We start from the raw sequence: 140,682 nt of genomic DNA, 5'->3' as shown, positions 1-140,682 counted from the left end.
GTTGCAATCGCAATATCAACTTTCCTCTTTGCTGGGGTTTATTTTTAAGCAAAACAAAAAACAAAAAAAAACCTAGTTTAATTTTGGGAGTGAAACCATCTGTCCAGCCCTGAACTTGGTGGAGGAATTTGGAGCAAGGGTGTGATGCAGTGCCTCAGAGCAGTCTCCTGTGACAGCCATGAAATAGCTGCAACCCTGTGTGTCTGGAAATTTTATCTGCCCAGGCAGCTATCTAATCAGAAACACCGCAAACACCAGACAACATTCCCAGAGAGACACAAAGGCAAGCTGTGGTAGATACCAGTCTAAGATGTGCACAGGTAACCCTGTGCCCTAAATCTCTGCTCAGCTTACACTGCCGTGTTTTCCTTTTACATATAAGAACCTACTGGATCAGACCAAGATGGGTTCATCTAGACCAGCATCCCACTTCTCATGGTGGTAGCCAGTTTAGCCTTGGGAAGCCCCCTATAAGTCAATAGCTCTCTCCGGTTGCTGCTCCCCAGCAACTGGCATTCAAAGGTAAACTGCATCTGATTCTGAAGGCTCTGCTTTGCTAATATTATTGGCAGCCACTGCTAGACTTCTCTTCCTCCTCCATGAATTTGCCTGCTTCTGCTTTTAAAGCCACCTAAGCTGGAAGTCAGTGATCACATCTTGTGGGAGCAAATTCCATCGTTTAACTCTGCGCTATGTGAAGAAGTCCTATGGTACTTCCTTTGGCCTGTCCTGAACCTCCCCACATTCAGCTTCATCAAATGACACCCCCCCCCCCTTTGGAGTCCAGTATTATGGTTTTCCCAGTAGTGATGTATGGAAGTGAGAGCTGGACCATAAAGAAGGCTGATTGCCGAAGAATTGATGCTTTTGAATTATAGTGCTGGAGGATACTCTTGAGAGTCCCATGGACTGCAAGAAGATCAAACCTATCCATTCTGAAGGAAATCAGCCCTGAGTGCTCACTGGAAGGACAGATCCTGAAGCTGAGGCTCCAATACTTTGGCCACCTCATGAGAAGAGAAGACTCCCTGGAAAAGACCCTGATGTTGGGAAAGATGGAGGGCACAAGGAGAAGGGGACGACAGAGGACAAGACGGTTGGATAGTGTTCTCGAAGCTACCAGCATGAGTTTGACCAAACTGCGGGAGGCAGTGGAAGACAGAAGTGCCTGGCGTGCTCTGGTCCATGGGGTCACGAAGAGTCAGACACGACTAAACGACTAAACAACAACAATTGTGGAAGCAGGAAGAAAAACTCCTCCTTAAGACACACCAGGCATCGCTTTATAAACCTTGCAAAGAAATGCCACTGACATTTCACAGAGGGGGGCAGTGGGGAAGCTTGGTAAGGAGCAACCCCAGGAAGGCAGCTGCCTCCTCAAGAACAGCCCGGCTGGAGCTGCTGGGCATAGGCCCACCTGGCTTTGCTTCCTGTTTCTAAAGTGGCCAGCCAGATGCTTCTGCCCAGCAGCATTTGAAGACAACAGACCTCCCCCGGTCATCTGTTTCCAGCATCTGGTACCCCAAGATAAACTGTCCCTGAAGGTCCTATTTAGCTGTGGCATATATATAAAGAGAGCCAACTCACTCTCTGAGTGCTGATCTGTATGCAGCCAAAACAGCCAAAACCCATGCAGAAGGGGGAGGAAGAAGTACCCAAAGTTTGCATAAAGTAATTATTGTTATTCAAAAGTTTCTTCGTCTGATCCCCTGGGTAAAATTTTGACTCGCCACTGGCAGCCAAGCAAGTTACTATTGCAAGCCTCACTGGGAAATGTGTTCGCACCTACAGATGTAGCGCCATTTTGTTGTTGCTGCATATTTCATTCACAAAACACTATACAATATCCTGAATTTTAAAATGCATCATGCCTTAGCAAAGTCATAAGTCCTAGTTTTCAAGACTGACCAACTGTATTTTTTCTCAGGTTGACCAAAAGTCACTAGCTGCAGTGCAGGAAGAGGAAGGACCCCAGGTGGGGTTCTCTTACACTGCCCAAAGCCCATCCCATAAACTGCAGAAGAGCCTTATGCCCCACACTCTCATACAAAGGGGAAGTGGCACAGCCTTTCCTGTGTTTACCATATGAATTCAATGTAATTGCTCCTCCGGAAGCTTTAAAAATGCACCTATGTCATGCCAAACATAACCACACCTAGCAGGAAATGTTAGGACTTGGGAATGCACCTAACTATTGATTGTGAAGTTTACAAGATCTACTCAAGGGGAAATAAAAGAATTTAAGGAACTATTGGCCCTCATTTCCATTCTGACCTAATTTTAATAGGTGTTTACATTCTCCCCCTTCTAAACCCACCAAAATCTCCCACACCTGAATGATAAGAGGACATGGGTTTGGACATAGGGCATTTGGGCTACCTCCATCTCCCACCCTCCACTTCCCAGTGTCTTCTGCAGAAGAATATTCATGGCCATGCAGGACTCATGCCCTGGCAGCTGAGCACTATGCAGGGGGGTGAAATCATCATTCCAAAACCCAGCATCTGGAAGGGAGAGTTGCTTTCTTTTCTTTTCTTAGCTCAGGTGGGCTACTTGAGCACCCCGCACTCCCTCCAAAGCAAGGGGGGGGGTTACTCCCAATCAAGTAAAGGATCAGAGGCTGCAGCATATCCTTCTAGCCTTCCCTTCTGAAGATGAACCTAAGAAGGCACTGATTTCTATCCTGAACTGTACTCATTCTACTATAGTTTGGCTTCTGACCAAACTGTATTTGCCTCACTGACTGCTATGGTAACATTTTATGCAATTAATTACATCAGTGGTTTTCAACCATTGTGCTGTGGCACCCTGGGGTGCATTGAATGATGGTCAGGGGTGCTGTGGGCAACACTGGCCTCTGTCCCTCTTTCCTTCCCTCCCTCCTCTGATGCCCTTTTGTGTCTTTGCCTCCCAAAGGCTTGCGCAGCTATTTGTTGCAGCAGCCCTCGCTACAAGCTCCCCTGGCGAATGATGCCTCTGGGGCTGGCCAGGGGGTGCCTCCCAGGCCCCTGTGGGGCAGTGTGAGGAGGCACCTCTCTTTGGGACGGGGACGGGGGCAGCTCAGAGACCAGGGGCAGCAGCTGTAGCTGCCTAGAGGACTCCCAAGGAGAGGGGAGAGGAGAGGAGGCTGAGGGAACACTCCACCAGGGAGGGTGTTTGGAAAAGAGTGAGAGGCTGCCAGCTCTGCAGACAAAGGGTGACACAAATGGGCTCCTGAGCCCCACAGGGGTGCCACAGAAAGAATGTAGTTGGTCAAGGGAGCTGTGGACTCAAAAAGGTTGAAATCCTCTGAATTACATCATTCCCCAACATTCATTTCAATGCAAAGGAAGCATAATGCAAATTGTAGGCAGGGGGTGTCATCAGTTACAAATAATTCTGTATCATTTGCAGACTGAAAACAACAACACTGAACACTGCTTCTAATTGCTGGATTCATTTCCACGTCAGACATGAGACTGCAAATTTCTGCTCCCATTTTTGTCAGAATTCTCAGACATCCCTACTTCTGGCAACTCCCTGCCTTGCAAACCAGCCTTGGGATCCCAGGTACTGCTCCCCTTGAACTCGACCCTGCACTAACGTTCCCCCAAACTGCACCCAATGCTCCTACAGCTGTCTTCATTTCAGCCCGCAAGCAGAGGTTTAGAGGCAAACCAGCTTGGCTCTGGGTGCTAAATTATAACATGCTACAATAACAAGCTGGGAGGCAGCAAGGAAGCCTGAACAAGTCTGAAGGAAGTCGTGCACCAGGCTGCAAAGCCCACTAACTCTTTTGATGGTTGCCAAATGCAAAGTCTAGGACACGCATGAGCTCATGGAACAAAAATGGCCCCTCTTGTGCCAATGAAGCAAAGCCAGACTTTTCCCAAGCGGAGGCTGGATTTGAGCAACTTCTCTGGCCGTCAGCTGAAGAGTCACTGGTATGCAGAACCTCCTTCAAGCAAACTAAGCCCACTTCATTCTGGACACAGGGTGACCACAAACACTAGTGCTAAGGGGTAAGAGACAGTTTGAATCCACCCACTCAGGAACCGCAGAATTACGTTCAGCATTGCTTCAGTTCCAGGACTGCACTTCGTTTTCTTCCTGTAGCAAATTATTGCATTCCAAGCGTTAGCATCCCTGCTCTCTTATAAATCTTGCCTCAGTTCCCACTGCATGCCTATTTATTATTATTAATATTATTTTTAATCCCACGCATTCTCCCAAAAAGCAGTAAAGCACACATGCTTCTCCCTTCCCTGTTTTACCTTCACAACACCCCTGTGAGGTAGGTTAGGCTGAGAAATGGTGACAGAGACCCACTGAGCTACTGGGGGGTGTATTCCAACAATATACTGCGCTTCATACCAATAAGTAGTATCTTTTTTACCCTGGCCCTTTGTGAGATTTCCCCCAGGTAAACCAAAGCCACACCATTCAGCAACATTCTTTTGCTGTCCGATTCTGCATCCAGCAGTTCGGACATTTAGAGCAGTGTGGTTTTTCAATATATTGGCCAAAATTAGTTTTGAAATCACTGCGATAACGATTTTGACCCGGCAATATGCAGCAATATGTCGCTCCTTGCACAAGGGAGAGCAGGGCAGCCATTTTCAATATCGCACAATGGTCACGTGCATCTGACGTGAGCACTCTCGTGGCATGTGCTGACGTCACACGCCCCAGGCGCTTTTTTGAGAGTGGGACAACCAGGCAACCCGCCCCCCGGCTCCCTCACTGGAGCCTGGCTCCTTGATCCAAGTGGAAGCTCCATTCTCGGGTCAGGTCTGACCTGGGGGCAGAGTGGAGGAGAGGCGATGGTGGCAGTAGCATTGCCCCCCCCTCCTGCAGTGGGCTGTGTGTGAGAGGGAGCAGCCAGCTCCCTCATACCCAGCTTCAGCTCTGCTCTGGCGGAGACTTATGGCAGGAGCGTTGCATGGCGATGCCCCTCTCCTGCACTGGGTGGAGAGAAGGAGGAGAGAGAGTGGCAGCTGTGCTGCCGCTGCAGCACCTCTGTCCTAGAATCATAGAATCATAGAATTGGAAGAGACCACAAGGGCCATCGAGTCCAACCCCCTGCCAAGCAGGAAACACCATCAGAGCACTCCTGACATATGGTTGTCAAGCCTCTGCTTAAAGACCTCCAAAAAAGGAGACTCCACCACACTCCTTGGCAGCAAATTCCACTGTCGAACAGCTCTTACTGTCAAGAAGTTCTTCCTAATGTTTAGGTGGAAACTTCTTTCTTGTAGTTTGGATCCATTGTTCCGTGTCCGCTTCTCTGGAGCAGCAGAAAACAACCTTTCTCCCTCCTCTATGTGACATCCTTTTATATATTTGAACATGGCTATCATATCACCCCTTAACCTCCTCTTCTCCAGGCTAAACATGCCCAGCTCCCTTAGCCGTTCCTCATAAGGCATCGTTTCCAGGCCTTTGACCATTTTGGTTGCCCTCCTCTGGACACGTTCCAGTTTGTCAGTGTCCTTCTTGAATTGTGGTGCCCAGAACTGGACACAGTACTCCAGGTGAGGTCTGACCAGAGCAGAATACAGTGGCACTATTACTTCCCTTGATCTAGATGCTATACTCCTATTGATGCAGCCCTGTACAGGGCTCTGCGTGCTGGAGCTGCCAGCTCCCTCGCGCCCAGCCACAGCTCCAGTCCTGGGTCAGGTCTGACCCAGAGGTGGAGAGGAGAGTTGTGGCAGTGTTGCCACCCCTTTCCTTGTCTGGGCAGTGCCGCCTGAGGATGCTGCCAAGGCAGTCTTCTCATCCAGGGCCACACACAGCAGGCTCCCTCTGTGCCCCACCCTCCACGGTATGTGCAGCCCTGGTGCAAAAAATTGTGGGTGCCCAGCAGTGCTTTCCCCCCTAAAAATAATGTTAAGGGTTACTCTCATTTTCCTAATCATATTGAAATACTGCCCCTCAATGAGGCCAAACTTAGATTCACAACATGTTTAGGGGTATGCGCACCCCTGTATCTCCCCAGAAAAAAGCACTGGTGCTCAGCCACTTCATGGGAAATATTGTGTGGGGCACCCAGGGCCCCCCACACCTGGCACCAATGCCTCATGTTGAGGGAAAACAGAGCAGCTGATTGCAAGGTGCTGCCTTCCCCTCATGCTGACGGAGAACAGGGCAGCTGATCGCCCTCATTTCAAGGAACGGTGGAACTACCTTCCCCTGGGACTGAGGCAGAGCAGCTTTAGTCAGCAGGAAAGCAGCAGCAGCAGCCAGAGTGGACACACATCTTTGCTGGCTGCCACTGCTGGCTGCCCCACTGACAGTGGCTTGATGCACCCCATCCCCTCCCACTCAAACTATGCGGTGGAGGTGACTCCGCTTCCTCTGCTCCACCCACCCAATCTCTGTGACTTCTCCTTCCCTCATCCCCATGCCTGAGCTCCAATTTCAGACATCGTGATATATCAGAATACTGTGATGCTTAACTGCTGATATATCAGTGTTGAAAACCAGATATCGCTCAGCCCTATTCTGTTTTTTAGTTCTATATCTAAAATCCTTTGCTTATTAGGGGCTACCCCATATTTTGTTCAAAAAAATTGCTTTGCAGGGGTAACCAACACAGGGTTATCAAAATTTTCTAAAGTAGGGGGTCTGTGGCTTGACTCTTGAAAAGCAGGGTGTCCTCGGTAATTAGCTAATTGGGAACCACTGATTTAGAGAATATCCCATGATGTCACAGTAGTAAAGCCAATTAGGGTGGGGGCTTACAGATGACAGGTCTGCAACAGACCCTTTAAAAAATAGCTCACTGTAAGAAAGCCCCTTTCTTCTCCAGCGTATGCATTTTCGAAGCAGTTACTAATTAAGGTCCCAGCCTCAAAGGCCAGGACACACAGCACCTTACAGCTATTGGCTGCGTAGGTTTGTGTTATAATAGCAAATACTGCTTGTTTCTTACTGTTGTTGAAAAAATGAACAAAGAAGATTACAAGATCAACCTTGTCCATCTGGGGGCAAAATATGAGCAAAAGGCCTGTAGCGAGGGTTTGGCTGAAGGCACTGATCCCCCTCCCCTCTCCTGGCTTTTTTCCAGCACCAATAGCTCAACTATATTTGGAATAGAAGTTACAAGAGGCATGAGAAAAGAGCATACTTGAGACACACCCAATGTGGCAAAACAAAAAGGATTTTACTTTCCCCTTTGACGACCCACGTCTCTTCCCAGCACTTTCAACCCCACTGCAAATCTTCCACAAAAGGTCTTGTGCCTGGAAGCGGTGCTGAAGGTTCACCCAAAACAGGAGAATCCACAAGCCAAAATGTTCCACCTCTTGAGAGGCCACTTGGAAATTCAGCTCCTCTCCTGGCTGGCTGGCACTGGGTATTCTAAGGCCAATGCAGAAATTATAATACAATAGCTCCTAACTTTGTTTGTTTTTGGTGCTGGGGGGCCTAGATAAAGCACTATACAGTGGTACCTCTAGATACGAACGGGATCCGTTCCGGAGCCCCGTTCGCATTTAGAAACAAAAGTAACTAGCGACGGCACATCTGCGCACGCACACATCACTTTTCGTCGCTTCTGTGCATGCGTGTGACATCATTTTGAGCGTCTGCACATGCGCAAGTGGCGAAACCAGTAAGTAACATACTCCGTTACTTCCAGGTTGCCGCGGAGCGCAACTCAAACGCACTCAACTCGAAGCGTATTCAACGCGAGGTATGACTGTATCTGAAATAGGTCCAAGGGCTCTTGCTAAACAGATGCTCTCTCTCACACACACACTTCTCCTGACTAATGGCCCCTCCAGAATGTGGTGTGTGTGTGTCTTTTTTAGGATATATTCTGCAACATGTTACTGATGTAATACTAGTGCCACTTGTTATTGCATCATTGTCATCTAGAGCAGGGGTAGGCAACCTGAGGCCCAGGGGCCGGATGCGGCTCAATCGCCTTCTCAATCCGGCCTGTGGGCGGTCCAGGAATCAGCGTGTTTTCACATGAGTAGAATGTGTGCTTTTATTTAAAATGCATCCCTGGGTCATTTGTGGAGCATAGAAATTCGTTCATATTTTTTCCCCAAAATATAGTCTGGCCCACCACATGGGTTGAGGGACAGTGGATCGGCCCACAGCTGAAAAAGGTTACTGATCCCTGATCTAGAGGGACACCCATGCACTATGGAGTAGCAAAAGTGGGGCAAAAATAAACAACTAAACATTGGTAGAATAAAAAGTTACAATAGTTCAGTGGGAAGTGATGGGACATGCACCAATTGGAAATGAAGCAGTGTGTCTGCCTCAAAACTTTTACAAACAGTCGTGAAAGCAGCAAAGTGGATAACTGGCCTGAACCCATCATCGGCACACATAATCATGAACGGACAATAAAAAGGATACCTGGAGAGGCTGTAAACCTTGGTATTTATGTTAACCGTGCCCGCTCCAATTTTGGCCATTTGATTACTCCCACCTGCCTGTATAGTTGCACTGCATTTTATTCTGCAGTAGCTCATCCTACTCTGCCAAGAAGGTGGTGTTCTTTAGGTGGAAAATGTGCTAGAAAAAGATATATTGTTCTAAGTTCGAGAGGGGTAGCCACATTAGTTCACTGTAGCAAAAACAACACAGACTAATGTAACACCTTATTTTTATGACAGTAGCTTTTGTGTACTAGAGTCGACTCTGTCAAATTTATGCTACAAACAGTTAGCAACAGTTTAAAATGAACTTGGGCACAATCTTAGTGTTCATGCATATGCATTGCAGACAGAGAATGTGTTTGGACACAGAGATGAGGAACCTATTGCCCTCCAGATATTGCAGGACTACATTTAAATTAACCAGTTCAATGTGTCATACAAACCCTCAACTGAGGTTAATCTTATTAACTATGGTCTGTTTAAAATGTGCCATCATCATAAGCTACATTCTGAAGTTGGCTTGCTTCAAAATAACTAATCTTATCCACAGTTGGGTGTGGGCAACATAATAAGCTGTAGTTAATCTAAACTAAAAGGTAAACCAGCTAAACTAAAAGGTAAACCAGCTGTTGATGCCACAACAGAGGAGGAGAATGGAGTGTCCAAGCCCAAAACTGCTTGCAGTTTGCTCTTGTCACACTAAATTATGATTTCTCTATATTTCTCCATCCCCTCACACATAAAGATGAGACCCCACAGAGAGAATTGAATCCTATTTTTTATTTATTTGTGGACTGCCTTCCACGTATATATCCCAAGGCGTATCCTTAAAATACCTAAAATAATTTTAAAACATTACATGAAGCATCTAGTAAAGGTTTAAAAACAACACAAAAGGAATACCTAAGGCGAAGACTTAACAATCTAACTGGAAAATCTTGTCAAAACAAAAATGTCTTAAATTGTTTCCAGAAAGTAACCCTAATGAATGACAATGCTAGCAACTCACTCTAAAAAAACAAAAACAAAAAACAAGACATCCACAAAAGGCAAAGAAACGAAGACAAAATAAAGATACTGATTTATCAGGCAGTAGGGACTGTCCCTAGAAAAAGAGGGTCAGCTGGGGGGTTATTTGTGCTCAGGGCAAATGCTTCAGACAAGCTGGATAAAAAGAAATGTAAATCAAGGAAAAGTAGCCACACAGTTGCTAAGTGGATGCTTGAATCAATGTCTATTTAGTGAATATAGATTTTATTTGGCTATTAGCAAGATACATTCAAATTCCAATATAATCAAACCCATCTTTCAAGATTTATATACCATAAAATGCATGATAGCACTGTTCATATTGCGGTACACAAGATACAAGCAATTTTTGTCTATAGGGCAGCAGTGCCTAACCTGAGCCCTATGCCAGCATGGCATATAGCAGTCAGAGATATGTTACGTATATAGTGTTCTTTTTAACTGCACAGATTAACAAAAAGGAGAAAAGGGAACCCCACTACTACACAGAAAACATTGACCACATTCTGGTGATCACCAAAGGGATATGCGGTGTGCCATGTTTGCAAGGACAGTGATGAAAGAAATATACCTTGCACATGTTCAGAAGCAACCTCTTCTGTACTTCACATACCCCAAGGGCAGGTTCTGGCACTGAAAATACATTCCAGGGTCAAACAAAGTCACCATCTACCAGTTATCAGTGGCCACAGCTGGAGGGGATATGGAAGAGATATGGAGAACAAGACCCAGAGTTGAGAAGTAAGAATGGAGGCATCCCTTTCTCACAATTCCTTCCCAAAATATTCTCCATCTGACCTCGCGAAAGTCACTTGAACCTGCAACCTTAGGCCTGGCCAGTTGCTGTGTCTACAGTTCTATCACCAATCACACTATTATTAGGAGGTCTTTGAGAGAAGACCGACTCTGTAGAAACTCAATCCTGTTTTCCCAAAGGTCAGTTTCGCACGAGAAGAGTCTCATTACCTCTTGGCTCAAAAGGATAAACCCACATGCAGCTGGGAGTGGGGGGGGGAGAGAGAGATCAGCTGGTTAAAGGACCTCCCTTCCAGCCCCCCAAAGACATCATTTCACATGGGACAACCCCACAACAAGCCAGCAATAACACTTGCTTGGACTAAGAAAGCGGGATGACAGGCTATGCAGGTGGAGATTGAAGGCCATCTGTTATTGGGCTGAAAAGCCAGGAGAATTGGGGGGGGGGGAAGCTTAGGGAGACAGTGCACAAGCAACAGCAACCGAGACTCACTAATGCAAATGTTTCCTAAAGATTTACACATGACATTTCACTGTAGCCACAGTCCCCATGTGCCAAATGTGTGGGGTGCATCAGGATTTGTCAAATTGCCACAAAGCTCATACTGACTCTCTGCAGCGAGTTCACAAAAGCGTCAAAACACCCACTGCAGTGCTGGCTGGGCTGACGGCAATCACAGTCCAAAATATTTGGAAGGCACCAGGTTAGGAAAGAGCAATGACTCAGGAGAACAGCATGTATGTTGCATGCAGGTGTCTCCAGGTAAGGCTAGGGAAAGCCTGAAACACTTGAGTAGCCTCAATATTGAGTAAGATGGACCCTTGGTCTGACTGAATGCAAGACAACTCCTATGCTAATTCAGCCCTTTATTGAGATCATGAGGACTAGAATCTTGCTTTATTTTAAAGAGAAAAGCTACAGCTCAGCAGTAGAGCACTGATTTCAATGCAGAAGACCCCAGGTTTATCTCTAGGTAGGCTGGGAAACACCCCTGCCTGGAACCCAGGAGAGCTGCTTCCAGCCAGTGTAGGCAATACTGAGCATAGTGGGCCAATGGTCTGAATCCATATAAGGCAGCTTCCTATGTTCCCAGAACCACTTTCTAGGGTGCTTTGTGCTGCTACTGACCAGCGGAGGGGTGGCTTAAGCTGTGTGCCCCTGGCAGAAGCAGGAGCAACGGAGACCTTTGACACCCGAGTCCCTCAGTCCTGCAACGTAACTCGGGCTCCATCAAGCCCAGTGCAAAAAGCAAACACACGGCTTGCCAAGAGCTATACACGGCAGGGAAAAGCCAACGGCCTCTCCAATGGAAAGAACTCTGTCTAAACACACACATCGCGGGGGCTGCCTTTGCCTGGGGCGGAATGTTTATACAACTGGCCGTGAGTGGAAAAAAAGGAGGGAGACCCCAAGTGGAGGCTAATATTTTTTTTAATTTTTTTTTAAACACAACTATCCTGTTCTGCAGCTCAAACGTTAAGAGATGTTGGGCAAACATGGAGCACGCACACACACTGGGAGGGTGTGTGGCCAAGCAGGACTCCCTCTTTCCAAAATCTCATCACATGCTTACCGCACCCCGACCCTTTCAAAATCTGTTTTCTGCTCCATTAGAGCTAAAACGATTTGCTTTTGCCACAGGTTCAAGCTTTTTCCTGCAGTCCAGAGACCTGAGCATAACAGCACTCTCCAGCAACTGGCATTCAGAGGCATCCTGCCTCCAACAGTGGAGGAAGAACTCAGCCAACGTGGCTAGTAGCCATTTCTCAGAACTGTCTGGATAACTCCCACAGCAACATCACCCCTTGTTTCACTTACACACGGTTGCTGCCCTTACAATGATTATGGTGAAAACATGGATTTATTTCAAACTAAGCCCTGCCCTATCGCAAGGGCACAAGGTGGGCTACAGTGTTATAAAAGAACAACCACCAGCCCAGCTCAGACTGGCAAGTGAGCATCTCAAGGACAAAAAGTTTTCGGAAATGACACTGGCAAGCAGGAAAATCCTTGCACAAGCCCGGCCTAGGAAATGACTTTTTTCCCAGAGAAGTAGTGACACACACCCATAAGCAAGTACACACCCGTGTCAGGCTGGCACCCTCCCCATCGAGTGCTTTCCTCAGAACAGAAACTGGAGGCCTTTGTTGCTGTATCATTTCCTACTGTCACATGCTAAGGGGCAGCAGGCACAAAGTGAACAAATGTCTCACACCTTCTATTTTTTAAACAAGAAATCCCAGATTTCAGTTCCTCGCCAGAACCAAAGTCTCCAGGTGTTTTCATCTGGATGCCCAAGGCATGCAAAGAACTGCAGTGGCAAAGGGGCACAAACTTGCTTAAATCTAGAACCTCAAAGAGCAGGCACCTCCCTTTTCTGGAGCCATACAGTCCCCGGTTTTGCTAAATATTAAAAGTACAGCTTTGCCAGTTTGTTGAATTACATTTCACTTTTGTAGCATCTCTCCTATTCCTGCAGGCACATGGAGAGGGGAGAATGTGATTCAGGATATCAGCTGAAAGGACATGAAGTCACACAGGTCTGGTCAATGCCAGGGTGGATGACCACATGGAAGCAACATGTATGGCACCTTGAGTTCCAGAAAAGAATAATGATGAGACATAAATATAAGAAAAATAAATAATTTGAGAATTACAGCAATGCACATCCACCCACAATAACCACCATGAACTTCCTAAGTTTTGCTACATACAGGGCATTCAGCAAAGGTGCACATATTGCAAGCCTCTTGCAAAGTGCTTCCTATGTGCCGTGGGTGTGCACCCCACATCTTTTAAAGAGTAACGTGAGTGGCCGCCAAAAGGAAAGACTAACGTGACTAAGTTAATGCTTCAGAGGCAAATTTTTATCTAGGGATCTCACACACATGCAATCTGACTCAACAACAAACAGCCCGAGAGCATGCAAGGTGGTGGGAGATCGATATCTACCATCTTCTTTTTGCTAGCACCCAATTTAGAAAAAAAAGGGGGGGAAGAAGCGAGTCTGGATGATCATATAAATGAGCCTTGTGACCACACATGCAGCAGGAGCAAACAAGTCATAAACTCTTCAGCTAACTATAGCTCACTGTTTTGTTAAGCTATGGTTAATAGATTTAAAACAACCAAGGTTAAGAGCCCATCCAAACTTCTTTTTGATTTCAAGCAATGGGTCTGAGAGGTGTGGGGGGGTTGTCCCACTGCTTTCCCTGGGAAAACCCACTGGTTACTGCTGAAGCAGAATGAACATCAACCAAGTTTTTCTAATTCAACAGTAAACAGCAGGTTTTCCCAGGGAAAGCAGCAGGGGGGGGGGAAGCACCCACTGAACCCCAAATTAAAATCACTTTAAGTCACAGGACAAATGTGTGGATTTATTGATTTTATTTTATTTTAAAAATTTATATTCCGCTTTATATTTTTAAGAAAAATCTCAAAGCGTTTATTAAATCAATAAAACATGAATAAAACTATGTGAAGAAAGTCAAATACTGTATAGAGTATACAGCCAAAGCAACATAACAGAAGACTAAAATATTATCTTAATGATTTCAAAATAAAACATTACAAAGGAGGTCAACTACAGAATACATATTTAACATAGTAGGGCTGAAATTTTAAAAAAATATATTGTCCAGTAGCACCTTAGAGTCCAACTAAGTTTGTTCTGGGTATAAGCTTTCGTGTGCATGCACACTTCTTGGACATTTTATTTATTTATTTTGACTGCGTCAGACCAACACGGCTGCCTACCTAAATAGTAGGGCTGGGTAAGTCTGGGCCCTGCCCCCTAGGCAGGATGAGCCCAAAGTCTGCATGTATACTGGAATTGTTTTAAATATGTTTTAAAGATGTCTGTATTCTTTCTTACAGTTCACCAGTTTGTAGCTCCATTTATAATAACCAATTTTTTTAAAAAAGGAAATTCAAGTTGTAATTATTGCCTGAATAAACTGTATTCTTAATTTACCAAACATTGCAATTTTATGGCAAACCTATTTATACATAATGCATTTTATGTTCCTAAAGCGACAAAGTGACTTTCAATCTGTAAAGGTTGCTAAACACACACACACACTTGGCAGGGGGAATCTCCTCGCCCCCCACGGCTTCAAATTTTCCAGAAATTTTACATCTCTAGTGGGATTAAAAAAAATTAATAAATAAAAAAAATAGTAAACTAAATTCACACCATGGTTCATTCTAAAGTAGTTAACCATAGATTTCCAGTACTGTATGGCCATAATGCTAAGCTATAGTAAACTGCTTTTTGCTTTGTTTTCTTCAGTGAAGTGGGGAGTGAAGAAGCTGTGTGTGATCAAAAGAGTCATTCATATCTCGGCTTATTCAGCCAAGATATGATCACACAAAAGTGGTTGATAAGCAACCCATTGACCACTTTTGGCCACTGAGTGTTCCAGCCTCAACATAGAACCAATTTTTGCAACTCTGTAATGCAAGACAACAGACTCTCAAACATATTTACTGTATATTCTAACTCAGAAACTGTTGTGACTGGTAGCAGACTCAGTCTGCCAGGAAGAGCCTTATTTCTTCAAGAACACTACAAGCCTGAGGGCAGGTGCTGCGGAAAACTAGACTACAGCTAATGTGAAAAAAGCCAGGCCAAGCACAGCCAAGCATTGCACGCTCCTAAACTCCCTGCACACCCTTGTTCCTTGAGGAACTCTGCAACATGTCCATAATCTTTTGCCTCTGACATATTTGGCTGAAGAGCATGAAAGCCAGCAGCCAAGAAGCCAAACTCAGGTTGCCGACACTCCACCAAAAGGTGTTGCCAGCATGTCTTCCAGTGGATTGACAATCTGGTATTCACCCCACTTTTGATCTGATGATCTCCATTCCAAAAATAACCTTCCCAAACCAAAACTGTGAGGATTTAGAAGTGGAAACCAGAAACTGGTTCGACAGGAAAAAGCGGCTTATTTGGAGCGGAAAGAAGCAACAAAAACGGGAAACAAGACTTTGGTTCCTTCAAGATCTCCAAAAATGATAAGCAGCTTTACAAGGCTTCACTGTGGCGCTGTGGTCTAAACCACAGAGCCTAGGGCTTGCTGATCAGAAGGTTGGCGGTTCGAATCCCCGCAACAGGGTGAGCTCCTGTTGCTCGGTCCCTGCTCCTGCCAACCTAGCAGTTCGAAAGCACATCAAAGCGCAAGTAGATAAATAGTTACCCCTCTGGTGGGAAGATAAATGGCGTTTCTGTGCACTGCTCTGGTTTTGCCAGAAGCGGCTTAGTCATGCTGGCCACATGACCTGGAAGTTGTACGCTGACTCCCTCAGCCAATAAAGCGAGATGAGTGCCGCAACCCCAGAGTCGTCCACAACTGGACCTAACGGTCAGGGGTCCCTTTACCTTTACCTTTAGGTTAGATTCCTGGGCATCTCAAGGCACATTACTGGAAAAAGAAGTGAGGTTGGGAGAGATTGAGCCTCTCATGGCAACTTTTTATGCCTCCTCCTCATTTCAGCCTGGTCTTGCTGATAGGGCATCCATAGCAAACCACTCTCCTCCTTCCATGTACTTCAGCAGGAGTAGGTGGACCTTTGGGTAATTTGCAGTGGTTAAGCAATAATATTTGGGCCCCCGTTTAACAATAGCAACAAGATAGTGACTTATTTTCACCTAAATTAGGCTGCTAAAATGAAGGAAGATAAGCAGGAGTAGACTTCAGCATGATAGGCCTATGAGCTCAGTTCAGTTTGAGTAGTGGAGGAAACAACAACCCTCAGCTCAAAATATGCTCCAAGACACTCATTCTTTATATAAGTGTGTCTTTTGCACCTGGCTCTGGTTGGTAGATGCTGGGATTCTTGTAAAACACAAAGCAGACCCAGCAAGCCAGAAGTCTGCCTACTCACAGACCAGACAGCATTCCAAGGTGCAATGGAGCAGACACCGGAGAGCCCAGCATCTCCCTGCAGTCTCAAATATTGCATCCTTCCAATGCTAAAATGAAAACCACAATACTCAGGTCCATCTGGGACTCCAACAAGTCTGTTACTCTGTGGTCAAGTTCTGTGTGGTCAACAGAGTACAGTTCTGCAGCGCTGAGAAACCAGCTAGACTAGGAGTTCTGTGAAAGGTCACCATTCTGCAACAGCTTCAGACTGACACTGAAATACACAAGGACAAAGCAAGGAGCGGCACAGAAATATTTAAGCATAGCTATCTGTACAAGGGCATAGTGGGGAGGGGGGGAGCACCCTAGGTCAGTGGCAAAGCATTCGCCTTGAGTGCAAAAGGTGACAAGTTCAATCCCTGTAGTCTCCAGGTAGGGCTGGGAATTCGTTTACTTATTTATATTCATTCCAGTCTAAAATCCCGAAGAGCAGCTGCCAGTCAGTGAAGACAATACTTAAGATAAAGTATTGACTCGAAGTCTGACTCAATATAAGGCAACTGCCTAGCAATCAAAAGTTTACCCACACAGGCTGCGCACCATGGTGTCAAAGCCACAGCTATCACTTCAGGGGCAAAAAACCCAAACCCTCAGAACACATTCGACAGCCAGAACTAGCACAGTCTGCCACATCCCTTTATTGTCATTATCGCTAGACAGTCTGAACCCTCATAATCCCCTTCGTGCAAAAGGTACATCACACATGCTGTCACGTGAACCAGCATCAAAATAGTCAGCTCCGCTCCAGATTGCACAATTTAGCAAGGTCAGGGAGACGCTGGAAACCCAGCCTGTCTATGCAAAGATCAGGCCCTACAAAATCTGGCACAGATGCAGAGAGGAGTAGCATTGTCCATGAAGCAAAATTCTTTCAGAATCCTGGAGAAGACAACAGCTGACGCTAGATTATGTCAGCTCCCCGTAACAGTAACCACATCACAGTCACTTCAGTGAGTACTAGAGGCCCTTTCATCGAGAGATAAAGTGGAGAGTCTGTCCCAAGTGTCAGCTTTGAAGAGTGCCCCCCGACTACCATGACATGCTGCTGCTGCTACACCCTGTAGAGCTTTGTGCAAAAGTGAGGGCCGAGCGAGACATGATGCATCTTTGCATTTAATCTGCAGGGTTTTAAAAAGCACAAACAAAATCAGCTGTGGAGGGGGCTAATAATTATCAGTATCCCCGCATGCATGGAGGGGGAGTTTAAAGGTTTCTTCCCCTCCAGCAGAAAATCCCTTTGTGCTCATGGGGATTCCCCAGCCCACAGAAGCAGGTGCCACCTTCAGAGGAACATCCAGAGACCTAATTTGGATCTTGGGTGTGGGTGGAATTGCGGGCAAAGACACTCCTATTCATGCCAAATGCAAAAGTCTTGAACTTATGCAGCATTCCTAAAATATGAATACAGTGGTGCCTCGCAAGACGAAAATAATTCGTTCCGCGAGTCTTTTTGTCTTGCGATGTTTTTCGTCTTGCGAAGCACGGTCCGTCGCAACTGCGCCTCTTCAAGCGGCTTTTTAAAAAAAGCGCAAGACGTTTTCGTCTTGCGAAGCAAGCCCATAGGGAAATTCGTCTAGCGAAGCAACGCAAAACCGAAAAACCCTTTTGTCTAGCGAGTTTTTCGTCTTGCGAGGCATTTGTCTTGCGGGGCACCACTGTATAAATAACATGACTCAGCTGAGAGAATCTTGCAAATCATGATGCTGGAAAATCAAGAACAAGCCCCTCCATCTTGCTTTCCTGTTTAATCCTAACTATAGTTTGGTGTAATGTGCAAACAGGCAAAGTATGGTCAGAGTTTACTCTCCAAATCACCATCAGCAACCATGTTTGAAATGGGCTCTAGTCGATAAATGAATATGCCACAATAAATCTGTTAAGTCTTCAAGTTGCCACAAGACTCTTTTTTTGTGGATTGAAGTGGGTTTCTGAGGAGGCACCACACAAATCTGTAACTTGCTGTGGTCAACCTTTTGAGGCCTGTGGGCACATACAGTAAACCAGTGAAATGGGGGGGCCCCACAAATGTGGGGGGCACCCCACAAAGCCATACAGCCTCCCAGCAGTTAGGCTTGAATTCCTCCCTACTTTTTCTCCCTACACAGATACAAGATGGGGGACACCTGGCTTGAGAGCAGTACATGTGAAAAGGATCTAGGAGTCTTGGTTGACCACAAACTTGACATGAGCCAACAGTGTGATGCGGCAGCTAAAAAAGCCAATGCAATTCTGGGCTGCATCAATAGGAGTATAGCATCTAGATCAAGGGAAGTAATAGTGCCACTGTATTCTGCTCTGGTCAGACCTCACCTGGAGTACTGTGTCCAGTTCTGGGCACCACAGTTCAAGAAGGACACTGACAAACTGGAACATATCCAGAGGAGGGCAACCAAAATGGTCAAAGGCCTGGGAAACGATGCCTTATGAGGAACGGCTAAGGGAGCTGGGCATGTTTAGCCTGGAGAAGAGGAGGTTAACGGGTGATATGATAGCCATGTTCAAATATATAAAAGGATGTCATATAGAGGAGGGAGAAAGGTTGTTTTCTGCTGCTCCAGAGAAGCGGACACGGAGCAATGGATCCAAACTACAAGAAAGAAGATTCCACCTAAACATTAGGAAGAACTTCCTGACAGTAAGAGCTGTTCGACAGTGGAATTTGCTGCCAAGGAGTGTGGTGGAGTCTCCTTCTTTGGAGGTCTTTAAGCAGAGGCTTGACAACCATATGTCAGGAGTGCTCTGATGGTGTTTCCTGCTTGGCAGGGGGTTGGACTCGATGGCCCTTGTGGTCTATTCCAACTCTATGATTCTATTCTATGATTCCCAAGTCAATTCCAACATCCCCATCTATACTTTCAGCAGATGGGAGGACTGGAGGGGGCTGGAGCCCTGCTGGTGCCAGAGAAGGTCTCTGCAAGCATATGTGCACCCATGGACACAGCACTAGTGAACCATAGTTTGAAGGGTCATCTGAATTGTGCCCAAGGGTTTCAGATGAACAGACCATCAGGTGCCAACCAGCTTGCCTTTCTGCAGGTACCCACAAGATTGGCATGCTAAATGGTATATCTAACCCACAGGTGTTTTTAAAAAAACAACACCTTTTGGCTTCTTAAGACTGACTCACTGTTGACAATGTGAATTAAGCAATGTTGAACTAAGGATTTGGGTTTAGATTGCCATCTGCCTGGAATGACAGTGCTGATGAACCTTGCTCCATGTACCGTCTAGCTCAAACTCTCCTTTTATTACCTCCCTGTGTTGCAAAAGAAGTCAAACCTGGAGGAATGTGGGAGCTGGCTCCTTCTATGAATGCAAACACACAGCTATACTCACAGAGGGTCTAAATTAAAGCTAACCCACCTTAAAACCTTCCCCACCCAGATAGAAGATAGCTGGTGTGGCTCCAGGCACTTGCACAGGAGTTATTGCCACACTGTTCAGAAAGCCGCATAGTTCAGAGATAGGAAGATAAGATTTAGGAGAATATTTAGACAAGGGTGGACTATTTCTCAGCAAGAATGTGAGACAACTTCTACTGTCCATTTCCCACCACACACACACACCCATGAAAAATATTGAATTTGAAAGTATATCATTTGAGAATGTCACATTATTTCACAGCACGTAACAGCTTAAAATATATAGTGCAATCTGGAGAGTTGTGTACAAAATAAGCAAACTATTCCCTCTTGTGTGCTCTTTGCCAACAGAAGCTGGTTTAGCAGGCTTTTGAGTTAATACGGAGCTCTTTGTTTCTGGGTAGAAGGCGAATGCATGTCGTCAGAAGAAGTACAAAATTATTTACTAATGCAAAAAGTTTATAGTTGCTTTGGAAAGATAGCACTTACTGTATACTTTCTGTTTATTTCTGTATACAGTGGTACCTCGGGTTACATACGCTTCAGGTTACAGACTCCACTAACCAAGAAATAGTATCTCGGGTTAAGAACTTTGCTTCAGGATGAGAACAGAAATTGTGCTCCGGTGGCACGGCAGCAGCGGGAGGCCCCATTAGCTAAAGTGATGCTTCAGGTTAAGAACAGTTTCAGGTTAAGAACAGACCTCCGGAACGAATTAAGTACTTAACCTGAGGTACCACTGTACTATATTTTAAAGTTTCAATAAAAATTCAAAGAAGAAGAAAGATAGCATTTGGAAGTGGAAACTCAACTTTCATTCAGCTAGCTTACCTCTGAGCCTTCTTCCAAGTCAGAACCAGCCCTAAATCCTTGCAAATGACCTGTGACATCACAGAAGTTTAGCCAATGGGCTAAGAAGGGTGCCTTGTTGACAATAAATAAATTACCCATCCTCATAGCTGAGATTAGTTGAGAAAATGGAAAACCTGAGTACCAACCCAGTGTGACAAATCTAGGGAACTCTTTCCCATTTACCTTCCATGCTCAGTCAAACATTTTTATTTAATTTTAAAAACAGGACTATCTTGTGGAAGTGAATTAAGCAGCTATTTTATGCTGTGGTGGCACTAGTAGTGTTTGAAACTCCCATTGTTCTAGGTGCAGGGAATTTCATTAGCGCAAGCAGTTTCTGAGCTGTGAGCGTAGTACTGTACCTAAGATTTCAGATTAAAACTGCAGGTGAAGGAAATGAGGACCTTTTTCTGACTCCCCACTTCCAGCTAATCTGAAGACTGGAGAAGAGACCATTTTAAGAATATTAGAGCGGTGGGCAGAGGAAGGACTAGACCCTGTGAAAAATGAACATAATATTTTAGCTGCAGTTCATTCATTTCCAGCTTTGCATTCTTGTTATTAAAAAGTGTGCCTAGACCTTCCACTGTTGTGCCCATAACCTAGGTTTAAGGTGCCATTTAGCTCCTAGTTTTCATATCTCAGTTTCTAACACTGGGCACTGGGGGGAGGGGGGAGGGATGATAAAGCAGTCTTATACTATTTACTTTCCTGGTGAAATTAGTGCTGCTGATTTTAACAGCACTCACTTTCAAGCAAGCGGGCTTAAGACTGCAGACTTATTTCCACTACAAGTTTATGAATTAGTTATAATTTGTTAGGTTAAATGTGTCTTTCCTTCAAGTAAACACAAGGGTAAAAGCAAAGGAGGAGGGAACTATGGTACAGGTCTATGGGATGGAAGTGGTGAAACTTGCCCTGTATACACACACAAACAGGCACACTGGTGCCACCTTTAAATTTATGCCATCTCGCTGAGCAATGCTGCTCCCCAGGTCCTTAAGAAACAACTTGCCAAACAATGCCCCTTGAATCCAGCAAAAGTAAACCACTCTTTGCTATTCTGCCATCACAGCCAGACCACCAGTCTTTGGGCAAGGCTTTTGCAAACATCTCCCACTTTGTAAACATCATCCATCATCCAGGAGATGCCAGGCCCCAGCTGGCACAAGGGGAACGGAAGCTCTCTCTCCATCTTGCATGACACAAGAAGGCGCTCCGGCGCCGGTGGCTCAGGGCCCAGCATGCCCAGCCTCAAGACGGAGGAAGCAAGGCAGCCATTTTGGGAGCTTTGGCGAACAAAGCTAATTCTGGCTTTGGGCCTAGGCTGAAGAATGAAGCAGCCCAGCACAGGGGGCTGCAGTTTTAAACCCTACACACCACCTCTCCCCACTTTATCAGGAGGGAATGGGGAGGGCAATCAAGAAATAAAGAAGAATAACTGCTGGGGGGGTGGAGGTGGGAATGACAGCACAACTTCTGTTATCCTCTTCAAGTCGGTTCATGACCTACCACAGTGAAGACAATAGGGTTTTTAATATCACCACCTCAGCATATCAAGCAGATCTAGATCAAGGACAGGAGGAGGGGAAGAAGGAGCATTTTTTTGCTATCATTACAAAGGCAGCAGTGTTTTGAGAGTCGGCATGCGAAGAAAGTACAGTACAGAGAAAGGTCCAAATGTGCTATCTCACGAAGAGACTCCTCTTTTGTGAAAGCGATGAAAAGGAAAGCAAAAAACCACAAAGCCACAATTGGGGGGGGGGGGTTACTTGTGAGCAGAGGTTTGGAAAGAAATGTTGGAATATTTGAAGCCAGTTGAAGGTTAAAGCAATAACTGCTTGAATAGAGAAGCTGATTTAATTTTACAAAGGGGGGATGGTGAAGCCCAAAAGCTAAACCCAAGTCAAGCATCATATTGCACTGTTTTTTTCTTAGCTGACCTTAATTCGAGGAGTTGACCTGGGGTTTTTTTCTTGACCTTAATTCTACCCAGTGTCTTCTTACGTCACAGGCTTGGGTCACAAAAGCATCTTCTCAGTATATTTGAGACAGGCATTGGCTTTTCCCTGCCCTTTTAAAATGGGGGGGGGGAGCCACCCAAGGCTTTTGGCTGGCTTAGCTTAAGAGGAGTCCTAACCACACAACATCTTCTGCCCAACAAGGCCAAACCCTGAGCTGTTCCCAATGAGAATGCATTCAGAGGGGAAAGTGATGACATGAATCCACCACAAGAAATTTAAAAGAAATAAATGAAAAGCAACAGTCTGGGTTACGAGAGGATTGCCAAGTCACAGATGGATGCCAACATGGAAGCTTACCATATTCTGGGTCTGGTGGATGAGTGGGAAAGGTCTAAAAGTGCTATTTGGGGGTGGGGTACAATCCCAGACCAGCAAATTCAGGTGGCACAGTTCTAATTGGGAGATTTTGCATAACAAACCTGCTTCTTTTCAAAAATACTGAGCTTTTTGCAATAAGGAAAACAATTGGGAAAATGCACCGGGAAGTGTGCGGTGATGCTTGCATTTGATGCAACATCATCTAACCTCCCCATGAATAAATCAGAAGGAATGCTCATAAAGAACCAACGTTGTCTAATCTCCTTGCTAACAAATCAGGATGAATGCTCAATAAACACTTCATCTGGAATGAAAAGGATGAAACAAGAGGCTGAGAGAGAGCTGTGTTTCTTCTACTTAGGGATAATTAATCTCCCATCAGATTAGTTCACAGAACACTTTACACACTGTGTAAAGTCTAAAAAGAAGGAGCCAACTTCAGTAGATTCAAGAGAGTTGGTAGAAGCTCATAAGCTGTTCCACACCTATGGAGGATTTCTCAAAAGAGCCACTGCAACCATTCTTTTCCTTCTACCTCATCCTTTGGCTACCAAGTGCTCCAACCTACTACAAATAATGCATTTTTCTCCTGCTAAAGTAAATCCAAGAGAGAGGAGTCCAGACCTGCTCGGGGTGGATTTGCAACAAAGAAAAAACTTACGAAAGCCATCTTGACGAGTCACCTTGCAAAGTCATAACTCAGCTTGCGACAGAAAAAGGTGTGGGGTTTTAATTTGTCGGCACAAACTCAGCACGACTCTCACAGCAGCCTGAGTGAGATTTAGAAGACAGCTGCCAACTTCCTCCTTGTTTCCAGGCAATTCATTATGACAAAGACAGGGCTTGCAGGTCACCCTCAAAAAGATGAAAAGCCACAAAAATGAAACATCTTTGGGATGCCCCTGCTGCCGTTTCCCTTCCTGGATTTTCGGTTCAAATATTCAACCTGGTTACCTCAGGTGATTCAGAATTATTCCCAAGTAACCATGCTGTGAAGCCTTTGAGGACTGAAAGAAGGGTGAGGGTTTTTTTTTAATGTTCCATTGAAACCACTGATGTACTACTAGTGCCAGAGTGGTGTAATGTTCAGGGTGTTGGACCAGGATCTGGAAGGCCAAGGTTCAAATCCCCCACTCAGCCATGAAGCTCATGGGGAGTTATAGCCAACTAAGTGATACTCAGAATAGGCTTACCATTGCATGCAATCCTGGGTGACCTTGGACTAGGCAGTCTCTTAACATAACCTACCTCACAGGGTTGTTGTGAGGATAAAATGTGGAAGATAAATATCATGCACGCCACCTTGAGCTTCTTTGGGGGAAAGGTGGGATATAAGTGCAATGATAACTTTTTAAAGTACAAGTATATTCTGCAGACTTATTTGCAAGTCTCTTTTCACACCCAGATGGAAGCATTCACACACACACACACACACACACGGGCCGGTATCCTGTGTTTTCACCTTCTGTGCCAATCCCACCACGCTGGCAAGAAAAACTGGAGCTTGGAGAGTCATCTGCTCATCTGCTTGGGGTTTCACAGAAGCCAGTCATTTCACATATTTTTGGAAGAGCCTTCCTTTGCAATGGTGGAATCTCCCTACAGTTTCAAGGAATTGTGGACCGAACATAAAGAGCACTCAGGAAGAATTCTTGTAATGAGGATAGCACAGAACACAACGGTGTCCTACAAAGTAAAATTGTACAACATCTCACCCAAGGGCCAATAAAAGCTAGGATTTGCTTAACTGGACATTTCCTCTGCTAGAAAAGCCACCAGGATCCTGGTGGGGGAAGAAAAGGATGATCTGTGGCAATTTTTAAAAACGTTGGAAAATAATAAGATAGAACAAATACAAAACTGTACCATTTCCAGGCACAGAAGATTCAGAGCAGTGAGCCAGAGACAAAATCTCCCACCAGGGCACCAATTGTCAATAAATGGGCAAAAGGGTATTTCACAAGGAGAAAGAGCTGGAGTTGGAGTTGGCTGCAGCTCACACAAAACAGCTGCTTTCCTTTCCCAGCTGCCCAAACAGATGTCCACCATTAACTGGCTCGGACATCGTCCAAAAGTTGTGCACTATTATTGCCAATTCCAGCTGCTCAGAACGGTCCTTGTCCTTGTCTTACACACATTTGAGCTTTGCACAGGAATGCCACAGACTGAAAACCTTGCATGTTGTGGCTTTGTGGCCATGCTTACCCACTAGTATCACACTTAAGTGCCATGTGAGCATATGCATGCGTTGCATATATTTGACTGCTGATAGAACCTCCTGCAAGGCACGCTTCCTGCATTTGACAAAGTGGACTCTAGCCTATGAAAGCTTAAACCACAATATACATATAATAGCACAGCAATACAGAACTACTAAAAGTAAGTCTCCAAAGGCACCACAAGAGTGTTGCAACAAATTAATATACCAAGCATCTAAACTGAATGCTAAGGACATCACATCCCCGCCAAACTTGCAGGAAGTTGGAACCTTTACCTAGTTTTTATGGGAGAACAGAAAAGTAAAACTTCACCCAAGTGACTTGGAACTAGGTGCCACTTTCATGTATCAAGCCAAATTTACGTGCTCTACCCATTGAGCCCTGGGCTGGGACCTCCCCTAATAAAGGCCTAGTGTCCTATGCAATTAATACACAACAAGGGACCACATATAAATGAGGGAGTACAACAATCCCTGGGGTGTTGTGGGAGCAATTTACACCTTGATGACATGAGTGTTAATGAAAGGAGGAGTGTTTAGCATCTCTCTCATTCCTGCAAGGAACGTGCCCTTCCCAAATTCTGTTGCTTATTTGGGGTGTGGGCAAGACAACATCTGCTTTGCCATGGAGGTTAAAATTACATGTCTCCTCCACCTCCCAATCCAAGAAGACACCACTGAGTCTGGAACAGCAGAGAAAATGCAAGAGCATTTCCCAACCTGCTCTTCTTCAGGTCATTTTGGACTACAACTCCCAACAGCCAACACAGCTGTTGATGGGAGTAAGGATGGGTAAATATGCCAGCTTTAGTTCTCTCTGTTTCTCATTGTCCAGTCTTAAATTCAGTTCTCCAAAACAGTTTGCAATTATTATTTTTAAGTTCTCATGAAAATTCATCAGCATTTTAGTGTGAATTTCTCCTAATACACATTTTTGCACAGCAATTTTCACTACAAGAATGAGTCGCATCCTAATTTCAATAATATTTGCATTAATGTGTACATTTTAGCTGAATATATGCATTTTTGTAAACATTACTAGGCTGGCGTACTGTGTTGCAAAATTCAGGAAACTGTGGAATTTCAAAGAATACTTGTGATTCAGTTTGAGTATTGTTTCAGAGAGTGTGAGAAATCAAATTTCTCACAGAGTCATAGAATTGTAGAGTTGGAAAGTACCCCAAGGGTCATCTAGTCCAACCCCCTGCTAAAGAATCCCTGACCGATGGCCATCTGACCTCTGCTTAAAAATCTCCAATAAAGGAGAGTGCACCACTCCCTGATGTAGTCTGAACGGCTGTTAAACAGCTCTTGCTAGCAGAAAGTTCTTCCAAATATTTATTTAGTAATTTGAATCCATTAATTTGAGTTCTACCCTCTGGAGTAGCAAAATACAAGTTTGCTCCATTTCCCATTTGACAGCCCTTCAGGTATTTGAAGATGGCTATCATATCACCTCACAGTCTTCTGTTCTCCGTGCTAAACATACCCAGTTCCCTCAACGATTCCTCATAAGTCTTGGTTTCCAGACCTTTAATTATTGTGGTCACCCACCTCTGCAGACATTCCACCGTGTCAATATCCTTCTCCCCACCCACCCCGCCCCTCACTAGATGGAAGTTGCAGACAATCTAGAGGGCACCAGGTTATGCAAAACTGGCCACTACAGCAACTGCTGCTCTCCTCGGTCAATAAATCCATATGGCAGCTACAACTCGCTTTTTCTATCCAGATGAAAAACCAATTTGGTGCTAATTAAAAGAAGGACAGAGTGCTCTCGCCTCCTGGAGGAACAGCATTAAAAAAATGTATCCCACTGCCAAGCCAGTGATATTTCTAGTAAACAACAACAACTAGTGTCTAGATTTCCCCTTACTGGAAAAAAATAATAATCACAAGGGCCATTTCACCCAATGCATCCTGTTTTTATGGAAAATTAATCCAATTTTGAGATGCAGGCGTCCACTAATGGTCTCAGGAGTGTGGTTTAGGGGGGTGGAGGACAAGAGACCCTGGAACAACCAAGAGCAGAGATGAGGGCCACCACCAGACTTTGAAGAGGGCTGGCTGAAAACAAGGCCTGTTACAGGAAAGCTGGAAGAAATCAATGGAATGGTCAAGTGACAGCCAAGCTGCTATGTTAGAAGCCCCCAAACAGCAGCAGCCACCAGTTCACCAACTAGGACTTCAATTGATTCATTGGTTAGACTAACTTAAGAGTGGGGAACCGTGGGGCTGAGAGCCAAATGTGGCCCTCCAGACCCTCTTTCTCTGGCCCTCATTGCTCTCCCTGGGTCAAACCCCCTCCCTGACCCTGCTTTGTACTGCCCCCAAGTGTGTTTTGCTGGAATGTGTCCTTGAACTCTGATAATGCCTCTGGATAAAGGCTGGAGAGCTGGGTGAAACTAGCCAACTCTACAAGTGGGGGGGGGAGATTGCATTTGTTGCTCCGCCCACATTTGCCACTGGCCCCACCCATCACAGGGCACGTGACCTCCAGAAGGACCCCTCACCCCTGGATTAACAGATATAAAACCTTTTCTGTGAGCGAAAAAGGCACCCCAATCTTTAGAAAGGTTGTTTTTAGTGTACAGTTGTACCTTGGTTTTTGAACAGCTAAGTTCCTGAACATTTTGGCTCCTGAACGCCGCAAACCCAGGAATGTGTATTCCGGTTTGCGAACTATTTTTGGAAGCCGAACGTCCAACAGGGCTTCAGTGGCTTCTGATTGGCTGCAGGAGCTTCCTGCAGCCAATCAGAAGCCGTGCTTTGGTTTCCAAACGCTTTGGAAGTCGAACGGACTTCCGGAACTTCCAAAGTATGACTGTACTATACAAACTTCACATGCCATCCTGTTTTCAGCTTTCCTATCAAGGCCTCTGCTTCGCCCCCGTCAGAACAGGATGGTGGGCTAGAAGAAGTCCTCCTCCTACGTCCTTTGTAGTCCTCTGGGATGAAAAGAGGATGGGAGGAGTTGCAACTGAGGAGATAAGCAGGCTGTGTCACAACCAACTCAGATTCCTCAGCCCAGAACAAAAGTTAAATAGGACACAAAGTAGCAGAGGCCAAACAAAGAACAAACAGGTCGGCAAATCCTTTAATCTCAGAGAACAATGCACACCAGGAGTGACATTTTTCCCCCAGTTAGAAGGCCATATTCGATTTTGGGCAACCTTCCAGAAGCAACATGCCAGCGGCACATGGGGCCAGTGGCAATAATGGGTGGAGCAACGGGTGTTCATTTCACCTTAGTGCAGTAGGCTGGTTTCTACACACGACTCTCCAACCTCCTATCAAGGACATATTCAAGTCAGGCAAAAATGCTTGAGGATGCCCAGGGAAGTGGGAGACTAGCGAAGAGGTGTGTCCCCCCGGGGAGACTCTCAAGGGTGAGATAGAGAGGTGGGGAGGTCATCTTCAGCTCCCCAATCAGAGGCTCCTCACCCCTCTGTGCACAGCTAGCTTTGCCACTCACCCTGAGCTCCATTTGATCCGCATACTGAGCAATGCTACCTCTCTTTAATCCCAGGGATCAGCCTCCGAGCATGCGGAAAAAGTTACTGTGTTACCAGACATATATACACAAACACACACGCCCCGTTTCTGTCTCTCATGCAAGCTTTAAGAGAGAAATAATGGAAACTTTGGAAGTGCAACCCATAGAGTTCAATGGGACTCACTAGCAGGTTAAGATTGCAGCCCATCCCCTGATTTTTTGAGAGGCTGAGAGAAAAATCTGGCCACTTCCTTTACAAGTATCTGAGGGAGGGCCACAGAGACACTTCAGCTGCCTCCTCTTCGCACCTGATCTGATGGGAAAAAGAAACTTCCCAAGATATCATGTTCTTTCTGGTTAGCATTCAAAGCTGAGCAGAGAGCTTGCCTTTCTAATTAAATAGCTGTGTGTCTCCTGGACCTCCAGACAATAAGATCCAGGGCAACTGAAGATAGCAACATGCCAGCAGAATCAATGGCAATGCAGATTTTAAACCAGGATCTCCAATAATGCTGATGGGTCTTAACTTTGCTTATATTAAGAGACATTTTAATTTTGCTGCATTAACTCTTCTATGGAATGTTTCACATGCATATCCCCAAATATAATGAAAAAAGGAAAACAGCACAGACGGCCTTTCCTTCAAACACAGCAGGACTGGTTTTTTTCTTTTCTTTGTCAAACTGCATGTTTTCACAATGAACAATATAATACTATAGACATTCACTTTTTCCAAGCTGGTGCTTTCTGTCTGTTTTGGGCTTCAATGCCCATCATGCGCAACTGCTGGCCATCTAGTTGAGGCTGATGGGAGCTGGAGTACAAAACTTCTGGAGGTGATCAAGAGAGGGACAACAGAGAAAATACAAGAGCATTTCCCAAAAATATTTCCAATATTGCAAAATCAATATTGAAAACTATTAAAATCGTTTTTCACAAAACAAACTTTTTTGATAAACTGGGTTTGATTAAGGGCCTCTGAGTTTGTGCAGAGTGTACCTGCACTGAGTAACCGCAGGTTTGCCTCCCTCTCAAGGAAACACACAAGGTTTTCAGAGTATGGCTTCCTGGCTCTCAGAGAGGTCTCAGTTGCAGACCTTCAAAATAACAACTGCAGCAGCTGATCAGGTGGCAGGAGGAGGGCCATTGGGGTGGGGTGGGGTGGGGAAGGAGAAAGGAACCCAGCAAAATGAAACCAAGAACACCAGCTGAGCAGGCTAGACATGTTGCAAGAGAGAGATAGTGAGAGGGAGGGTGGAAGAGAGGCCTACAGCAAACAGAGAAACACAAGTCTCTCCCACTCTCTTAGGCGCGCACACACTTTTCTGAATAGCTAGGAATGCAAAGGATCAGGATCAGAAGGCTAACCCAAACCAGGACCTGCCAGACCTAAATCCCAGAATACCATTTGGAGGAAAAGTAGTAACAAGACAACCACTTTGAGCATGCACAGAGTGCTCCCTCCTTTTTGCTGAGTCATCACAGGCAGCCTCCAAACATCTGGGGTTAGGGAGTGAGGCTGCCTGGTTAGGAGCTGGCAAGAATTAGGGGAGGTGGGAGTGGGCCCAAGCCACTTCAAGCTCCAGCACCTCTCCTTATATTTTTCTCTAAAATTACTGTACAGTAGCACCTGCAGTTACGTAAACTTCAGGATGCGAAAGCGGCAAACCCGGAAGTATGTGACCGAGTTTCGCCATGCGCACATGCGCAGAAGTGGTCCTCAGGTTGCGGAAACCTTGGGATCCGACCAGACCTCCAGAACGGATCCCGTCCGCAACCGGAGGTACCACTGTATTTGTATTCCATTTCTCAGCTGCAAATATGCCCCCTCCCTTTGCAAAAACAGCTCACGAACGTATGACTGGATTCATCAATGGCTACATGTTTGGTTTCCTGTGACAAATGTTTGTTTGTCTAGGGGAAATCCTCACTCTGAGAAACCTTTGTTATCTGTAACAAAAGTGCTTTTTATTATTATCACTTTTTGTATGACACAACTGTCTAACCCAGGAGTTCCCCAACTGTGGCCTATGGCCCACCAGAGGTCCATGAGCTTCATTCAGATAGTACTCAGGGTATCTGTGGATTTGTGCTTGAAGACAGAAGTAGCACATCCATCACATTGAGTATATTGATTTTTAACTGTACTTTTATTTCTTCTTCTTGTCCTTATACAGTATTCTATGGAATACTAATTGTGATAGGAGAAAACACTGGATATAAGAAATTAGAAATGCATAAAAATATAATTAAAAATCATACATCTTCTAGCATGGCACATTACAATGGCTACGAGGCAGAAAAATCAGTAAGTGGTCCACAGGGGCAGAGGGAGTTTGGGAACCACTAGTCTAACCCAACCGTGTGTGTGTTTTTAAAAGCAAGCTTGCAACATGCTTCTGGAGACATTTTCCAGTCCTAAGCCTTAACCTTGTTTCTCAGATATAAAATGGATTTCTTAGGTGCCAACATGGGGCAGTACTTCCAGTGTCTGACTATGACCTGAGAGACCCTGTTTCAAATCCCCACAATCACAAAGTTCACTGAGAGACACTAGGCTGGACATTGCCTAAAAGACTACCTTGTCTCACAGGGTTGTTGTGCTTATAAAATGATAAAGCTTCCTATAAGAGAGGCAAGATATGAATTGAATGTTTAGTGTCATCCCAGTGGTAGAAAATCTGGTTTGTGAGTTTTAAGGAGCAGGTATCTCTGGGATATTTGGATACGTATTAATAAGAACTGCAAGTGTTTCATCATAAATATTACCCAAACTGGATGCCTCTGACTACAACATGGCTATTTAGAACCTTCCTCTACCATCCAGTGATGTGTTCCTGGTTCTCCGCCCTTCTCTTTACCAATGTTAACAGAATAGCAAGTCTCTGCAGATCTGGATGGCAAAGACTAAAACGCTGAGCACTCGGTTAACATAATGGCAGGACAAATAAGCATCTGCATCTTTTAACACCCAAGCGTAAAACTGCAGGAAAGTTGATGCCTCTTTATAACCTCACTGGGAGCTACCAGTAATCCTTTGCGCAGGAGTCCCAAAACTGGCAGCACTTCTACTACCTGTTCTTTTACAGAAACCCCAGGAGACATGGTATGTGGGATTTGAACCCAGATCTTGGAACTAGCTTTTGACGTCAGCTCAGTCCCTATTCCTGATAGCATTTTCTTTGCGAGAGCAGTGCCCAGAAATGGAGGGCCTATAGCAGACAAACTTAAGCAGCGTTTGCAGGCACAGTTATAATTAAACTTCTCACATCCTGTAGGCTCTGTGAGTCACCGCTGGGAGAAAGACATACACACAGAGAGAGAAAGAGAGAGGAAGAGACAGACAGAGACGTGCACATGTCGGAATAGAACTCATTGCCTATTTAAGAAATGTGGGGGAGGGGGAACTAGTAAAGGAATTAGTCTTGGGGTCAGGCAGCGCAAACCACACAGAAAGTCCCTCTGCTTCTTCTGCGGCTTGCAAAATCTCTCCCCTCTCCACCCCTGCAGCAGTTTGCTGTTGCCACAAATGAAACTGCATCAGAACTGCTCAGTCAGTTTGTGCAGCCGCCTCAGAGAAAATGGGAGGTGGAGGGCAGGCTGGCAGCAATGGGGGTCAGGAACGAAACAGGACTGGGTGCCTTATCCATTGCCGCTCCTTGTCATGGACACAGAAAACGGCACATGCAAACAGCTGGCCTGCAAATGTCACCGCTCTGTCTCCAGGGTGCCAGGCTAGTTAGGACAGTCGCACCCACCTCTCTTGCTGCCACATGAAAAAGAAAGGTGCTCATACCCCCCACTGTCTTCCTGGGGGGAGGGGCCAAGGAAGTCTGGCTGCTTGGGGGCGCCCTGCCTTCATTAAAATCAGATGCAACTGCCTCAGGACCAGCTTCACAACGAAAGGATTGCTGAGGTGAGTGATTTTGAGCTGTCCCAGGACCTCTGATGCTCACCAGCCTCCTCTTTAAACTATCATCAGGTATCTCCCCCACAATCCCTGCTGGTCCCAAGGCAGGTGCTTTATCGGTTTAGTCTCACTGAAATTCAAAGGCTGCCGTTTTCCAGGAGTGCAAGGTGACAGAATGGGAGTGGGGAGAGAAATGGGTATTAACCTCTTTTATATCCTAGATGTGGGGTGATCCAGGAAACTGTTTCATCTGCCCTTAGTGCCCACAGCTGCAAGAAACAAAGATTTTAGGAGTCAGCATGTTATGCTGGGTTTGAATTTGGTTTCTTAAGTGTGCCTACTTGCATGCAGCGCCATTCCTCACCACACAGGCTCCCTGACTGTGAGATTTTGCAAACTTCACTATGGAGCTTGACCACTCCCAGCACGCGACCGCAATCTGGTGAACAGAGCAGTCCCTGGTGCTACAAAAGCTGACCATCTCTGTCCTAGGCCTTATGGTGTATCTGCCAGTTGGTTTCTGGAGTCTTGCCCACAAGCAAGGAAAGGGCTCAGTGACACATTCATCACACAGAATTAGCTCGCTTTGAACTGGGAAAGCAGCACAGCAGCCTTTGCCAACCTGGTGCCTTCCAGATGATTTGGACTACAACTCCCATCAGCCCCAGCCAGTATCAGTTCCAGCATAATATGGCCATGTCAGCTAGGGCTCAAGGGAATTGCAGTCCAAAACATTCTAGAGGGTGTGTAAAGGCTGCAGTCATGTAATGCCCATTTTCCAAACAGGGTGCAAACAAAGCACCCTCTTCTCAAAACACAGCCATGAACAAAACCTGTCAGCAGCCAAGCTGGATTCTAGAGCACCCAAAAAAAAGTGCATTGTAAAAATAATAAAACTCAGATAGTAGCAAAGGTTTGTTAAAATCATGCATGGCATGGGGAAAGTGGATAGAGAAAAGTTATTCTCCCTCTCTCATAACAATAGGTGTCGTGTACATCCAATAAATGTTGGAAGATTCAAGACAAACAAAAGAATGTACTTCTTCCTGTAGTAGATATTCAAACTATGGAACTCACTCCCGAGAGAGAGAGAGAGAGAGAGAGAGAGAGAGAGAGTGACCCACTTAGATGGCTTTAAAAGAGGACTGGACAAATTCATGGCAGAAAAGGCTATGGATAGCTACTGGCCAACGCTCTGCTTTGCCTCCATGGTCAGAGGCAGTCATGCATCTGAACAGTAGTTGTTGGAAACTACAGGAGGGGAGAGAGCTCTTCTGTCTGCGTTGTGGGTTTCCCACAGGCATCTGGTTGGCCACTGTGAGAAATGGATGCTGGACTCAATGAGCCATTGGCCTGATTCAGCAGGCTCTTCTTATGTTCTCACTATCTGCTATTATAATCCAAGGAAGCTTTATTCAGAGTGAATGCACGCCAGCCATGTCCCTTAGTTTCAATGGCTGAGGGTCTACTCTGACCAGCACTAAATACTACCCTCTGTATTGAGTGCACACATAACCAATTCCCAACATACACAGCAGAAGAACGCTTCTTGTAGCCAGAATGAATGGATTACTCAAAAAAATCCAGAGCAAATCAGAATTGTACTCCTAGGGAACATTAGCAAACCCACTAGCAATCCATGCTGAGAACACCCAACAGCTGCTCAATTTTCTCCATCCACTGCAAGGCTACTTTGTTGGCAGGACAATTCTGGAGGGACACAGACCCTTCCTTCATCCCTCTTCACAACACCAGCCTCTCTTTTTCCCTAGCCGCTGGGTGTATAACTAACGGCCATTCCAGAGTTTACCTTTGCAACAGACTGGGGATGGCCAGGGCTTTGCTTGTTCATTAAATATTTGTGCAAAACTGGCCAGCTGTCTCCGTACATGGACTTTCAAAACACAGGCATTTCTGGGGGCGGGAAGGAAAATGGGGAAGGGCCAGGTCTCTTCGTGAAGACACTTTTGACAGCCAGCTGACGCAACAGGAGCGGCTGGGAAAACTCTGAGATAGATTCACGGGTTGCGTTGCAAGGCTGCAGATTATTCATTCGGAATAATCCAGAGCCAGAAACACAGAGAAAGAGGCAGCCTTTGAAACCCTGAACTGTCCTGTTTCAACAAGAAGCTGCAGGGTCACCAAAGGAAACCTCTCTTTACTTTAGTTCAACGCACTTTAAAACAAAAACAAAGGCAGTCATTATTCCCGAAGGAACAGGTGTTGAGAAAAGACAACAAACCCAGAACATATCATCTGAAAATAATAATCATTGGTAATCTCCATGGAACACCATTAGGTGCTACTTCTCCAAATGCCCATGTCTAAGAAGCCACCCCATGTATTTTACTTAATTGCAGCTACTCACACAATACAGCTGCAGTTTTGCTGCTAGCGAGATTGGAGCTTCCATTTGAAACAGCCTGGCAAAACGGAATTCCGCAAGGGAGAGTCACAGACAATTTTGTACAGATAGTAGTGCTTTAAATTGCAAGGGTTTTCCTTCCCCGCTCCTGTTTTGCAATGGGGAAAAATTATTATTCCTGATACAGTGCTACTGGTATATACTACATTTTACAGCGTAACACAACAAAAGATGGGTTCACACACCCACACCCCACCCTGCCCCGCTAAGCATGCAATCTAGATTTAGGCAAGTGAGTGGGGCAGAACAGAGGGAGGGAAAAGAGAAGGAAATCAACCAGTGAAGGTAGATAGCTAATGGAAGACTAGAATGGAGGGGTGAGATTAGGGCAATCCATTGGGCAAGTTATTGTGGCTGTGATGCAGAACCTTAATGTAATTTTTAACATATTTTTATCTATTTTATTAAAATGCAAAATCATCACAGAAAACAGGCGTGAAATATTGAAGCAAAGGCAAAAAGGGGGCTAGGGACATCAGCAATACGTTCCAGACTTTGGGCATAATAGAAATGGTAACAAGTCTATAAAAATAAGAATACACATTTAACAATGATATCCTTTATTCTCCAGGGAGATAAGCTGCATTTCCATCTAAATAGTTTGTGAAGCTCTGCACACATTCCTATTTTATTACTGACAGCATTTTATAGGTGGGGGGGCATTGGTTATAAACAATAAAATAATACCAAACAGAATGACATTTGTGCTTATTTTTTTGACCCCTGGAAGTTCTCAGTTTCTATATAATTGTTTATAATACTTTAGTTTTAAAAGGTTCCACAGTTTTGATGCAGTGCCTCGTCATCCCTTGGTAATGCACTTGGGGATGAAAAATGAGCCCCACCTCTCTGATTGTGCCCTGTAAGGAAGCCTGGAAAAATACTTAAAATTCCTAGAAGCCAGCCTGGGCATTTTTGTAGGTGCCAAATACACAGAGGAACAATTATTAAAATAAAATAAAGTTGGAGTGTCAGCATCAGAGACTTAAGTCAGTTGGTTCCTGCATGATGATGTTGACTATTTTAATAAAAGTCTCTGCTTGTACAGAGATCTCACTTACTCTTGCTAGGCTCAACAGCAAAATAATTTCAATAGCTTTTCCTGATTTCAGCCCTCAATAAATAGCAAAGTACTTCATGCTTTAGAAGATTGTTTGCTCTAACCCTCCATACCAGGAAAGGCAGTGCTGAAATCTGCTTCCTTAAGTTTGCTTTGGGGGTATTAACAACATTTGTGAAGAAGATGTGGCTGTGTGTTTTATTGGAATTTTAATGGGGTTTATTAGAGACTTGGAATGCATTGTTTGTTGCCCTGGGCTCCCACTGAGAGGGAGGGATATAAGCATATGTAAATAAACATCAGAAGAGCCCTGCTGGATCATACCAAAGGCCCAGAGTGGAGAACCAGAAGCCTCTAGGAAACCCACAAGCAGGAGACGAGCACAACAGCCCTCGTATCCTGCCTCTGATCACCAGCACCTGGTACTCAGAGGCAAACTGCCCCTGATCCTGGAGACAGTGGACTGCATCTAATGTTAGTTCAACACAGAGCAGACCCATTGAAATTAATAGGTCAAAGTTAGCCATGTGCATCATTCAATGTGTCTACCTCGTGTAGAACTAACATGGATACATACAAGCCATATACATTTATCATGACTAGTAGCCATAGGCAGCCATATCCTCAAAGAGTTGATCTAAACCCTTTCTAAAGCTGTCTAAATTGGGACCCATCACCCCACCCTGTGGAAGTGAGTTCCACAGTTTAACTGCACACCGTGTGAAGTATTTCCCTTTTGTCTGCCCTGAATCTTCCTGAATTCAGCTTCACTGGGTAACTCCATTCTAGCTTTACAGGAATTCTAGTTGCATAAAAGAGAGGGATAAAAGAGTTTCCTCTATCCACCTTTCCCACAACATGCAGAACTTTCCCCAGTTCTGCAATATCCCTTTTCAAGCTGAAGCTACCAATACTGAACATAGAATTCCCACTGCTTTCACACTGTAGATTTGTATAACAGTGCAATGATATTGGCAGTTTTTATTCTCAATTCCCCGCAAGGAGGATTTGCCTTTCTTCACACAGCTGCCACACACCAAGTTAATGTTTTTATCACACTATCCATCGTGAATCCACCATCACTTTTTCTGGTCAGTCACCCCCAGCTCAGACCCCGCATCATGATGCCATGATTGCATGCCTCAATGTGCAAAACACAATGCTCACTGATCTTCCCATCCATGTGCTTGCTACCTAGAGTCTGTTAGCACCATAATATTAATTCCCACCAGGAGGTCTGATATCAACTTCCTACTTTCCTTCGTGTCCAAAAGGAAGAGGGACTCTAGGATACTGGAAAAGCAGGAAGTGCAAAAAAAGGAAACACAGTCCAAACCTTCAATTTATACCTCTCTCTGCACTCTCAGCCTATACTTGTCGGTACAAAATAACCCTTGTTGGCAGGACAAATTATGCACGTGCTGTCAGCACCAGAGAGCAGCTTGTGGGGGTGGGAAGAGACTTCTAGGGAAACTCTAGACCAGCACCCTGTTCTCTTAGTGGCTACCCAGATGCCCCAATGGGAAGCCTGCAAGCAGGGCAGGAGTTCAACAGCACTCTGCCTTCCAGCAGTTCCCAGCAGAAGCATTCGCTGCCTGCGACAGTGGAAGCAGAACAAGCAAAAGAGACGCTCCTTCTGTGCCTTGCGAGAACCAAGGTGGGGCTGCCGCCAGTGCCTTCCGCAAGGCTCACCAGTAGCAGCCACCTTCTCCGCAACCCACCCAAGTGACTCACAGCCAGATCCACACAGGATGGGCTATTCAGTCATGAGCGAGGAATTTTGCAACTCTACCAAGAAGTTCTCCCTCGCCTCTTTCATTCAGAATCTCAGATCCTCAGACAGCAAGGAGGACAGGGAGAAAGGAACAGAATCCATATGCCAGCCGGTATCCACCACATGCAAAAACCGTGCGCCATAGCGCGGGTCCCCTAAAGGTCATTGACTCCAACCCTCTGCCTTGTGCACCATGCACCAGCTTTTCAAAGGCTGCTCACGCTGAGGTCTAGTAGACAAAACCCGGGGCTTTATTCATTCTTCACTTCAGCCACTGACCCCACTCGTGGACATGGGCAGGTCCTCCCAACCAAGAGTTCCCCGATTCGTAAAAAAGGTAATGAAGGCAGCCAGCGGGCGCGACTTCCGCGGAAGCGCAGCGTGGTGGGAGCGGGTGAGCAAAAGCGCAAGGTGACCGCGACGGAGACACGGAGCCCCAAGGTTGAGTCAGCGAAGAGAAAGCGAGAGAGGTCCCCCCCCCCCGTGCGTAACCCTAACACTCTACCACCCCAGCTGTGCCGCTGTAAGAAGCACTTCTCTGAACATCTGGAACGGGGGGAATCCCTGGAAAACGCGCGGGCGAGAAATTGGAAGGCAGTGCTGGAGAAATGGGGGGGGGGCGGCGGGTGTGCCTCCCACCCCAGGTCCACTACTTACCCGCCAGGAGGGAGAGCGGCAACAGCAGCCAGTAGAGGACCCCGCAGCAGACCCGCAACTCCATCTTCTTCGCCCACTGGGGCAGCAGCGCGCCCTTTGCGCGCTCAGGCGCAAGTTCCGCAGCCAGCAGGCAAGGCGCGCGTTGCCGGCGCCAGCATCGCCGCCCGCCTGCTCCTCCGGCGTGGACGGGGGAAGGGAGGAGCCTCTAAGCCCCCCGCCCCCAAGTCAGTCGCCGCGCCAGCCCCGCGGTCAGCGGGGTCCTCCCTTGCTGGGGGCCCCGCCGTGCTCCGGCATGGAAGGACCACTCCCAAGACGCCGAAGCGGCGGCAAGGCGCGCTTCCCGGGCGCTCCGGCCAAAAACGCGCAGAGGCTCCCTCGGGCGAAACTTGCTGACTCCCTCGGGGGCCGCCCTCTGGGCTCTACTAGGCGGCGGTGTCTCCTCCCTCCCGGCCCTCGGGGATCTCCAGCGCAGCTCTCCGGGGAAGAGGAGGGCCGAGAGGTGGGGAGTCTACCCTGGCTTTACTCCGGAGTACGTGCGGGGTACCCTGGCGGAGCAAGGTGTTCCAGGGCAGCCTGCTCCAGCCCGCGCCAAACTCCGGTAGCAGCTGCTCCTGCCGCGGCGGCTCCTCGCCTCCCTCGGCCCGCAGCACGTGTCTGGCTCTGGCCGGGGCGGCGCTGCTTTGCGTCAAACTTGCACTTTGCTGGAAGGAGCCTCCGCCTCCGCCTCCTTCTCCTCCTTGGCGCGGCCTCCCCTGTCCTTGGCTCGTGGGGCTCTGCAGTCCCGTTCCGTCCGGCCCTTTTTCCGGGACGCAGCACCATCTAGCGCCAGCTCAGCCCCATCGCAGCAACAGGCCACCCGGGCAGACCGTTTCCAGATGCCACATCACGCTCAGAAAAATAATAACAATAATTTTGCCAGAAGAAAGCGCCTCTGGGCACGTGGAGAGTGTGATTTCGGAACCACCCCGAGGAAGCAGAGCCCTCGCTACATGCAAAGGTTTGACTGAGACTAGACTGGACGAATTCATGAATGAGAAGCTGCCATGTCAGGGTGGATCAGGACAGCGGCTCAGCTAGTCCTGTATCCTGTTCTCACAGTGGCCAACGAGATGCCTGTGGGAAGCCTGTATGCAGGACCTGAGCACAACAGCCCTCGCCCCTTCTGGAGTTTCCCGCAACTGGCCGTGGAGGCAGAGCATAGCCATCATGGCTAGTAGCCAGTGGTAGCCTTTGCCTGCATGAGTTTGTCTAATCCAGGGGTCAGCAAACTTTTTCAGCAGGGGGCGGTCCACTGTCCCTCAGACCTTATGGGGGGGTGGACTTTATTTTGGGGGGGAAATGAACGAATTCCTATGCCCCACAAATAACCCCGAGATGCATTTTAAATAAAAGTATACATTCTACTCAGCTAATAACACCAGGCAGGCCCCACAAAGAACCCAGAGATGCATTTAAAATAAAAGGGCACATTCTACTCATGTAAAAACACGCTGATTCCCGGACCGTCTGCAGACCAGATTTAGAAGGCGATTGGGTCAGATCCAGCCCCTGGGCCTTAGTTTGCCTACCCATGGTCTAATCCTCTCTGAAAGCTGTCCAAGTTGGTAGCCATCACTGCCCTGCACATGAGCAATGTGAGTGCGGCTTTCTCCCATCTGAAGTGCAGAGTGTTTGAGGACTGGAACATTTGCAGGGAAACAAAAATGCTTGTTTACAAAGCTATTGTACTACCAACCTTACTGTATGCTTGTGAAACATGGACATATAAACACCATCTCCAACTCCTCAAAAGATTCCATCAATGGGGTCCCCGAAAAATTGTGCACATCACTTGGGAAGACAGGCGAACTAATGCCAGTGTACTGGAAGAAGCAAAGATCACCAGTGTCGAAGCAATGATTCTTCAACATCAACTTCGCTGGACTGGTCATGTTGTGTGGATGCCTGATGATCGTCTTCCAAAGTAACTACTCTATTCCAAACTTAAAAATGGAAAGTGTAATGCTGGTGGTCAACAAAAGAGGTTTAAAGACTGTCTCAAGGCAAATCTTAAAAAATGTAGTATAAACACCGACAACTGGGAAACACTGGCCTGCGAGCGCTCCAGTTGGAGAACAGCCTTTACCAAAGGTGTCATGGACTTTGAATAAAAAAAATTCCTTCCAGTAGCACCTTAAAGACCAACTAAGTTAGTTCTTGGTATGAGCTTTCGTGTGCATGCACACTTCTTCAGATGTGTATCTGAAGAAGTGTGCATGCACACGAAAGCTCATACCAAGAACTAACTTAGTTGGTCTTTAAGGTGCTACTGGAAGGAATTTTTTTTATTTTGACTATGGCAGACCAACACGGCTACCTATCTACTAATGGACTTTGAAGACACTCAAACTCAGAACGCAAGGGAGAAATGTGCTAAGAGGAAGGCACGCTTGGCAAATCCACACCATGATCAACTCCCGCCCGGAAACCAATGTCCCCACTGTGGAAGGACATGTGGATCCAGAATTGGCCTCCACAGTCACTTACGGACTCTTTGTTAAAACCGTGTTTATGGAAGACAATCTGACCTGGCTACGAGTGATCGCCAAAGAAGAAGTAGTATATGAGCATCTCTCATAGCTTAACTATGGGCTGTGTGAAGAACTACTTTATTTTGTCTGTCTGGAATCCTACAGTATTCAAGCTTGATTGGATGTCCATGAATTCTAATGTTACAAGAGAGGGAGAAAAACTTTCCTCTGTCCACTTCCTCCACTTAGCCTCTATCATTGGGCCTAAGGTTGCTACTATAAAGCCATTGATATGTCTCTCTTCCTCCTCTGTGTATGTTGGCTACATGAGCTTCCGTACTTTTCCATTTTCTCAGTTGTGAATATTCATTACTATTCCACCACTTACCATCCATATCAGTGAGTGGAGCTTAGTGCAGTGTATCCACAGGGTTTTAAAAATTGTGCCCACAATCATTCCTCCCCTGTCCTCCACTGCCTTTTTTCTGTTCTGGGCAACACAAGAATTCCCATGCACATGTAGTATTCCTATACAGTGGCACCTTGGTTCTCAAACCTAATCTGTTACGAAAGTCCATTCCAAAACCAAAGCATTCCAAAACCAAGGGGTGCTTTCCCACAGAAAGTAATGCAAAATGGATTGATCCATTCCAAATTTTTAAAAACAAAACAACCCCTAAAACAGCAATTTAACATTAATTTTACTATCTAACGAGACCATTGATCCATAAAATGAAAGCAATAAACAATGTACTGCAGTCACACAATCAATCAATCAATCAATCAATCAGTAGCTGAACTGGGTTCCACACAGTCACAAAAACAAAAAAGCCACAAAAACACAATATAAATAGCAAAAACAGACACTCCTCAGCAAAACACTCAAAACGGAAGTGTGGTGCTCAAATCGGAAGCGTAACACTCAAAACGGAGCACATTTGGCTTCCAAAAAAAAAGTTTGCAAACCGGAACACTTACTTCTGGGTTTGCAGTGTGTTGGGTTCCAAGTTGTTTGAGTACCAAGGTATTTGAGAACCAAGGTACCACTGGACAAGGTACCACTGTGGGCACAGAAAATACGGTACGTGAGGAAGGGAGCCATAGCTCAGTGGCAGAGCAAAAAGTCCCAGGTTCAATCCCTAGCAACTCCAAGTAGGGCTGAGAGCATCCCCTGCCTGGAGGGCTGCTGCCAGTCAGTGTATTGTGTATTGTATTGTGAGCTAGATGGACCTATGGTCTGACTTGGTATAAGGCAGCTTGCTAAATCTTCCTGTATTTCTACACTTAAAAAAAATCCAGGAAGTACACAAGAGCAAATGTTACCAGCCTTGGTTATAATGTTTCACAATGGGCAAAATGGAGGCTTGAGCTTCTCTTTTTGGGGGTGGGGAAAATATCCATTTGTTTTTGTTGTTCTAATACTTTGGCCTTGTGCAAGAGTAACGTTTGCCTGATTCAGACTTGCACAACAAATATGTCTTGCACAAGACCGCTGCATAATTCTTTTTGGTTAAAAAAAATAGTTGCTCCGCCCACTTGTGCCTCTGCCCATGATTGGCAGGTGGCCCCCAGAAGGTTGCCCAGAAAGGTATATAGCCCTTGACCTGAAATAGGCCCACCACCCTCATGTGTTAGTGGAGCATACCTTCTTAAGGGGTGGTGGACTCTATTTCACGAAAGGCTTTTAATCAGAGGCTTGGTGGCCACTATCAAGGATGTTGCAGCAGCAGATCCAGGGGGCTGTGCTAGATGACCTTTGATATGCCTTCCTATTCTCTGATTCTATGCATTTGCTGATTAAAGGAGGAAGAAGGAGCCACCAATTTCAGGATCCCGCTTTTTGTTCCCCTTTCGTTTGTTCTGCTCCCACCCAGATAGGCCCACCCCCAGTGTGCAAGCCGCAGCTGTAACAGGAAATAACAAGCTTTTGACATTCCTCAGATTCCCTGGCACAGCAACTGGGTCTTGCATCCTGAACATGACTAATAAAAACATTGCTCAGCTGTCTGCCTTGATGGCTTATTTCCCATTGTTTCATCTGAATCAACTCGGCTTCCCTCGCTTTGTTGTGATTCCTCTGTTGTTTCCTGTATGGCCTGCAGGTTCAAAACATCCCTTACAGTGGTGCCTCGCAAGACAAATGCCTCGCAAGATGAAAAACTCGCAAGACGAAAGAGTTTTTCGTTTTTTGAGTTGCTTCGCAAGACGAATTTCCCTATGGGCTTGCTTCGCAAGACGAAAACGTCTTGCAAGTTTGTTTCCTTTTTCTTTCCTTTTTCTTAAAACCTATGGGAAACCGTTCCTATGGGAAACCGTGCTTCGCAAGACGAAAAATTCGCAAGACGAAAAAACTCGCAGAACGAATTAATTTCGTCTTGCGAGGCACCACTGTATTTCAGTTTGCTGCTAAACCCATATTAAGGCAAGGCCTTTCACTGTGTAAGTACCGATTCTGCAGACACTTTAATATTTACACTGAGGAGAGTTGTTTGCACGCCACCTATCCCTAGCTAGCTGCCACCTACATTATGTAGCAACCATGTACCGGTAATCATTATGTCTCTAATATATTGTACTGCTTACCTTGAATGGGCCTTATGTTTCCTTTATTCATTTTTTTTTTATAAAATATTTATTAGAAGTTTTAAACAATATAACACCATACACATACACAACCCAAAAACAATAAAAGACACCATCACCAAAATGAAAAAATACATACAAAACAAAAAAATCATATAAAAGACATACAACATAGTAAGTTTCCATAGACCAAGTTTCATAACCCTCTTTTCTGACTCCCTCACATCTCCCTTTCCTGTGTTCCCGTTTGCAAAATCATGTTCAGCAATACATCACCTTCTCTCAAAACTTGTTTTAAATTGTACATTTCAACTATTATGTCTCCAATTTTACCCTTTGTTATCAAGTGTTTAAATATTTAAGCTTGACATAATATTATTCAAATTTCACCTTTGTTCTTATAATTCAGTTATTGTCATACTCCTTTCCGCTAAGTTACTAATGCCATGTTGTCTTTATATCCTGCATCATTCTAACATTCATACAATTTACAATACTTTTGCAAATAGTCCTTAAATTTCTTCCAGTCCTCTTCCACTGTCTCTTCTCCCAGGTCTTGGAGTCTGCCAGTCATTTCTGCCAGCCTTATGTTTCCTTTCTTGAGGGTACAGGAGAGTTCCTGTGCAGAAAGAAACACACCTTTCAAAACCTGTACAGTGGTACCTCGGGTTAAGTACTTAATTCGTTCCGGAGGTCCGTACTTAACCTGAAACTGTTCTTAACCTGAAGCACCACTTTAGCTAATGGGGCCTCCTGCCGCCGCCGCGCCGCCAAAGCACGATTTCTGTTCTCATCCTGAAGCAAAGTTCTTAACCTGAAGCACTATTTCTGAGTTAGCGGAGTCTGTAACCTGAAGCGTATGTAACCTGAAGCATATGTAACCCGAGGTACCACTGTATTTCATAAAACACAGACAATACGTTTTCCCTTGGCTCCTAAGAAGGGAGTTCCCGTGGAGTAGCCTTACTTCAAGTCTCAGAATATTTTGTCCATCTGTTCTAAATCTAAATCCAGCACTACTCCAGGGGACTCTCATGAGATAGAGCAATTTGTTTGTACTAGATCCGGCCCAAGATCCAGCCACTGACAGAGCATGGTACAAAAGGTATGCACTTAGAATGAAAGAGTTCTGCACTCAGGAGTTTGACTGGCAGAAATCAAACGAGTTCCAACTCAAATGAGTTCCGCACAAAAAATCACCTAGTTGCTTACTTAATTTCAACAGTATCATTATTTGGGAAGAGTGTGTCAATTTGTTATTAAAACTGGACAGAATTCCTTGCCAACGCTTCTTCAAACCATTCTCTCTTCTGCCCATTCCTGGTCTACTTTGACTGGAAAGTTCTCTGGTAGAGCCCTTTCCCACCAATAGTTACCCAACCCTACAGATGCCAGAAATGGAACTCGAGACTTATTGCACACAAAGACAAAATAGGGAAAGGCCTTCTTTATCACTGAGCTATGACCCCTCCAGAATGCAGACACAATCCCTGCACATAGAAAATTAGCATGCCAAGGGGAAGCCTGAGATGCTAGCTTCTTATGTGGAGAGATGAGTTGTTGCTTTGACATAAAGTATTTGAGCACCTGAACCTCCATATACAGTCTGAAGTGGTACATTCATCAGCCCCAGTCAGCATTGTCAATGGGAAGCGATTATAAGTTTATTGCAGTTGAGCAAAATCTGGAGGGCTGCAGGTTCCCCATCCCTGGATAGACACAGGTTTACCACCTGAGAGAGAACAAGGTCTTAAGTAATGCCTGCTTCACCTTGCATTGTGTGAAGTGTTACTGTAGCCTTTCCCATCCTGGTGCCCTTCAGATGTTTTGGCCCACAGTTCCCATCAATCCTGCAGATCTGAGAAATATTTTTGCAGTTTGTAACCAATTATGAGGAAAGATGCTGTGTTTTGTACTGGGAAGGTATACAGTGGTACCTCAGGTTACATACGCTTCAGGTTACAGACTCCGCTAACCCAGAAATAGTACCTCGGGTTAAGACCTTTGCTTCAGGATGAGAACAGAAATCGTGCTCCGGCGGTGCAGCAGCAGTGGGAGGCCCCATTAGCTAAAGTGGTGCTTCAGGTTAAGAACAGTTTCAGGTTAAGAACAGACCTCTGGAACGAATTAAGTTCTTAACCCGAGGTACCACTGTATTCGGAAAACACAAGCAGCTGTGCTCCAGATGTGGCCTGGGAGTAGATCCCATTTGTTGGGATGTGGAACAGCTGTATTCCAAATGTGTATCTCTGATGGCTAGAATGGGATCACATGGGTCTTGTGCCTTCCTCCCAGTTGCTCTTTTCAAGGAGTCCCTCAAGCAGCCTGGAAAATAATTTCAATCACTCCCTGTTGTAAGGCTGCCTCCCAACTCTCTTTCAGATGCAACAAGAGTGAATTGAAATTCTGTCAGCAGGAATACTTGCCTTTGTGGACATTGTTATTTCATGGCTTCTGGCCAAGAGTCACGTTCAATAAAGCATCTTCCGAGGCTTGGGCAGGGATTGATCTATGAAATAAATCCCAATGGATTAATTAATGCAAGAAGGCTTCCTTGATCTTTCCCCAGACAATTATGCCAGACTTCGTCAAAGGACCCGACACAGATTGACCACTGGCAAGGCGCCAGCTTTGCAGTTGTCATTGCATTCCCATACGTTACTTAAAAAGGTAAAGGGACCCCTGACCATTAGGTCCAGTTGTGGCCTATTCTGGGGTTGTGGTGCTAATCTCGCTTTATTGGCTGAGGGAGCCGGCGTACAGCTTCCGGGTCATGTGGCCAGCATGACTAAGCCGCTTCTGGTGAACCAGAGCAGCACACGGAAACACCGTTTACCTTCCTGCCAGAGCAGTACCTATTTATCTACTTGCACTTTGACGTGCTTTCGAACTGCTAGGTTGGCAGGAGCAGGGACTGAGCAACGGGAGCTCACCCCATTGCGGATTTCAAACCGCCAACCTTCTGATCGGCAAGTCCTAGGCTCTGTGGTTTAACCCACAGCGCCACCCGCGTCCCTTCATACGTTACTTACAAAGCAGTAAAAAATAGATTAACTGTACTCTGTGGGATTACTGCCTCTGAACATGGAGGTTCAATCTACCCATGACTGGCATTGGTGTGCCTCTCTTCCTCAGTGAGTTGGTCTTAGTTCCCTTCTAAGAACTGAAGCATAGTGACAGGGCATAGGCTTTTTATGCAGAAGGTCAGAAGTTCAATTTCTGGCATCTCCAGGTGGGGCTGACAATATCCCACTTGAAGTTCTCTGGAGGGCTGCTGCTGGTTAGTATAGTGTAGATAATAGTGAGTTGGATGGACCAATGGTCAGACTCTGTGGAAGGCTGCTCTCTATGTTTCTGGAAGCCATCTAAGGTTGTAGTCCTCAACATACCAGAAAGTTAAGTTCCATTGAACACAGTGGGAGTAAGCATTCTAGACAGGTTTACTCAGAAGTAAGCCCCAATAAGGAGGCTTACTCCCAGCTAAGGGTGTACAAGATTACTCTCGGTTTACAGCTGGTTTTACTTTATTGAAATGTTGTTACTTCTGGACAGGGATATAAGCCTGGATCTCTCCTGTGTCCTCACCCAAACAAACCTCAAAGCAAGTCCTCCTCTCTCACTGCAGAAAAACAGAGAAATACAGAAGTACTTAAATTAGCTTCCCTGGGGGACATCTGCGGCCCTCCAGATGTTTGGCGGACTCCAACTCCTATGGGCCCCTGCCAGCATGGCCAATGATGAAGGATCATGGGAGTTGTAGTCCAAGAGCATATGGCGGGCTGCGGCTTGTTCACCCCACCTCCCTGCTAACTGCCAGAGTTTTGGACTACAATTCCCATCAGCCCCAGCCAGCATAGCCAATGGCCGAAGATGGTGGGAGTTGTAGTTCAACAGCATTCTGAGGACTACAGGTTCCCCCGCTCCTACAGAAAAAGGAAGCAGCGCCACCTTTCTAGTTCTGCTTCGCCGGGCTCAGGTCTGACCCCACAGGTCTCTGCAAGCAATGGAGGCAGGAAAAGCTACGCGGCGCCTTTAAGAGCTCGTCCGCGCCAGCGCGGGAAAGGAAGCAAGCTAAGGGGCGGGACTTAGGCCAAGCCCGCGAAAGTCGGATACTTTGTTGCCGCCGGATGGAACGCTGAGCCGGGCTCGGAACGTTCCATCGGGAGAAGAAGCGGCCACGTGGACGCCATGGCGCAGCTCCGGGTCACCGATTTCTTCGCGCAGAACAAGAAGGGCCCCGCGGCGGGCAGCTTGAGCGCCAAACGCCGGAAGGTACAAGCTGATGGAGCCCCCGAGCCCCTGGAGGCCGGCAGGCCCGAGAAGAAGGAGCAGCAGCAGGAGGAAGAGACGGGGCCGGGCCTCTTGGAGCCTCCTAGCACCCCGCTCGGCTCCAGCTGCCCGCAGCCCTCGCAGCCCAGCAGCAGCAGGAAAAGGCGCAGGCCGGAGCCCGAGGCGGAGCTCACACCCGTCTCTGCCCAAGGCCGCCGCCGCCTCGGTGCGAAGGGCACCGCCCGGAAGACGCTGGTGATGCCCGCGGAGGAAAAAGGGGAGGCGGTGAGTGATCCGAAAGGAGGGGAAGCAGGACCGCGCGCTCTGACTTCGAGCGTCTTTAATACGGATTAGTTGCCCGGAGCCTTGTTGTGTAGTGGGAAAGGGTGGAAGTCGGGGTTGTGTGAATGGGCCCGCCCCTTCGTATTTTCTTGATCCTTCCCGGGCGTGAGCTCTGAGGCGACATAGCAGCAGGCACCTTTCTAGGGAAGAGACCTGTGGGGTCAGACCTGAGCCCAGCAGATGGCCAAGCCATTCCCACGTTGGTTGTCTGCAGTGTCTTGGATGGTTGAGGTAGACTGTTCCTGTATATGGCGGTGCTATTAAGTTGTCGTAGTGTAGAGGCCTTGTTATTCACTGTGCCCAAAAATGGGAAAAAGAATACTTTTGAAATGGGCATTAAAATGGTTAATGGGGCTCAGAGCAAAATATGTATAATCCCCCTGACTTTGCAGCACAGGCATTTCTGCTGCAATTGGTTTGAATTGGTGGGAAGTGACCAAGGAGGGAATATGGGTTTGTAGTGAGAACCCAATGTGGTTAGAAAACTTGGAATACTGTGTTCAGTTGTAATTTGAATCCATTGGTTTGGTTCCCACACTCTGGAGCAGCAGAAAACAAGCCAGCCCTTCAGATATTTGAAGCTGGCCATCATGTCAACTCTCAGCCTTCTCTTCTCCAGGCTACATACTCAACTCCCTTAAGCAACTGGTATTCTGAAAGGAGATGTGTTGCCAATTCTGACTGGCGTGCTTCTGTTTCAGGTCCCAGGCTTTGCTTCCCCTACAGCCCTTGGGCTACCCAGCCCCTCCAGTCTGGATAAAAAGGCAAAGGATTTGGCCAATGGGACTCTTTCACCAGGTCTGCAGCTGGAGACCACAGTGCAGCCTGGCATAGTGTCAGTAGAGAAGGTGAGCCTTGGAGAAGAAGGGGGGTGGGGTGGCCTTTGGATTGTATAGGCCACCACCTCTAAACATCTGACATAGCATTCTGCTGCCTCTTGAAGCTTGTACAGCTCAGTAAACCTGATAGCCTCTGAGCTGCCACAGCACCCTTTGTCATTAGCTTACACATTGACTGGGTTCAGTGGCTCCAGATTCTAATGGCCCAGCTCTCTATCCTGTGTTCAAAACTCTCATTGTTCTAGGTGCATTTTGCAACAGGGAATTTCATTAGTGCAAGCAGTTTCTGAGTTCTGGGTGCAGTACTGTGCCTAAGATTTCAAATTAAAACTGTGGAGTGGAAGGAAAGGAGCTTTTTCTGCCTCCCCACTTCCAGCTACTCTCTGAAGACTGGAGAAGAGACCCTCTTAAGAATATTAGAGGGGTGGGCAGGGGAAGGACTAGACCCTGTGAAAAATGAACATAATATTTTAGCTGCACTTCATTCATTTTCAGCTTCGTATCCTTGTTTTAAAAAATGGGTGGCTAGACATTCTGTTGTAGCACACGTAACCTCGGTTTAAGGTGCTATTTAGCTTCTAGCTTTCATATCTCAGTTTCTAACACTGACTACTTCAGAGCTGCGAGATTAAGGAAAGATGAAGCACTGCTGCTAAGTTTGCTTAAGAATTGCAACCGTAGTGATTGAGGGCCGGCAGTCTGATGGAGTCTGTGATGCTCACAGGCCATTCAGTTGCTTACCTTGCCACTGTTTGCCGCTTGCCACTGGCAAGTACCAAACTGTAGAGATTACTTAAAAGGACTGTCTGCTGGATATTTAGATTTCAAAAGGGAGGGTCGCTTGTACAAATGAACATAAGAAGCTGCCTTATAGCAGCTCAGACTATTAGCCTATTCAGGCCACTGCTGTCTACTCTGAATGGCAGTCCCTCTCCAGGGTCTCTGGCAGAGAGAGGTCGTTCTTGCCCTTTCCTTCCCTATGTGAATAAGGCAGGAATCTCCCTAGCTGAGATTTCTCTCCTTCCAAACAGGAGGTGGTGTCTAAGGAGAAGTTGGCGGAGCTGAGCGGTCGTCTGGCGAAGATCCGTGCCCTGGCACAGAAAGTCACTTTGCCAGCCAGCTCCTCAGAGGCTGACGGTGACATAAAGAGCAGATTAAAACGGGCTCGGCTGCTGGAATCCAAAATCAGCAAGAGGAAAGAGGCTGAGAAGGAGAAAGTGAGGAACCTCCCTCAACTCCAGCTGGGCAAAAGCAATCCTGAGCCAACAGCAGAGACCAGGTAGGGGAAGAGCTTTCTGAGGGGTTGGCCTTGGTGATGAAACCAGGTGTCTGGTGAGAGGGGACATGGCGATTTTCTAGATTAGGGGTCTTAGGGTATTGAACCCTTTTTTTGGAAATTCCCAGGGTGACAGCTTGCATTTGATGCCTTTTTACTTTTAGCATATCAGTACTCATCCATCCTTCTTCTTTGTGTGTAATATTGTGCTGCTGCGTGTAAAATTCTGCAGGGATTAATTTTAGCAAATTTATAAATTTGTTTTCTGTGCCTGGTGTTCTGTAGTACAACAGTTATACTAATAGTTTGATTGCTGTCGTTTTCTGTTTTGTTTTGTATGTTATATATTTGTACAAAATTCCTTTCTGGTTACTGGCCATTGGCCATAATAGAGTAATTGATTGTTTGATTGAGTTTAGGGGTGGTTAGCTTGTGCCCACCCCAATTGTTATGTGACTGCCATTTCCCCTAGAGATTATTGGCCTCGCTGGCTGGGATTGGTGGGAGTCTAGCAACATCTGGACAGCGACAAGTGAGCCATCCCTGTTCTAGGCCATCAAACAGCCCAATCCTAAGCAGAGCTGGGCGTCTCCTACCATTTGAGTCTGCAGGATAGTTGGATGTCCCAGTCAATAATTAGGATTGCAACGCCCAGCCAATAAATTGATTTAAAAATATTTTTGATCCGCTAGAAAGGTGCCCCTCAGTAACTTGTACAGCAGATCTGAAAATGGCTTTGCTGCTCTTAAATGCTTGCGACTATCATCCAAAACCTCCGCCGACAACTACCTGTGTGAGAGCTAAGGTGACATCGTGCTGCCGTGTGACGGAAACACCTGATTATTTTATTCTCCCCATCTTCCCAGTGAGAAGGCACCAGCCTTCCAGCGCTTCCACAACCTCGCCCAGGACGTCCCCCCGGGACTCGCGCTGCCTTACAAGTACAAGGTGCTGGCCGAGATGTTCCGCAGCATGGACACCATTGTGGGGATGCTTTTCAACCGCTCAGAGACGGTGACCTTTGCCAAGGTCAAGCAAGGCATCCAGGACATGATGCGCAGGTGGGAGCTCACCCTTTCTCCTGGGGGTGGGCAGGGAGCGCGGGGGGCAGTCGCCTGTGAGCAGTCAGTCCGGAGAGGCAGAGAGAGTGACTATCTCTCCACCTGGCAAGCTCATAATTCTGCCCAGGATGCCAATTGGGAATAACAGAGTGAAGATGAGAGCAGCCTTTGTAACACAGCGGTAGACCAGAATTCCCTTCTGGGCTGGTGGTTTTCCCCCCTGATGTTAATTACTTGGCATGTAAAAGAATTGATGGCCTTCCCTGAGCAGAAAGCAATAGTACTTTGTGCAATGAGTGGTGAACCAAAGAAGTTCAGCACACAGGGTGTTGTCATCAGCTCCAGACACCTCTGGTTGGCCCCCAGTGCTCTTCCAATGCTGCACACCCACACCTGCTCTGTGCCCAGAGTGCTTTGAGGACCCATTAAACCAGGGGTCAGCAACCTTTTTGAGCCGTGGGCCAGTCCACTGTCCTGAATTCCTATGCCCCACAAATAACCAGAGATGCATTTTAAATAAAAGCACACATTCTACTCATGTAAAAACACGCTGACCATCCTCGGGTCGGATTTAGAAGGCAATTGGGCCGCATCCAGCCCACGGGCCTTAGGTTGCCTACCCCTGCATTAAACTGTGGTCATGCTGCTCGGTTGCTTGAATGGATGCAAGGGGCTGTAGAAGCTTCTAACTTTTGGTGAGGAGGTTGGACTGCCCCCTACTGCTCAAAGTTAAGAGTTGCAGCTGTTGCCCTGCTCACTTTTGCCCCGACCCTTGTCTACCACTGCCACATGCGCCCCCAACCCTGCAAAGGTTTCCCAGTCCCTTGACTAGATAAAATCATGGAAGCTGGGTAACTGGTCTTGGGATCTCTTGGCAGTGATAAATGGTGTTGGAACCTCCACAGCTAGAGTCAGAATACCTCTTTCTTCTGCTTGAATACTTCTGTCTGGAGAGACAAAAGTGCTGGGCTAGGTGGATACTCTTGACCACTTTTGCTTCAAGCTTTTAGTCCTCATGGTGTTGGTACTAACACACAAGACCCTATACAGCTCCGGGTCAGGTTACTTGAGAGAGAGACTGCCTTCTCCCTTATACACCCAGCAGATTGCTTGGTTTGTGGGTAAGTTTCTCGGGCAAGTCCCCAAAATCTCAGAGGTTTGTCCCATAGCAGCTTAGAGCAGGGCTTTTAGTGTGGCTGCCCCTGTTCCGTGGAATAGCATTCCTGTTGAGATTCAGCAGACGCCCTCTGTCTGCACTTTCTGAGAACATGTTAGTTGTGATTCCTGCATTGCAGGGGGTTGGACTAGATGACCCTTGGGCTCTCTTCCAACTCTTACCATTATAGTGGTACCTCAGGTTACAGACGCTTCAGGTTACAAACTCCGCTAACCCAGAAATAGTACCTCAGGTTAATAACTTTGCTTCAGGATGAGAACAGAAATCGCGCAGCAGTGGCGTGGTGGCAGCAGGAGGTCCCATTAGCTAAAGTGCTGCTTCAGGTGAAGAACAGTTTCAGGTTAAGAACGGACCTCCGGAACGAATTAAGTTCTTAACCCGAGGTACCACTGTATTTGTTTCATCAGCCTTTCCCAGCTGGACCAATGGTTATTTGCCATCACTGTCTATTTTGGACGGTTTTCATCTTGTTTTAAATTTATCTGCTGTTTTTTGTGTCTCTAAATGTTTTTTGTTTGCTTGCTGGTTTTAACGCTATGTCACCTTGAGATGATTGTATAGAAGGTGGTTAATAACTTAACAACAGTATCACGGGTGCAAACCTACTTTGCGTGCCAGGTTGTATCTGTCTGCCAGACCCAAGAACCTCAAGACTCTCCTGGTCCTCATTTTGAGGGTGCCACTATATTAATGGGATGTTCACTCCCAAAGGGGTTGATTACATTCTATTTATCTGATCATTTATAAACTTCTGATTGCATGCAAGATCTTGGGCGCTGATATTCTCCCTGCCTGTCTGCAGGCAATTTGAAGAACGGAACCTGGGTCAGATCAAAGCTGTGTATCCGGCTTCGTACATCATGCGCCAGGAGAAGAACATTCCCACCTTTGGCACCCCTGGTCAGAAGAGAGGAGACTACCAGCTGACGATTGAACCCATGCTGGAGGCAGGTGGGTCCCGTGCGGCATTCGCAAAAGAAGCTCCTATGAGCTCAGGAGGAAAGTGGGCAGGGAGACTTCATTGTACGTTTCCTGCCACACCCTTTGAAATGTACTAAGGACCAAACTTGAAGACGTTTGTGCTGGGCTGCCAAAGAACAACCCCAGTGTGTGTCATTGTAGGACCATTGTAGCATTGTAGCAACCTTGGTCCCAGGGACCAGGTGTGGCTCTCCAGGCCCCTGTTTCTGGCCCTTGGGAGTCTCTTTGGGCTGCACCCTGTTTGTTCCTGACAGTGGCGCCTCTTGCTTGCCTTGGGAGGAGGATGGGGAGAGGAGTGTGTAAACACCAGCCTATGCCACATTTTACATTAGTTGCTCCGCCCACTTTTGCATCTGGTCCCACCCACCACTGGCATGTGCCCACCTCCAGCCCAACTCAAAGGTTTCCCATCCCTGAACTGGCGGGTAGAAGGGAACAGCAGTTTCAGAGGGAGCAAGAGGGAGATGTGGCTCATCACCCTTCATTTTTTTGTTTCAGGAGAGAAGCTGTCGGCATCACACCTGATGCAGCGTCGGAAAATATTTGGCAGGAACTTGGTTAACATCGTGAAAGGGCACCACAAGGTGAGTCTTTTCTCCCCCCACCCCCCAAAAAAGTGCTGGATTTACCCAGTAAGCAGACTAAGCACATACACCAGCAACGTATGAGAAGCTCTGGGAAGAATTTGACAGTTCAAAGAAAAAGAACCAAAGAATTGGAACTTTCAGGCATCTTACACTCCACAGTCCTCCCCTGTTTTCCTGTTCTTTTCTTATTACTTATCCCCACCTAAACTGGGGGGGAATGACAACTAATGTCTACTAACGTAGACCAAAAGAATGTGAAGAAAGCAGATCCTGTCATGGGTTGCACATGACATAATATGCACACACATTTCTGCAAACGTGCAAGCTCTTGAAAAATACAATTTTAATTTACGGTTTAGTATCGTCCCTGTTTTGAATTGCATATGGGGGCACCATCATCTTGTCAGTGCCTAGGACCTCTGAAGGTCTTCTTCATCTGGCCCTTCCCCCTCCCAGCTGCCGTCTCCTCCCTCCACTCGTTCCTGCCTTTGTCACGTAAATGAGAAAATACCTCCTATGGAGGGTTGCTTCACATCAGGCTTTCCCAAACTTGGGTCTCCAGATGTTTCTGGGTTACAGTTCCCCTCATCCCTGACCACTAGTCCTGATGGGAGTTATAGTCCAAGAGCAGCTGGAGACTCAGGTTTGGGACAACCTTGCTATACCTTATCAGGTGCTGGTCCAGGTGCTATATCAGGCATAGTCAGTCATCACCTCCCCTGTGCTAATTCCCTGCAGGCTTTCTTGGCGTCTCTCAATCCTCCAATGGTGGTGCCGGAAGACAAACTGACAAGGTGGCATCCCCGGTTCAATGTTGACGACGTGCCCGACATCGTCCCTGCGGAGGTGCCTCAGCCCCCGCAGGTGGACAAAATCACGACTGCTCAAGAGGTTCTGGCCAAGGCTCGCAGCCTGATGACGCCCAAGGTAAAGCTGGCCAAAGGAGAAGGCCCTCTGAGTGTGGGTGGAACTCTTTGACTTGGCTATTATTTCCATTTTATATCCTGTTCTCCCTTGCAAAGGAGCCCCCGGGGCAGCAAACCTGTCAATAACATCATTTTTTTTCTACAGCCTTCTTGCAAACAGTTAGCCAGTGATCTCTCAAGGTTGCCAGGAGCAGCTTCTTTCAGCCATCAGATGGAATTCCTTGTGGAAGGAATTCCACAAATGGGGAGCCACCACCGAAAAGCCCCTGTCGTAGGTTGCTGCCAACTGGGTATGCCCCAGTGATGGCACAACTGAAGCCTCACCTGCCGATCTTGGGATAGGAGATATTGAGGAAGGCGCCATATAGGGATTTCTATGCTAATACTTTGAATTTCTGTGTACTAAATTTGTAAGGAATATTTTATATAAATTTGTACTGATACCTTGAATTTATTATGAGTGGATCTTGACCATCGAAGTATGAACAGTTGTTATGGGTCTGCCTCCTTGTGTGACTATTGACTCTTTCCCTGCAGTCAGAAGTTGGCCAGTTTTTTCTTTGGACTTGCTTTTATTTTGGCCTTCATGCCAGCCCATGGCAGCTTCCCCCCTAAAAAAGGGAGGGGTCCAAAATTTGGGATTTGGTACTAGAGAGGGAAAGCCTGTGGCTAGATAAAGTTGGTTGTTGATTACTGTGATGGAGAAGAGGGGGCAACAGGTCCTCTCTGCTGCCTCAACCACCTGCATCTCAGTTGAATGGGCTGTTTGTGCATGGTGGGGGCGAGAAATTGTTTAGGAGCGTATCAGTTTACTGTTACGCATGGCATCGCAATTGCTTTTCAGCTACGCCAGACTCCTTTGCTTGCCAGGTGAGAAAAACTGCTACTGATGGCTGACCCACCTGCTCTCTCTTTCTTTCTGCCACACCCAACAACAGATGGAGAAGGCGCTGGCCAATCTGGCTCTGAGGACCGCCGAAACCAGCCCCTCTGTGCCGGAGTCCCCTCGGCCACCCCCGCCAGCTCCGGCTGGCACCCCCAGCAGCCTGAAAGGAGTGTCGCAGTCCTTGTTGGAGAGGGTGAGTGCCTTGCCGTCTCCTCACCAGGCAGGGTCGAGGCTTGTGCGATGTGGGTCACCTTTGTTCTTGGTTTGTAAAGTAGGGAAGTCCAGGTCCCAACATCCAAAGTCATAAAGGGGTTTTGCAGATGGGGCAGGACCACTGACCTGCTCCATGTCATTGCATCATTACTATTACTCTTACTTTCATTTTAATTTAATTTTTATTTAGTTTAGTAAGTAGTATTAGGGTGGCGGGGGACGCGGGTGGCGCTGTTGGTTAAACCACAGAGCCTAGGACTTGCCGATCAGAAGGTTGGCGGTTCAAATCCCTGTGACGGGGTGAGCTCCCGTTGCTCGGTCCCTACTCTTGCTAACCTAGCAGTTCGAAAGCACGTCAAAGTGCAAGTAGATAAATAGGTACCGCTCCGGCGGGAAGGTAAACAGCGTTTCTGTGCACTGCTCTGGTTCACCAGAAGCGGCTTAGTCGTGCTGGCCACATGACCCGGAAGCTGTACGCCGGCTCCCTCGGCCAATAAAGCGAGATGAGTGCCGCAACCCCAGAGTCGACCACGACTGGACCTAATGGTCAGGGGTCCCTTTACCTTATTAGGGTGGCACCTTTGAGTGCAAATTGCTGGAAACAGCAAGATGGGAGAGTGCCCTTGTGCTTGGGCCCTGCTTGTGGGATTCCCATTGGGGGCATCTGGTTGGCCACTCAGAACAGGCTGCTGGGCTAGATGACCTGATCCTGCAGGCTCTTCTTATATTCTTCCCCTTCCCACACAGACTCACTCCTTGCTCTTCTTGCAACGTTCTTTGCCCTGCCTGACCCACCCCCTTTCCTTGCCGCAGACAAGGTGCACACTTAGAATTCTAAAGGATGCATAGCTCAGTTCCAGCAGAGCATCTGCTTTGCATGTAGAAGCTATCAGTTTTGATCCCTTCTGATGCTGCCGCCACCACCACCACCTCCTCTCCCCCTTTCTCTCTCTCAGGTCAGAGCCAAGGAAGTTCAAAAGCTGCAGGCGCTGATGGTGCGGAACCCGCAGCAGGAGCGGCGCCTGGACATGCTGTCGCGTCTGCCGGAGATGGCGCGGGTCCTGCGCAACGTCTTTGTGGCGGAGAAGAAGCAGGCGCTGCCCATGGAGGTGGCGTGCCAGCGGATGATGGCCAGCTACCGGTCCCTCATGACATTTGGTAAGGGGAGGAAGAGGGCACACCTGGCGAGCTTTGAGAGGGAGAGAAGGGGGGGTGATGCGTTGTCTCCAGGCAGAGATGGGGAAGCTGTGCCCCTCGGATGTTGCAGAACTATAGTTCCCATCATGCCTCATTTTAGGCGGCTCCCAACACCTGAATCTGCTCTATTCTTCCACCCCATCAGGGTTTGTTCCTTCCTGTTTGTTTTCTTCTTTCCCCCAGCCATTTTAAAAAGTGTGTCCCCTCTTTCTATGAAGTTTCAGAACAAATAGAATAGGCTGTATTTTAGGAGCATAGGAACTGGCCTGCTGGGTCAGGCAAGTGGCCCATCTAACCGAGCATCCTATTCCCCCAGTGGCCGACCAGAGGCCTGTTGGAAGCCTGCAAGCTGGACAGGAGTGCAACTGCTCTGCCCACCTGCGATTCCCAGCAGCTGGTATTCAGAGACCTAATGTCTCTTAACATTGGAGGCAGGGTGTAGCCTTGTCCTCCATGAGTTAGTCTAATCCTCTTTTAAAGCCATCCCAGTTGCTGGCCATCACTGCCTCCTGTGGGAGGCAAGTTCGAGATCAAAGTTTCAGCTTAATTGATCTTTAAATACTTGACTTACAAAGCAATGCTTTGCTGCTGACATGGCTTGGGGTGAAGTTGTTTACCTCCCAGCTGTGTAAGAACAAACACCTTATAGGTGTTTGTAGCACACAATCGGAAAAGATCAACTTCCACTGCAACAGTGGCTGAATTGGTCTGTTGTGTTTACCCAAAAAATAATCTTCTGTATACTTGAGGGTAACCCGATCAAACCCAGTTGGGCTAGGTGTTCTAATCTGAAGCAGGGTGATCGCTAGTCTAGAAAACTTTCCTTTTTTTGTCCCTGGCACCACCCTCTGCCAGCATGTGACTTCCGTCTTACTATACATGGAGCCCTGGGAATGTGCCCTCTAATCAAAAAAAGCTGCATATCTTTTTAAGAGGAGTTGTTAAGAGGATTAATCGTGCAACCGTCTGCATGCAAAGAGTCCTTTCCCTGCCATGTTTTCAGTGGTGATTTAACCACCATGGAGTCATTTATAGTGGGTATCCCTATGATAGACAGGGGCTTTCTGTTCTCACTTAACAAAAGCTGTTAAGTGAGAAAACAATCAGATGGCCCAGCGCTCTGTCTGAAACTCTTCCTCTGTCCCTGCAGGAGAGACAGAAAAGCACCTTCGTCTCCTCTCAGAGCTGCTGCCTGGCTGGGTGAGCGTTGTCCCCATCCGGCAAGAAACGTACATCAAGCTGGACAAAAGCGTGGACCTCAACGTTGTCACGGAGAGACTGGCCGCAAGGGCAAAGGAAGAGGAAAGGCTCTAATCTATGCTGCAGGATGTGGGGAGATCATGACTTAGGCTCAGCAGCATCATTGTGTCCCAATCTCTCTTGGGAAAGGACCCCAATGGCCAGAGACGTGTGTGTCGTTTTCTCTCCTTGCATGAATGTGAGCAAAATGTGAATATTGTGGCTTTTTCAGAATTAAGAGGATATGGCAGCTCTCCTTCCTTCCTTCCTTCCCTCCTAGTTTTCTAAGTGCCATCCTGGTGCCTGTGTAGCTGTTACGCTTCTGTAAGGCCACAAGAGGGCAGCACATACAAACCAGGAAATTCAGTTTGATTGGCGCATCACAACAAAGTACCAAACTGTTCGCCTTCGTGCATTAAAAAAGTTCTTTGTCAGCACCGCTTCCCCACTTGCCAGATTAGCTGAACAGGCATAGAGAATGACGCTGCAGGACCACAAAGCCATTACTCCTTTCATGACTAGCATTTCCATTTCCTGATCTGGCAGGAACGGGTGGGAGCTGCCTTTTCCACAAAGGGAGTTTCACTTCCTCCAAGACTTGGTAGACAGAGGACATTAAAAGTACTTTAAAAAAATTGGTTGTAAAACATAACTTGTATATGAACCTTAGCAATAACTATTTATTGATCAGGAGGACCTTAAAATGAGTGATTTTTAACTGGCCAAGCCATTTAGTTGACATTTTTGTCCCTTAGCTTCAGTAAAGGGGATTGAGCCAAGAGCAGCGGTGGTGGATTTCTGCAATTTCGCTTGAGCCTGAGGTCACAGGTCCACCATACATTTAACGTACTACACTTGCCCCAAAGAATGCTGGGAACTGTAGTTTGTTAAGGGTGCAGAGGTTCTAACTCTGAGTGGTAAACTACAGTTCCCAGGATCTTTGGGGGGAATTGACTTTGCATGCCTTAGAGCACCCTGTCTCAACCTTCCCCCAGATGTTGGACTTACAGCTCCCATCTTCCCTGACCACAGGTCCCGGCTGGTTAAGGATTATGGGATTTGTAGCCCAACCACCTGGGACCCTGAGGTTGGGAAAGGCTGGCTCAACCCATTGTACGGCTCTACAATCTCACACATGGAACCAGGGAATCTATCTGCCAGTAAAGGGACTTCCTTGTGACTGCATGTGACATCATCTCATCCCCTTCTTTTATTTTTTTGGCTCTTTCCTTTAGCAGATGCTGAGACAGCTGCTGTGCAAACTGCTGTTGTGACTTATTTGCCTTAAACGTATGAAATTAATTATAGTTCACTCTGTTAGGCAATCCATGTGTTTGGGAGCTAAATGGGGCCCTTGAATTGAGGTCCCTGGCCTGCACCTGCCTCTTAGCATTGCAGCACTAGAGCTATTCTGTACTGACTCCAAAACCATCAGTGGGAGCACTGGATTATCTGTTCTGTGGCCACAGGAAGCTGAATAAAACCCCTATTCACAAATACCTTAACTGACTCTGCTTGTGGACCTTTCATCACTTGCAAACTTAAGGGGTGGCTAATCTGAGGCCCTCAAGCTGTCGCTGGACTACCAATTCCTATCATCCCTGAACACCAGCCGTGCTAACTGAGGCTGATGGTAGTAGTAACAGCTGAGGACCCCCAGTAGCTACTACTGCCTTTTACTGAAATGATCCTGATGCCATTTTTAGTAGTTAGGGCAACCTTGCAATAACATTTTAGAAATCAGCATGAAAATAAAGAGAAAGCGGAATGCAACAAAACCAAACAACCCCAAACCCACAGCAAACAGAAGAATCCACACTAGAAAAGTGGCACAGGTGAGTCTGCATAATGTATTTTGATGGCAAAACTGAAGATCTAGCTAGAAAAAATGGTGTCATTGTTAATTATGCAAATAAAACTTCTCATTCTTTTTGGAGTTGGTTTTTTTTTTAAGGTGCTGGCATGAGAGAAGTTCTATGGTGATTAGAGTATAATTTTTAGCTTTAAAGTAAACATAAGCAGAGACATTTTGTATGCCTCTATTAATGCTGATAGCATAAATGATTTTAGCCAGGAGGGTTATTTTGAGGAGTGTCAAGGAGGCGGGGGAAGGAAAGGGGTAAGAGTGGGCTGTATCCACTATGTTTTACTTAGGTCTATTAATTTCAGTGGGTCTGCTCTAAGTCATGTCCATTAATTTAAATGTTTCTACTCTTACACTGGATGGTTTTAAGTCACTGGTTTTTACTACCTGGTTCTCTTCCTCAACTGTACATTATGTGAAAGGGACACTTTTTTTTTTACAAGCAGTTTCGAATCTGGGACAGCACAGAAGTATCTGAAGAGTGCATGCACACGAAAGCTCATACCAATAACAAACTTAGTTGGTCTCTTAAGGTGCTACTGGAAGGATTTTTTTTTTATTTTGAGCACAGAAGTACTTTTCCATTCCAGTGCCAAAAGAAAGACCTGTGCAGAACCGCAAGCCATAGCTATCAGGGAAAATGCTCAGGGTGCAGCTCGTCCAAAGTGTTCTAAGAGGATGCCCATAATATGCTGGTGTGGTTTTGGTGGAATTTAGCAACCAAGACTGATGCCAAACTTAGGCACCCCTGCCCTGGGGGCACATTCAAGCTTTTGCAAGGACTACATCTTCCATCATGTCTGCTCACTGAGGCTGATGGGAACTGTAGTCCAAAATGTTTCAAGGACACCAGGCTGGCTCTCCCTGCCCCCTCCCCCCCAATAAGCATAGAGGAATAACAATCTCTTGCTTTCTAAAAGGTGTAAGTGACTTCTGTTTTGAAAAGGCTGACTCTGGGAAGCCTCTAGGCCTGGGTTCTGGTGAGCAAGTCATCCCCAAGACTGCCTACAAGGAGATAGCCTTAAATAAAAATCCAAGCTTCATTTGGTGCTTTTAATAATAATAAAAGCCTCTCCCATGGCACTTAAATAATTAGCCCTTCACTTACAAAGTCCAGGGTGACAACGGCAACTTGATGGGAGCAAGGGTCACTTTAAGAAAAAAAAAGGAAAGAAAGCTTGCAGGCAACAATGCAAAGCCAAGAATTGTTTGGCAGAGGAAGGCAGCAAGGCCGTCTCAACTGAAACAAGGCTTGAGGCAGGCGATCACTCCTGGGTATCAGTCATACTGCAGCAGCGAGTAGAGGGAGTTTGGCTTGATGGCTTCTTGCCCTTTAAGGGACTTTAACTCTATAAGTACCACACACTCCAGGATATTAGCCCCCAGCTTCTTCATCAGCTCACAGGCAGCTTGCATGGTCCCTAGATGAGAGACGGGGATGTTAACTCATGCAGAAGAAAAACCTGCACTATTCAGCTACCGTTGATTGTAACATGAGAAGAACCCACAGCTGGAGCCCACATCCTGTTCCCTCCATGGCCAACCAGACAGCTATGGGAATATCTCTCCCCCAACTTGTGATTCCCAACAACTGGCACTCAGAGCATGCTGCTTTTAACAGTGTGGGGTAGGGCACAACCTTATGCTCCACCAATATGTTAAATCCCATTTTAAACCCAAGTGGGCCAACATTACGCCATGTCTTTGCAATTGGGTAATTAGGACCAAGTAAAAAAATGGAAGCAAGCTTCCAAGTTCTCCAGAATTCCTCCTCAGGAAAAATGTGACACAAGTTGAAAGGCAACTTTTGAGAAGGAAACTAAAACAAAAAGGCAGAAAAATGAGGCTGGATAATGTTTTAGCTGTGAGATCTGCTTACATGTCGAGTCTAGCATGGAGATTGCAGACTTGTTCCACTCTCGGGTGCAGAACTATCATGTTGCACACTTGAGATTAAGGAGGAAAAACATGGCTTGAGCAAGCAAAGCCTGGCATGTCACCCAGTGCTGACCAGTACCCACAATGAATCCACAAGGTCCTGGGCAGGCAAGAGAGCAGGAATAAAGAGGGACATGACAAGTCTGTCTTTGGGCTAAGCCAGCGGGGGCGTCATCTTCCATTTGGGTGTCTGCAGAACTGGAGAGGACCCCGACTGCCAATCTACTCAACAGCCTCAGTATCTGCCCTGTTCTCACCTCCTGTGGCAAGCAGGTCGTCGATCAAGAGCACATTCTGACCGGGGTTCACTGCGTCGCTTTGAACTTCGAGCTCTGCCTGTGGGGTGCATAAGAAGGGTGGATTTTAAGCTTGCTGAATGGGCAATGTAGTGGCCAGAATCCTGGGGTGGGGGGCTCATCACCCAAAAATGTGGGACAGAACTGCCTGGCATTGGTGAGGGAGCAGGGAGGACTCAACCGCCAGCAAGTCAGCTGTCTGTGGGAAGAACAGTGGCATGGATGTTAATAAGGGATTTGATGGGGATTGGGGTGGAAAGAGGACTTCAGGGGTGGGGCTACTCTTTATCAAGCAAACGGCAGCCAGAAACACCACTTGCCTCAGTTGTAACTTCCAAGAACCGTAAGAACTTGTGTTTGGCAAGATGTGGGTCACAATATTGATTATGAAATATGCAAAAAGCTGTGGAAAGTGAATATGAATTTCATGGCATGCTATGCGATAAAATATGAAAATGACCCACAGATGGTGTTCAACACACATCAGATTGGCGAAAATGTCTAAAAAAAGAAAAATGTAGATGTTGGAAGTGTAATAAAATTGAGCGATCCTTTTTCCACATGTGGCAGTCCTGTAAAGTAATTAAGGAATATTGGGCAACTATATATAAAGAATTAAAAAATATATATTAAAAAGAAAACTTTCCCCAAAACACCTGAGATTTTCCTCTTGGGAATGGTAACAACGGAGGTAAAAAAACAACCAAGAGTTTATTACTATATGCCACCGCCACAGCTAGAACCTTATTGGAACAAAGGTGGAGAACAACTATAGTACCCACTAAGGAAGAATGGCAGTGTAAAATGTTCAAATATGTTGGACTGAATGGTCTGACAAACAGGATAAGAGAAAACGAAGAGAAGGAATACAAGGAGGAATGGATAAGAACCAGTATAAAAAAATACATAGCTTAGCAGGCCTCAAGTAAATCCAGCAGCGTTGAAATACTTTTTTAATAGATAACAAACTGGATGATTAAAAAGATGTGATTACATGGAGTAGAAAAACAAAGGAACCAGGAAAAGGGTGGAAGGGAAGTTATATGGTATATGTATACATGCTGTATTTGGTACAAAGTCGTAAGTGGGGCAGGCGGAGGGGGGGTGAAGTGTGCTCTGTTCCTGTTTTTGAAAATGCAAATAAAAAAGGGGAAAAAGAATTTGTGTTTGAGCTTTTCCCTCTTCCTTTTTCCTCATGTGTCATGTCTTTTTAGATTGTGAGCGTGAGGGAAGAGACCGTCTTAGAGCTGACTTTGCTAAGCTGCTCTAAGATTTTTTGGTGTACAAATGTGGTAAATTAAAAATTATAATACACTTTTTAAAAAAATGGCTTTGCATTCTCCTGCTGAGCCAGCATAAATCAACACTGGGCGATCGTTAGAAGCCCCTCCACCAGAGCTGCATTTGAAATCCTTTGATTAGCCCCCACCTCCACCCCCTAGAAAAAACCCCCCACCAATACCTGGCCATATTCCAGAGAGTAGGCAACAGACACTGTGGGACCTGGTAGCTTCCCCTTCTTCCGTATTAGCACAAATCCAACTCCCAATCTCTGTGCCAAAGCTGGTCCAAAAAGGAATCCTCGGGAATCAAGACCTGTCAGAAGCAGAGAAGAAGCAGCTTACTTTCTCAGTCCTCAAAGTTAAAAGCGGTACTCCCATCGTTGTGGCACAGTGAGTGTGGTATGTGAGGCGTTCTACCTGCTGACAGGAAGATGAGATTGTAAACCTGTCTCTGGTCTTCACACTGCAGGGGGGGAGGGCAGCGCGTGTTCACATGACATAATACTTCTCTATGCAGTGCAATCCCCCACAAGGAGAAAGTTAGCAGACCAGGGAGAAACCAGGCACAGGTTTAGAAACTTCTGCTGCTGTTTGTGAGGCCATTCAGTGGAGGCTTAAGTGGAGCAAATGCCAAGCTCTTTGTGATTTAAAGGGAGTACTGTCTGGTTTCAGCGGCTCAGCATTGGCATATACATTTGACCAAGAGTGCATCTGAGCATGCACAGAGAACTCAGAGGAGTCAAGGGAGGAAGATTTGTTGTCAGGATGCAGCATGTTTGTAGATGGCCTCAAGATCCACTGACTTTCTCTCAAGGACAGCCTCCCCCAACCTGGTGCCCTCCAGAGCTTTAAAGACAAACTGGCCCCTGACTCACCTGCAATGTACTCAACCTGGGGATGTGAGGCCTTGACGTGAGCTTCCAGGAGGTCAATTGCAGCTGCAAAGGCAACCGGGTCCTTTAAGAGGGGGGTGATATCTCTATGGGGGGAAAAAGAAGCACTTGTCAAAAGAAATTATTTGTGAGTGGGAATTATCCTTCAGAAGAAAAATATTTGGGATCCAGCATTGGAGCTGCTTTATAAATGAAGTTAAAGCAAACAGGTATCCAGCCTTTTGTGTATTTTCCTTATTCTCCCACTTCCTCTAGGCTTAGTCAAACCTGAAAGCTAGGTATCACTTCAGTCACGTCCCCTGGCCCACAGATGGCATATTCCACTTGCTATGGCGCTCTTTGGGGCATGGGCCTCAGCAGGAACTTTTCGCTGGAGCAAAGTAAAACACTGAAAGGGGGAAACAGGCCAGAAAACGAGAAGAATCATGGCTACACATTTTGTCTCATATCTCAGGTTCCACGCATGCTAGAAACAGACTGTGGAGTCAGGGAGTTTTGGGTCATGTCTCGCCCACCCCTGTGGATGCCCATACTTGCTGAGAGGGCAGAAGCACAGCCTCCTGGTTCTACTTTGTCCCCTGATCGAGGGCAGAAACCAGCCTGGGCCTCCTTTCATCTCTGCAGTCCTGGGGCAAATCATGTAGCAACTGCGCACATAACTGATTATGATTCTGGACTGCAAACTCTGCTCCAGAGACCTGCCCTGCTGGTACTTTGGAGAGCACCAGGCGCATGGAGGGCGTAATAATAAATAAAGGGATGTTTTTAGAAAACGACCACCCCACCCCTACTTCGAGCACCGGCTTAATCTGAGCCCTGGAGCCTCTTATATGAGGGGCATTCGACAACCAGAGGGAAGAAGTTTACGGTCAGAAAAAAGTGTGCTTCGGAGCATGGGCAGAGTGCATTTTCCTCTCCCCAGTCGCCGGGAGCTTGTAGTGGCTCGCTGGCAACAGGAGCGCTTCCCCAAGGGAGTGGGAAGGACTGCCCTCTGCACATGCTCAGGGGAACAAGACCTCGGCATCACATATAGCCCCAAGTGGCCGCTACCCGTCCCGCTTACCGGAAAAGCACCCCCGGCGTGGGAAAATCGGGGAACTCCCGGATCCGCTCCTGGACCAACCGCCGCTTCTGTTGCAGCCGCAGCTGCCGCAACTCAGCGCCCATGGCTAGAGCAGCCAATCTGCCCGGTACGAAGCCACGCGCATGCGTGGCAGAGTCGTCCTCCTGGGAGAAACCATTCGGCGGGGGGGGACGCTAGTTGTAAGGAACCACCACTCTTGCGCGGCTGGCGGGGGTGGAGTGAGCAAAGAAAGTTAGAACCTCCAGGTCCCTATCTATGCGGGGTTATATTAACCACAAATAATTAGTGGCTCCTTACTTACCATGAGTTTTAAGGTCCAGCTTTGTGCACAGAACCAAGGCCGTTAAATATTTTTGGTTTTAAAAACGGAGAGTTCTTTTTCTCCACTTTGCCAGCGGGTACTCAAGGGCGAGGCAGGACTCTTGCATATTTAGCCGGTGAATCAGCAGAGACTGGTGGTTTTGCACACCTGGCTTTCCGCTCTCTGGCTTGCAGCCGTCATCAACGCGAACTATACTTTGCAAAGGTCAGGTCCCTGCCCCACCTCCCTTACAATCGAGAATCTTGACACAAGGCACACGCAGAGGAGGAGAGTTGGGGTCAGAAAATATGGGGTTATTGCAGCTACGAGGACTTGGAGTGGGTTTGTGCGCTATTTTCCAGAGGAAAAGTCCTCTCTTTGTTTTCTGTGTTATTTAATTTTCCTCCAAGGAACTCAAGGTGGCAGACATCGTTTTCTCCTCCTCCTCCATTTTTATAATTCACAATCCTGTGAGGTAGGTTAGACTGAGAGTGATTGGCCCAAAGTCACCCAGTGTGCTTCCTGGCTGAGTGGGGATTCAGACCTGTGTCTCCCATGTCCAGCATTCTGACCACTACACCACACTGGCTGTCCAGTCCAAGTCTGGTTTAAAGATAAGCCAGCCTACCAGTAATTAGCAGATCAAGCAAGCACACAACTCCTCCCCCCTCTGATATTTAAATCATTGTGATTTCCCCCTTAAAATATGCAAATATAATTGGTTTATGCAAATACAGTGGTACCTTGGGTTAAGAGGTCCGTTCTGGAGGTCCGTTCTTAACCTGAAACTGTTCTTAACCTGAGGTACCACTTTAGCTAATGGGGCCTCCCACTGCCGCCGCATGATTTCTGTTCTCATTCTGAAGCAAAGTTCTTAACCCGAGGTACTATTTCTGGGTTAGCGGAGTCTGTAACCTGAAGCGTCTGTTATAATGCAAAGGTGTCCTCATTTTGTGTCATGCATTTCCTGTCCTTTGGCAATCTGTAGGTGGCCAGCCTCTGTGTACTTTTTGCTTTTTAAGTAACTTTATTGGGTTTTATAAACAAGGATCATAGGAATTATAAGTTATACAAATAAATAGACCAAGTTTTCTCATGTCATTTGTACATCACAAAAATAGCATAAAAAATTTGCAGTAATAGCTACAACATATCTTCAACCTTTTCCAACCAAAGACCCAGTTCTAATCCAAACATGCATATGGGAACATGTTTCTCATTTATTTAACCATATATCTGTATGTTGGCCATGCTGCTGCTGTGACCCACTTTAGATCATGCCGTGATCCAAACTGTTGGCCCCAACCCACTAGCTGAAGTCCCAGTATGTAGTTTAGGGCTTTAAACGGCAACAACAAAACCTTGAACTTGGCTTGGTAAGCAATAGGCGGTCAGTGCAGATTGTTTAACCCTAGTGGATGTGTTCAAAGCCGGATGTCCAATGAAGCCCCCTTGTGGAGCAGAAGGGACAGTTTCTAGAACTCACCTTGACAATACTGGATTTCCAGTTGTAAAGGTTTGCTTCTGTTCCTGTAAGAATGTGGCTGAAACCCTGAACATACTTCTCAATTAATATGATTTGTGCAAGGCATTTTTAATCTTCTTGCAGACACGGTTTGGTCCATTAGAATAGAATCCACAGATCAGCTAAATAGCCAACATTCATGGTACAGTCTGCAAGCTTTCAAGTTACACAGAACTCTTTGCCAGGCTAGATAAGACAGAAAAGACTGCATCTTGGGTGAAGGAACACCACACAAGGTGCTTGTGGGGCACTGCCATTTCCCTGTTTCCAGTCTCCATTGCTGAGAATATTTATTTTTTCTTTAAAGGGATATAGTTGAGCTGAAAGCCTATACAAAGGTCACATCCATCCAGAAGGATTTGCATTTCTCAGAAAGGCCTTTGTTGGGCAAGACAGAGAACGGGGTGGGTGGGTGATGAAGCAGAAGGTCACTGTGTAGGCTATTTTCACAGCTGTCCCTGCTAATACTAGGATTTTCTCAAAGACAAATTATCTCCTCCACCACCAGAAAAAATCCTTTCCCCCAACAGCTGGCCCAAGCTGGCCAGTCCTTAGCAACAGAAGAAACAAACACTGACCCAAGCATGCAACTTTCCATTGGAACACAGAGCTTTTTTAACAGCTATATCCCCAAAGACAGGAAGTGATTGGAATTGTAGGGGGGTTCTGTTTTGCAGTTGAGTTTGTTCTGCAATTTCGCCACCAATTCGGCTTTTCTGTGACAACCCTAACACCTTCCTTTTCACAGGAGAAGGCTATAGATAGCATCTTTATTACAACTTTGCCATCTTTATTGGATCTGTCTTCACAACAACCCTGTGAGATAGGCTACTGTCATAAAGTTTGACAGAGAAGGTGGCTTACTCAAGGCTACTTAATGAATCCATGGCAGAGGCCAGTCTTTCAATGTCTCCCCTGGGATCCACTTAGTGAAGTGGAACATGACTTTGCTGGTGTAGGCATGTGAAGAAATCCATCACAGCTTAAACCAAAAGGCTTGGCTTATCAGACAGAATTCTAGCATGACGGGCCCCCAAGGCACTTCTTCTCCTTTCCTTCCCCAACTTCTCACATTTTAAAATACTGCGCGCCGGGATTTGCATTTCAAATCTTATTATCTTCCACAATCTCATTCAACAAGGAACTCAGGGAAGAGACACACAGCACTTGTAGATCACATATTATATTGGTCTTAATTTCTTACAATCACACAATAAGAAAGTTATAAAGCTGACAAAAGTATTTCTTGAAAGTTAACAACAAACATACAGAACTCTTCTAATCATACTAAAAACAACATCGCAGCAGCAGACATTTATTCATATTAACCTTTGGCACTTCTTGAAAATGTATATTTTGGCACCATTTGAGACCAAGTCTTAAAAGAAATGTTGGCAATGGAGAACACTTCTTTGCACAGCAAAATAACCAAAGAAAGGTTTACCTTGCCAGCCATCTGTTTCCAGCAGTGGCTGACCAGGTGCCTCCAAGGAGCCCACAAGCTGGGCGTGATGACAACTACCCTGTTGTTCTTCCATCCCACAGCAACTGGCATGTAGAGGTAGACTGCCTCTAAACATAGAAGTTCCACTTAGCTATCAGAGGCATTAACTACTGATAATATAGCTCAGGTGTGGGGAGCCTCTGGCCAGACCATTTTGGCTGAGCCACACTCACCTGCCCTACAACTGCTAACATATATTGCATCAGATGTGAGATGCAGGTAAAGTAATAGCTGGGCCCAAAAGGGCACCTACGGGGCCCTTTATGAAGTGCAATACAGGACTCTCTGCAAACACCACTGATCAGCTGACTGTTAGTGCTCGAAGAGAGCCCTGCACTGCCAAAGCCCCAATAATCAGCTGGGATTGGCTGCACTAGGAAGTTATCTAGTGCAGCCAAGGGGACTACAGGAAGCAACTTGGATTTAAAGCACTTCCTCCTGTGTTTTGAATACAAAAAGCTTAAAAAGAAAAAGAAAGAAAGAAAGAAAGAAAGAAAGAAAGAAAGAGAAAGAAAGAAAGAGACAAAGCAGTTTGTATTGAAAAAGCTGGAGAAAGCACTTTGAGTAGAGACCATTTTCTTTGCAAAGGGAAAAAAGACTTCAATTTTAGGTGCCTTGTCCTCTCTGCAAAGACTTCAAAGGGGCTTCCTTGTAACTAATGATCAGCTGAATGGTGGATATGGCTAGTTAATTGCAGTTCCAGTGCCAATCAGCTGATTGGTGCTGGAATAACATCCTCAAAGGAGGATGCAACAACCTCCTTTAAACTTTGACACCATTATGATGTCTGGTGATTGACAGGTGGGTAGTCTTGTCCACCTGCCAAAGCTGGCCTGCAGAGGGTATGTGAGACATTATAGCCAATAGACTAATGTTGCTGGCACTGCATGCAGTGAGCAGCAGTCTTTGCTCCAAGCACATTTAAGCAACACTGTACATTCGCTGGAGCCACTGAATACTGGCATTGACGCTTAACAATTTTTAGATGGCACAAAGATGCTCTGCCTCATCAGGTCCAGAAGGGTTCCTGAGCTCCAGGACAAACTTCCAATTCTAGGCAGTGGGAGGGGAGCAGAATGCTGTGAGAGATGATCACAACTGATAACTGAGGGCTCAGTCTCAAAGGAACTTATGAGTAGCAAAGGACTAAGGCAGGCTCTCCAGTCCTAATATCTGAAATAGTCTTAAGCTCACAGCACCTTGGCCCTGTCTGTACTGAGAGGCTGAATTCATATAGATTTACTGCTGTAACCCTGAGAGAGGAGGGAAACACTCTGGGCTTCTTCCCACAATGCCCCTTTTCTGAAGAAATGATCCGCAGCAGCCCTGTCTCCAGCAGGTCAGGCATGAGATGCTCAGTGGGGCCAAAAGCACTTTTGAGGGTTGGGGCTGGGAGGCTTCAAACACTTCCCTATCTTCTCACAGCCTGGAGGAGCCCAATTCTGTTGCAAGACAGGAAGAGAAACTGGGTCAGCCACAAATCACTAGGAAAAATTAGTATCTGAATTTGCTTGCTTTCCTGTTATATCCCAACCCACTCCCATTTTCAGATGATGTCTCTCACCTTGGTAGCCTGGAGGCAGGGGCTGTTGGTTTGTTTGTTTTGTTTTGTTTTTAAAAACCAAACACTTTGTGCATTACTTAGGATACCTTTGGCCAGAAGTAGCTAACCTGAAAGCCTCTGATGCTCTGCTTCCAACCCCCATCCCCCCTGAACACTGGCCTTCCTGGCTGGGGCTGATGGGAGGTGGAATCCAGCAAGGTCTGGAGGGATGCAGGTTCCTCACCCCAGGCTCAGGCACTTTATTAACAACAACAACTTATTTCTGTTAGAAAAGTGACATTCAAGAATCACTACACCCTGTGCACAGGATGGTAAAACTAGTGCAAAGACCCACATGCTAAAACCCCATTCCACCAGACTGGGCTGCCTTGTCCTCTTCACAACAGGGTCATGTATTAGCTCCCCCCCCCCCCCGCCGCACTATCCCTGCATTATTCTGGGGCTGTCTCAAATCCCTCTTCTGGCATCGTGATAAGTGAGCAAACCTTTGTATTGCTGACAGGAAGAGAGAAACAGCCCTAGACTTTGAAAGGCTCTATAATTATTTTGCACAGACATATTTGCGGAGATTACCCAAAGCGCTCAGGAGAAGACAGCAGTCTCGGAAGGCCAAGGGTGAGACAGATAAGAACATTTGTGTTTTAATGAGCAGTTTGATGGATTAGCCCGCCAACTGATGGATTAGAAGGCATTTACATGGCGACACCGAAACAGGAGAGCTCAGCCTCGACACCTCTGTGGTTCACCGGAATTATCATGCCCTTGCTTGAGTTTTGTAGAAGACAGCCAATGTCAGGAAGGAGGAAGAGGACACCCTCCACTAAGAGAAATCCCTCCTAGAGCCCAGAAGCGACTGGTTACAACCAGGCAATGAGTGCAACCTACCCACCTGAGAAGTCTCAAGGGGGCCTTTAGTCACCAAACAGCCTGTCTTTAGATGCCATGCAGGATGAGCAGCACAGAATTCTCCAAGGGTGTGACTGATGGCACTGGGTCACACAACTGGGGCACCAGGGGAGAAAGTGCCAAAGTGCCTTCCCTCAAATTCTTCACCTCAGCCCTTCATCCAGTGAGCTTCCTCGCTCCCACCCTTATCTCTGGGTCCCTCTGGCTCTGTCATCTTCGCCCTTGTGCTGGAAAAGCCTCTTATCCCTCAAAGGCATGTTTATTCCTAGCATTTACTCTGGCCTCTGACACTTGAGATAGATAATATTTTGGGCCCCACCCAATTCCTGTGGCTGTCATTTGTTTTAAAACGTTATTAATACTGTATTTTCAGATCACTGTAACTTACCCTGGGACCTTATGGTGAAGGGCAGGTAATAAATAAGGAAATCAACTCTATTTGGAACAGAGCTGAAAGCAGCTCTGGAGAAGGCAAGTGAAAACCAGCAATACAGAGTCAAGCCCTCACTCCTCATCAGGTAGTGTGGACAAGTCAAGAGGGCCTAGACTTCTGCATGAGCCACTCTCAGTCCCCATAAAATGCTCTCTGCTGCACATCCCTCATAAGCCACCCTACCTTCTTCCAATTTGTCCCTTCCCTCATTTGAACCTTTGCTGCTCATTAGTCAATCTATGACCCTCCGTTTTGGTCTTTTTCATCCAGCAAAGGCTGCAAGGCCTCTGAGGCGGAGAATGCCTCACATCCATATTCTGTACTGCACCTAGCACACGCTTGGCCCAACATCAATCACCTTCAAAGGGCAGCCAAGCGCATCACCATCTCCCTCCTTCGGCGTCTCTCTGCAAAGCCCACCCATCCATGGGAGAATCCAGCTGTCAGTTTATTAAAGGTCATTCCTGCCCGCTCTGTGCTGTTTGCGTTATTTTTATCTGCTTTGTTTCATGTGAGAGCCCTACAGGGGGAAATAGTTTTCGAGAGGCTGCTGGTGAGTGAGGCTTTGCATTCTGCACTGCTAACACCAGGTGGCAATGATGGCCTGGCAATCACAGCAAAGGGCATTTTTGCAGGCATTCAGCTCTTGGAAGGAGGGCTCCAGCCAACTTAAAGAACAATTAACAGGGTTTTCATAATCTGTCTATCACTTCCAAAATGTAAAGGGAAGGAGAGTGGAAGCGGTGCAAGGCAAACAGATGGAAGCCTCAGTTGCCAGAGAAGCTGAAGTTTCTCACAGAGAGTTGGACTCTCCTAGATTTTATGACCGCAAGGGTCAAATTTCTACCTCTTTCAAGGTGCTGTGGTCCCATGTACACTAACTGGCAACAGATCTCCTGAGTTTCAGACAGTGCTATTTCCCAGCCATACCTGGAGATACCAGGAGTCGAACCTAAGACCTACTGCATCCAAAGCACATACTAGGCACTGCAAAAGCTGAGAAGAGGAAAGATGCCTCAGTGATGATGGACAGAGACTTTTCAGGCTCATTTCCATATGTATGGAACTGGTCTTTCAGTGCTGCTGCCTCTTTGAATTCACAAAGGAAGATATAGTGACAACAGAAATGCATGGACTTTTTTTTTTTACATAAACTCCTAGTGAAATGAAGCACTTCCTGCAAAAAGGGAAAGATGATGTTCTGAGTTGCCCAACCTAAGGGGAGATAAGCTCCACAGACTACATGAAGGACCAAGGGGTTTTATGCTTATTTACATTTTAATCCCTTACCATGACCGCCTTGTCACAGACGTTCAGCTGAGGCTGCCCAGGTAGCAATGTCTCCTTGTGCTGCTCGACGATGGGGGAGATTCTTTCTATAACACTTTGGTATTCAGCACTGGAAAAACTGGAAAGGCAGAAAAAGGAGATCAGGTACGACAGAGATGTAAACACAAGGAATGCTAGCATACCTGGTGTGGTGGATGGGAGATTGCTGTGATATACCACATTAGACTTCTTTGACTATTTAGCCCAGCATCGTCAACTCTGACTGGCAGCAACTATTCACCACCTGCTACCAGATCTACCAGGGACTTCTGCAGGCAAAGCAGGTGCTCTATCACGGAGCTGTGGCTTGTGCTGAGTTACTCAACCCATATGTGGAGTGGCAGATGCGGAGAGCCATCAATGACAACTTCTGCTCACTCTGGAGATGGTGCAGCACAGTCTAGATTAAAATTTCACTTGCTGCACGGCTGTGGATGCATGGAGTTCGCACATTAGGGCAGGAGTGGGCAGATGGTAGACAGACAGCTTGTACACAGAGATCATCCCAGCAAGCGGCTAATGGGGTGTGCAGCAGAAAACTGGCTCTGCTCCTTGAACTACCTTTCTGAGCCTGGTTCTGGTTGGTGGATCCTTGGATTCTAATTTACAAACAACAACATAGTTCTCCCAAGCCTGACATTTTCATGGTTGAATTAGGGATTATCAGACCTAGACAGCTTAAAAAACAGTCCTTCGGCTTCAACCCTAAGGGCCCACCACACTTGCTACCATGCTTTCAGATGGTTCCTGGACCTGGATGCTTAAAACACTGTTAGGAATAGCATAGAATACGAAGATTGGCCTTCAGCAGGCCCAAGATGCCGTGGATACACAGGGAGCATCACAGCATCTGCCTCACCCTCTGCCTGCTCCCAAGGTAATAGACATAGACTCCATGCCACAGGAACACAAAAGTGGACTGACTCAAGTTATGCTTCACAGAATGGTACCCATTTAAATAGATGTGAATTCCTCCACTGCCACCCTACTGCCACAGAGTGAGCAAAGCACTGACATGTTCAAGGGAATATATTATCTCGAGAGTATATTTTACTTACTTACTTCAACACCTTCAACAACTCAACACCAAGTGATCCAAATCTTTATTTCTGTTTTGGACACTGCAATCATCCAAAGCTGATATAGTTTAAATGTTCAAAGCTATGACCAATCCAGATCCAGCCTGGATCTCGGTTGCAAGATGTCTTATTGTGGCTTCAGCAGCTTTGAGAGGTGGAGAGAGCAATTCTGAGCATGTGGCAATGTGTGTGCCCCACACGGGAACACACACTGAAGACCTTTACCTTGGTTGACTTTGGTCTATACAAAAAGTCACTTGAATTAGAACTTCCTAAGATCGTGGAACGTGCAATGTTAGAAATATCGTAAAAAGTTGGAAAAACTAATAATTGGATACGGCAAAGATTAAAAGTAACGGATGCAGTGGAAAAGGTTGTGAAGGATATATGCAGAACATGTGGCAAGAGGCAATTTGGGCTGATGAAGGTTAATCAATGCTACAATTTCAAAAGGCCAAGAGCATGACCACCTATGTAATGGGTAGACAATCTAAAATTAATAGCAGGGCTTATGCGGATGCAAGAAGCAAGCAACAGAAGATGATGGAGGGAACTTGAAGATGGGTGAGAGATGATGGAGAAGACGAAGACAAGGTTGGACACCTTGCATTGTTTTCACACAAGAGGGCTTTCACTGACTCGCCTGTGAATGTTAAGGAGGAGCAGGAAACCAGGCCCCTTCCCACTCTCCCACTCTCCCCCACCCCAACAACCCACCCCTTACTCTTATCAGGATTATAAACTTCAGCAGGTATTTGTTTAAGTGGCTTAACGTTCCCTTTCACTGTGGTATTACTTCAAGTACTTCTTAAATGGAGGATTAATACCCAGTGATCTCATTTTGTCCATCATATTAAGAGTCACTTAGGAAACAAAGAACTGCAAATTGCTTTTGGAGATAAAATAGAAACAATGCCACTCAGGCCTGACCCTGGACCCCCTTTACTTCTGGTCCGAGCTGCCCACTGGCCCCGGGGGCTCCAGAGCATTTCCTTCTCCAAAATCAATCACATTCGAAACCGAGGAACACGCCAACGGTTTCCAGTAAGTGCTATAAATACCATATCTTCTTGGCAGCCTTCCACACACACACACACACACACACACACACACACACACAGTCCAATGGATCTAAGCATGGCTCAGAACAAAGTGGAAGGAAGGTTGCAAGGAGGAATTGCATTCTGGAGAACAATGACAGACTTCATCTCAGCGAAGAGAGAATTTGTGACCTCTTCTGCCACAGAACGTAAGAACCAACTGCTGGAGGAGACCCAATGGCAGTCTCTCTAGCCTAGGATCTTGCTTCCCAGTAGCCAACCAGATACAGGTAAGCTTTTAAGGCAACGGCTATCAGTGGCTACTAGCCATTTTCTTGATCACTATACATCCGTTGATGCACCCTAGAATAGCATTTGCTTCTTTTGCTGCTACATCACACTGTTGGCTCAAGTTTGACTTCTGGTCTACTAAGACCCCTAGATCCTTTTCACATGTACCACTGGCAATCCAGGTGTTCCCCATTTTATATTTGTGGAGCTGGTTCTTTTTGCCTAAGTGCAGAACCTTGCAATTGTCCCTACTGAAATTCATTCTGTTAGTTTTGGCCCAGTTCTCCAATCTGTTAAGGTCATCTGTTGTGCTCAGGTCCCTGCCTGTAGGCTTCCTGTAGGAATCTGCTTAGCCACTGTGAGAACAGGTTGCTGAAGTCTCTGGAAAATAGGGGCCTGCTTTGATCTGAACCCACTATCCCACTTTTTAAGAGGGGTAGCCCTGTTGATCTGTTGCATCAAACAGACTGTTGTGGCACTGAAAACAAATGCAAAGGCATTTCAAGAAATTAGTAATGTGAGCATAAAATTTATATGCACACAAAGAAAGAACAGTGCAAGTCATTCCCAACAACTGGCAATGGGGAAAAATAAGTAGAGCAAGATCTATAGTATTGTATTATTATCATATAGTATTAACACACACAGAAAGAGGCAACGGCCTGGTTCATGTGCCAAATTATGGCTTACTGGAACTGTGCAAATTTACAGGCTCCTGGAGAACAGCTCACAGCTGCTTTGCTCTTCCCCAATTTTTCACTCCCGTGCAGTGCTATGCAAGGCCAAGTCGAGCCACAATGGAGCAAGGCAATGGCGCACTAACCTCACCTGTCTGTCTTCTTACAGCTGCCCACCAGACATTGCTGTCAAGTTTAATAAAAGCAGGGAACATGGGCATCAGCCAGCACTGGGTGATGGAGGCTGTTTATTTCACTGGGGTGCACACAGGAAATCTTCCCACACAAAAGCAGAGAGCCAGCAGCGCAGATTGTAGAGATATTGTCTTCTCCTGCACTTATCCTCATCAGCTTTTTGAACTGGTTAACAGGCTGGTGCACATATAGATTGCATATGGGATGTACAATACCCCCTGCTCTGCAAAGAAAAGCTGCTTGGTCATGCCCACCTCTGCATTATCCAAGGGAGGAAAAAGAATCATGAGGGAAAGAATGACCAGAATCCACAGCAATTTTCATGCTGCTGCTGGTGCTATGCCTGTACAGGTGTTTGGAACGCCTATTGTCTAAGCAAACTGACAGGCTGCTTTGCCCCTGGGCCGCCCTAAATTTGTATTCCGTCTCTTCAAGCCTGCCAAAGGGAGGATGGGAATTGCAGTGGAAGAATGAGAGGGAAGAGCGCGCCAGGGTGAGCAGGTGGTGTTGTGAGGAGTTTGCTCGGAGAGATTCCCCCTGTGTACGCAGAATTATTCCACGCTCAGGATGAAGGAGCAGAGTGGACAGAGTCCAGGGTCATTACACTAATTGACACTTTACCTCCAGGAAGTCCCCGGAGAGCCAATCAGGGATGGATTGGAGGCGCAAGGTCCCAGGCACAGGTGTGGCGTGTGTTTAGTTCATTTAGCGTAATTGTGCTTCTGCAATCTGTTCTCATTGCCCTCCCACTCCAAGCAAAATCTGTACACAACTCACTCCATTGTTAACCCCGCCGTGGCCTGCCGTGAAAACTCAGTTTGGGGCTGGAAGGAAGGAGCTGGTGTTAATATATTGCCTCCCTCCCTGGGCTATGATGATCTTAATCTTTGAGCCTTTACACTCCCCTTTCCAGCTTCACAGAACTGTCTGAGGTTACTGAATCTGAATGATGAGAAGCCAAGCTGTAAATATATATATAGCTTTTTTGTATTTCTCTCTTCCTTTGTTTAAGTATCTGCGTACACTCTCTCTCTCTCTCTCTCTCTCTCTCTCTCTCTCTCTCTCTCTGCATCCAAATGCCTGCAAAGCCAGGTGGTGCAGCTCTTTCCATCTGCAATGAGTTGTGTGCCTCACCCCCTGACTCAAGACAAAACAAAGAAGGATCTGGTAACATAGGAGTCTTTGCTGGAGAAAGCATTTCCCACCGATAAAAACTTAAGATGCATAGCAATGCAAGTTGGCATAATATAGACATCACCTCACCTATTTTCTCCCCATTTTATATTTTATTCCAAGACAGGCTGTCATTTAAAAAACAACACCACTCTTCCACAGACCTAGACACTGGGAGAACAGCTTGGAACCCTGAGACTACAAAGAGAGAGAGCATGAACTATGCTGGACTATGAGGGACCCATGGCCTGATCCAGCTTTGGGGATCTTCTTATGTTCAGTGGTATGTGCAATACAGTGAGCTCAGGTTTACAGCATCCCCACAGACAGGCAGGTCCTCCCCATATTCTGTGGACAGAATCACCGACAAGCCCATTTTTGTTCCTCTGCTTGCAAGGCCCTTGCTGGTACCCATCTTTCGAGTGAAATTATGCCTGGGCAAGAAAACACTTGCTCTCCCTCTGAGAAGCACTAATACAGGGACTCCCAACAGGCAGGCTGCCAAGGGGGATAATTAAGGCAAATCAAAAATACGCACCCGCCACACTAGTAACATCTCTGCAAATGAGGATAATTTAATTACCCACAAAGAAGGGGAGACCTCCTTTCCACAAGGCTTCCAATGTGACCGGAGATATGAGAGGATATAAACATTAGAGAGCTTCCCAAATGAACTTTCATTTGGTTTATTATTATATTTATTTAAAGAGAGAGAGAGAGAATGTGCGCCTTTCTATTATGCCCTGCATATTAAAACATCATTTCGCCATAATCGTGTCATAATCTCCCCATAAAATTCAATCAAGACAATAGCTTGCCGGGTGTTTGGAAAGCAAGGGAGCCAGATGAGAAATGGCTGCAGATGAAAACAATGGAATGCAGCTCAACTCAGAAAGGGCGGTTTTCCAATTAGATGACAAGGCAGGGGATGCCCTGCAGAGAGAGAGCTCCCAAATCTGGATCCAAGTAGCTTGGATTTTGAAAGGAAAACCCCTCAGCCCAAAGCACAAAAGTAATCTGGAGCTCTTTGTGTTACACTTGCAGGACTGGGACGCCTGGGATTTGCTGCTGGGTGCAGAATTCAGCATACCGACAGCCATAGCTTTTTCTTTTTGAAAGGAAGCTTCCAGCTCTTGTGGTTGGTAAGATAAACTTGACAACATTGGGGCCATGCCTGGGGGCCCAACAGGACACAAAAGAGTGGGTACGATGGGGCTTCTGCACCAAGCATGGCAGGTTGTTCCTTTTGTAGGGGGAGGGGAATTGCAGAAATAATTCTATATATGCAGACTGTTGGACTGGCATGATGTATTCAGAAAACCAATGTGTGGTGTGGTGAGCAGCATGTTGTGCAAGGACCTGCGAAGCCCCTATAGTGTTCAGGCAGGCCTTTAAAAACTGAACTTCTTTACAAGGCAGTTCTTCTTGAGATGTTACTGATGTTATGATAATATGATTCCACTATGCTATTTCTATTTTCTGGCCAGCCCTGAGGCTCACTGCGTGCAGTTGGCCTGGCCATAATTTCACTGCCCAATCTGTAAGAAAGATGGGAATCTGAATGTAATAAATAATAAATAAAATATTCAGCTCTCAGATTCAAGGTGTTGCTCAATGTAGCATTCAAAGTTGTTGCTCAGTGCAGCCCTACTAGGCAGCACTGGGCGGTGGTGGGATAGATGAAGGCAGGAACTTGTATATGAAAAGATGCAACAAGACATTTTAGAGTATTGGTCATAGCAGAGGTCGCACTTCAGGCAGCAAAACATTATGATCTGTCTTTGGATGTGGGTTCGCTTGGTAGACAATTTCTGCTTCTAGTGTGGACTATGCATGGTCTTGACAAAAAAAAGAAATAGTATTGCATAAACGATTATCAATATAAATTAATACCTGTACATAGCTGCCTACTGAAATGTTAAGTTTCTCTTCACTTAAATCACACCTATGAATATAACTATAGCCTTTAAGTCAAGAGGAATCTGCAGATCCAAATTAGGTTAAGAACTTAAGAATGGCCCTGCTGGATCAGACCAAAGCCCCATCTGGCCCAGTACCCTGTTCTCACAGTGCCCCTCTGGGAAGCTCACAAGCAACACCCAACTCTCTGGGAAAGGGGAACAGCGTTCTTTCTGACTGGTGCAACCAAAATGCTTCAGAGAATGAGAGAAGGAAAGGAGAGAAACAAAACCACCCTCAAGGTGAGCGAGAGAAAGTCATATTGTCAGGCTACCCTGTTTCCTTCCCAGTGGGTCATCACAAGTACTGAAACTTGAAAAACTGGTGCCTGGCCTTCCTTTTTTCCTCCTCCCTCCTCATCAGTTTTTCCTTGCAAGTAATGCATTTCAGATTGGTTGTCTTACTACTAATCTTTGTAAACAGCTCTGGGAGCCTTTTTGGCTAATAAGTTGGGTCAAAAGAGGTTATGAATAATTTTGAGTTTGTGCCAGAATTGGTGATTCCAATAAGAACCACAGCGAGATCAAAGATGGAATTATTTCACCCCCCACTCCCAATGACAGCATCTCTATATGCAGAGTTTACGCAAATTATGTGCACATTAAAACCTATAAGTCAGCTATACTTCTCCAGCTCATGATTCACTCCCGCACTGCCTGCCCCTGCAGTTAGTGCAATGTGAACCAGCAACACTCAAGCCAGAAAAATCAACTGCAAAAAGAATTCATTAGGGCTGAAGAGCAGGAAGGTCTTATTCACTCCAAGGATAGGACCAGCGTCTCTTTTTCCTTTCCTCCCCAGCAGAGAACACTTAGTGGGCAGCACAGTCACGTGATTCTGCTAGGACAGTAATGGAGTGAGCGCAAGTGCTCCGCTATTTAGAAGGGATGGGTAATTGCAGCCCTGTCAGTTCCAAGAGCACCTTGCTGTAAAAGCCACTTTGGTGCAGGTGGAGCCAACAACGCCCGTTTCCTCTCTCCTTAACGCTCCATTTTGTAAACAGGATTTGTTTCAGGGAAAGCAGATGGTACACTCCGGCACCTCGTGAGAAAACCCGCCCAAGCTTTCCAAGTGATCCGCCAAGGCTCTTTTGCTCCATTGCCAATGCAACCTCATGTGCCTCTCTGCAGCTACTCCTGGTGGCTGCTAGAATCCCAGGCTCACCTGCCATTTCATAGGGAAGAGGCAGGCATGAAAATATGCTTACCACAGAGCTGCCACAGACTCTCAGTTCACACCCTGCCTTTCAGTGGCCTCAGGTGAGGGCAAAAGGCAGGCAGAAGGATGTCTTAAACCCTTTAATGGAGCATGGATTTAATCTTAGGGATAAGTGAAACCTATCTTGAATAGCTTCTGGCTACACAAACATGCCAAGTTCCTTAGGAACATGGAAAGCTGCCTTTTCCCAGCACAGAATATTTCTTCACCTAGTCCACATATCATCTGCTCTGGCTGCCAGTGACTCTCCAGGGTGTCAGGCAGAGTCTTTCCCATCACCTATGGCCTGATCCTGGAGATGCAAGGACTGAACTGGGGACCTGGCGCTTGCATACTGCACCATCTGCTGCTGAGCTACAACCCTTCCTCTTCGCCACCAAGAGGGCTCCCAGCTCTGACATTAAGATGATTGCTACCAAGGAGACAGTCTTCATGATTATACTCTTCATCAAAAACACCCTCGGGGCTGAAAGCGGGAGGGTGGGGGGAGCATTCAGAGCACTATTATAACTCCAAGCATGTTGCTTTCAGGGGCCTTCTCTGCAAAGAGCCTTCCGCCCGCATCCCCTAAAACTGCAGATCCCCTCCCTGTCTCCTCAGGGCCTTGAAACCAGATTGCAGCATGGAAGTCTGGGGCCACTTGGCTGGAAGGAGGTCAAGACCTCTTGCACGGCTCTAATTAAGGTTGAGGGGGCTTGCAAAGAAGAACCAACTGGAGGGGAGGCGTTGTTCCACAGGTCAGATATGCCCTCGCTTTCTACTTAATGGCATTCAGAATCTACCACCTGAGACAGCTCCCTCACATTTCACCCCACAGGAGAGCTGTCTTTGTCTGCAGCCATTAAAAATCCAGTTCTGTTGGTTTTAGTTCATTTTACCTGCTTGTCAGAGAGCTGTACAGCTGCAGTGCTGTCAGGATAATGCATTTTGATCCAACTTGCTTCTTTCACACTTTCATTCTGAGCTTCCCAGAAGCCTTGTTATTAAAAGCATAGATGCTGTCTGTCAACTTCAGGACCAGCCCAAGACATTTTGCTGCCTGAGGCAAAAGATAAGATGCCACCCTCATCCCCCGCTTTCCAAGTCCAGAAGCAGACCCGGCTGGCAGCCGAATTTTAGTTCAGCACTGGCAGTGGGACACCATGGTCTACCACAGAGCAGGCTGTGCATTGTACACAAAGCCCCGGCCCCTTGCTGTGGCTCCCTGCATCTCAGCACCAGCTGCCTGAGATGCCCGCCTTCCTCTGCCTCATGGTATGGCAGGCCCTGGTCAGCCTGGCTTTGTATGCTGCTGCTGAACAATTCTGTGATGCTCAAAAGCTTTCATTCATTCCCACAGAGAAAGGACAAGCCAGTTAAAAGGGATGCTGTGCTTGACTAGTTCACCTTGCTCTCTTGTGAGGCTGGTGTTCACCTCAAGAACACCACTTGTGTTTCCGATCACATGCCTGCCTTACCTTATTGGATACTTTTCCCCAGGGTCCTTTCCCAAGTGAAACAGAAGTGGAAGCTTGGAGTGCTCCTCTTGGTCATGGGTCGTTACTCCAGAAACATTTTGGCCGGGGCAGAAATCAATGCCCTGCAAGAGAAAGAGGAACGCCATTCACTAAAAATCAACAACAAAAGCACATGAGCTGTAGGTGGCCAGGGATCTTGAATTCTCATCAGTTTACATTAAGAAAGAAACTTTCAAGTCCTAGTGATTTAACAGAAAAACATGGAAACAAATGTATACAGGGCCCCAGATTCATAGGGTTGTCAAATGTTGCCATGTTAATTCCAATGGATTTCAAAGTGGCTCAGTGAAATCATGTTTCCCCAGTGCTGATTCATTACCAGATCTCCTCTCCACACCCACACGCGTTCTCAGGCTGGCTGCCAGGCTGTACTGAGGACAGGAGAAGCTTCCTAATTGTCATTACATTTGTATCACCCCTTTCCTTTACCTGGAAAATCTTGAGAATAGCATACATAGGCATCCCAGGTGGTCTTCCATCCAGGCAGGGACCAGACTCAGACCTTTTGCAGGGTTGCTGCCTCACAAGCCTTTGGACCAAAAGGCCAGTAAATTGGTTTCCTAGGAGTTCAATGTCATGCAAGAAAAATGGACCCAAAGAGGCTTGCAAAATGGAATTTGTTTTTCATGCTCAACTGACTGGCACATGTGTGGTTAGGAAGGACCTGCTCACCACCATCCCCAGTCAGTAACACACAACCCTCAAGACATGCTTTCCCCACAACCATGTGCCTTGACCCACTTATTAAAGGCATTCAATAATATCTATCCCCAGGACAGCTTGCTTGCTCCTGCTTCCCAACCTCTATGGCTTCCAGGTACACCATCTCCTTACTTTAGTGTACACATGGCAAACTTCACCATGCAAAGGGTGAACCCATCCCTCACTCTCTCGGTGTAGACAACACATATTGCTGGCCCCACTCCAGATTCCACAATAGTCAGGTCAGGTTGAAATAGTCAAAACTGTTGCACTCCAGCAGCTGATGACAGTTCTAGAGCAAATCCTATACTAATGCACTGTCCCAAACTATCGTCCAGGGCATATCATACTGCCAACCACAGCATACCCTTTCTTTGCATTAATGCTATAATGTCTCTGGTCTATTCCATAAGGCAAACTTTTATTTGCAACACACATACCCACACCCGCATCACTATCAGGGCACTTGCTGGAATCAAGAGCATGATGCAATGAGCTCTCTTTCTGCACCACACCCCCATGCATCACATCCTTCTAAAACATTAATCATGAAGAGAGGAGTTCACTACAGTTGTGTCTGCTGGATGCTCTGATGGCAACCTGGATGTTGCTCAGAAAGCTGCATCCTCAGGTTCCAGATGGCTGGCAACTTCCATGTAAAGATGGAAACAAATCCATCTTGGTTGTGTGCAAATGTGCATTTGTAGACTGCTTACACCAATCTGAATCTCAAAGTGATCTATCATAGAGGGGCATGATCCTGTGCAGCAGGAAGTATCCACCCATCACCCAACATCTCTGGAGGAAGAGTTAACTGCCAGAAATCCCCCTGGACTAGCGTGTGTGTGTTTTAAACCACCCACAGAATGGCTTCATTCACCTTGCCCAACTTCTAACCCAGCACTACAATGGCAGCATTTCCAATTACCAGCATTCTCACACTGACTGAGTTGAACTACCCAGTCTGCAACATCTGTTTTCAGCCTGAGTGCATCGTCCTACTAAAGGAGCTGTCAATGGGTCAGTAGGATACTTTTAAATAAATATGGCACAAGATCAGCAAATGAGATGCCAGCTCAATACACATGGGCCCTAGAAGTGTCTCTTTGAATACCAGTCACCATGTATGTTCTTACTTCTCCTCTTGTAGGTAACAGACCACATTTCTGCCTAGAGGGGGGGGGGGTGGAGCTGCAGATGCAAAACCTCCCCTCATTCTGGAGAGCCTAGAAGCAGGAAGAGAGAACACATGGTCACCTAGAAACAGCCTCTCATACCGCTACATCGCCCCACCACTAGTTGCCTGAAACTGATGTTTTAGGTAACCGGGGAAGGAAGGAGAATCAGAAGGAGAAGCTTGGGGTGGGGAGGAGAAAAGATGAAGAAGCTGCCCTGGAACTGCCTTGCTTTTCCACCAACCATGTGGCAAAAGCTAAAAAAAGATCATAGGTGGGCAACTTGCAGGCCAAGAAACCAAGAATGGGTCTGCATGCAGCAAGAGGAGAAATTGGGACCAAGGTGGCAGAATGGACTGGACCCATTTAGAGGGCAGGCAGGGAATTGCATTTTTGAATGCTCCCCTAGGCACAAGACAAAATAAACCCCAGACACTAAGCAAATAGAATACTAGTGCAGCAGGAAGAGAAAAGAGGCAAAAGCCTTTTCCCAACGCTCTCTTATTTTCCAGGACTTTCTGCATGCAGAGCAGGTGCTCTGCCGCTGAGCTGTGACCCAGCCCATTTGCAGACAGGAGCTTCCACCCACAGCCTGATATGGCGCTCTCTGCTCTCAGTCTCCTGCATGTGTGGACCAGGCCCTGGTCTTCTTGGCTGGGGACTGCAAGATGACAGCATCCCCTTGAAGAACACCCCTCTATTCTATGCCTCCTATAAGGTCGCCAATGGTCACAGCATCTCAGTTGCATCTGGTCAATCTAGGGCTTTCCTCTGTCCCCTTCCATGAGGCTTCTAGCCTGTCCAGGTTCCTTGAAGTCACCCTCCTTGTGAAAAGGACTTACATAATACAGAGGCCAGCATGGCAAAACCCATTTAAAGGGGGGGCGGGAGGGGCAGCGGCACAGCTGTACTGTTTGCACATAGAACGAACACTAAGCTGAAAGGCTCTCCACAGACGTTGGAGGGGATTTGATTGGCAAACAATTTTCTAAAAATATCCTGTGTGTCTTTAATGGACAGGCTGGTCAGTGGAGCAGTTAATATTCTGCTTTTCAATAAAGTAAGAAAGGTTAGAAGCCCATGAAATCCCATTTACCTGCACAGAGCTATAGATTCCTGAATCAGTGGCTAGAAAAATAAAGAGAGAGAGAGTTGCTTGATAAGCTGCAGCAGGCAGGCCATAATGGATTTTAAATGGATACGGAGGTGATTGACCTTTTCACCTCCTGGTGCTGGAGACCTCCGAGACCAAGCGGGGTTTGCAATTGCGCAAAGTGGAGCATTTCAATACTATTTTAAGAAGAAGAAGACGGTGACAACAGCTAATCAAAGCCAAGACGTAACATACAAGTTGTAATTTGGATGCAAATCAAAAAGGCTATTTAATTAAGAGCCTGCTAATTAGTACTGCGCTCCTCTAGTGCAAATGTTTTCGTTTGAGGTAAGAATTTATTCTCTGGGTATTTGCTTCCACGCTGCTCTGTTTACAGAGCACCCTTGGCTTCTCATGTTAAGACAGCCTTAGCATTAACGCACTCAGCTGATTGGGGGCTGAAATATATTTCCACGCAACCACGTGCAGGCCCACTACCTCCAGATGTGAGCTGTGAGTGCAGCCACCCAAGGAACAGAATGGTGGTTTGCAACTGCTGCACCAGCACTCAGCTTGTGTTTGGCTTTCATTCCCAATATTAGGACAGACCCCCAGCTCGGACCAGCAGGCAGTTCTCTTGTGCCAGCTGTGTCCCCTGTGACTGCTGCCACTTCCTTTCCATAGAATCATAGAGTTGGAAGGGACCCCAAGGATCATCTAGTCCAACCGCTTCCATTGCAGGAATCAAAAGGATGTCACATAGAGGAGGGAGAAAGGTTGTTTTCTGCTGCTCCAGAGAAGCGGACACGGAGCAATGGATCCAAACTACAAGAAAGAAGATTCCACCTAAACATTAGGAAGAACTTCCTGACAGTAAGAGCTGTTCGACAGTGGAATTTGCTGCCAAGGAGTGTGGTGGAGTCTCCTACTTTGGAGGTCTTTAAGCAGAGGCTTGACAACCATATGTCAGGAGTGCTCTGATGGTGTTTCCTGCTTGGCAGGGGGTTGGACTCGATGGCCCTTGTGGTCTCTTCCAACTCTATGATTCTATGATTCTATGATTCTATGATTCTATGAAAAGGAACAACCACAGAGGGAGCAGGGGCTCCCACAGTGTGCTTCCTCTGCAGTCTGCTCCAACCCTTCTGGCCACCCAGTGGCTTCTGAAGCTTGTGTGGCCCAAGGGTTGCTGTTCCCCACGTTTTCCATGGCATGTTCTGCATTGGTGGCAGCCATGGGGAATCTAACTTGCTTTAGTCACTGTAAAAACAAAAGAAGGTGGAAGCGGATGTTACTCCAGATTAAGAAGGATACTCAGTTTCTTGTGTATACACACACTAAAGCACAAAAGCCATCTTGTTTTGAAAACTAAAGCCAGATGAAACAGTGAGGATTGGGCCAACCAGCCTTCTCTGAGAAGGATCTGAAGTGGCTTCTGGGAGGGATCCAGAAAGGGAACTTGCCTTCAAAAACATGGGCAGAAGTCCCCATTCTGATTTCCCTCCCTACAGTAAGGCCAAAAAACCCACAGCTGATTTTTCCTTCCAGAGATTGTTAAAAACCTACCTACATTTTTGATTTTTGATTACCTATTGCTTTTTCTACGCAGACTTTGCCATAGCACACATCCCCAGAACAGTTTGAATCTCTTAAGTATTTAAAGAAGCACCGAGTCGTCTCTGTTGCCCTCCCATCTCCACCCTAGCTTTTGTGGAAGATCAGATGTGTGTCCCTTCTGCCACCTGCCCTATTTCCCAAAATTTTTCTTCCTTCCTACCTCCTCCCCCTCCTCTTTCTTCTTCTTCTTCTTCTTCTTCTTCTTCTTCTTCTTCTTCTTCTCCTCCTCCTCCTCTCTCTCTCTCTCTCTCTCTCTCTCTCTCTCTCTCACACACACACACAGAGAGAGAGAGAGAGAGAGAGAGAGAGAGAGAGAGAGAGACGACCTTGGTCACAGTGCTCTATGGCTGCCCTGCCAGTGCATCAATTTCCCAAGCAAATGGGCCACAGATGCTCAGTCGATATAAACATGAGGCAAAACAGCAGGCGGTTGCCAGTTGGCTCCCAGCCAAGCAGTGGAACCACCAACGTGTGCGTACGTGTGTTAACAAACGGCCTTTGGCAATCCATCACCTGGGCACGATCCCAGATCATTCTGGCCTGATGAGCAACTGCGATATCCGCCTGGCTGACACAAGGAGCGTCTCTGTCCTCTTGCCGAGGCTTCCTCATTCCAATGGACACGGCACAGGAGGAACGGGGGAAAGAGTGACGCACTAGGAAATGAAGTTATGAATGAGGAAGCTGATAGAGCCAGGAATCCTCAGCACAGCCACACTCTTGGCCCTTCAAGCTCCAGCCGTCATGTGGGAAGACAGGCTATTTCCACCGACCCGGAGGATTCCAGGCAAAAGTCTCTAGAATTAGGATGCAGAGTGAATCACCACCTAGACCCCTCCTTTGAAAATGCTATTACTATGACTTCTTCTCAGCAGCTGTTGCTTCAGCCCTGCTGAACAAAAATCGCTTTCCACATGTTAACTGTCTGGAAGGGACCGGGGGCGGGGGGTGCAAATCAGAAAGTCTCCATCGGCTCTCAAGCAGAAGCGATCGATGGCTAACCCACATGCTCAGAGGACCACAATCAAATGTCATTATTTGTGAGGTTCTACTTGACTTCACACCACACACCCTTCCCCCCCCCCCCTCGCAGAAAAGGTGCTATCGATTGCTTCACGTCAGATGAGAAGGGCAATCAGAGAAGATTGCAGCATGAAAAAAACCCTTTGGCATTTTATATTAAAACAATAGGGGTCTTCGTATAAACATGGACACAAAACCTTTTAAAAATACACAGTGGCCTTTATGATAAAAAAATCATTGAAAGCTAACAAGATACGAAGCTGACAGCACCAGGAAGAAGCTGAAGCTATCGGCTAATATGCAATCCAGCCAGGGGCTATGAAAAATACATCTTCTTTCAGGGACTGCAACCAGGGCTGTAGCAGGGACAGGAAAAAATGCTTTGTGGAAGGCAAGCAGAGAGGAGACTTCTGCCTTCATGTCTTGCTACGAGGAAAGCACAAGGGGCAAAAGAATGAGAGTGGAGAACCAGTATGTGAGATGAGGACCAGGGAGATCTGGATTTACTCCTCATTCAGCTATTAAGCTCACTTGGTGACCAGAGACTAGTCACTCACTCTCAGCCTAACCTACCTCCCAGGGCTGTTGGGAAAGTAAGATGGGAGACAGCCAAGTATACCACCTTGAGCTGCTTGAAGGAAATGTGGGATAAAAATGGAACCAACAAGCCTTGAGATTCCAATTTAACAGACAGCAATTTAATAGTCCAAGGTGGTGGTGGTGGTGTGGAGACCCTGCCCTCCTCTTCTTCAGAACGAGACAAGACTATAGAGAAGGTGGAGAAGAAGGTAGGACCTCTTCCACCCAATACTGCTGCATCCTAAGGATGTAGGACCTCCTCTCTGGCTCACAGAATCTGTGCAAGTCTGCTTCAGACTCAACCAATTCCTGCACAGAGTGCTTGTCTGTGCATAACAGTGATGCATGTCTCCATGTGGCCAAATGTATTTGTCACAGGGAAGTGCTGCCAACAAATCAGCTGAGCCTCTTTCCAAGAGGAACAGGTGAGCTCAGGGGCGGGGTCCTGACACTTCTAGAGCAAAAGGGTAAGCGAAGTCACAGGCCTTTCATCCTTCCAAACACTTGCCAAGAGCTTGCCGTTCCTGTGGTATCTCAAATGGATTTGCCAGTGCAGCCCAAGGTTCTTTGGCATAGGCTTAAAAGAGTTATCTACTGTCCTGGTCCAGAAAATAAATGTGTCTCCAAAAATACCACAATTTTTTTTGTTATTTACTAGCATCTCCCTCCCTACACTAAACTTTCCTTTTACTCAGCACAAACCCATTTATCAGCCTCTGAGTGTTATGACAATTTGAAACTACATAGACAAGAACTACTTGTAAATCACAAACGGCTCTTTTACAGCCTCTGGCTGGCAGCTAAGTAAATATTCCTAATGCAACCCTCCCGCACAACTTACAGCTGCAAAGCGACACAGCCAGGTTTTCTTTAGTCATGCGGATTTCCTGTGGAGTGGGTTTATATTTCTTCTTGTGGCACTTTAAGGAAAACAGGTGCTCACTAAATAACATTTATATTCATAATTAAGTCAGAGAAAAATACCAAGGTGTTCTAACTAGAAAACAGATCATGACAAGGAAGGGGAAAACTCAAATTGGAGAACACCAGCCTAGGGCAAGACTAGGTAGTGTATGTGAGAGAGACAAGTCATATTTTCCCCTCCTCTATTATATACCCAGTAATATAGTCTTCATTTGGTGTGATGATGCAGGTGAGGGTGACCAGCTAGGATGGACTAAGCACCATCAAAGTTTAAGGAGCAAATGTTGTCTGTGTTTGGGACACTGAGGTTATTGGATCTTAAAACTGCAAACACCAGAAGTTAAGGAATTCAAACAAGACTTGATCTCCAGAGCAAATAAGATTAGCCAGCATGATTTGCAAGAATGGAGCACCTTAGCTGATGAGCCAAGATGAGCAAAGAGCCATGGACCAGGATCCCCATCCAGAATGAAAGCTCATATTGAATGGAGCACTTATGAATCTGCAATATGTAGAGGAAAATGCTCACAGACATGGAAAAAGACCTGGGTCTTGTAAACTTTGTCCACCATTGCTATTACCACAGAATGTGGAACCTTCATGAAACTTACTCATTCATCACGGGCTGGAGGAAAGAGAGCCAAGAACAGACAGCCACTGTCCCTGCCTTAAAAGACCTAAAAATAAACAAACTGGCTTGTGACGACTGCTTAGATACACCTGATCAAGTGCAGTCCCGTTTAGATAGGTTGAACTCCACTACAATCCCAAGAGGTGCACTCTTTCTGTCGTTGCAGATTTGAATTCACAGCTTTGCAAGTGAAAGCTTTGGGGATGCAGTTCTGGCTCTAAGGAAGCTAATGACAATACTGCATTCCCTTGGGCCAAGCACAGCCAGGCATCTGAATCAAACGGCTGATTATGAGTCACTGAGGAGACCCAACAATTGCCCATGACAAGCTCCAGTGGATCCAATGCAATGTGGGATCAGCTCATGGCTGGAATTCCGGCGCCACTTACAATTTATGCATTAGGACTCACATTTTTGCAATGAAACCAAAATCTGTAATTCCTAACACACAATTTTGCAAAGAAATCGGCTTTTGTAACTCCTAACACCCAATATCAACAATACTGAGATGGAAACTGAAGGCAGTGAAACAGAGATTGTACAACAATTTGACCTTGGGAGCATTTCAAGTATCTGCAAATCGAAAGCATAACATTATTATTATTATTATTATTATTATTATTATTATTATTATTATTAAGCTGGCTTGGGTTGTAATTAATGTCTGAGCATGAGAAGAAGAATTTGAACAAATTCCAACCCCTGCTCTCTCTCTGAGCGTTGTTAATGGCTGTTCTGTCCACTAATTCTGTGCTCCAATTTTGCCCACATCAACCACAGACGACATGAGCGGCAGGAAGGCAAATGAATTTTTAATCATCTCTCTGATGTACAGTATAATTGCTGACTTTTATCAACTAGCAGTTAAACAAAGACTTAGAAAGGAATAAACATTCCTTAATTGCACGTCTGCCACTGCTCACAGGAGGATAACCTTGGGAATGAGTAACTGGTCCCCATTATCTCAGCTAAGCACACACAGAAAGGCAGACGTGTAGCAAGAGGCTCAGGTCAAAAATAAATGCTTCTCAACATCAGTTTGTGTGCTAGATACTTAAAACACAGCATAAAAACAATTAAATTTATCCGAGTTCTCATCTTTGTATAAAATATGGGGGCGGGGTGGGTTCTGCCCTCTCCTGCTTCCAAATCAACGGTCCTCCCACCATCACAAAAGGCCTATTCTCTCAAGAAAGCTAGGTAAGAAGATCCTGAGAGGACATGAAGGAGAGAAACAGAAATCTAAGAATTAAAAATACTAGCAGGATTGGCACCAATGCTAAGCTTCATCAACGCACCATCTCCATTGCCAGAGCAGCTTGGCAAGTGCAGCTGGAGGAAGGCTGTGACCAGATGGAAACTGGATGAGAGAGTGGATATGGGAACCTTTCCTGCAGCTACCCCCACTCTCTCTCATAGGAGTCTCCTTTGTCCCCCCCTTCTAGCAGGTGAAAACAATTTGGTTCAGGTGGGCTTTTCATTCATTTTGGTATTTGAAGCTGATTAACTATTATGCTGCTTCTGTTTTTTTGCATTTAATTTTATTTACATGTTTACTTTTTGATTCTTTTATTGTAGTTTTAATGCTGCCAGTCACCTTGAGCACTGCTTTGGTAAATGTAGATGGGATGGAGGAAAGGAAAGACGCAGCTAAAAAGAGGAGAGCAGCCGATGGAGAGAAAGAAAGAGCGGAGAAGAAAGCCACTTCGTGAGAAGCAGCGGAGATCAGATTGCCCTAGAGTTTGATGCATTTTTGAAGGGCGTTTTGTAATTTATGGTGTGTATTTGTGGCCCATCAGAGCAAGACAGGGCTTGGTCCTTGGCCTCATCCCACTTCTTTTGGTGCGCTGGATACTAGGACCCCTGGAATCGGGTGCTGGGTGACGCGTAAGCAGGTTTCAAAAGAACTTATTTCTGTAGTGGTTGAATGACAATGTGCTGGTGATCAGAAGGGTGTCTGTAGCAAACATCCACTGGGGTCTGGGAAGCCTGGCAACATCTAACAGTGGAGGCAGGAGGGGAGGGTCTCCTTATGCCAGCACAAGAAGCTCAGCACCCTGACCAGCTGCCTCTGTGCAGCAGAGCACAGAATTGGAAGCAAGCTACATTTTATTCATCCGTAGAAAGATGATCCACTCCTCCGCACTGCACGATCAAAGCTGCTGCCTGCAATATTTCTTCTGCTCAAAATTATTCTCTCTCGCTCTTAACTAAAGTCTAAACTCTGGGGCATTTGACAACCGGCAATGCCAAAAGTCTGGCAGGCTGATTATACCCTTCAAAGTGAGGCAGATTTATGCTGCTGTGGCTATTGGTGGTTCTGACAAGAGTGGCGGCGGCAATTTCTGAGATTATGGTTATTATCATTTTACATAGTTACACTTTACATGCTGTTTCTTAACAGGGCACACCAAGCCTCTCCAAATACCCTCCAAGCCTCTGGTTCTTCCTTTACCCTCTCCTTGATGCTGCCCAGCACTTTCCTTTGATGCTCCCAGAGGCTGCTGGTGCCCAGCTCCACCTGCTGTGCTTCCGAAGGAAGCTGTGCAGGCATATGCTCCACCAGAAGGAACATGACAGCAGCCAGGACTAGACAGAGACAGTCACAAAGAGCAGCAGGCACATGCACAGGTGATGGCCTCCTGAGCACCACTGTGGAAGGTGGGCTAGCCTGATCTGTACCCCTTTAACATATCCCCAAAACCATGACTTGCATTAAACAAAAATGAAGATGGAGCAAAAGTTGACATTTTGATGATCTGAGTTTCTCTTCTGGGAGTGATGGGTGTATTTCCATGGGAGGAGGAAGACAAACATGCAGGAGAGAAGGAAGGAGGGAGGGAGGATTTTCAATTACCTGGCTGAATTGCTCCCAGGAATTGCTCCAGGTCCAGTAATGGGCCTTATAAGGCCCAACCCGTATTGCCATCATCTCGTTGCCACGGTAATAAAATATTGGCCTGATGGAAAGAGGGAAGGACAACAAGAGAGATGTACAGCCGCATGAGAAATGTAACGTGTCCAAACAAGCGGCTTCCCTCGCTTTTGGCAGCCACACAGATAAGGGAGACAAACACTTTAATGGAGCCTGGCTGGCAACTCAGCTATCACTCAGGAGCAGGTTGCCTTCTAATAGCCTCCACCGCAAGGTTTTCAATTAGCATTTTTAAAAGCGTCCATCAAGACGAGAGTCTGAGTTTGCGTAAGCAAGAATGAAATGTTATGCAAGTCATCTTGCTGGCAATTGTTAATCCTTGAACTACCAGACTATGTAATTTCACACACAGAGCCTGATGGCTTAAAATACTCCAAAAGAGGGGGCACCTCTGTGATGGGAGCTGCAAAGGGTACAGGAAGCCAAAGTCTTCAGCGTACGGCCCTGGAAAGCCAGACTGTACAGGTGTGCTGCGAACACTGGCAAACCAGTCACAGAAAGGGGAATTTTGAGCAGAACGGACAAATAATTATCTTGATATCTGCCATGTGAGGGACATCCTGTGCCCTACACCACCTTGAAACTACATTAGGGTGGGTGACAAAAATGTAGAGGAAAGGGATTTTTAAACACTGTCTGTGCTATGCTTGCATGCAAAAGATGTAAGAGAAAATTCCCTCACCCAGATATTTTCAGCGCACACAATGTGCATCAGCTGTTATTTTAAAGGAGGTTCATATTGGACCAGTACACAGTCTATTAGCAATGAAGAAAATTCAGTGGGGAGGTCTGCATTAATTCACATTTTCAGGATGGTTTCCAGAAAATAGCAGAAGGATCTGGTATAGTTTTTGCCCTTCACCTCATGTCCTGCCCCTGACTCTATCAGTACTTCTTATTACTTGCATATGAACATTTGTTCCTAATTAGAGAGGACAAACATAATTGACATTGTATTATGGGTGTATATGTGAAGCTGCCTTATATCAGTCAAAATCATTGTAAATGCCCTGTGATCTTCGGATGAAGGGCGGTATAGAAAATTTAATTAATTAATTAATTAATTATAATAAATCAGAGCACTGGTCCATCAAACCCAGTACTGTATACTACGCTGACCGGCAGTGGCTCTCCAGGGTTTTAGACAGTTCTCTCAGTCCTACCTGGAGATGCTGAAGATTAAACCTAGGACTTTCTGCATGCAATATGTGCTCTGCCAGGGAGCTAGAGTCAGTACAATAGCATTACTTTAAAACACCCAACCCAGCAGCCAAAAAACCTGACCCATTCTTAAAATAAGAGGCTCTAAAAATATCCAACTTTTTCTGCTCCACACCAGTAATTGGAGGAGTCAAGGGATGGAGAGCTGCGAGTGTGATGTTCATAACTCACCTGTCAATTAACTTGCCTTGCAGGATGACAGGCGAAAGGTCGATTCCGTCGATCTGTCTGTCACTGGGAGGCTGCAGTCCTGCCAATGCGAGGCTGGTGGTGAAGAGATCCATCACGCTTGCCAGCTGATGACTCACCTGTCATTGACAAGACAAGAGCATTTGCAAAACAATCAAAGCTAGCAGACCCTGAGTTGAGGGAGCTTCTGCTTCCAATGATGAGGTCTTAAGAATAGTCTCATCACCTTCCAAGATATGCAGTTCAGGGTTTGATTCTGGATTCTACTCCAGGCAGTTGGGTAAAAAGCTTGTGTTTAGGAAGCTTTTTCTCAGTTATCACCTATACTGGAAGCTGCTTACCAGGGTTTCAAACCGGGTCTTTCCAGCCCCTACCTAGAAGTACTGCGGAAGCAGCCTGGAATTTTTTGCATGCAAAGTATGTGCTCTAAAACTCAGCAATGGCCCTTCCCTGGAGGGAAACTAAGAATCCTCATGATTCTGAAGGAAGGAATTATTAAAACAGGATCAGCGGAAGCTGCCTTTTATCAGATTCAACAGTGACTGACCACAGCTTTCTGGGATTTCAGACGGGTCTGTTTCCCCATCCTACATGGAGATTCCAGGAATTGAACCCAGAGCCTTCTGCATGCAATACATGTATTCTAACCTACAGCCATGTACCAGCATTATTTCATTTTTACAGCTAAAATTTTGTTTTACAGCTAAAATTTTATTCTGTGAACCACCCTGAGACCTCTGGGTATAGGGCAGTATATAAATAATAATAATAATAATAATAATAATAATAATAATAATAATAATAATAATAATAAACAACCAAGTACCAAAATACATGGCCCAAGCGTCTTTGCGGGAGGGAGTGTAATCATCCCACCTCTTGTCCTCTGTACTTGTTCTTTGAACTCTTAGACCCAAAGAAGCCAGGTGCCGGGCCTACCAGCAGAGGTTTGCTAAGATACCTAAAGGAAGCTGCGGAAGCAGTAAAGTCGCACACTCACCAGTTTCAGAGCAGCATGCGATTTAGAATTTTTGGACACATTCTCTTGATTGAGATGATATATAAGTTTAAAATAATACAGGTAAGTGATGAAGTGTAGTATGGTGGTGGAGCTTTTCAGGGCGATCAGAAAAGGATACTTCTATACAATATGGTAGTAGTTGGAACCTGCATATTGTTTTTATGGGTTCATGTTTACAGTTATATATTTCAAAAAATAAATTTAAAAAGACCCTTTCAGAGCAGCAATCAAGGTCGAAGGCTTTTGGAAGCAGCTGCTGAGCCCAACAGGAGCAGCATTTCTCCAAGCTGGGCTCCTGTGGACCACGTGATGCTGTAAATTCTCCAAGCTGCGTTTGGGCTGGAAGGGCAGCGGCAGGGGGAAGAGGTGAATGGTTTAAGGTCACTTTTTTAACACAACATTGTGGGTAAACTCAAAGAGCCTTTGATTTCTGTCCTGAATCAATAGACTGGCCAGTAGGGAGCTGCCAGCGACTTCCTTGTACCTGCCCCTCGCTATTAAACAGAGCCCGGAGTGCAGGCAGCTCACTTTAAATGGCCAATTACATCCATGGTCTTGCACGCTGTTCTCTCTGCGTAAAGGGGGAGAAAACTTCTTAAAAGAAATTAAACGTCAGTGTTACAGCCACTTGGTTTTATCTGTAGCACCACATTAAAGAGAAGAACCGGAGGGGGGGGGGAATGGGGCAGGGAGGAGGTTACGATTTTTATATAAACTTTGAAGTATTTTCAGAGTAGAAATAAGGTTGGGGGGGGGATTTAGTATTTTCTTGCGTTGACAGCACGCTTTCATTTTGCTTGTAATTCCTGTAACAAATGGGGGGGGGAGGAGGAAGGATATTCTAGAGAGTAACAGCCCAGTGAAAAATAAATAATGAAAAACAGAGGAGCAAGATCAGATATTTCCAGTATCAGCAAGGAACAGCCGGTATTCCGCAAGTAAAGAAGAGGTTGTGCGTTTTTTTTAAAAAAATGTTTATATATATATATATATATATATATATATATATATATATTTATAAACTCTCGGCATACACAGAATGTCTTTAAGAAAATGAAATCCTTTTTGCTCTGGGCCACATTGCGAGAAGAAATAGCCAGCGCCAGCGTTATCAGTGCTTTCAAGCTCTAACTCTGAATCAAAGGCGACAATTAATAAAGTTGCCCCCGCCAGGAATGGAAAGGGGGAAAGCTAAATATTTGAAACTGGGTGAACAAATGTCAGGGTGTTTTTAAATAAAATCCTTTTACATTTATCACAGCAAGCAGACCTGATATCCCTGTCTAATTCAATTTCAATTTGTGCCCTGTGGGAGATAGTGAAGAAAAGGTTGCACTGCTGTCTTTGGGTTGATATGTTCTTTTCTCCTTCAGGGAGCAGAACCAGGGAGGTGGGAAGAGGGGAGTGCGCGGGGGGGGGGGGAGAGAGCTGTGGCGGCAGTGGGAGGGGAAGAGAAAGGAAAGGAAAGCAAAGGAAAGGAGGGGGCACAGAGCAAACAGAGGATTCAAAGAACAGCAGAATACAGATTCCTGCCAGCAGGATGCTTCTAGAAGGCAGAGGCAGCATGGGAAAATGTTTAAAGTTTGTTTTCGCTGGTTATGAATCCACCTGGAAAATTCACCCAAGACTTGGGTAGTGGGGAGAGCAAGAAATCCAGAAAGAGTGCTTGTTTATGTTCTACAACCTAAAACAGTATGGGCAAAAAACCCTATGAAAACTGACACTATGAAAACTAAGTAAGGAGGAAGCTTCTGGTTCAGAAAACTCTCCTCCAGAACTAACCCAAAAAAACAAAATCACCCACTATTCTCTCATTCCAATTCTGCTGTACCATGTTCCTTTATTCTTATATTTAACACACTTTCTTCAGTTTGACTAATGTATGTATACTTAGTACATTCCCCATGTCCACTCTGTTTGCACACTTGAGAATCTTGACATGCATATTGACCTTCTGAGAACTTCTGCTTTCATTTGAAGCAGTTTCTAGCCCTCATGTTTGAGAGTATAATGAGGAATGTCTGTAGAAAGCTTAAAAATGCCATCTTAAGACAAGATTACGATAGTTCTCACATGGCAGGGCAGCTAATGCCTTCTCATACCCAAGCTATTTATCCCCTCTTCTATTGTTTTTCAATGTGCTAGTAGTTGCCAGAATATTCCAAATCCTGCAAATATAAATATATCCAGATTTGCAGTCTGCATCACACAGTACATCATTTAAAAGGCATATATCAATTGAGTTTCCTTTGGTACAATGAACACACAGCTCCATCTTTAACAGACACATGTGCTGCTGCTTCTGCTGCTGTTATTGTTTAAAAATGGTTTATAAAGCTCCACAGCTGGAGAGGAGGCAGGCTTGCTTGTTTGTCTGTCTGTGAATATCAGAGTTTGTCATGTAACAAAAAATATCAGCTCACAAACCATTCATTTGGGCAAAAAAGAGTTCATGTCAAAGGCTGCAATCCAAGACAGAGACAGGAGTACTTAAACCCACTGGTCTCTGGGGACTAAGTGTACCCAAAATGATGTTGGAATGTAGCATTTCCTATGAAGCCTTTGACACAGACCCCTTCCCTTCTTCTATTGCCGTCTTTGTGTCAATTTCAATACTGTATGTCACCCTTTGCCAGCGTGGTTCCCTCCAGTTATTTTGGATTACAACTCCCATCAGCTCCATCCAACATGGCAAGGGCTGATGGAAGCCATGGTCCAAATCATATGGAGGGCACAAGGTTGGCAAAGGCTGTTGACAGTCCTTAGGAACAGGTGCCTGTTCTCTCCTCATTCTTTGTAAACTGCCATGTAGGTGGGTAGCTCAGTATCAAATTAAAGACAGCCAAAAGAAACAAAAACAGATCAGCTTCTGTAATACAACAATGGCGGAATACAGGGTTAACTGAGGATTTTTTTCTGTTGCAATACATTCCTCTGGGAAGGAGCTTCTGCCCTCTCTTCAAAAAGAGGAAACTCCAGCCACGTAAACAACTTCCACTCATGCCTGTATTGATTCCTAGATTTCCAGAGGAGTAGCTGCCTTAGTCTCCTGCAGCAAAAACAACAAAGGGTCTTGTAACACCTGAAACATCTAACAATTCTCTTCTGGCATTAAGCTTTCATGGGCTGCAGTCCACTTCATGATGCATGAGGTGTTATCTACGGATGTCCTAGAGATATTTCTGGCATTGATTATGAAGATAGGCTGTGAGCTACTTCAGCTTCAATTAGGCAACACAGTAAAGTAAGGAGTGAATTAAGCAATGCAGATATGCAATGAAAATCTGTAAATATGTCCCACTGAAATCCTTCTTTTGGAGGGGGAGCAGATAGAAGAGGTCAGGCAACAAACCTTGAAAAGAGAAAGAATGAAGAAAGAACTAGAAAAGCAGGAAAAGCACCATGCAGATCAGCAGAACATGATGCCAGAGCAGATAGGTAGAAACAAAAAGCAGCTCTTTACTTCTCACCTGCAGCAGGGAGACTATGGGGCTTCAGAGCTTAAGAGGTCTTGAAAGTAAGGAGGAAACTGCCATTAACATCTATTGTGCTGTATTTCTCTATAAAATAATGCAGGCACATGGAACAGAGGCTTTATCTCTAAAGGTGTGCAATCCCAACAAAGAAAGCCAACTGCCCAGGAGAGCCCTTCTAGGATGGTGAGTAGGAGGCACCAAGGGACGGTAGAGGGGCTCAGATGGAGCCTGCTGGCTGAGGATCAGAAGTATGTTGTGTGCAACATTCAGAGACCACTGACCTTTGCTTGCAAAGAGTTCACTTACACAAGCACCTCTGAATAGAGATCAAAAGTGCTATGTTCAACATTTTAAAGAGGACGACATATGATTGTGTGCAATACACATTAACAGTGACAAACCTGAAATCATCTCTCCACTTCATTCACTGGGTTTAAGATATCTGGAAGCGTCCTTCCCAGTCAGTCAATGACATGGTGCACAAGTCAACATTGAGCCAAACCATGACTTAATGCAAACAAGCAAACATGATGATCACAGGGAAGAGCATGTTATGGTCGAACCTGGGCTCATCGTTTGTCTCACTCCGAACCACAAGGTGTGGCCAATGTTTGCTATTGGTTTACCACTTGTGGTTTGTAAGGGGACAAGCCAGGATTCAGACTTAACACTAAGCTCAACCATAATGTAGTCCCAGGCAGCACAGCAGCAACAGGACCAAGGGAGGAATGCAGCAGCCGAGATCTTCACTCTGGGAACATGCACAATTGCTCATAGCCATGGTGTGTGGTTTAGCGTTTTGTGCAAGCTGGGCCAATGTGTCATTCATACAGTGCCTTCTTCTCAATTTAATTAAAAAGCCTTGAAAGGAGATGTAGATTAGAAACTAAAAGTTTTCTTCGTCCAAGAGCACAAAGGATTCATAAAAGTCCAGTTTCTGAATAGCTCTCTCTCTCTCTTTAAATAAAGAAAACACCCATTATTTACTTAGAAACCTGTTTCCTGCAGGCTTTGATTATTTGATCATTAATGAGTACCAAGATGGTTTCTTGCACACACCATTGTAGCCACCTGATGAGAGCTACCTGCTGGTTATTGTAGAGCTCAGAATCACTTCACATTTAAGCAGAGAAACAGCCACATCCTAGTACACAGACCTCCCTCAGTGCAACAGTCACCTAAAAATCCTAACCCACTTTTGTCTAGTTCCAGGGTCTTGGATGCGAGGGACGCTTCCCTAACATGAGATCTGCTAATTTAGTATATCAGTTATAAACTCATCATTGTGCAGATACAGAAGGATTCTGTTCCATAGGGCTCACAATTAAAGCTAAGTCAAGCTAGGGAGGAGGAGTGAGCACACATACTCCATTTTAAACATGTGTCCTGAATATTGTGCATGCACTTGTTACAGGTAACAGTGTTGGCCCTATGGAAGCAAGCCAGCAATCTGGAAGACAATTAGGGATGCTTAGGTGCATAGCTCTCATGGCAATGGCCTGGGTGGCTGAACTGCCACTAAAAATGTCTAGGCAGGATTGGAGAAAGGTCTCTCTAACTATAAGAGTGGTGGAAGATCAACTGAGTTACCCTGATGAACATACAAAATTGCCTTGTATTGACTCAAACCATTGGTTAATCTGGCTCAGTGTTGTCTGCAGTGCCTGGCAGTGACCCTCTATGGATTCAAAAGGGTGCAAGAAGTACACCATGCAGGAGGCCAGACAGTGCAGGAGAATGCCCATCTACAGGCCAGAGGATTGCAGTTCTCACAAAGAGGATGCAACCTGGGAGAGCCAGACTGGAAGCAAGGGCTCAAAAGGCCTCCGTCTACCTCTAGCCTTGTGGGAGCAAATTGCTCACTCCATAGTGCTGCAACACCAGATCTTACTGCCATGTCTGGAAGGCTCTTCTGCAAGATGAGAACAGGGCTCTCTGACTAAAAGCCCACTATAATTCATTAAAAAGAAAGATACACCTTCAGAACAGACTGTAACAAAGTCATTAAATAACTCCAGACTCTCACCTGACCAGCAGGTACATGTCCTGGCCACCAGGCAATTGCTGGCTCTCTCATGCCACCTTCAAAGGTAGTTTGCTTGCCACATAGGAAAGGGCCATTGCTACCAGCTAGAGAAAGAGAAAACAGTAATTCTAAAAGAGCTCTGGAGAGGTATGACTCAAAGGTGAAATAAGCAAAACTAAAGGGTAAAACAAACCTATTCCCCAAGGACACCACCAACAAATTTTGTTCAAGTCCTTTGAACAATGTCAATCAACATCATAGTCTACATAGCATATTAACCCTTCCATCCTGGACATTTGCAGTAGCATACTGACCTGTGACACTGGTGTGACATCACTGAAATATCATAATGACAACATATACTTGATGTTCGTTTATTTCTTGACATTGCATTTGTGTAGCTTTTAGAAAACAAGCTTTAAGTCTCAGTTGAAGATGGTTTTTTAGCCTACAAACTACCATACAAACCTTAACGCATTCATCCTCTTAAGTGTTCCAGAAGATTAGGCTCTTAATTATTATTGTTATTATTATTATTAACATTTTTATGAGTAGGGAAGGAGGCCGAGAAACAGTGATTTGCTGAAGGCTACAAAGAGACAGAATGAGACCCCAGTTTCCATACAGTGGGTTGGTTAACCAATGTCAAGAGTAATTTCCAAAGTATCTATTGTTTACTTCAGTCTCTTTGCATCACCATTAATTGTAATTTGAATAAAGGAGAAACAAGGTGATTAGTAGCAGAGAATTTTTCCTGTCTCTCTATACTAAAGATCACAACTGCAAACAGATATAATGTTCTAAATCAGCAGCCAGTTAGCAGAGGCCATTGCTGCTCAGCTGAAAGTCAGGAGTTGCAGGAGGTCATAAAAAGAGCCAATAACTTGACTGGGATTAGAACTCGTGGCAATTCCTTCTGATCTGTATGCTCCTGAAATCAACCTCAGAGTTGCCTCTGAGACTGCAGGGATGGGATGTGTGAACAAATTACAGGGGGCAAGTGATTAATTCACAGTGACTGTGCCCAAGGGAACTAAAAACCAAAAAGTTGTGAAATGGAGCAAACCTGTAAATGCAAGAGAATTGTCATCTTAACAGCTTTTCAGAGTTCAGTAGACATGCTTGTAAGATCCTCTGCATTTATTGAGACATGCTAAGGAGAATTTACAGATCTGGGGCTCAATAATTTGGTTCAGATGTCAGCAGGCCACATTTTACCTGTTAGATCTTAGGAATGGACCAGTTAGATCTTAGGAACAAACTAGGTGAAATGCGGAAGTCTCAAATTCTCTATTCCTAACTTGACAAGCTATGTACCAGGAAGACCAACCTTGATCAGGACCGGAAACAAGAGCAGCACCGTTGTCAGATGTGAAAAATACGAAGGTGTTGTTGCTTATGCCCAGCTTTTGAAGGCGACTCAGTATTTTCCCAATGCTGTCGTCAATTTCTCGCACTGCATCACCATACCTGAGAGGCAGGGAGAGCAAATGACAAGCCTGTCAAGTGGGGGTGGGGGTGTGTTTTGTGTTTAGGACTTGTAGATTCTGTAATATGCAATGGTAATATTTATTTATCTGTAAATAGTTTCCAACACACTGCTCTTAAAGCTGCTTACAACAAAATAATAAACACATAAAACAACCCCCCTTTTTAAATCAACCAGTTCCAAAAATAGCAAGGGTTCAGAAAAAGTGTTTCATTTACAAAATAAATTTTATAACAGACTACTAAGGGCTGAGGATACTGGTACTGATAAGGAATATGTCACTTTTTATTGGTTTTAGGCAGCTATTACTCATCTATTTGCTAATTGTTTACAACAGCTTATGAGATCCCTGCTTATAGGATTCCCATTTGGGCACCTGGCTGGACACTGTGAGAACAAGATGCTGGACTAGATGGGCTTTTGGTCTATTCCAGCGGGGCCCTTCTTCTTAAAGGTCTTAATACCAAGCTTTTAGTATTTCTTTTAGGTACTGTAGATATTAAGTATTCAGTGGTTTTAATGTGTTGACTTTATGTAGTCAGTATAAAAGTTAGCACATTATATTGAATTATATTGTTTGTAAGCCACCCTGGAACGTTTCTTAATGAGGGGCAGTATAAAAATGTCTTAAATAATTGGAAAAGGAATGAGTTATTCTGCATATTTGTTTGGGCAAAAAATGTTTCTTTCCAGTTCTTCAAATATGGAGTCTTTTTGGGAACTTAAATGTGTAAAAGCACATGCATGTTTACTCAGAAGTGAGTCTTACTGTGTTCAAGGGGGCTTACTCTCAGGATTGGATTTTTTTTCACCCTGACCTTGGAGTAAGCTCTGTTGAATGAAGTGGGATTGAATTCCAGTTAATATGCACTATTATTCTAGCAAAAGCTTGAATAGGTCAGAGTCCATGCTGTCAAGATGCATGAGACATTCAGGTCAGTTTTAAGATACCACAAACCTCTTTGTTTTTGCTTTAACAAGACGGCTACCCACCTGGAATTTACAAATCTTAGTTATGTTTGGGGAGGGGTATGTTGGTTGTTAGAGCAAAGCTCTTAACTGTTTTTAAAAGTTTTATTTGTTCATAATTAACACATTAATTATTAGGTATTGTTTTTATATATAGCTCTTAGTTATATTCAAGTGGTCACTCAGTATCACCAAGAGAACTTTCAGATGTGCTCCCAGAAAAGCTAAAAATCCAACAGCAAGACCCACCCACTCTCACAAGGGAAGCTGCTGATCACCACAAAGCTGGCTCCCTTCTTTCTGATTTGGGGGCCTTTTGAAAGCCCCACTCCATTTCAGCTGGTCATCTTCACTCAGCACAGAATGTCCTCAAAGCAAAACTGGCATGGATGGTGAGGAGAAGAGGAACCACAGAGGAAGTGTGTGTGTGGACAGGCACACACACAGAGTACTTGAAAGTTGCAAAGGAAATCTTAGTGCAAAGGATGGGGGGGGGGAGTCTACCAAATTTCTTAATCTCTGATGCTGGACACATGTTCCTGGACTAAGCCCTGGTGATTCCTGGCTCAAATTAACCTCTATAAACAAAATTGGAGAGGGGAGGGAAGACACCATCCACTAAAAACACCGTATTTACTTGAGTTTAATGAACCATCAAATCTAACATGCACCTCAATTTTCAGAACCTTGAAACAAAACAAAAAAACCCTATTTGGTGGCAAATGTAAATGTGCCATAGAATCTAATGCGCACCTTAATTTTCGTAATGTAATTTGGCCAAAAAAGGTGAGCATTAGATTTGAATAAATACGGTATGCAGAAAGTTACCAATCTACTGTTTAAATAAATAAATAAATAAAATGTGGCCATTTTAAATGTTTATTTTTGGTTTTGCTTCGGGGTCAGTTGTCAGAAAATGAGAGTCTAACTCTTCCCTCCAGGTTTTTTTGGGCTGTACGCCTTTGATATGACAGCTTTTATGCTTGGCTCCCTGGCTAGATAACCCTCAGATCAGCTTTGGTCTTGCCTCCAGACTGTACCCAGGTACCAGAATCTTTGATCTCAATCAATAGTTGTCAACCCTATTTGCTTTGGATGCAAGACTTTTATTTCTGATTGCAAGAGAGTCTTCAACCAAGGATAAACACTCTCAAAGCACCTGCTGCTCTTTAATGCTCATAACACATGTACTTTTAAATTTGTAAGTTGTGATCTCTATTGTCAACCGCCACTGTTCTTGGTTTTCTTCTAGTGCTTTTCTTCTAGTGCCAGAAAAAGGCGAGGAGGAGGAAATGATACTTCAGCTCAAAAAGCGACTTACAGCCCTCGTTGGCTAGTGCCCAAGAACTCCCTGGAGGCATACACAGGCGCGTGAGTAGCATCGATTGCCCAATACAGAAAGAACGGCTGTTGGCTGGCATGCTGTGTGCTAATGAAATCAAGGGCTTCCTGGAAATGACAAGAGAATCAACCTTAAATATGGCCACCCATGCTACATATGTATAAGCAAGCAAGCAAGCAGAAAGTGCCTGTGGGTTTTAAAGAATGTTTTATCAGAATACAGAGTACCTGTAAGTACATTTGAGTTAGGTTGGCTTCCCCCGTCTTATGGTCAATTTTTACATCTTCGTAATACCTAGAAAGTTTTAAACAAAAAACAGAAAACATGTTCCAGATGTTTTACAGGATATGGCAGTGGTGGAATAAGTGCTTTGCTCACCATCAGTCCCCTGGGAAGTTGGCAGCGAGTCACTATGTATTAGGAAACGTTACTCCATGTACGCAAACCATGAATACAATCTCAAATAGCTCTGCTCTGTTTCGCTGAGGATTGCTTTTTCGGCTATTTATCTTATCTAGTTTAATCCAGCTTTCCCCAACACTGGGCCCTCCAGATATATAGGAGTACAGCTCCCATCATAGCCAGCACAGCCAGTGGTCAGGGGAGGTAGGAGTTTGGAACCCAACAACATGTGGAAGCTGTTCAAAGTATCTGGAGGGTACAAGGTTGGGGAAAACTGCAAAAATGTCAGAGTAGTAGATAATGCATAGAAGGGACGCGGGTGGCGCTGTGGGTTAAACCACAGAGCATAGGACTTGCCAATCAGAAGGTTGGCGGTTCGAATCCCCGCAACGGGGTGAACTCCCGTTGTTCGGTTCCTGCTCCTGCCAACCTAGCAGTTCAAAAGCACGTCAAAGTGCAAGTAGATAAATAGGTACCGCTCCGGCACGAAGGTAAACGGCATTTCCGTGTGCTGCTCTGGTTCGCCAGAAGCGGCTTAGTCATGCTGGCCACATGACCCGGAAGTTGTCTGCGGACAAACACCGGCTCCCTCGGCCTATAGAGCGAGATGAGCGCGCAACCCCAGAGTCGGTCACAACTGGACCTAATGGTCAGGGGTCCCTTTACCTTTACCTAGATAATGCATAAACAGGACCTTTTCCACCACTCATAAGCACACTAGACTGGGCAGCACCGCAGACAAAAACACATTTAATGCCACACAGAAAGCAATCAGAGGCACTTCTTAATATCTCTTACCTTTAAATGGAGACATACTATATTTCTGTAGAGGAAAGCATAACTTAGAAGGGGCCTTCAGAGTGATTTTCTCAGGAGTAACATTGGCTGGTGGATTTCAGCCAAAGCTACAGCAGAAAAGTAAGCCAGTTGGGGGCTGGTGTTTCCTAACTTCCGAGTGATTAACTCTGCAACCTTGTCATTGTTAATGGAGTTCTCATACATAATTCACTGCATATGGCAGCTCCTCAGGGGGTACTGCAAGCCCGCTCTGTGTGCGTATCAGGTGGTGTTTCCATCACTTCACCTCGGGTGCCTGGTGTGTCTCAGTAAGTGTTGACGTGTGGTGGAATTTCTGGAAAATGCAGCCCTGCAGAGGTCCTTGATCCAGAAGCCTAGAGCCCCCTGGCCTCTTACAGGGGGGAAAAAGGCAAACGCCAGCAAGTTATGCTCTGCTGGAAGGAAGGAAGGGCAGCAGAATGGAGCCCTAGGCCCTCTTCTGTAGCAGAGCTTAAAAGGAGCCAGAAAAAGCAGAAGAAAAGCAAAAGGCAACAAGGTACAGGTGACACAGAAAAGTGGCTACCTGCCAATCATTTCCCAGTCCCTGTAAAAAGGGATGTTAGGTGCTGCCTTGTTATCGTAAGGTCCAAAATGGCAATTAGGGGATCCAAACCACTCATCAAATCCATGCCTCAAGGGATGGAACTCAGGTCTGTGGCCAAGGTGCCTAGAAAAGATTAACAAAAAGTAAAGAAAAAGAAAAGACCAGTCAGGGATGCATAAGAGAAGATCAATCACCCTATCAGCACTGCACAAAAAATGCACTGTAACGAAGAAGCTGACAGATGTAATAACCCATGGTTAAGAAATAGACAGTGAAAGGCCCACAGCGAACTAATTCAGATAATTTGCCTTTGGGGGCTTCCTGGTCCATCACCTGTAACCTCCCAAAGTCCCTTGCTGGACCATTTCCTCTGCTGAACCCTGCACAGCACTTATCAATAGTAGTTTCCATGGCTCAAAAATATGTGAAAAATGTAATATACCCTTCACCTGATACCCTTCAGATTTTCTTGGCTACAAGTACCATAAGCTGTGCTAGCTGCAGCTTATGGCGGCTGTTGTCCAGAACATCTGAAGGGTTCCAGGTTGGCAAAGACTGATGTAACCTTGTGCCATTTCCAGAGCCAGAGCAGGCATTGAAGCTAGCCCACATAGTTCCTTATCCTGCTCCATAAAGAAAAGAGGAATGATGATGGCAAATGAGAAAATCGAAGCCAACATGCTTAATTTGTATAATTAAAGCTTAAGGCGGGTGCTGGCTTTTCAGTTTTGGGTGCTCTTAGAGAAAAATGATTATCTGGATCCAATCCAGTCTGAGTTCAGGCTTAGCCTGAGGATGCACAATTAACTAGTGGCTAGGAGCACCTTTTACCAGCTTTGGCTGGTGTACAAGCGATGATCATTCCTTGCCATTCCTGGACAAAGACAGCCTGGTTACAGCAACCCATAACACTGGTAACCTCAAGACTGGGTTACTCTAATCTGTTCTACGTGGGGCTGCCCTTAAAGCTGGTTCAGAAGCTGCAGGTACTGCAGAATTTGGCAGCTAGACTGCTGAGCCATGGGATGCCATTGTTGAAAGAATTGAACTGGCTGTCAATTTACCACCAAGCAATATTAAAGGGTTTTTATTGACATAGGCCTGGACACTTGAAGTATGTTTTCTCCCATGCTGAGATTCTCAGATGAGGAAGTCTTAGTTGTGCCTCATCTTGCCTAGGGCCATGGTGTGACAAGCCTTCTCTGTTGGGTAACCGATCTCATGGAATCATTTCCTCCCTGAAATAAGCTGCAGACTCTGATGCACTTTTGACGCCTGCTAACGACTTGCTTTTTCACTCAGGCATCTGCCGGTTTTTAAGACCAGGTATGTGGCAATATGCTTCATTGTTTTACTGTGGTTGGTCATATCGCATTGTTTACTGAATTACTGTATTTTAACATGTTGATTTTATTTTTGGAATCACGTTGAAGGAAAGTATACCTATTTAAATGATTAAGTCACAGAATTCAGATTCTTTTGGGGGCAGAGTTTTGACCAGCTGGCTAAGCATGGAAGATTGCACCAAACCATGTGACAAGTGGGGTGGGGGTGGGGCAGGCACTGGTCCTCTACTTGCCCAGCACGGCCCACATTGCGCTGTTTTTATTGTGGGGGGAAGCACCACAAAAAGACAGCCTGCAGAGTGAAGAATGCACTGCATTCCCTCTTCTGCGCTGCACCCCTTTACCGACTGGCAATGACATTCAGCCCTAGAAACAGGCTGACACAACAGGCGCCAGGTCTAACCAATCCAGTGCTTCCTACCCTCACAAGAGGAACTATGCTGCAAGCTCAGACTTAATTAGCTTTCTGCTATGGCTCTGAGGTTGTTTGAGACTTGCTGCTTTCCAGATAACTCCCTGGAACCAATCTGTATCTGTGCTGTTTATTTCCTTTCCCCAGGTGTATGAATTTACATTTATTAGCACTCAGCTGCATCCCATTGCCTGCAGCCCACTGAGCTGTATTTTTCTTCTTCGGCAGTCTGCTGTTTGGATTTGCAGCAATAAATAATTCACGGGTGTGGGTTCATTTGCTTTCTTTCCTAGGATGGTGCTTCTAGTGGCAAACAGCTTGATCATCAGTGAATGTTCGCTAGCTTGTTGGCAAATCCCCTGAAATATATGCATCCTTTCTTGGCCTGTGTTATTTTGCCCTTGTTTTTAATCTGCCCTTCCTCCAAGGAACAATGTCACCCCGCTGCCCTTTTATCTTCAATGAGGTGTAACGTAAGTTGAGCTGCCAACCAGGAGTCACATATACTGTACTGCCAAGCAAGGTGTTTGAACCCAGGTCCCCCTGGACTCTCTATTAACAATGACCCTTGAATCTGCTCCCCAAACTAATGGAAAAAAAATGCTCGTGTAGGTGCTGCATTTATTAGCTGTATTATCCTGGCCTGACATTTTTTGCATGACACACTTTATCTCCAGAAAGATTTGGCTATTAATTCTGTTGCAGAATGTGCTACTTGAAATTGCGGGAATCCAATGTGGTGCCCTCTAGATATTGGTAGACCACAACTACTATTGTCTATGACCACTGGGCCCTGCTGGCCGGGACTGGCTATCCTTGCTTTAAATTTGTTACAGCGGCAACCAAGGCCAACACACTTCAAAGTCAGAACCTTTGGGTCTGTGTATGGTTGCCTCATATGGTGAGCCACTCAATTACACACTGACTCTATCTGCCCAGGCTGGTATTTTGAATCCTTCAGGGCAGAAAACCACACAACAGGGTTGCCTGTTCCAGTTAAGGTCTTCCTGAACTGCAGTGTAATTTTGCATCCTTTTGACCATTCTTCAGTCCCGATTTCTGGCTTGTTTCTCAATTCTGCCTCCTGGTTTCTCCTTTAGTCCTGGGCTTAATCTTTGGTCCTGACCACTGGCTTCAACCCGCAGCTCCCGGTTCCTGGCTCACTGTCCAGCCCCAGCAGTGGCATCCTTTGCCACAAAGACTTGCACATGCGATTTTACAATGCACTTTGATCTAAGAACTCCCCAATCCTGAGTCGCCCCATTAATAGATCAGGGAGGTGGCAGTGTAGCAACAGGTGCTAAAGCCACAGAGTAGAAAGGAGGAGGTGTGTCTTTTAGGTTAGAAGGTAAGACCAAACTATGGTCCTTAAACACACGAACATTTCAAACAGAAGAATCCCCTTAAGGAAAAAGTTACAAAACCCTGCCTGATCCACTGATCTCTTCATCAGCAGTAAATTCATACACCAATCTGGGAAGTCAATCGTCAGGGGAGCAATAGGAAGAGAACAGTCATCTCTGTCTCTCTCCTTTTTTCATCCAAAGTGGCTCAGAAATCACACTTTCCTCCTCAGCTGCTGTGAGGCTTTTCTTAACAACCATGATTTATATAAAAGAACCATTTTCAGTGGCCTTGCCGTTACCTTTGTTAACACCTGCGCCAGCACCAGAGAGGTTTGTCATCAATTTCAATGATCCAACTCTTAGCTCTTTTAAAAGAGCTCCTGGGATACAGCACAAGCAGATTGTGGGTCAATATTTGTTCAGTAGTTCCCAGTTTACCCTCTGCCCGCCTAGATTATGCTATGACTCCTCGGAAGAGTGCTAGCATCAGTCCTTCTCTCCTTGGGGAAGGGAATGCATCTCTGAAGCCACTCAATAACTCTGCTATTCAAGCAGGATCAAAAGGGAACAGCTTACAATTTAGGCAGAAAGTGCCATACCTCAGAGATTAACATTTTGCAAGGGCCAAAGATAAACGATTTGATGACTGCTTATGGCATGCTCTGGCAATGCAGGTTTGTAATTTCTTATGAAAATAAGTGCAGCATGTTGCCTCTATTATATGATAGTCCTTGGCTCTAAAATTAGTCACAGCAGGTGGTGGGGGGACGATTCCCTGCCAAGATTTCTGAAGGCAGAAATCACAAATTAAACCAACTTATTTGAACTCTGATTCTCTCACATGTAAAGTAAGCCATACAAAAAAGGGACATATTCAAAAAGAAGCTTTACCATTTGCCAACGATCTTATTGACATAGCCTGTTTTCTTCAGCAATTCTGGAAGGAGGAGCTCAGAATCTGGGATGCCCCCTGTTATGACCTGGGGGGTGTAGGCTGCATTAAGACAAAAACACTTCAGCCAAATGAGAAGGTTTGCAGGTGGTAACATGATTTATTAACTGTACAGTGGTACCTCGGTTTAAGAACAGCCCTGTTTACGAACTATTCGGTTTAAGAACACTGCAAAACTGGAAGTTGTTGTCACAGTTCGCGAACTTTACCTCGGTCTAAGAACGGAAGCCTAACGGTGGAAGGGCACCGGTGGCGGGAGGCCTCATTAGGGAAAGCATGTCTCGGTTTAAGAATGGTTTCGGTTTAAGAACGGACTTCTGGAACGGATCAAGTTCGTAAACCGAGGTACCACTGTACTCAGTAAGAGGCCTCTTCAAGATCCAAGTGGGATTGGGGGATAGGACAAGACAGGCCAGAAAGACAGGTAGATTAGAGATTAGCAGGATTTAAGTGAGGTGTAGCTGATACAGTAACCTCCAGATGTAGTGGACTACAACTTCCATTTGCCCTCTGGTTCCCTCACAAGTAAGTGGAGGAGAGCTGCTTCCTTTGCTAAATGGCTTCTGTGTTCAATGAGAGGCAAAGCACTCTGCTTACAAAGCCCTTTAGATAATGTGAATGTGGTCTGTTTGTGCACATATCACCTGAGCAGGAGAGTCCACTTGTGGTTCTCTAGATAGCAGCTCCCAGAATTGTACCCTGGGCACTGAACTGAAAGAATGGGCAACAGGCCAACCCCCCACAGGAGCTGAAGGATACAGACTTAATAAACTTGGTCCCACTGACACTGGCAGAGCATTGGACAGAACACTTTTGCCAGAAGTCTAAACTGATCACTTGCAGACAGATTTTCCTCTCCTCCTCCCATTTTGGGTCTCCCCCTCCCTCTCTCTCTCTCTCTCTCTCTCTCTCTCTCTCTCTCTCTCTCTCTAGGTTCCCCCCAGCTGAATGAAATTAGGCTAGGAGCTCACAGGTGCCCCCCCTGCTTTAAAGCATATCTCAGTTTTCTGTTCATTCTATTGTTCCCAAATGAGAAAAACTGCAGCCTGCAGATCAGGGAGGTACCACAGCTGAATGGCTAACAGGGTCAGCCACCAACATTGCTGGTAGTTAGGAGGACTAAAATAAATTCTATCTAAAGACCCTGGGGATTCCCTGCCTCAGTACATCAGTGGCAGAACACATGCTCTAAAGACTCAACCTTTGATGTTGCTCTTTAAAAATAAGAACATGGAAAAGTAGGCCTGCAGTAAACTTCTCCCGAAGCCCTGAACAGCCACCAGTCATCAATGCAGACAGTAACAAGCTACATGGTGGATTGCTCAGAATTAGGTGACAAGCCCCCTTTCATGCCTCAAACAAACAAAGGACATGCAGATCAGGCCTCAAACCGTTAGCTAATTTTAAATGCATGCATTCTTCCATACTTCTTATGGACTTCTAATATACAAGCATCCCTCTACTGTCAGCTAAGAGATGAACACCCACACTTGCCAATATGCAGCACCAATCCGGAGCTGTAAATGCATGCTCTAAAACATATGGTCTCCTACAGCATCTGCCATTTTGGAACAAACAACCCTAACACCAACTAGATCAGCCGCAAATCAGCTCAAGCTGGCACCTCCCAACAGGAGCGCTAGAGCAAAGCACTCATTGTGGACAGCTTGGTAGTGCCCTCCAGACGCCCTTGCCTGGCTTAGGAGGAAGAACATATTTCTATAAGAGTGTATTTCAAACATATTGCTAACCTTCCATAATAACATGCAACTCTTCTCTTCACTCCACCCGCCTTTTGCTGAATCTTAATTAACCTATCCAATAAAACAACTTCTTTAGCAGCAAAAGCAAAAACAGATTTAACAACCTGAGCACTAGAATTTGTACTGTAGCAGGAACATTTGGAGACATTCTCTTTATGCAGGAAGTCTTAGGTCTGCTTCAGGCTACTATCTGTATCATAGTTAAGATGATCGCAAGCAAGCTTTCATAAGCCTCAGGCTTTCACACTTGCCCTCTTTGCATGCGAGCAGAGAAGAGAGAATGCTTCTGCTTTCCCTTTGAAACAAATTGCACTTCTCTGTTGTGTACAAATTCAGGGAACTATGGTTTATTCTGACCCTGGTTAGTTAACAAAGCCGACTATTAAACCATGATTGATTGATTTGTTTTAACTAGTTAGAATGAACTACAGTTCCTGTAGTTTGTCTATAACAGGAAACTGCAGTTTGTCCTCAAGTGAAGAGTGGAACCTATTTCTCTCCTCAGTTTGCATGCAGAGAAGAGGCCGTCATGACAGTCAGTAACATGTGCAGGTTCATTCAAGATCCTATAAACCCTCTTAGCTGGACTAGCAACACCAGGCCTATTTGTTTGCAATACAACCCTGATTCTAAGCCTGGCAATTACTTCCATGGTCTCAAAAAAGATTAATTTCTGAGTAAATGTGCTTAGGATTGCAGCCTATTGTAAACTGCCTGGAGGTATATATACATTTTGTTAAGGAATGAATGAATGAATGAATAAATAAATAAATGTGTCTTTAGTGGGGGAACTTGAAGCAAGACCCCAACATTTGGGTTGCAAAAGTATAGGCTCATTTGCTGGAAAAGAAGGACATACCATTTCTGGCATGGGCATTTGTGGTGTAGAAGCCATTCCTGATGGGGAGACGACCAGTTAAGAGTGCTGCTCTTGCTGAGGAGAGAAAAGCAAGGGGTGGGGGCACACAGAAGTAACTGTATATATCAGTTGGGTGACTTTCTTTTCTTAGACAACATCCTTCCTGCTTCAATTTTACTATTTCATCACATCCAGTTACCACAATCTCAGTCCGTGTGGCTGGGGGATAGCTTGGAGGCATTTCGAGGAAACAGTTACCAGTATTATAAGGCCCTCCAACATAACAATTTCTGCTATTATTTTTCTTTAAGAAAATGTGTTCCTAGAGTATTAGGTTCTAGTACTGCTACTATTATTTATCAAAGCACATTTGATTTGCAATCTTAATCTTTAGAAGTTGAAGACAGCAATTTGCCTAATGTGATTTCATGACAGAGGTACGATTTGTACCAAGCCCAACTCTCCACCCCCTAGACAGCACTGCTTCTCTAGAGCTTTGGAGTTTACTCACATGGAGAACAAAGGGGGTTGGCAGTGTAGAAGCTTGGGAAAAGCATTCCTTCTGCAGCCATCTGGTCTATATTTGGGGTTTCTTTGGAAGGATGCCCAAAAACACCTAGGTCACCCCAGCCCATCTGAAGAAATACCAGGACACAAGACAAATAAACGACAATTAGTTGAAAGGACTAGGGTACATTTTTATCATTCAGCTATTTAAAAACTTTACTGTAGCATCCACCACTGTAATACCCAAGCACATTGTACAATGATTTCCACTGCTCAGCAGCCTTTTCAGCTTCATGGAAGCAACATGGATTATTACAGGGCAGCGAAGGGGAGAGAACAGTGTCAAGTGACCTTCAGAAACACAAGGAACAGGTTAGTCACCATTTCCAGTTTTGTACAATAGGAGGTGTGCTGGCAGCATCCAGCTGACAAAACACACTATGGGTGAAGCCAAGAAGCAGATCACGCCATCCCTGGCAACACCTCTGTGGGAAGAACTGCATCACATTTTCAGAAACCCTTCTGTATGAAATGTCAGGCTGGGTCAGATCAAAGGTTCACAGAGTCCAGTATTCTGTCTCTATCAATGGTCAGTCTGATGCCCCAGAGAAGCTCAAAAGTTGAGCAAGATGCAAATAAGCCATTCACTGCTGTATGCTTTCAGTGACAAGCAATCACAAATATGCTGCTTCTGAACACAGAAGTTCCATTTCTAACTGTAAAGACCAATAGCCATTGATAGACCAATTCTCCATGATTTCCCCCTAATCCTCCTTTCAAATTCATGACCCCAACTTTGTGAGTGAATTCATTCTTAACACAAATTATGTATGGCTTGATGAAGCAAGTTGTTTTGTGGTAGTTGCATGAATCCCCCCCTGGGATGGGGCAAAATCAAGAGAACTTCCAACCTTTTGGAAAATGGCACCATACCTAGCTTGTCCTTGCTGGCACCTGCAGCTAAAACACTCATTCCTGCTTCAACTGCAACTTTTTCTTGACACATATTTACTGAACATAATAAGGAAAGGAGGGTGAGGGGATGAGAACCTTTTTGTAGCATAGGAAAATACTCAAATCAACAGGAGCCCCCTTTTTAAGGGGAAAAAAAATTACACCAACAATTTCAAGCAGCTAAAAACAGAGTGCAAAGAGTAATAGCCTGAAACTAAAAAGAAATGCAAGAAACACATTAGAAAGCATTTTTCTAACACTACGGTCAGCAGAGCAGTGGAATAATTTCCCTAAAATGGCTTATGAATCACAATCACGAGGTGCTCAAAAACAGACCGAGGCCCCAGACCTGAACTCTTGTAGCAAGTTCATATTGCTAAGCCTTTTACTGAGACAAGCAGTGTCCACTGTGCACAATCCTCCTCACTTCAGTAGGACTTAGCAAATTTGTGACCCTTGTATGAGGGATAGTTTTTTCAAGTGTTCAAAGTGCGCACTCTTATATGACAACAGCCCTGTAATACTTGGGTCTTTTATTCGCATATGTCAGATGTGAAAGAGTAGCTTACTGAATCTCATATGGACAACTATATTGGTCTGTGCTGAAAGAAATGCAGTGGCGCAATAAGGATTGCAGCAGCTTAATACATATGTTAGTCTTGACTAAGGCCATATAGTGCATTGATGGCAAAGGAAATCCAAAATGGTGACGTTCAGATTAATAGCACACGAGTAGTTATTTATTACTTCTTGCCAGCAATAAAGGTGAAAAGCGAAAGGATTGCTCCACTTGAGACAAAAGGGAGAGGAATATCTAAACACTTGATAGAAGCTGCAGAATAGGCAACCTTGCGCAAAATTTCCAGCTCAAAGAACAATGGTTCCAGCTGCTAGCTCTCTATTTCTGAATGGTTTATACTGTCCTTTGCATAAGCCACAGGGCAGTTTACCACAAGGCAGACAGTTAAAAATCTATAAAAAACCCAATCCTTTAAAAACACATAACAAAAAAATCACTGCTGAAACCCTGAAAAAAATGTGTCCTAACTAGCCACCTAAAACCACTGAGAAATTAGGCCAGGAAGGAGAGGGTTCCATTGAAAAGGCCCTTTCCCAGGCCCCCACATCGTGTATTTCATACAGTTTATTATTTAGAAATAAACCTCATTTATTTAGAAATGTACTTCACACAACTTATTTGTAACACCCCATTCCTCCACCACCAACACAATCTCTGCAAAACTTGGCAAACTCCAAGCTGGCCCAGAAGCCTATTCATACATTTATGGTGTTTCCCTCCTATCTTTCATCAGGACAATGTCATGTCATCTTACAAAAGAATTACAGCCCAGCTTACATACCAAGGCAGGGATTCTGCATCAAACTGCAATACTCCAGCAGATAAGCCATTTGCCTCAAATGAGCATCCAGCACCCAAAGGAACATTTTTCATAGCCTTCCTGCCTACTTCGTGCCACATAACTGCTTTGGGACGCCCCTCCAACACTCAAAACCAGTCCTTAAAGAAGGTTTGGGGAACCTGATCTAGGCTGCAGACCAGGTCTTCATCTCTCCAACTCCTCATGGGACAAATTCTGTCACAATGACATAAGGTGATAACTGTTGCCACAAAGGGCTTGCAAAGAGATGTGTGTGGTGTGTTAAAGTGCTACTGATCAGCAGGCTTGTAGTCACTGCCTATCAGTTGACAGCTGGTGCCTTTGAAGTTGCTTTCTGTAGGAATCAGCTATGTAATGGAATTCTCCATTAAGAAATCGGTTCTGCAGTAAATCCAGTCATGCCTTGACTACTGAAATATGCCAGGTGTGTGGCAAGTGGGCATGGTGTAGGGTAAAGAGCCTCCCAGGCCAAATTTGGCCCATGGGTTGGAGGTTCCCCATCACTGCCTTAAAGGGAAACCATTCCTCTCTCTTCCATCTTGTGGAAGGGGTGGAGAAACTGTAACTCAAAAAGAGGTTTGAAGAGCTAGGTCAACAAGTAACCGATTACTGTATTATTTTTGCCCCACTACCTTCCCCAGGAAAACCTGGTCTTCAGCATTGAACAAATGACAATTTGGGCTTTCCAGAGATTGCTGTTTGCTCCGATTCAGGGGCAAAGAATGTGTTTTCATGAGGAAAGTGCCAGGGACAGAAAAAAAAGTGTTCAGACACAGTGCTTTAAAGCATGGGCCCGTGCCTAAAAATGCAGCAGAAAGGGAAGTCTGGATGAGACCTCATTGTAATTTTCAGCCTAACTTACCTCACACAGAGTTGTTGTGAGGATAAAATGAGTGAGAGAAGTATGTATGTCACTTTGAGCTCCTTGGAGGAAAATATAAACATAATTTTAATAAATGTAATAATGTGCAAATTGACCCCCAAAGATAAAGCACCATAGTGTTTTGAAAGCAACTGATATTACCTTTAATGCCTCAGTGCCAAAGGTCAGCTCTTCAGACACTGGGATATCAGAGCTTCATGGTAACTCTTCCTCTCTATCAAAATTCAGAATGGAAGCTCCTTGGGGCAGGGAATTGTCTTTTGACCAACATTCATTGATGTGGTGGTGCCTGTATATATGTGTGTTAACATTCATGTATATGGATGGTATAATCCTAGAACTAGGCTTCTGTTAATTTACTGGAGCCATTTTCTAATACATATCACACTTATTTATTTAATTGATTTCTATCCCTCCTCTCCTCCAAGGAGCTCAAGGGGGCATAAGTGGTTCTCTTCCATCTCCTCATTTTATCCTCACAACAACGCTGTGAGGTAGCTTAGGCTTACTACAGGCAGAGGTAGCTTAGGCTTACAGGCCAAATGTCATCCGGAAAGTTTTATGGCTGAGGGGGAATTTGAAGCTTGGTCTCTCCGCTCCTGGTCTTGACTCTCTAACCACTGCACCACACTGTCTAATGCAAATTCATACATTACACACACATACATATATATGCACATTGTTTAATACAGTACACACACACAAAAACTACCAGTGTATGTGTAAATGACAGACACCCCCACATATACACCCTCTCAAATGTTTCACACCTACCAAATGGGCTCCACAATGGAAGCAATGCTACTCTCAGCACCCCACTTCCTCCAAGAAGCAGACCCACCCAGCGCTCCCCAGAGAGGTGGCCCCTTCCCAGGCTCCCTTTCTCCTCCTGACCCCTTTTCCTCACGAGAGGAGGATGCCCCCTCCCCACTTGCAGGAACCATCCCTCCTTCCCCTGCCACCTCCCCTTCTCAGGCTCACATCGTCCATCAACAGCAAGACCAAGTTAGGGGGTCGTGGTAGAGTGGTGTTGGCGGCCCTGCCCAGGCCGCACAGGCCCAGCAGCAGAAGCAGTCTCGTCTCCATGGCAACCACTCCAAGCCCACCGCGAGTCCGAAAAAAAGTTGGGGAAGAGGGAACGGCCCAAGGGGCACGTGGGAACACTCAGGGTAACTAGAAAGTCACTACCGGTTCTCCATTGAACGCGCTGAGTTAAAGACATGGGCGGGACTCAAGAGGGAGCACTTTAGAAAGAAGGAAAGAGCCCACGCCACACTTTTGGCATATGGTATAGTTTTAATTATATGTAGTAACCCACCCACAATATGGGAGTTTTGTAAATATAGGTGAAATAATTGCTCCTGGCCCCGCATATGGCGGCAGCGGATATGCTGTTCAAAAAAAGCTGGAAGTGGGAGGAGACTGCCTGGTAACCCTCGCCTGCAGTCTCTATGTAGGAGCAAGAGTCTGGGCCGGCTCATTCACTCGCGCCTGAGGAAAGTCACGTGCGCAGAGCCGCGGAGGCGGAGCCGTGGTCCGCTGGGCTCATTGGTTCTCCGATCACGTGAATGTAAATACTGTAAGGGCAAAGATGCTGTTACGTAAAAGAGGGAGGGACGAAGCGAACCCACCAGTATCCAAGATGGCGGTTTGTATTGCTGTGATCGCCAAGGAGGTGGGAGACCGGGCAGGGGCAATTGAGGGACGGGGCGGCGGGTGGGGGAGGGAGAGAGGAAGGGTAAGGGCGGGGGAACACAAGAATTGCCTTCAGACATTCCTGGGAAGCCGTTAACCAGGGAATGAGGGTAAATCCTCTCTTCTGCTACTCTACCCCCCCCGCAAAGGGTACGTAGCTAGTTAGTCTATGGAACTCTCTGCCACAAGATGTAGTGATGGCCACCAACTTGGATGGCTTTGAAAAGGGGTCGGACAAATTCATGGAGCAGGAAAAGCTATTAATGGCTATGCTCTTTCTCCACTGTCAGAGGCAGGTTGTCTTTGAGTACCAGTTGCTGGAAACAGCAGGATGGGAGAGGTGCTCTTGCATCACGTCCTGCTTGTGGGGCTTCCCATTGGGGCATCTGGTTTGCCACTTTGATAATAGGATGTTGGACTAGAATCAGCCTTTCTCAACCTTGGGTTTCCAGATGTTGAACTACAACTCCCATCATCCCTAGCTAGCAAGGCCAGAGCTCAGGGATGATGGGAGTTGTAGTCCAACAATATCTGGGGACCCAAAGTTAAGAAACACTGGTAGATGGACCAGACTGAGCCTGTCAGACTCTTATGCTATGTTCTTAAAGCAGGGCTGTTATCTTTGGCACCTTCTGAGGCTGACACCTCAGCAGGGACTACTGCTGATCCCTGGAGCCCCCAGCTCCTCCCTTGTTGTCACTTCCCATTCGGTTGCATTCAATAAGCAAGAAAGGAGCAACAGCTGCAGCAGCCTCTGTTAAATTTGTGCTCTCTCTCTCTCCGGGCAGTGGTGAAGGTTGTGCATTAAAGGTAGAAGGACAAGTGAATGGGTTGCAATGACAACCATGATGAGGAGCTGGTTTTCGTCAGGTTTTCTTCTCCTTTCCCAAGTAATAATCAGGGAGGGGAATCAGGGGAGGAAGCAAAGCACCTAATTCATATATGAACTGTATGTGGAAAACTGTCAAACTTTTTGGGCACATTCTTGTCAGTACGCCTTTGAGCCGATGCCGACGACTGGGCTCAAAGGCTGGTTCTGCCCTGACTGGCTAGGCGAACTGGAGCTCTTCCAGAGAACTTCCACTCCTGGAAAGCATGTATTTAAAAATGTGACCTTTGCTTGGGGATTTGAGTTCTTCCAGCTGTGAACCAGTTGTCGGGGGCTTGCACCTGGTTTGATTGAGATAGGTGTCTGATTTGGATTCTGTGTTAAAATCGGTCTGAAAAGGTACTACTTAGAATCCTGTTGTGGGAGAGGGAGTTAGAACTGCGTAGATCAGTTGGATCACTTCATAGTTCAGTAACTTGGTGGTTTGTTTTTTCATTCTAGAACTATCCTCTGTACATCAAGAGCATTCCGACAGAAAATGAACTGAAGTTCCACTACACAGTCCACACGTCTCTTGATGTTGTGGATGAGAAAATCTCTGCTATGGGAAAAGCTCTTGTGGACCAGAGAGAGCTCTACCTGGGGTTGCTCTACCCAACTGAAGACTACAAAGTGTATCTTAGATGCCTTTTGGGTTGAATGAGGAGTTGGCCTAGATCACATTCAAGATCCCTTCCAGCTCTGCAGCTATGTGATTGTTTCTCAGGTTCCCTTCTTGCAGTCTTGCTTCATTATTCCAAGAGAACTTAAAGGAGGGTAAAGTTCTGATCACAGCTGGGCTGCAGCACCTGAATTTAGTTGGATCTGTTGCTGTTTAGCTTTAAACTAGTATTGTGTGCTTTGATATATAGAGAAAGGTCATAGCTCAGTAGTAAGGCACTAACTTTGTATGTAGAAGGTCCCAGATAGGGGCATTTCCAGGTAGAGCTGGGAAAACTAGAGAGCTGCCAGTCAGTGCAGGCATTACTGAGCTTGATGGACCAATGGCTGACTCAGCATAGGCAGTCTCCTATGTAGTTTAGAAGTTAAACAGTGGTTAAGGCTGCATGCAACTGCTCTGTGGCCTTAAGGCTGTGCAGTCAACAGCCGCTACCAAGCAACTTGTTCATCCAGTTGAAGGACAAATCTGGAATGTGATACCACAGGAGCCCCTGGAACTGAAATCTAAAGTCGATTGGTTTAAATAGGGTGTGGGTTGGGCTTGCAGAAGGAGTGACAGTGCAGGGAGCTGCTGTGTATTCAGTCTGAACCCAGTTACATGTGGGCAAGCTGCTCTTTGCTTAGGAAGTGTTTAGCATAACCCAGTTGTTTTGTGTTTATTTGTTAAAGGCTCAGTGATGGAGCACAGACTTATTTGGCCTCTCCAGAAAAGGCTGAGAGATTCTTGTCTGGAGCCCTGGAAAGCTGCTGCCAGTCAGTGTAGACCAGTGGTAGCTAAATTGTGCCCCCCACCGCAAATGTTGCTTAACTATAACTCCCATTGTCCTCAACCACTGGCTATTCTGGCCAGTGCTGATGTGAGCTGGGATCTTCAGGAGGGCTTCAGATTAACCCCCCTGGTATAGACAGTACTGAGAGATGATGGACCAATGGCCTGACTGTGCGTGAGGTGGCTTCATATATTCTTAAAAATAGACCTTGACTGCTGAAGCAGATATGGCTACGTGACCAATTCCAAGGTGAAGTTTGTGATGGTGGTGGATTCTTCCAACACGGCACTCAGGGACAACGAAATCCGCAGTGTAAGTACAGGGCAGCTGCAGGGAGCCAGTCAAAGTAGAACTTCCTTCTGCTTACTCAAGACTAATTGATGCCTACATTCTGGTCACTGAAGTGGTTCTTCCCTTTTCAGATGTTCAGGAAGCTGCATAATTCTTTCACAGATGTCATGTGCAACCCCTTTTATAATCCCGGGGACCAGATCCAATCCAGGTGAGCAGGCTGGTGAGAGTACCTGTCTCTTTGGAACTTAACTAGCTTTGTTGATCTTACAGGGCTGTTGGAAGCTTTGTCTTTCCAGAATCCACTGAACTATTCTAGTGGCATTTAGCAATATTATCCTGAGCCTTTCCCACATCTGCCCTGCAATAGTATTCACCCCGTTTCCCCTTCCAAAATCATGAAATCATGCCATAAACCTTCCTGTCAATTAAGATCTTAGAAGCTCCCTCACTGGGTGTTCCCGACTTTCTGGAGGTACAGCAGGTAGCTGCTAAAGAGTGGGCTTCTTGTGGATGGTACTCAAATTATAGAACTTCCACCTGAGGCATTTTGCCTGTTTGGTTGTTTACTGTTTTTTAGATCAGCCTTTCTCAACCTTAAATCCCCAGGTGTTGTTGGACTACAACTCCCATTATTCCTTGCCAACATGTCCAGTGGTCAGGGATGATGAGTTTCCATGCGTACGTAAAAGAATATGAGTATGCTTGTAGGATGGAATGAGACAGGTGAAGCAACCTGCTTCGTTAAATGCTCTCTTGGATATCTGTGCTTTCAAATCTGCTTGCAACATTGAGGAAACTGTTTTAAAGGCAACAGTGATAGATGTACCGCTGGCAAGCGCAGCCATATAAGCGAAAAGCTGCCTTTTTATTGCTCCATTATCTTAGTTAGCTGGTCTGTCTTTGATGAACCTTTGCCCTGCTTCTTTTAACACTACCTGTCCCTCCTTTTCCAAGGGCCTTTGACAACATGGTGACGTCCATGATGGTGCAAGTTTGTTGAAGCTTCTGCCTCTTCTTCCAGCTGATTTACCTGAGACAACTTGCCCCACTGTACAGAATTGTTTGTGTATATTCTTCCTTCCAAAATCCCACATTGTATAATAAACTCATTAACTAAGTTAGTCTGTGCTTGTTCACCAAGGTATATGGAAGGGGATGGTTGTAGCCATACCATGAAAAAGTTGAGGAAAAGCCCCCTCTTGCTAGCAAGATGTCTCCCAGGTAAGAGAAACAACTTGGATGAGAGCGTAAGAATAAGCTTGCTGTATCTGACCAGTGACCCATCTACTCCAGCATTCTGCCTCTGACAGTGGATGGAGAACATAGCCATTGATAGCCTTATCATCCATGATGTCTATAATCCTCTTTTAAAATCATCCTTGTTGGTGGTCCTCGCTTGTTGGATGCAGTAGATCAACCCCAACAAGGTGCCCCCCAAAGTGGCCTATTTACTTGAGCTTGGTTCTACTTCCTTAATGGTTCTAAACCTGTTACAAAAGAACTAGCTAGGGCAGCTCAGAGGGGCGATTAAAAATGGTAGATTAAACCATGAGAGTGGATCAGAACTAAAATCAGTATTTTGTCTGTTCAGAGTCCGCATCAGATTACAGGTGCTTGTCACACAAAGACTGAATCTGGGCTCTACTGCCTGCAAAATATCTGCTCTTCAGCTAGGTCCCTTTACTGGATTGTACTACTTCAGTTTGCAGGTGGAGCTGCGTATTTAAATGCCCTTTTAAAAATCCCTTTAGTGCAGTAGCTTAGCATGTCAGGGAAACAACTAGGTTAGTAATCTCTGACCTTCTGTGTTCATGGAGGGCTTCAGAAAAACCCCGAAAAAGGTAACAGGAGAGATATTAAAAACCCAGTCACCAATTTGCTGTCCAAAGTGGCATAGTCCAGAAATAACGGCATTTCATGGTTTTTTTATGTTCATGCAACGTGACCTCTTAAAGGAGGCAGATTAGCCCAGAGAGAAATCCACAGCCAATGCTTTTGTTGTGGGTTTAGTTTAATCAGTTGGATCTTTTATTTTATTAAAAAATATTAAGTTACAAACATTACCACAAATGGCATCTCTATTCACATACAAATGTAATACAAAAAAACCCTTTTCACTCTGCTTATTTCAACTTCTGCCCATTTATTACTCCTTTAGGATACAATCCCCAGGAACATTTCTCCTTTGCAGTTCTCTTACACAAGAGAACTTCCCAGGGGATTTATTGTTTTTCTTATCCCTTTAGGGCTTGAAGTTGCATCTTTTCACTTGCCAAAATCAAAAGGTCATGTTTTTCACCCTGTAAAGGTGACCTGCAGCCACCCCCAGGTACCGCACTTCTTGGAATTGCAGTGCTTGAGGAAAAGATTACTAGAATGAATTATGGAATTTAACAGATGTTTCTTTTAGAATTTGCTGGCTACTGTAAAAACACTAAATGTGAAATATAAATTTAGTTAAGATGTGAGCTAGACTGTCCATTCCGGATAACAGTGCAATTCAGAAAACAAGGTGATAAGTTTCGCCCATATGAACAACTTTCAAGGTTTGAGTTTTTTTTATCATTATTAACATTTTGATCTGGCAAGTCCTATTATTTCAGGGCTGCAGAAAGCTGCTTTTAGTATCTATCATTTCATTGGGATTCTTTTGGGCTGGAATGAAAACAGTCTAAACAGAGATAAATAGTAGGTGAGTGCAATAGTAAAAAACTCATTTAAATAGGCAATAGGTTAACTTCAAATAAGCTTTTCTTAAATTAGTTTTAAAAGGAGGATATGATAGGAAAGAAATGCAAGACGTGCAAGGCAGACAGGAATCAAGAGGCCCTGCTGCCTCCACCGCTACCCCTTGGTGGTTCTCTTCCCAGCCCACCAAAATCCACACAATTTCCTTCATTTGGCCTCCACAGCTCCTCCCAAGCTGGGAAGAGAATGGAATTTAAAAATGCTCAGATTAGACCCATCAGTTTAAGCTCAAGCAGGTAGCAAAGGTGTACAAAACTGGCCCACCATTTTGAGTTACACCTTCATCACAAGCCCACGTATCAGAAAGTGGTTCTACACAACTAGGCTGAATGGGGTGCAAAGGTGCAAAGTATTACACAAAGACACCTAAGGCTGATGAGAGCTTCACAACACACCTGCCCTGCAAACTTAACCCAGTTTTCTAAAATAAATATATATACAATTAATGGCTTTGGCCAAGGAACCTTGGGAAGCACAGAAGTGCCTGTTTTCCAACAGGACTTGGGATCTAACTGTATTTGTTCGCGATCATATGAGAGGGTGAGCAGAAGGACCATGATATAGTTAACTCAGCTTACGATTCATAGCATAGACACTCCTTTAGATGCAACGGTGAGGAAGGGGTGGGGAGAGGAAGAGCAATGGAAATAGATGCCCTAGTTGCAAGACTTGCTCATCACTAGCATGCCAGTTGTTTGTTTCTCTATGTAAGAGTTGGATCTGGCCTCTTTCAAAGGAAACAAGTCCTCATTTGGGTTTGGGTGATGTACATTTAAAACACCTACCAGGATGCTACTTAGTCCCCTTCTGAAGCCATCCCTAGAGTCAAATGCTTACCAAGAAAATCAACAGATGAACATCCAGCGAGGATAATACAGCATGCCAAGAATCACGGAAAGGGTGGCAGAGAGAAGAGGGGGGTTTCCAGACCCTACCAGAGTTCTAATTTTCTACCCATCAAGAGAAAATTCAAATGAAGCTCTAAACGATGACATAATTTTTTTGGGGGGGGGGCGTCATTTTTTGTACCCATTAGGCCACTCCAGCATTTCTTTTTCCCTTGCCCAAGAAGGAGATACCCTGTGTCTTGTCTGGAAGACTGGCATAGAAGTTCAACGCTTGCAAGTCACTCTCACAGGATAACAAAGGAGAAATATTCTTTGGGCGGATCCACTTGCTTTTGCTCCCCTGTTCCGGTCCAAGTTCAGTCCTGGCTTGGGTCACCTTGTCCCACTGCCTAGTAAGGCATGTACCAAGGAGAAAGTCTTCCACGGCCCCTGGAGAAGAACACACACACATACATTGGCCATGGCAAAAGTTAGCCCAGGTGTTTCACCACCCCATCCCTGGCCTAGGCATCATTTACTCAAAGGGATAAAATAAAATAAAATATTGAATTATTAAATTGAAGAGTCGCTTTGCCTAATTTCATGCTGGTGCCAATGAAAGAAACAATGGGGGGCACGTGCAGAGAAAGTGGGGGAAGGGGGATAGTTGCCCTGCCCACGGCAGTCCCTTATAGTAGGGGAGCATTCTTCAGCCGGAAGGCCACACTCATGGGCAACTTGCCGGGGGCCACATACAAGGGTGGGCAGGGCCAGATTAACAGTGGGTGGAGCAATGGATGTGACTCTTACCTTAACACCAGTGTAGGCTACATTCTAGCCATGCTAGTACCAGAGATTTCTACCTGCACAAACACCCCTGTCTCCATCTTTGCAAGCTAGAGGCGTCGTCACAGGTAAGCATTCAAAGATGGGAGAGCAAGGCGAGGGGTGTGGCCAGAGGAGAATCCCAAGGGCCATATAAAGAGTCTTGGAGTGCTGCATTGGGCCTCTGGGGCTGAGGTTCCCCACCTCTGCCCTATAGATTGCCCCCGAATGAATGCAGCCCTTAACAGAACCCTTGCCTATGATCTATTTTGCTCTTCCACAATCCACCCAACCCTTTGTTGCAGAACTGTAGGCCTCCCTTATATGAACTTCCATTTCCCAACACCCCAAACTCCAGGATGCTGTCCCCAAAAAAACATCTAAAATTAAATGCATACAAAATGGAGTGGAAGAGGTCAGGAGAAGCAAAGGGAACTGGGAGGAGAAAAGGAATTTCCTGAGACTCTATAAGCCAATCTAGATGAATAAATGCATCAACTCTAAGGGTGTTCTGCCTTTCCTGCATATAAGCCACTTGCTCATTAGCAACAAGAGCCATCCATCACTGATAGAATTGATTCCCAATGGCCTTGTCAAACTGCATTCAGGGCCGTGGTCAGCTGGAGTTATGCACAAAGCTGTGTATATTCTATGCTGTGTGATCTCGGTGTACAAGTATGGTATTGTTTTACCGCTGAAAACCACACATAGCAAATTTCTAGCCCTAAATCTTAATAATGAAGCACACTGGGTGGCTTTTGGACAGTCACTGCCAGGTTGCTGTGAGGATAAAATGGGGAGTTGGAAAACCATGTGCACCAGCTTGAGCTTGGAGGGAAAAGGTGCCATATAAATGAAATGAATAAAAAATAAAAGACCGGTAAATGATCTTTTGCCTTTGCTATTTTTTCATATGTTTAGTGCTTTTTTTACTTACAGTAGCAGTTGGTCTTTTAATGGTTAGGCACATTGGTTTCAGTTTGCTAAAGAAAATAGGGATCTAAATTATTAACATAAACCCTTAGTTATCACCGTTAGTCCAGACTCTCAACAGCAGCAGAGAGGATTGACAGTGGTGTATAGAGACGGCCCTAAACACAGATCCCTGTACTCAGACCAGCTTTTAGATCCTGCAAAAGACAGAAAAGTAGTTTTTCGGCTCATCTAGGGCAAAGGTGTCAAACCCCCACTCCCGAAACAACTTGGGGATGCTGAAAGTACACGCCAAGCCAGAGCAGCGCAAGTGACACACTCGCTCCCAGGGGCACTCCATGCCAGCTGCTCTTTCTGGGATACCGAGCTGACGGGTTGCTCATTTCTGTTCCTTCTGATATGGAAAAGAGAACTGCTGCCCATGGGCACCACTAAGGTGTCCAACTCCTTGTCTGCGTGCAGCTTACAGGCCCTGCTGGCCACGCAGATGCACAGGTGACGCTGAGCCAGCCTGACAGCAGCAGCACCCAGGAGCCAATGTGCTTCTAGTGGCAGATTGTGCTAGCATCTTATACTGTCCCCCAGAAAGACAGTATATAGCAGGAAGAGGTCCTCGGTTCTCCTTCAGTTCCTAGCCTCAGACATCCAGGGCTGGATGCAACTAAGTTGTTGCGCTAGCAGAAACCAGCAGAATGAGTCCTGAAAGCACTATGGGACTCTTCTCTCCCCCCCCCCCACACACATCTGCTCAGGAAAACCCTCTGGACAGCATTGGGGTGTGGGAAGAGAGTAGGGAAGAGTATTCCACCTGGCAAACAGAAATGCTTGTATTGATGGAATGATAGCCTTACTGTGATGTTGGACAGTTCACTGGCAAGCACTCTTCTCCTGTCCACTCACCTGTGCACCCTTCCACGTGTCCTTAAACGCTGCCCTCCACAGAAACTGGAGCGGCGAGGCAGAGCTCCCCGGCCATGGAAAGCACCCCGGGAACCACCCCGGTCCGTGGAGCTGATGCCTGGCATGTTGGTCCTCTTGGGCAACACCTGAAGCAAAGCAAAGGCAACATGGTGCCACAAAATTAGCGCACATCACTTACAGCAGAGATGGGGAGCCTGCCCCCCACTCCAGGTGTTGTTTCACTACACTGCCCATCAGCCCTGACTGAGCCTTGTCCATGCTGGCTGGGCCTGATGGGAGGATCGAGCCCAACATCTGCAGAGGGTGCAAGTTTCCACATCCCTGGCTTTCCATCTTGGACTGGGATGTGAACACATGATGGAAGGCACCTTGAAATTTTGCACAGAAGTGAAACACTGGGCTGTAGTTACATAGAATGGAAGTGAAAGGCCAGTTTGGAAAGCAACACACCCACATTTGGAAAGACACAGATAGGGAAAGGTATATAGGTAACCATAGACCAGTACTGTCTACTCTGATTGGCAGCAGCCCTCAAGGGTCTCAGGGAGAGAAAGGCCTTTCCCATCAGCTGCTTATGGGGAGATGGTGCCAGGGATTGGGCCTGAAACTTTCTGGATGCAAAGCAGGTCCCCTTCCCACTGAAATACAAGCCCACACCCCCAAGGTAAGGTTTAGCATCCCCAGACACCCCTCCTCTTCCCATGACACACACCTTGATGATACGGCCTCTGAAGGTGCTCTCGCCCAGCTCCACAGCAGCCTTCACAGAACTCTTGTCGGCAAACTCAATGTAGGCATACCTGCAACAACAGGAGGAGCTGTGAAAGTCACCTGGGGCCAATTTGCAAGCTTCTGATGGGAGAAAGCTGCACTTGTGAATTCCCCTGGGGCCAAATGGGAAGCAGATTTGTCCTCTTCATTGCATCTTTATGTGGGGTGCCCCCAGACAGTCTCTATTTTCAGGTGCAATTCAATCACATCCCTGCCAATTCAGGTTGTGCACTTAGAGTGGATTCAAAGCTCCTGAAAAACAAGCCGGCTTCCCCAAAAGATAACACTATCTTTGATGAAGCCTTGCCTCCTCCACAAACAAATCAGGCTGAATACTACCTCAATAGCCAGCATTGTCTTAGTGCAGGCATGTCCAACAGGTAGATCATGAGATCTACCGGTAGATCACCGGACAGCTGTGGTAGATCACTGGTATTTTTTTTTTTTTATAATTTTTTATTGCGTTTCTTTTCATAGGTTCACAAGTTAATTTACATAGCAACATGCAAGAAACATTTTTTTATATATGAAGAAAAATAAAAAAAAGAAGAAAAAGTTAGATATGTTTCACATCATCTTTCATAGATTTACTTTCTTTTGGACCTCCCCACATCTTCCCAACATTGCATTCATTGTTCCAGCCTGATCAGCAATTTGTTACCTTGTTTCACCACTTATTATATCTTTGAATTTATTATGTTACCAATTTCAAAAGTTTGTAATTTAATTTTAATACATTCCCAATAAACATAATATATTGTTTCAAATTTGTTTCCTTTTCTCTTTTTATCTGAGCTTACTTTATCATTTGCTTAACTAGGTTGCGGAAGCGTAACGTTTCCTAATCGTGCACAATCTTAACATTCAAACAGCTTATAGTATTTTTGCAAATAATCCTTGAATTTTTTCCAGTCCTCCTCTATTGTTTCTTCGGTCAGATCTCGAATTCTGCCAGTCATTTCTGCCAGCTCCATGTAGTCCAACAACTGTGTCTGCCAGTCCTCCAGTGTGGGTAAATCTGGTGTCTTCCAGTACTTTGCGATAAGGATCCTTGCTGCTGTTGTTGCATACATAAACAAAGTTCTGTCCTTCTTTGGCACCTTCCGGTCCACCATGCCCAGAAGAAAGGCCTCTGGTTTCTTAAGAAAGGTATATTTAAATACCTTTTTCAACTCATTGTATATCATTTCCCAGAAGGCCTTTACTTTCGGGCAGGTCCACCAGAGGTGAAAGAATGTCCCTTCTGCCTCCTTACATTTCCAACACTTATTATCAGACAGGTGGTATATTTTGGCCAACTTGACTGGGGTCATGTACCACCGGTATACCATTTTCATAATGTTCTCTTTCAAGGCAGTACATGCCGTGAATTTCATACCGGTGTTCCATAACCTTTCCCAGTCCGCAGACATAATGTTATGTCCTACATCCTGTGCCCATTTTATCATAGCAGATTTAACTGTCTCATCCTGTGTATTCCATCTAAGCAGCAAGTTATACATTCTCGAAAGTACCTTAGTTTTGGGTTCTAATAACTCCGTCTCTAGTTTCGATTTCTCCACCTGGAAACCAACTTTTTTATCCGTTTTAAAAACCTCTTGAATTTGAGCATAATGTAACCAGTCTCGCACCTTGTTTTTTAATTTGTCTTGGCTTTGGAGCTTCCAATTGTCTCCAACTCTTTCAATTAATTCCCAATATTTTGGCCAGTAGGCCTCCATATTGGGCCTTTTTTTAGAAACCTTGGCTTCCACTGGTGATAACCACCTCGGGGTTTTACTTTCTAATAAATCCTTATACTTCATCCATACAGCAAAGATTGATTTTCTGACAATATGGTTTTTGAACAGTTTATGAACCTTTGCCTTGTCATACCACAAGTATGCATGCCAGCCGTAAAGATTGTCGAACCCTTCCAGGTCTAGGACATCAGTGTTTTCCAACAAGAACCAGTCCTTCAGCCAGCAGAAGGCTGCAGCTTCATAGTACAACCTTAAATCCGGCAGGGCAAACCCCCCTCTTTCTTTTGAGTCAGTTAGTATTTTAAATTTTATTCGGGGCTTTTTGCCCTGCCAGACAAACTTAGATATATCCTTCTGCCACTTTCCGAAACATTCCATTCTGTTGTGGTAGATCACTGGTAGATCACTGCCCCCCCAAAAGAAGCTCAAGAACTTCGGCTACCCTAAAAAAGCTCAACAACTGTGACCTGAACCCCCAAAAAGGGGGTAGATCACTGTCAGTTTTTAACTCTGTGAGTAGATCGCAGTCTCTTGGGCACTACCTATAATATTATATTATAATACCTATAATATAATAATACCCCTGTCTTAGTGCATCCCTGCAAACAAATCAGGATGAATCTACTATTTTGGAAAGTTGTGTGTCTCTTTGTTCTCTATGCATTTAGACACCTCTTAAGATACTGTAACCAAATTTTGTGTGATAGTTTCCTGAGGTCAAAGAGCAGGTTTCTGTCCGTTTGTATACAAATGGATGCCGCTGTGAATCAAGACGGTGGACTGAACCCTTCAAAAGTGCACTGATTTTAACCCACTGATATCAAAACTACAATGGTTTTTTGGTTCCTTATAATTCCCATGCAACGCTGGGTATGAGGCTTTTAGTGCTCAATAAACAAGCCTTCTGGAAGCACTCTTCATCTCAATGACTTGCTGGAGCAATACAAAACCTTCAGAAAGACACGATAGCCACTCAGCCATTTACAATCTGCACTGCCAGGAGTGGAGGGACAGAGAGGAACATGTCCGATCCAGAGGGGCAGCCTCAGGGGTCAGACTCACTGGGCACCTGGCAAGACCCACACCCGGCCATGTTGCTCATGGTTGATCCCCAGAGCTCTGCAATGTGCAGAATAATCGCTTTCTTCATCACCATCTTGGCTTGTTCCATCTGCCCTCCCGTGAGCCATGAGACAAGAGCAAAGAGGAGAAGCCAGTCCCCCCAGGTCTGCATTTGCTCTGGCACCTGGAAGCCATCCCATCCATCTACCTGGCCCTCAAGAGAGGCAGGCACCCCATCCTTCAAAACCACAACTGCCCCCCTTCCCCACCATCAAATCACTTGCCCTTTAGGATGACCGGAGAACTTGTCGCAGAGGATAGTAACTCTGTTGATCTGACCGCAGCTGTTGAAATGGGACTCCAGCTCTTCTGCGCTTCCACCGTAATCCACCTATAAAGATCACATCACACGTGTCCAGACTTCTGCCCCACTGCCCAAGGATTCAGGGAAGAGGCAGAGGCTAGTGGGGAAAGAATCTGCTTTCAATCCCTAGTTCAATCCCTGGCATCTCCAGCTAGAACTGGGGGTGTCCCCTTGTCTGAAACCCTGGAGAGCTGCTGCCAGCCAGAGTGGACAATATTGAGCTTGGTGATGATGAATTCGAATCATATCCCGCCCTTCTTCTCCCAGAGGAGCACATCAGCAACAAAACAATTTTGGAGTAGGGGGAAACCATTCTAAAACCAGTTTTCAGGGCTGCCAGGAACACTGCCTTTCAGACATCAAATGCCTGGGTCAACAGGGGTGTTTTTGATTTCCTCCTGAAAGTCGGTAATGAGGGAGAGGAACACACCTCAACAGGGAGGGCATTCCACAAATGGGGAACCACCACCAAGAAGGCCTGACAGAGCAGCCCGCAATAGACTGACTCAGTGTGTTCTTATGAGAGTACACAGTGATTTATAAAGATCAGCAAAGCCTCTGCATCAAGAGAATATTTAACCACATGCTGGGGACGTATCAGGTCCTAAAAGCCCCCTTCCTCCTGCCCTCTTCTAATTGCTGGGAGTTAATGTGTCTTAATTTTTGGAAGACAGGTGCTGAAGCTCATGCCTGCCAATCATGACTGTTCTCGTATCCTAACCATGTGTTTTGTGGTCAACTGGTTGGCAACACAGCAACAAGGGGAGACTGTTCTGCAAGGTCTCTAGCCCAGACATTCAGCCCAGACACTCAAGGCTGCTCCAGGTTCCTTGAAGCCCCATCTCACTTACATTTCCCACGTAGACAGAGCGCTGGTCAACTTCCATTTTTTCCTGAGTTGCCCGAGGCAAACCAAGACCTGTGGAAGGGGGGAGGAGGAGACCTCATGGGAATCATGGTATGCCAGAGGAGGTTGACCTGTGTCTCTTCAGAGGTTACTAGACTCCAACTCCCATCTTCCTTGACCACTGTCCTGCCTGGATGGGGCTGATGGGAGTTGGAGTTCAGTTTCTGAGTTTTGAGAACCTGCTTTTGAGTTCTCAGCCCTTTGAAATAAGACCACATAAAAAAAGAATACATTGATATCCCACCTGTTTCAAAAGGAGTTAAAGGCAGGGCATATGGCCTCCTCCATTTTAACCTCAAGACAACCTGCAAGGAAGGTCTGCCTGAGCATAAGTAGTGGCTAGCCTTCATGGCTGAGTCAGGATCTGAATGCAGTTCTCCCCTCTCTCCCCCCCCCCCGACTATTAGCCACTGCAGCAAGCTGGCTTTCGTGACTTGTAGTGTCCTCATAATACCTGTCCATGCAATCTTGAGGTCCAGAAACTCAAGGATGCAAATTTACAGAGGTTATACTTAACACAGCTTCTTTTCTAAAAGCCTTTGCCAGCCTAGTAACCTCCATTTCTTTTGGATGACAACTATCATCATCCCCAGCAGTGCCCTTCCCACTTGCGATTCCCAATGGATCTAGGCACTGTTCAAAGGAACAACCCAGGCTCTGCCCAAAGACTTGCAACCTAATATTACAGGTAGTGCCCAGTTATGACTCCCTTTCTCCATTCACTTGCAGGCACTTGAGGTGGCATTGTCCAATGCTACAAGGTCTTCTGGGGCACACATATCTTTTGGAATCACACAGTGAAGCCGCTTGGGACAACAGCATGCTGCTGTCAGCCAACCCTTAAAACACTCACGAAAACCGTACCTGCCTCTGATCTCATGATGAGGTTCTTTGCTTCGGCCTGCAGCTCCTGCAGCCACTCCTCCTCCTTCTCCATCTCACGGACCTTGGCCTTGATGGCCTCCAGTTCCTGCATAGCAAGATTGGGGGAGGAGGCAATAAGAGAGGTGCACAGGGTTGTGTTGAAGGAGCACAGCAGAGTAATCAGCCCATCCTCAGCCAGCTTCTGTTCAAGGATGGAATGAGTGAGACTCTTGTGCAAAACTAGGTTGCCCATTCTAATTGGGAAGCTCCGTCTTCTAGACCTCCAATTCCAAAGCTCTTTGCAAACTTAAAAGTTCCACTGTTGGTTAAGTAGATAGGTGTGCGTGTGTGCATGTGCATGCACACACACAACTTTGTAAGGCTCAGCAGAAGTGGAGATGGTTTGCTGTTTGCCACCTGAGCCAGTTAACCCAACCAGCTCACCCAGCTGCACAGCCTCTCAGCAATATATTTCTGGCTCCAATGAAACCAAGTTGCAAGAAAGCACCCTTGAAGCTGGTCCCTTTTGGATTTTATTTTGGTTTTTTTACTTATTTAAGCTTAGCAACCATAAATCCACCATTCATCAAAATTGATCACAGGCTGACTTCACAACAAATCAGATATACATAAAAGCAAATATAAAAGATGCAGCCAGATCAACAATACTTTAAACATGTACTTTAGATGCCTGAACAAACAAGGGCTCTATCCATCCCCCAGATCACCCTTCACCCACCTGGTACACTCCAGTTGTTTTGGACTACAACTCCCATCACCCTGTCAGCACTGATGGGAGTTGTAGTCCAAAACATCTGGAAAGCACATGATTGGTGAGTGCTGACCTAGATTAAAGCAGCATTGGTGTCAGACAAACCTCCCAGCAGAGGGTATTCCAAAACTGGGGCAGCACAGCTGAAAAAGCCTATTTCCTCATTGATTTTGCACAGCACATCTTACCGTACCTTACTGCCATCCTATAAAGGTCAGGCTCAACCAGTAGCCCTCCAGCTGTTGCTGCTACTACACCTCCCATCAACCATAACCACTGGCCATGCTAACCGGGGGGGGGGGGCGGTGATGGGAGTCCAAGCATCTGGAGGGCCACAGCCTTCAAGTCACCCCTTAGAGTAGGGTTTCCCAAACGTGGGTCTCCAGCTGTTTTAGGACTACAGTTCCCATCAGCCCTGACTGCTAGTCCTGCTAGCTAGGGATGATGGGAGTTGTAGTCCAAAAAATAGCTGCAGACCCAAATTTGGGAAACTCTGCCATAGAGGTTCTTTCTGTTATTGTTTCTCCTGCCCCAAAAGAAGCCAAGATGATGCCTTCCAGATGTTGCTGGATGACAACTCCCATCATCCCTGGCAATGCTGGCTGGAAAAGATTTAGGAGTCCAACAACATATGGGGGCAACCACAGTCCAGACTCACAGGGTCTTCCACTTCCAGGAGCTCCTTTCTATCTCCTTTCAGAGGACTCAGCTTCGTCTCTTCTTCCAGGTGCTTCTGCCAAGCTGAGATTTCAGTCGCATCCCAGGGGGAATTGGCAGTGGCTAGAGACGGAGGGTTCTGCCACCAGGACTCAGCGTCAGGGAACTGGGGGCTTGGGGAGGAAAACAGAAGCACCAAAAGTGAGCTGGAGCTCTAAAGTAACTGGGAATTTACACAGACTCATCCAGACTCCTCACCCCCCCCCCCCGTTTTCCTTCATGTGTTTTGGACTATGACTCCTATCAGCCCCATGACACAAAAACGTAAAGCACAGAAATTTGTGCCCATGGCATGCAGGCTTAGCAGCTGGGCTAATTCAATTCTTTCCAACCACAGACACTTACAGCAGCAGGAGGAAACCTGTGGCCGTCCAGATGTTGCCAGACTACAGCTCCCATCATCCCTGGCTGCTCAGGCAGTTGGGAGTTGGCATCCAGCAACCTCTGGAGAGTCATGGATGTTCTCCACCCCCCGACTTAAAGCATAGTCCTAAGATTCCTCAGGGACGCGGGTGGCGCTGTGGGTTAAACCACAGAGCCTATGACTTTCCAATCAGAAGGTCGGCGGTTCGAATCCCCGCGACGGGGTGAGCTCCCGTTGTTTGGTCCCTGCTCCTGCCAGCCTAGCAGTTCAAAACCGCTCCAGCACGAAGGTAAACGGCGTTTCCATGTGTTGTTCTGGTTCGCCAGAAGTGGCTTAGTCATGCTGGCCACATGACCCGGAAGCTGTACGCCAACTCCCTCGACCAATAAAGCGAGAGGAGTGCTGCAACCCCAGAGTCGGTCACGACTGGACCTAATGGTCAGGGGTCCCTTTACCTTAAGATTCCTCACTCATCATAGCTAAGCCCCACTGAGTTCAATAAGGCTCATTCTTGGCTCATCTTCCCTTTTCTTTTTCTTTTTCCCCTATTTTTCTTTTCTTTTATCTTTTCCATAGTTGCTTATGTTCTGTGTCATGTACTTTTATATTTTTTGTAGTTTTAAAAGTTTTTCCCCCCATTACTATTAAGGAATTTTCCTTTGTAATTTTGGTTGTCTATATTTATATGTACCTGTTTAAAGCAAAATAAAAGTTTTTTTTAAAAAAGGCTCATTCTCCAGCATGCACATAGGACTGCAGCCTTTATGTGAAGCAGAGCCACAGAGGGGTGGAAGGGGCAGAATATATATCTAAGGGACCTGAGGCAAAGCAATAAATGACATCCTCCTTCTCCCAGCCCCCAGTCCAGTCTGCCTGAGGCAGAAAATCTCGCAAGTGACTCCCATCTTCCCTGGCAATAGAAGCAGAATGATAATAATAAAGTAAATAATGTGCAATTTGCTGCCCTTTCATGACATACATAAATCAGATCCCTAAGGCAAGCTCTTCACGCTGTCTAATGGTAGAACAGGTTCCCAGGAACCAGGTTAGAGGCACAGGGGAGCTTCAGAGACAAGTGTGTGGGGTGAGTGAAACTCTCTCTCTCTCTCTCTCTCTCTCTCTCTCTCTCTCTCTCTCTCTCTGTGTGTGTGTGTGTGAGTGAGAGAGAGAGAGAGAGAGAGAGAGAGGGGGTGGAGGGGGCAGAGTATATATCTAAGGGACCTTTTTCAGGCTGAGGGTAACGTCCCCTTCCAGGGACCACATGCTAGTGGAGGGCGGGGGCAGAGGAAAAAGTGGGCGGTGCAACAAATATAAATTTTACCTTCGTACAGGAGGCTAGTTTCTACACACGCTCACATACTGCTCTTTCTCCTCCATCCAGGCAAGCAAGAGGCCTTACCAGAGATCAAGGACATATTACCGCTTAGCAAAAACACTTGAAGAGGGAGTAAAGCAGGGTTGGTGAGCGTTGTGGGTGTGTAGCTCCGAAGACTCACTTGGGCAGCTAAAGAGGGGGGCTCTTTTTGGCCCCCAAATACGAGGCTTCACATCCCCATTATAACAGCATACACCCATCTTTAAAAGACACCCCTATTTTGTTAAAAAGGAATATATGTACAGGGAGCAAGATGACGTTTGAGTTCAGGAAGGAAGGAAGCAGAACATTCCAGCAGAGAAATCCAAAGGAAATGGAGTTTTGTAGCTAAAAAGCCAGCTAATTTGGGGGAACCAAATACCCCAGAGAGCACCAGCCTTCCTATCTTTTGGCAGGTGCCATGTTAAAAAGCAGCACCTTACAGTCACCTTTTAATTGCCCACAAATGCTTGCTTTCCCATAATAAATATGCTTGCCTTTAAGGTACCACAATGGAGTTTGCTGCTTTGGGATGCAAAAAGCACCAGAAGCCCCTATTCCCTCCTGTACACCTTTCTCAAGTTCTTTCTCCCAGCTGGCAGGGAGGACCTTGCACCCACCAGGCCCTGGCCCCACCCAGCCTGAAACCAAGAAAGAGGCTTACAGAGCTTCAGCCCCACTCAAGAGTCTCCCTCCCTCTTTATAATTACCTTGCCCCAAGTCCAAACATTGCTGCTCACTCACACCCTTTTTTGCAAGCAAGTCCACTTCTGTTTTATCTCACGTTAAGGAAGAGGCTCAGGCCAGTTTGGAAGAAGCAACAGGTGAAGAAGGTTTCTGGCCTTCCATTTGATACATCAACAGCCAATCAGGTGCCCCTGGAGGTGGGGCTAGCTACCTTGATGGGAGCAGAGAAGAGAAACACCTCCTGAGTCCTGACAGCCAATTCAAGGTCAGTTTCATTGGTCTGTTTAAAGGCACTTCTCAATTGCATTTAAAAATCTCCAAGCGATATACAAAAACGCAACACAAAAAGAGAGAGTGTTTGCAGCTCTGGTTAAACTGACACACTTTCACAGATTCAAAGAAGGCAGGCAAAGGCAAGTTAGATTCTCAAGAAGCTGGGAAAACTTTGTGGACTACAGCAGAAGATATGGGACGCTGCCAATTATGACACACGAGTTTACATTATTTTAATTAGCTAAGATAATACAGCATGAGAGTTTCTGGGGAAAGCATTTGTTTGAAATGTCGATCCAGGCTATTTATAAATACTTCCAAATATCAAGTGTGTGTATTTGACTCATAGTTTTTTCAAACAAATAAATATAAGTTTTTATATATAAAGGACACAAATACAGAGATACAATATAAAACTTAATAAATGCAGCATATTATTAAAGAAACAGTCTGCACTAAGAAACAGACAAGGTGGTCCCTGGCCTCTTCAGTAGCTGCAGCTTTTGTAGCTGGAGTCAATCGGGGCTCCGCCCTCATGGGCTAAGTGGAAAAAGGCTTGCAAGGCAGGGAGCAGGTCCCCCAGGACTCACAGTCAATATGGGGCATGGTTTGTTATAATCTTAGACCTGTAGAGCTCCCTGCCGCACAAGGCTGGTTAAGGTGTATCCTTTTGTTTATAGATGGGACTTAGCTGGTTTTACTCGTAATAATTATCATGGCTTTGCATGTGTATGTTGATTTAAAGTGTTTAAAGTGTTATGGTGTGTTTGGAGTATTGGGGAATGGTAGTAGGGGGACATGTGCTCTTTCTGGGGCACTTAGTTCTCACCTGTGGCTCCTGGAAGCATGTGACAGTGGCCACACCCCAGCTTCGACTGGTCAGCTAAACCAGGTGAGGGTAGCCTGTGGGTCTCACACCCTCAGTGAGTTAGGGACTTCCCCTGCATGTGAGGACAGGCTCTGGCAGACTGAGTGGACAACACCAATAGTGGCGAGTGGCGCGAAGGGTTGAGAAGGCAGTTTCTGCACATGCTGTAGAGGGAAATGAGGGGCAGATGGGGCTCGTCAACCTGGGAAGGTAGCCCATCTAGGAGAAGGAAAACTCTGATCCTCAGCCTCTTCTGCCTTGTGGGATATCATCAGGAGAAGAAACGGCTAAGGAGTAAATGCTACACAAATCCAGAAGTCCAGAAATCCCTAAGGCAGTTAGATGGCACCTTGTACACCTCTTTCTGGCAGCTCCTGCAGCCAAGCTGGTGCCAAACATATTGCTCTGCTTTCCTTTGGACCACATCATTGAGGCCAAGATGCGGGTCTCGTTGTCTGGGCAGCCCAGGACCTCCATACACACTGCTGAGGCTTGTTCCCTAGTGAGGTCACTTTGGTACTGCTAACACAGTGGTTTGACTTCACCCCCAGAGGTGCATTCCATTTCTTCTTGAGACACACGGACGCCAACAAATTGTTCTGGGGCTGATGGGAGTTGTTCTCCCAAACATCTGGAAAGCACCTGTTTGGAGTTCCCTGGAACTCATGGGTAATTCAATGAAACTGTTTGGCTGGAGATTCAGGGCAAATGGATGTATTTCTTCACACAGTGCATAATTCATTCAAGGAGCTGTTTCTGCCAAGAGATGTGGCAATAGCCACTGGCTTACATGGCTTTAAAAAGGAATTAGACCAACTCTTTGAGGAGAAGGTGATCAGGGGCTATTTAGCATGGTTGTATGAAACCCCTGTGTACAGTGGCAGTTTATCTCTAAGTAGCAGATGCTGGTGAGCCACTGTGGGAGAGGGCTATTTCTCTAATGTAACCTCCTGGGCTTCCTAGAGGTGTCAGGTTGCCTGCTGTGAGATGCTAACTGAAACGGACCTTTAGGTTTCACCCAGCGGGGCTCTCTATGTTGATAGTCTAACTCCTCCCCTTTTAAAATAACTCGGGGATCTCCAATTATTGTTCATGCTGCAGACAACAACGTCTGGAGAGTAGCAGCTTCCCCATCTCTGTACAAACTCATGGAGGAAGAGAAAAAGTGATCTATCAGCAGTTATTAGCCATGATAGCTCAGTGGAACCTCCACAGCCAGGGGTAGTATACATCTGATTACCAGTTGCTGGCAGTATCAACAGGATGCTTGCTTAGATGGGTCTTTGGCATGTGCCAACAGGCTCCTTTTGTCTTTATGCAGGCCAACATTGCTCTTCTCAAAGAATGGATGGAAGGCTTGAACTATTTTCCTGCATTTTGGTTTCAAGACTGTCAACAATATTAGGCATGCAGGCTTGAGTTAAGGCCTGTTAAAGCCTAAAACAGCAGCGATAGCTACAGAAATGAACTATCATTTCATTGTAATGGCTCTGTAAATGATTAATTAAGATGAATACCAACAAATACCAACTTCCCCCCATTTTCTCTTTTGAATTCTTGCACATTCATTGGCACCTGGAGTTACTGGAGCCTGGGTTCCAGCTGGAGTGCCAAAGTTCCTCTGGTTCTTGTATTTATACAAATCTGACTACTTCCTTATTGGTTGGTTGGTTGATTATATTTCTATCCCACCTTTCCTCCAAGAACCTCTAGGCAGTGAACACAGTTCTTCCCATCCCCATTTTATCATCAACCTTGCAAGGTGGGTTAGGCTGAAAGAGGTGACTGGCCCAAGGTCACCCGGTGAGCATCATGCAGCTGCGGGGGATTTGGACCCATTTTGTTTTTTTAAACTTTTGGCAGAACAGTAGAAGGCCTAGCAGTTCAAAAGTATACCAGTGCAAGTAGATAATTAAGTACTGCTGTGGTGGGAAGGTAAACTGCGTTTCCATGTGCTCTGGCACTTATCACAGTGTCCTGTTGTGCCAGAAGCAGTTTAGTCATGCTGGCCACATGACCCAGAAAGCTGTGGACAAGCGTTGGCTTCCTTGGCCTGAAAAGCGAGATGAGCGCTGCACCCCAGTTGACTTGGACTGGACTTAACCGTCCAGGGGTCCTTTACCTTTTTACCCCTTTTAAAGGGTGACCCAATCTTGGCCTAACATGGCCTTTCCTCCCAAGATCACATCCACCTGTTGATCAGCTGACATCACTTGGGAATTCTGCATTGGCTGCGCAGGTCACTTCCCTGCAGGGAACTGGTGCGGGCAGCCAATACATTCAGCTGATAAATAGGGGGTTAAATCCTGTTTGGTTTAAATTAAATTAAATCCTGCTCACGTCGGAAAAATTCAATGCAAACCCCTTCCTGAATCAGTAAGGGATTTGCATGGAACTCCCTGCTAAAATGAAG

The 140,682-nt window shown here is 45.8% G+C and overlaps 6 protein-coding genes and 1 long non-coding RNA gene across 21 annotated transcripts in view; 3 read left to right on the top strand and 4 right to left on the bottom strand.

Moving 5' to 3' along the window:
- The window catches only part of PIEZO1 (piezo type mechanosensitive ion channel component 1 (Er blood group)), a 111,578-nt gene extending 72,640 nt beyond the window's left edge, over positions 1-38,938 (bottom strand). For 8 of the 9 annotated variants that reach the window (XM_083513464.1, XM_083513467.1, XM_083513468.1 and 5 more), the window contains exon 1: positions 38,191-38,906. In XM_083513464.1, the coding sequence (XP_083369590.1) occupies positions 38,191-38,254 (64 nt within the window). In that variant the 5' untranslated portion in view covers positions 38,255-38,906. Of the gene's footprint in view, positions 1-38,190 lie in introns of all 9 variants that reach the window. The other variant, XM_083513465.1, reaches the window with a different exon arrangement.
- Positions 38,939-47,101: 8,163 nt separating this feature from the next.
- On the top strand, positions 47,102-60,209 carry CDT1 (chromatin licensing and DNA replication factor 1). Of its 2 annotated transcripts, XM_083513655.1 has the most exons (10): positions 47,104-47,837; positions 48,596-48,742; positions 49,765-50,012; positions 50,876-51,070; positions 53,050-53,198; positions 53,727-53,812; positions 54,554-54,742; positions 55,680-55,820; positions 56,797-56,998; positions 58,188-60,209. In XM_083513655.1, exons 1-10 carry the CDS (start codon positions 47,472-47,474, stop codon positions 58,349-58,351), a joined length of 1,887 nt encoding a protein of 628 aa, XP_083369781.1. In that variant the 5' UTR covers positions 47,104-47,471; the 3' UTR covers positions 58,352-60,209. The 2 variants fall into 2 exon arrangements, with proteins under 2 accessions (XP_083369782.1, XP_083369781.1); XM_083513656.1 differs by lacking the exon at positions 48,596-48,742 and having other exon boundaries at positions 47,102-47,837.
- Positions 60,210-60,710: 501 nt separating this feature from the next.
- LOC310711670 lies at positions 60,711-61,383 on the top strand. Its single transcript, XR_014528560.1, has 2 exons — positions 60,711-60,835; positions 61,034-61,383. It is a non-coding gene; the product is annotated as an uncharacterized lncRNA (long non-coding RNA).
- Positions 61,180-66,044, bottom strand: APRT (adenine phosphoribosyltransferase). Its single transcript, XM_083513852.1, has 5 exons — positions 65,614-66,044; positions 64,533-64,636; positions 63,837-63,970; positions 62,336-62,414; positions 61,180-61,561 (listed from the first exon to the last, which is right to left on the bottom strand). The coding sequence occupies exons 1-5, from the start codon at positions 65,715-65,717 to the stop codon at positions 61,419-61,421; spliced, it is 564 nt and encodes a 187-aa protein (XP_083369978.1). The 5' UTR covers positions 65,718-66,044; the 3' UTR covers positions 61,180-61,418.
- A 2,185-nt stretch (positions 66,045-68,229) lies between these two features.
- Positions 68,230-118,361, bottom strand: GALNS (galactosamine (N-acetyl)-6-sulfatase). Of its 5 annotated transcripts, XM_083513696.1 has the most exons (14): positions 117,944-118,361; positions 113,730-113,853; positions 113,219-113,293; positions 110,536-110,638; positions 106,520-106,663; positions 104,985-105,051; positions 104,737-104,864; positions 102,288-102,427; positions 100,958-101,061; positions 94,417-94,553; positions 92,947-93,049; positions 82,286-82,407; positions 73,158-73,275; positions 68,230-70,406 (listed from the first exon to the last, which is right to left on the bottom strand). In XM_083513696.1, the coding sequence occupies exons 1-14, from the start codon at positions 118,046-118,048 to the stop codon at positions 70,320-70,322; spliced, it is 1,557 nt and encodes a 518-aa protein (XP_083369822.1). In that variant the 5' UTR covers positions 118,049-118,361; the 3' UTR covers positions 68,230-70,319. The 5 variants fall into 5 exon arrangements, with proteins under 5 accessions (XP_083369822.1, XP_083369826.1, XP_083369824.1 ...); XM_083513700.1 differs by lacking the exons at positions 113,219-113,293; positions 113,730-113,853 and having other exon boundaries at positions 117,944-118,055; XM_083513698.1 differs by lacking the exons at positions 113,219-113,293; positions 113,730-113,853; positions 117,944-118,361 and adding an exon at positions 112,348-112,369.
- A 134-nt stretch (positions 118,362-118,495) lies between these two features.
- Positions 118,496-122,391, top strand: TRAPPC2L (trafficking protein particle complex subunit 2L). Of its 2 annotated transcripts, none has more exons than XM_083513860.1 (5): positions 118,496-118,637; positions 119,988-120,160; positions 121,201-121,288; positions 121,399-121,478; positions 122,225-122,391. In XM_083513860.1, the coding sequence occupies exons 1-5, from the start codon at positions 118,554-118,556 to the stop codon at positions 122,268-122,270; spliced, it is 471 nt and encodes a 156-aa protein (XP_083369986.1). In that variant the 5' UTR covers positions 118,496-118,553; the 3' UTR covers positions 122,271-122,391. The 2 variants fall into 2 exon arrangements, with proteins under 2 accessions (XP_083369986.1, XP_083369987.1); XM_083513861.1 differs by having other exon boundaries at positions 118,502-118,610.
- Positions 122,392-122,545: 154 nt separating this feature from the next.
- PABPN1L (PABPN1 like, cytoplasmic) lies at positions 122,546-137,467 on the bottom strand. Its single transcript, XM_083513837.1, has 8 exons — positions 137,152-137,467; positions 134,665-134,836; positions 133,235-133,340; positions 132,315-132,382; positions 131,384-131,490; positions 128,237-128,324; positions 127,504-127,649; positions 122,546-125,295 (listed from the first exon to the last, which is right to left on the bottom strand). Exons 1-8 carry the CDS (start codon positions 137,169-137,171, stop codon positions 125,256-125,258), a joined length of 747 nt encoding a protein of 248 aa, XP_083369963.1. The 5' UTR covers positions 137,172-137,467; the 3' UTR covers positions 122,546-125,255.
- Positions 137,468-140,682: the final 3,215 nt, after the last annotated feature.

The sequence above is a fragment of the Podarcis liolepis genome, assembly GCF_965112155.1.
Source record: "Podarcis liolepis genome assembly, chromosome: 7".
Taxonomy (NCBI): domain Eukaryota; kingdom Metazoa; phylum Chordata; class Lepidosauria; order Squamata; family Lacertidae; genus Podarcis; species Podarcis liolepis.
Note: the sequence above shows the minus strand (reverse complement) of the source record. Positions and strands in the feature narration are given on the sequence as shown.

Bases quoted from the DNA above. Each gene is read 5' to 3' on its own strand.
- CDT1 (XM_083513655.1), top strand. From the start codon at position 47,472: ATGGCGCAGCTCCGGGTCACCGATTTCTTCGCGCAGAACAAGAAGGGC. The intron at 47,838-48,595 runs GTGAGTGATCCG...CTTCTGTTTCAG, and splicing joins CGGAGGAAAAAGGGGAGGCG to GTCCCAGGCTTTGCTTCCCC. The intron at 53,199-53,726 runs GTGGGTCCCGTG...TTTTTGTTTCAG, and splicing joins TGAACCCATGCTGGAGGCAG to GAGAGAAGCTGTCGGCATCA.
- APRT (XM_083513852.1), bottom strand. From the start codon at position 65,717: ATGGGCGCTGAGTTGCGGCAGCTGCGGCTGCAACAGAAGCGGCGGTTG. The intron at 64,637-65,613 runs GTAAGCGGGACG...TTCCCCCCATAG, and splicing joins ACGCCGGGGGTGCTTTTCCG to AGATATCACCCCCCTCTTAA. The intron at 62,415-63,836 runs GTATTGGTGGGG...TGCACCCCACAG, and splicing joins ACTCTCTGGAATATGGCCAG to GCAGAGCTCGAAGTTCAAAG.
- GALNS (XM_083513696.1), bottom strand. From the start codon at position 118,048: ATGGAGACGAGACTGCTTCTGCTGCTGGGCCTGTGCGGCCTGGGCAGG. The intron at 106,664-110,535 runs GTAAAGCTTCTT...AATCTTTTCTAG, and splicing joins AATAAGATCGTTGGCAAATG to GCACCTTGGCCACAGACCTG. The intron at 82,408-92,946 runs GTAATTGAAAAT...TTTCTCTTGCAG, and splicing joins CCTGGGAGCAATTCAGCCAG to GGCATTGATTTCTGCCCCGG.
- TRAPPC2L (XM_083513860.1), top strand. From the start codon at position 118,554: ATGCTGTTACGTAAAAGAGGGAGGGACGAAGCGAACCCACCAGTATCC. The intron at 120,161-121,200 runs GTATCTTAGATG...CTGCTGAAGCAG, and splicing joins CCAACTGAAGACTACAAAGT to ATATGGCTACGTGACCAATT. The intron at 121,289-121,398 runs GTAAGTACAGGG...TTCCCTTTTCAG, and splicing joins GGGACAACGAAATCCGCAGT to ATGTTCAGGAAGCTGCATAA.
- PABPN1L (XM_083513837.1), bottom strand. From the start codon at position 137,171: ATGTTTGGACTTGGGGCAAG. The intron at 134,837-137,151 runs GTAATTATAAAG...TTCCTCCCCAAG, and splicing joins ATGTTTGGACTTGGGGCAAG to CCCCCAGTTCCCTGACGCTG. The intron at 125,296-127,503 runs GTGAGTGGACAG...GTTCTTCTCCAG, and splicing joins ACACGTGGAAGGGTGCACAG to GGGCCGTGGAAGACTTTCTC.